At 39.7% G+C, this 144,179-nt stretch overlaps 6 protein-coding genes across 6 annotated transcripts; 2 read left to right on the top strand and 4 right to left on the bottom strand.

Moving 5' to 3' along the window:
* Positions 1–12,875: 12,875 nt before the first annotated feature.
* Positions 12,876–13,532, bottom strand: twist2. The gene has a single exon (XM_079254807.1). The coding sequence runs from the start codon at positions 13,394–13,396 to the stop codon at positions 12,902–12,904; it is 495 nt and encodes a 164-aa protein (XP_079110933.1). The 5' UTR covers positions 13,397–13,532; the 3' UTR covers positions 12,876–12,901.
* Positions 13,533–29,043: 15,511 nt separating this feature from the next.
* On the bottom strand, positions 29,044–31,168 carry LOC306766935 (uncharacterized protein; the record flags this gene model as incomplete). Its single annotated transcript, XM_079254793.1, has 2 exons — positions 29,044–29,081; positions 30,595–31,168. The coding sequence occupies 2 exons, from the start codon at positions 31,166–31,168 to the stop codon at positions 29,044–29,046; spliced, it is 612 nt and encodes a 203-aa protein (XP_079110919.1).
* A 49,659-nt stretch (positions 31,169–80,827) lies between these two features.
* asb1 (ankyrin repeat and SOCS box containing 1) lies at positions 80,828–88,137 on the bottom strand. Its single transcript, XM_079254464.1, has 6 exons — positions 88,086–88,137; positions 87,888–87,989; positions 85,766–85,904; positions 85,288–85,590; positions 84,796–85,178; positions 80,828–82,761 (listed from the first exon to the last, which is right to left on the bottom strand). Exons 2-6 carry the CDS (start codon positions 87,982–87,984, stop codon positions 82,631–82,633), a joined length of 1,053 nt encoding a protein of 350 aa, XP_079110590.1. The 5' UTR covers positions 87,985–87,989; positions 88,086–88,137; the 3' UTR covers positions 80,828–82,630.
* A 158-nt stretch (positions 88,138–88,295) lies between these two features.
* LOC306766767 (beta-2-microglobulin-like) lies at positions 88,296–92,066 on the top strand. The gene is made up of 4 exons (XM_079254596.1): positions 88,296–88,467; positions 89,687–89,959; positions 91,120–91,153; positions 91,231–92,066. The coding sequence occupies exons 1-3, from the start codon at positions 88,404–88,406 to the stop codon at positions 91,131–91,133; spliced, it is 351 nt and encodes a 116-aa protein (XP_079110722.1). The 5' UTR covers positions 88,296–88,403; the 3' UTR covers positions 91,134–91,153; positions 91,231–92,066.
* Positions 92,067–97,766: 5,700 nt separating this feature from the next.
* traf3ip1 (TNF receptor-associated factor 3 interacting protein 1) lies at positions 97,767–122,749 on the bottom strand (the record flags this gene model as incomplete). The annotated part of the gene is made up of 16 exons (XM_079254581.1): positions 97,767–97,932; positions 99,527–99,744; positions 110,334–110,407; positions 110,501–110,537; positions 110,616–110,751; positions 110,929–111,021; positions 112,524–112,611; positions 113,981–114,001; positions 115,013–115,091; positions 115,502–115,525; positions 115,957–116,034; positions 116,119–116,523; positions 116,620–116,748; positions 117,610–117,771; positions 120,876–120,944; positions 122,627–122,749. The coding sequence occupies 16 exons, from the start codon at positions 122,747–122,749 to the stop codon at positions 97,767–97,769; spliced, it is 1,902 nt and encodes a 633-aa protein (XP_079110707.1).
* A 4,879-nt stretch (positions 122,750–127,628) lies between these two features.
* Positions 127,629–135,675, top strand: agr1 (anterior gradient 1; the record flags this gene model as incomplete). The annotated part of the gene is made up of 7 exons (XM_079254762.1): positions 127,629–127,725; positions 127,842–127,905; positions 128,166–128,218; positions 128,700–128,776; positions 129,239–129,302; positions 129,581–129,664; positions 135,542–135,675. The coding sequence occupies 7 exons, from the start codon at positions 127,629–127,631 to the stop codon at positions 135,673–135,675; spliced, it is 573 nt and encodes a 190-aa protein (XP_079110888.1).
* Positions 135,676–144,179: the final 8,504 nt, after the last annotated feature.

The raw sequence follows: 144,179 nt of genomic DNA, 5'->3' as shown, positions 1-144,179 counted from the left end.
CTTCTGCATTTCAATAAGAGTTTAGCAGGACTTTTCCTGTATCCAAAAAACCCAGTTTGGTTTTTATAGCAAGATTATGTTGCGGTTTTTTTTTTTGTTCTTTTTTTAAATGGACTGTTTTGTAGAAAACAGGATTTCCATAACATGTGATGTTTTTTCTAAAAGTTTTCAGCGTAACTTCACATTGTCATTGAATTTATGTGACTGCTGATGACAGAAATAATGTGTAATCCTGCAAAAAGGAGTTTAAGTTCAAACTGGTTTCCCTTCCTCTCAGCTCCTCCAGGTGACCAGATGGAGTAAAAATATGATTTAATGCTTTTTCAGGAGTAAAATTTACAATAATGTGGAGAATCTGTTGACACAATTCCAAGATTGCTGTAAATAGTTTACCATAAACTGCAAAGATAGTTGAAAACACATCACTGATATTTGTGTGTTTCTCTGTACATTCCTCCTTTTATTAGTCACCAGATACACCACTTCCTACTCTTTTTGTCATTTCTGAACCTGATTGTTTTTGCGATACAGAGTGAGTTGAAGTCTGGAGATGAACATTTGTCTGACTCGGCTGTCCTGCACATCACTTCATGTTGGACACACGGACACCTCTGCACGTCTTCACACCTTTAAAACCTTTGTGCAGCAGTGCCAGTCGTGGATTTCCTTTTGTTTAATGCTTTAGTTTTTTAAATGCAGCCATAGCTAGCACTGTCTGGCTGCTCTGACCATCTGTCTTTACAGTTAGTCTTAGGAAAACGTATATTTACAGAAAAGTAAAAAGAAAAAAAGACATTCCAGTTTGTTAAAATATCCGTTTATCAGGGGGGGCTCCCAATAAATGGATTTCACTCCTCTTGTCTTCTGTCTCTTTGCATGATCTGTACGTCTGCATGCACTGCCCACCCATCTGTCTGTCTGTCTGTCTGTCCCATGCCACATACCAGCACCAGGGACTGAGCACTGAAGGACATCAGTACATCTCACTGTATCCAGACCGTCTCTCTTACCATGGCTTTTGTTTCTTTTAGGAGGGTGTTTCAGTGTTTTCCATGTTGTCCATGTTGTAAGTTGAATATTTTAGAAAAACACTATCTAACATAGACAATAGTTGTTTTTTTTTTTGTTTTGTTTTTTGTATTTATGTAGAAAAGCTAATTGTTTTAGTGGGCCACTTCGTAAACTGCAGCAACAGACTGGACATTGTGTTTGTTCCAGAGGAGATGTGACTGCGGCGGATTTTTCTTTCTTCTTTTTGCTTCTTTGTCACATCTGGATTTTTTAAAGGGCTCCAGCCAGACATCAGTCCATTGTGACGGTGCTCCATTCCAGTAAATATACAAGTTAAGTCTATTATCACTGTGGTACAAAAACAAACAGTTCTAGGTTTACATATGTACAATTTTTTTTTAATTAATTTTGTTTTTGACGTGTTCTGCCATTGTCACAGAAATAGTTTGTTTTTCTCGGGAAACCTTTGCTCTAACATGTTGTCTTTGACATGTACAATATAAAGTATTGTTTTGGAAAATGCTGTCTGTTTTTCTTGTGTCTTTATTAGTTTGTATTGGGGGGAAAAGAATAAAATATTCATTAAAATGTCAAAATAATGCAGCACACTTGGAAAAAGATGAACTGGTTATAAAATATGCAGATTAATGATGAAATACTTAAGAATTGCTAACCATGAAGCTATGTGAGGAGCATATTCCAGCATCTTTTACATGTGTAAATACAAGGAGTCATTTCTCTGGTGAAGCTTTGAGGCTGAGGCAAAGAAAACCCTGACGAGAGACTTTTTGCTAATGTTTTACAGACATACAAAAGAAGAGCAATTCAGACACTTTGGATTGGAGGTGAGATCACTGGACAGAAACTCAATGCTTCATTTCCCAACATGATGTGACTCGTGAAGCACAAAGAAAGACCATATAGTCTGTGAACCTGCATGCACCCAAACGCGGCGCTGTTTGACTGCCGATGAAGGCCTCAGACATGATGGAATAACGTCCTCGCAACTTTCCTCATTCGTCTTAAATCCTATTGACGACTCATGGAGCCCTTCTTAAACGGGACATTAACTCAGAGTGAAGACAGTGATGAGCCGCTGGGCTTGCTGCTTCAGTGAGAACTGATCATGAACAGATGAAAAAGCTGCTGCAAAGAGGAGAAACTTGTTGGCCATTTAATACAAAAGTCTGGTTGGGTTGCAGAGATGATTTGCCAGGTTTTATACATGTTGCCATCAAAAGTTAGCTCTAAAAATGTCTTGATAGACTTGATTTGCATATTAACTGTATTAAAGTAAGTACTGTACACACCAAAACTGGAAACTTTTAGGCAAACCTGTTTAATAACTTATAAACACTTAAACCTCATGCAACATTCACATGGCAGCAACTCATTTCATTTAGTTATGTAGAAGTCTTCGGATCAGAGTGAGAAGTTTAAGTGACTTTGAACACGATGTTGTTTGTCAGAGTATTTCAGAGACTGCTGATTTACTGGGATTTTCACATAAACCATCAGAGAATGGTCTGAAAGGGACAACATATCCAGTTGATGTGAGAGCAGACTAGTTGGAGATGATAAAAAGATAACAGATTATAAACAAGGCATGCAGAATATATCTCTGAAAACACAAAACATCTAACTTTAAAGCTGAATACATCCTGCCTTGTATCAATGTTATGGTGTGGGAGATATTTTTTGGCACTTTTTGGACCTGTTACTACAGACTGAGTATAATTTAAATACAACAGCTTACCAAAGTATTGTTTGACCATGTCCATCCCTTTATGACCACAATGTATCATCTTGGTTACTTCCAGCAGGATAGTGCTCCTTGTCACAGCACTCAAATCTGGTTTCTTCAACCTGAGGATGAGTTCACTGTACTCAGTCACCAGATCTCAATCCAACAGAGCAGCTTAGGGATGTGGTGGAAACGAGACGTGTCATGTGAAAAATGAACCATTATTTATTTAACCATAAATAAAAATTAGCATCATTTTTACCACTTTCTGAAAAAGGATGCACTTTCCTTTTAATGTGACTTCATATTTCTACATTTTTACTTTGTTTTTAAGTAAAAAAAAAAAAAAAAAGCCATGTCGATTATTCCATCTAGCCTGTTGTATTATCTGTGTCCAAGCTAACATTTAGGCCTAACTAGAAAGAGGGTTGCTTGTTGTATGCACGAGGGAAGCAGTAATGTGCAATGGCGGTGGAAACATTCATCTTTGGACTTCTTTTAAAAAAAAAACAAAAAAAAACACACATTACAGTTTTAAGATGAGCAACTTTCACCTTCTCCTGCTTCCTATTACAACCCAGCCGTGTAAAGTATAAGTCATGATGTAGAAACGTGTAGATGGAGTACACTGATGTGCAACTCATGCTGAATCTCTGTGTTTAACAGAAGAGAAAAAATGTAGAAGTTAATAAAGTGTACAGTTAGAGGTGGTGTTATTTTAACCTGAAACGCCAGACTGGACTACTCCATGTAGAAATACAGAGCGACTCAGTCTGGAGTCCTTCCCCTTCACTGAGCTTCACATCGGTCTTAAAGAAACCGACCACTCTGATTGGTTGATCTGAGGAGACTCTTGCCTCTTACCTGGCATCACCACGTATTCTTTAAAACATTCAAGATCGTGCACAGATTTCTTCTTGCAAGTAATTGCAAAATATTAGTTTCTGACTTATGATTAGGTTAAAAAAGCAGCACAGAGTTGCCAATAACGCCATGTAGCCTCAGGTTTTTACAGCAAAATCAACACAGGTCATTTACAGTTATGCTCATATTTATTCATACCTTTTCATTAAAGAAGGAAAAAAACAGCTGCCTGTGAAATAAGCTGAAATTGACTAAAGTAATAATAAATAAAATTTTATGAAAATCATTACATTATTTTCTAATTGTGGTTCAATAGATATATTGTTTTTAAAAAGCAAACAAATGAGATAATTTATTACATATTACATCACTCATAAACTAATATTTATTTGAACAATCCTTTAATGTTTCCGCTCCAGTCAGGTGTTTTCTGTTCCTCTCAGTCAGACTTCTGCACCTGTTGACAGGTATTTTATCCCACTGTTCAACAGAAAAGTGCTCTAATTTGTCCAGGACCCATTTGTTTGTTTGTTTGTTTTTCTTTCTTCAACTCAATTAAATGAAAAAACAGTGTCTTTTATTACTAAATTAAATTTTTGCAAATTTTTAGTTATTATTCCTTTTTTAAGTCTCCAGTTATTTGAGCGACTGTTGTAAATTCAGCCTTTTCTTTAATGAAAGGGGATGAATACATATGAACACAACTGTATGTCTCCTGTACTGCACGCCATGTTTATTTTCTTCTGTTGTGTTCACACTAATGAACACTTCCGGACATTGTAAGCTGCCACTTTACTTCCATCATGTCCCCCATTTTTCTGATTGGTTTACTCCGCGCTTGTTTGTCCCGCCAGAAATCCGTTGCTGCGAGTGACTCTCCAGACTCTACGCTGGTGCAGCGAGAGAGTCTGGCTTGCCAGATCAGGGTTATCTGGTCCTGTTTGTACTGGTCTGAAATAAGAGACAGAAGGCAGTAAATGCATCTGATGTGTTCATGGTTATAAAATAAAAACACTGTACTTTAAAATGTCACAACTCACTTTCTGTTGTCATGTGAAAATACACAATTGCATCCAAATCTGTTGATACATTTCTCTGTTTGGTGTGTTGCCTTAATAAGAGAAAAAAAATCTCTAATTTGTGTCATTAGTTTTGGTAGCTGGGTTTTAACTCCAACTCAAGTGTAGATGATTCATTTTCCATCTTCTGTACTTGTAAAGGCTCCTTTTTTCTATCCAAGATGGTTCCTGACTCACCCATTGGGTCAAAGTTAATGCACCAGAAGCAAACATTTGTACTCCAAGTGAAATATATCTTTGTCCAAATTTAGGTGATTACTTTACTTGCAGTGTATTTTAAACTGTTGAGGCCACTGACCTCCAACACGGACGAGGCGCTGATTCCAGAAGTATGTTAAAAGCAACAATATTTTACTTTTACAGCCTTAAAACGATGTGCTTTCAACTTGTTTTGATGGCATTTCACACATTCCTGGAGCCATCATGGCTCTGCAGCATCCTGACACTAAAACGCTACTTTTTTTTTCCAAGCCAGTGTATAATGTGAAAGCAGACATTTATTGCTTTATGATACTGCATCACATGTGAACTGAACATCAGCATATTTGCTGTTTTGATAATGGAAGCACAGGAGATAAGACAGGAGTCAATGGGCTGATTTTCACTGACTGGACAGAGCTCAGAGATGAGACAGGATATAAAATAGATGCTGTGTTAGCCTTTGTTCAGGGGTGTTGAAGTGTACAAGTTTAGCTGTGCTGCTGGTAACAAGGGTCCAGCAGTAGCTCCGAACGGGATTAGCCACCCGTTTGCAGAGGTCAGAGGTCTGAGCTTGTGTCCAAATAAACAGCAGTGAATCCCAGTTGGCGGTGGAGCTAATGCTGAGACAACATCCTGAAAGCAAACAAAACCAATGCTGCCTTTCCTCTCCTCAAATAAACACACATTCCTCTGCTTTCAGTCAAACGCTGCATTCAGTGCATAACAATGTAAATAAGACCTCTGCCACAGCGGCTCGCTGAAGTCTCTGTAAATCATGAAGATTTGAGTCGCCGTGCAGCGTCAAAGGCAAGCGAGGAAAACAGCATCTCCGTTTGGCCGAGTGAATGGCGGTAAATGGAGACATAAGAAACAATATTTACCATCTTACACATGCTGGAGGAGCTCTGAGGGCTCCCGGAAGGAAGAAGAACGACAGTAAAATGGGATATGTGCCTAATTTATCATTCCTCTGAGGCTGGGGATGCTCTAAAGACAACGCTGGTGACACACAGACTGCCCGGCTCACCTTTAGTTCACTGTGACACACAACCCTGCTGCCCTCAGTCAGGTCAGGTCAGAGAAGAGGTGGAACCCCTGATGAAATCCCCCGCACTACCACCATCCTTACTGGAGCCCAACCCACAAGATGGCTCCCTCATCCCCACAACAAAGGAGCGAAACGTCTATTTTATGTCTCCTGTCACCACGGTGACATTCTGGTCTGCGGCAGCGCTGTTGCTCCGCTCGCCTTCTTGCTGCGTCAGTCGTTATCAGTTCGCTCTGTTATTACCCAGCCGCCCGGGGGCGTAAAAAAAGGCCTCATCCTCCCAGCTGTGCTCATCACTGCACATCTTAATTGCAGGTTCAAGTGACTCCAAATGGGCCGTGAGGCTTTGGCCAGCTGCTTGAATGACAAGCCAAACTAATTATAGAAGAGTTATTAGAATCAAAATTTAGATCATCAACACACACACACACACACACACACACACACGTGAGTAAACAGACTTAGTTTAAAGAGATGCAGCTCCGGCTGGCATTGGGGGAACTCAGAGGTGGCTCCACAACGTGAAGACGAAGACATCCTGGATTTGGGAATGTTAATTTTCTTCATTCTATTTGAGACGTTAGAAATAACGTCTTGGATGAGCTGGAAGCACTTTGCTATGAGACGTTTCACTGTTCCAGTTTAACTTTATGATACTTTGATCTGAAAAGATGTGCGACGTTCCCTCTGTATGTTTAGTCTGATGTTCGGTGTGTGTGTTTGGGCTTCGCAGACACAAGGTTGTGGCAAAAACAAAAAAATGACAAATACAAACAAAAATTGCATTTTTGACAAAAGCTTAGATAAAAGTACTAAACCTATATTTCTATCAGTTTTTCAGCTAATATCTGAAAGATTATCAAGACTCGAAAGGAAAGGACTTTGTGGACCTAATGGAATATGACCTCCTTTTTTTGTCATGCAAGGCACAGTGTGTAAAAGTTACACACTATAACTGTGCTGAGAGGGCTTGGCCCGTTCATCTGCAGCCTACCTGGCGGCAGGAAACTTACTGGAAATGCCCAACACCGTTGTGAATGAACAGTGGCTGTCATTGGCCAGAATTCTCCTGGACACTGCGAGTGAATCCAGTGGACTCAGGTGCAGCAATGCCTGCATGTAACCACCAACACTGTGTGCATGTCTGCTGCCTTCTTCTTCGTCTGCTGGAATCTGTGACGTACTGCGAAAGGAGATTAACAATAATCACACCTACTGACAATTTATGATCACAAGGAACCCAGCAAAAAAAAGGCTTTGTCAACAAGCAAATACACCAAGTTTAAAGAAAAAAAACATATATGTACCAGTTCTGACCACTAGGGGGCTTCAGGCATTCAATGTCCTCCTAAAGCCTTAAATTGCACAGTGGTGCACGTGCAGTGTCTCTGTTTCTGACAGAAAGAAGCAACAGAAGTTTCTTTATCTACTTTCTCCATGAACTGAGATTGGACTGGTTTTAAACTCCGAATAGACTGGTTTTAGACATTTTTTTCTCTCTTTAAGGGAGGTGAAACCTTCAGGTTAATAAATGAGAAAGTCGGCTGTGACCCGGTGACCTCTGCTGACCCGGCAGTCATCACTTGTGCTAATGACAAACAGCGGAGGAGGAGGAGGAAACATGTTGGCATGTTACTTTGCAAACATGCCATCTGGAGACAAATCAAGTTTCACAGCTGAAGCTGAGGAGCGTTTCCAAAATCCCACCTTCTGATTGGTTCCCGGCAAAACAGGCAAAATATACAGCTGCCATTTTATTTCATTTCATCCCAGAACTACTTGTCAAACAGAGGAAGTTTGCACAGTATTTAGTTTATGTCCCAAATCATTGTCAGGCAGAAGTAAACACTCATTCATCTGAAAGATAAGTGAGCAAAGTTGGATTTATTTGTGTATTTGTTTGCATGTGAACACAGTAAACAGTGAAGCCTTTGACAACATCTCCCTGTGGAGTTAACATCATCGACAAGCCTTTCATCCGATGTGCTTTCTGAGGCAGAATTTATTGTTGTGCTGACATCATCTATACTTTGCTCACATATTTGCTGTCTTTGCATGTAAGGATCCCTGTGAATCATTTCCCAGATGAACATATAACGGATACTTAGCAGAGCAGGGAAACAGAAACGCTGAAACATCACCCAAAAGAGAAGAAGGCAGATGCAGCTTCTTTTTATATGAAGTTCTGTTCACAATGATGTGATATCAACAGGAGTAAAATCTGCTTTTTGAACTTCACCTCGCATTTTAAAAGAAATAGATCCAGCTCTTTAGGGTAGCTTTAACAGCTCTATCTTCCAGCCCAGAGTCCCCGTGAATCCCCAGATAAGCCTTCAAGTGAAGAGTGAGGGTCTGGAGATGAGACTTGTAGCACAGCAGAAAACAAAAGCAGTCAGCTTGGAGACATGGGAAAACTGAGCAAATAGCAGACTTTTCCTCACATGAGCATAAAGACATAAATGCTGACAACATTTATCGTTGCCATGAGAACACATGGAGGGAATTTCTGTTTGCAGGGTCAGCGACACGATCAGCAGTAAGGAAGGAGCATCGACTCTTCCTCTTTAGGGTGAGAGAGGAGGAAGTCTTCGACCTGTTAATGTAGAGACATGTCACATTAGTCAGTTGTTTGGGTTTGAGGCTGCGGGTTAAAATCTTCCGGTGATCTGGAGGAAGATCAGCAAGATCTGCTGCAAGTTACAGTCAGCGATGAATGAGATGATTTTAAGAGTCATAAAACTGTTCAAAGGAAGCAAAGAGGAAGAAGCGTTGGTTCAGGAGCAGCAATGTAGGTGCAAGTGGAAAACACAATCTTACATTTTATCTGTTAAAGAGAAAACTATAAAAAAGGACCAAGTTTGGGTGATAATGAAGGAAAAGCTAACAGGGTTTAGATTTCCAGGATATCTCTACAGATTTTTTATTTTTAAGCCCTATTTTGTCCTTCTCGATGGTTTAGAAAATGGATGGATGGGTATTTTGTCCTTTTACAACAAAAATAAGAGAAAAAATTACTTTAAAGATAATGATAATAATAATAATAATGATAAAGATGATAATAATAAAGTGATATTCATGGTTGCTTTTATTCTCAGTTTTTCTTTAATGCTTTATTTTGCAGCTGGAAGCATGAAGGCTGCACATCTTCCAAACTGTGCTCTGATTTCATAAAGTCCTTGTTTAACAGGTACGTGACGAGATTATCTCTCAGGAAGAGGAAGGCATCAGAAGAGGACTGGAAGCCTGACTAACACTGTGTGTGTTTCCACGGTGGAAGCCAACACAGCTGACTTTCAGCTCACAAACAAGACCAGCCTCCACAGTGGTAGAGGGTTAACCTTTGGATTTTTTTCACTGAACCAGACGAACGCAGAATATCGTCTGAGGCGCTCAGAGTGTAAACCTTTACTTTATTCCCTTTTTACTGCAAATTAAAATTTTGTAGCTTTTTCCGTCTGATTTTACGGGAAACATCTGGATCTCTCGCACCGCTGGAGCGGAGGCCCCCGGGTGATTCTGTGCTGCTCAGCTGTGAGGGCCCAGGATAATGAGCAGGTATCAAACAGGCTCCTATGGATAAACCAGCATTGATAGGAAGGACTGCCCAGCACTATCCAGGACCACCGTGCCAAAAGTGACCGCACACTGTTGCATCTGTTCATCTGTTCATCTTTAATAAGTTACTGGGAATTCTTGCAGAAAGATGTTGCCATTGCGTAAACTCTGCAAGAAAAGACTGAAACAGCAGCTGGTTAAACTGGAAATGAGCTTTGAATTCATTGCTTATTGTCATAACCCTTGTCTTCCCCTCCTGTCAGAGCAGCTTGAACGTGTGGGTGAAGGTCATGTCGCTCCTGCAGCGGTGAGATTAGAATTAGTCACAGAGATCGTATCACATCATGCTCTGTGTCTGATGAATCAATCCATTTAAATGTGAGATGTATGTGTGTCAGCATCCAGAGAGAAGCAGCAGAAGGATAAAACTAGTCGTAGTTGTTACACAGACTGGTAGGAAAATCAGACAGGCTACTGAACTTGATGTTGGCCACATGTGGAAAAAAACAAACAAAAAGAAAGAAACAGGTGAATTTTCTGTCTTTCATTACATCTTAGATATTTCATTTGTTCTTAGAAATAAAACATAATTTATCTTAAAAGGTGATGTTACGTCTCAAGTCTTGGCTTTGTTTTGCTGCTGGTTGCAGTAAAAGAAGTCAGCAGCAGACCCTCAGCAGAGACCTTTTCAGCTTCCATCTGCAGCAGCAGTTAACAATGAGCTCTTTTAGTGTTTAGATTGCATCTAAAAACCACGTCTGGGAAACCGACATGTAAACACTTTGAATGTATTAAGAATGAGCGCGACAGATTCAAAGGAATTTCTCCAGTTTTAGTCAGCAGGACCCTTAAATGCTCCAGTTGGGCTTATCTGCGCCTTATGGGGCTCCCTGACGCAGCGCGAGCGCGTTGCCATTAGAAACGATTTGGCCACGACTGAACTTCAATCTTTCATCTTCTTAATAAGGCTGGTTTTTTTTTTTTTGTTGTTGTTTTTTTTTTTTTTTTTTTTTTTTTTTTTTTAAATTTATATGTGTGTTTCTTTATTTCGTAACAAACGGAGAAGAGTAAAAGAGAAACTTCACACACTCGACAGATTTCTTTCCTTTTTTTTGGATTAATTTTTGCTTTTGTTTATGAAATACTTGGCTTAATTCCACTTACTTTGCATTTATTTTTTTTTAACCAATTTGGACAAATTGCGCAGTAGCTTAAGGTGTACGTATAAGACTGAAAAAAGAAGCACGTTCGTTCAAAAAATACCTGTTTTAATAAATAAGCAAAGACAACAATGTAATCTGGACGGAATTCAGATGGAGACTTGCTTAAAAAAAACAAAAAAACAAAAAAAACAATAAAAAAAACATGAAAGTCGGTGAAATAAAATCCATGCAGTGAAAGATTCTAAAATTGCATTGGTCCCTTTACAGGATATAGTTACACAAGTATGTACAATTTGTATTCATTTATATATATCTCTATATATCTATATATACTGTTCATACTTTGGCTTAAAGTCTTTGAAAAACAAAATATATCTCCATTTAAACAAACAAACAAAAAGAAAAAAAAAAAAGATGAAAGGATGGCTTTGCTGAAATACAGGCCGTAAATGCGCGCGCCCTGTCCTCCTCTCTGATGCAAGCAGCTCCAGTCACAAGGAGTGATGATGAATCTGCATCTCCGCAACAGTTTGTAGTTGTGGCTCACATTACGTCTCTGCCATCCCTCTGAGGTCGATGGGTTCTCCAATAATCCGTTTAGGCTTCATACTTTGTACAAGTAAACAGTCTGAAGCACAAAGAAAATGAAGAAGCGTTAATAGAAATAGAAACATAAATGCACAAAATGGGATTTTAAAAAAGTGTTTTCTTCCTTTTTGGAAAGGAGGTGATGTTTTTCTGGCTTGCTTAGCACGCGGGAAGTCATTAATGAATCAATTATTAGCATCTGAGCAAAGTAAAACCACATGGAAACACTTTGTAAATGACTGTAGTTTTACAGCTGCTGCAGAACACACTGCCTGTAGTTTGAAGCACCTAAATAAAATAAATAAAAATCGTTTAGCTGTGGATTAGTGGCCAAGCTTCCAACAATAAAAGTCTAAATCCTCAGAATAACATAAACCCACAGGTAACACGGGAGTTTACATCACATGTGACAAAGATTTGCCGAGTTTGTTTTGAAAGGCTTCATGTGTGAAAAATATCTCCCGTTTTGCTGTTTTGAATCCACCTTGCAAAATATCACCTTGAGAAAGAAAATTGTCTAAATGTCTAAAAACAGTGTGGAGGCCACGAACACACCACAACGCGTTGTTACTTTCAGTCCAAGTCAGGGGGGAGAAATAGAAAGTCCACCTCCAAAATGACTGGAAGTAAGCCTGGTCCTGGACTGGCAGCAACACAGGAACAAAGACTGTCTGATGAGCAGCAACTGGGGCCCTCTGAAGCCTCCAGTCAGACCCGACTGAGCCAAACAAACCTTACTCAGTCGTTTCAGCTGAAATGTGTCCTAAAGTCTCCTTTACTTCTTGTTGAGCTTTAATCCCATCGATTAATGTGGATTTTGCTCCAAATAAACAGCTTACATGACACACAGTTCTGTAAATAACCACCTGCACATTTTCTTTCTGTAAACCGTGTCTGCATCTGTTTTTTTGTTTTATTATTTTAATTCCTCTCTAACATCTTTTATCAATGAACTCTCCAGACATGAACCATGAGCCGCAAACCTCCAAAACACCCGAGCAGAATCCACACTGCTTGTTAATGCAGGCCTCTGGTTTTATTGTCTTGCACTGGCGTGAACCTTCATGTCCAGCCGAGCTGCCCATTCCTGCGGTTCGCACACAGGAAAGCTCTCTGTTGTGGATAGAAATGACCCGTGGAGGCTCCACAGCTGCGTTTTTCTGATCCGGCCCAGCACTTCTTCAGGCCATAGAACCTCCCTCATTAAACACTGCTAAGAAAGACCGAGCAGCAGAAATTTGTCTGGGCAAAAAAAATGGAGAAAGGAATAAAAATACTGGCACTTTTTTTAATTTATTTTTTTTTATTAATACCTGACGTGAGTTCTGTTTATTTTATGTTTTTAGTTTATTTCCTGCATCAGACTCCTGAACTAGATCATCACGCGGAGGGTTACAGGAGCTGCACACAGCAGCATCCAAAAATCGGATGCGCACATCTCAGGTGTGATACTAGCAAGAATTCTTTCTTTTTAGCTCCACTGCTGCTACGCAGGAACATCTGGCCACATCTGTCCTCCAAATCCACATTTTACAGATAAATGTGATTTTAGTTGGGAAGAATCTAACAAGCACCTATATAATGGTATGTAAGTGTTTTCCTCCATGGTACCCACCGCTTTGGCATGGTGAGGGAAGGTTTCTGGGTGCTAATGAGATGCTGACATGGACCAGGCGCCCTCCATCCTCCACACGGAGAAGGCGTAACTGAGTCTTTCGTGCGCGACGTAGCTGCAGCTGGACATCTTGTTGTCCATCTCGTCGCTCTGCAGCACCTGACAGAGAAAGTCTATGTATCTGGAGGCCAGCTTCAGCGTCTGGATCTTGCTGAGCTTGTCGGACGGCAGCGTCGGGATGATTTTGCGCAAAGACGCAAAGGCCTCGTTGAGAGACTGAGTCCGTTGGCGCTCCCGGACGTTGGCCAGAACCCGCTGGTTCTGCAGCTCCTCGTACGACTGGCTGCTGCTCGGGCTCGGTTTCTTCCCACGTTTCACGGGACCCGGGCTGCTCCCGCTGCTGTCCTCACTAGACTTCTTACTGTGCCTCCTCTTCCTCGCAAAGCGCTTCTGCTGCCGGTCCAGCTCCTCCTCGCTGGTCACCAGACTATCCACTGGGGAGACCGGAGAACTGGAACCCTCTTCCATTTCTTTCTTGAAGAAATGCAGGGATAGAGAGGAAAACACGTTGTCCACTTTTGAAGCCGTGGTTACAAGAAAAAAAGAAAGAAAAAAAGACAGATATCCTTTTGAAAAGACAAGTTGTCGGAGCTTCTTTGCGGGAAATCTGGACTCACGCCGTCGCTTGGCACGCTTCTCCTTTCTCACCAAGTTTTTCCCTTAATTTTTTTGGGAAACTTTATCCCAGTTTGAGATGCTAAATAGTTTTAAGAGTGAAATGGGAGGGGTTTGGAGGTTGGAGGGGGAGCCAGGGTGCAACTTGCTCCCCTAATAAGCAGGAGGGACAAGTCATGGTTTCGTGTGTCTTGAATGACCGAAACAAGGCTCTTTTTTACTGTCTGAGGCAAGAGATGTGCTATTTCATTTCTCTTGTTTATTTATTTATCATTTTTTGCAGCAAAATGAGAGAATTTGATCATCAGAATAAATTACATAAATCTATGTGTGATATATATGATAAAGAAATTTAAATATTCTCATCACAAAGATACTTTTTGTGATTGGAATGATTAAAACCTAATTGTTGCATATTATCCATCCTTTAAGCTGCTGCTAAAAGACCTGCATACCAGAAGGTTTGAGCAGGTAGTGTGAACTGTGCGCACCATGGAGGGCGATTCACGCCCAAATCTGTCGGACTGGATGGAAATCTATCCTCTTGATCTTTAATCAAATCCCGCCCTTGCGCAGTTCCTGTAATGTGGAAGTCAAACAGGAAGGAGGCTAAAACCAACTGACCACGCTCCTCTCTGGTTTCTGTGGCTCTATGTCCAGCATTTTGTCAGCGGTCCACCTCTTCATGTTGTCATGCCATGTTTGCGCAAAGCAGGGCGCAGGTGGCTTCTATTACAGGGCTGAGGAGGTTATCCAACACCAAAACCAAACCTCTGACTGTCTGATCAGCTGACAACCTCTGGAGATTCTGCGGCTTTTTATGGTTGTGGTTTTTTTCTGTGAATAAAACCAGTACCTCACCTTCTGTAAGCTGTAGTCTGCTATTACTTATTATAACTTGAAATGAAAAAAAGACGCCAGAAAATGATCCAACCACGTGTTTTCCTCTCTTCTAAAATGTTGCTTAAATAAAATCCTGATTTTTCTCTCCACACCTTCCACTCTGATATCTGTTGTTCTTGTTTTTTTTTTTTTTTTAGAAACTCTACTATTTTATTTAGAAATAAACACAGTCTCACATCAGATTGTTAAATGGACTCCAGGCAAAACATGGTTTAGTCAAAGTTTTGCTGTATATATATCATGCCTCCTTCTTTGCAACATAATAAGCTGTCATCAATGTGATACCAGTCTGTCAACAACTTTTAGCTTTTCTACTTTGTTCTCAGTCACAGTTTTCTTTAATGAAGATGATGAAAAATTACGCTTCATTTCTGATAAATGCAACATAACAGGTTCCTGGTGGTGTTTGGCTTCCTCAAAACATCAGTCAATGAAAATCTTCGGATTTGAGCACATTATTACATTGGCTACTTATTGCCTGCTCTGTGATAAACTCGTGTTTTGTCTGTTTTTATTTCCAGGCTGCTACAGTAAAAACGGGAAACAAAACAAACCAAACAGCTGAGAAAAGGCTAAATTATTTAACCTCTCATCCAACTTCACCAGTTCAGAACTAAAGAAGCTTTTTGGGTCTTCAATAGTCCAGACCATCAGGATGCCAACATCTAAAATTAATTTCAAGTGTTTTCCATGAAATTCTCACTGACACAAAACTGCTTTCTTTAATATTTCCAGGTTTTTTTTTTTTTGTTCATTTATTCCTTTTTCTACCTGTGCATATTTATACACACTGTCTTGTATTGTTTGTGTTACATACTAATATTTAGTATGGTTACCACTACACGAACAGTGTGTATATGTGTGTGTCTGTTTTAAGGTTTACCGTTTTTCCTGAATGATTTTTCTGGTGAAATGGCCTAATAAAATAAATACATGATAAATACATATAATTGACATATTTAAGTTCTTTTTCACACTATCCCCGAATGAGCACATTTTTATTTATTCAAATAAATTAAATAAAAATGATTTAGATGTTTCACACCCAGTAGACATTCAGTACAGTTCAGCTTTTTACAGAACCTCTGGTGGTTACCGTAAAAGTGACTGTAATGATTTTTATTAAAAATCTTTGAAGCTAAATCTGTCTCAGCCTTCTTAATCGCTTTGTTTGGGTGTTTAATGCAAAAGTAGGTATTTGTCATCTCATTACTGTTTCATTATTGTTATGATATTATTCACAGTCTTCTCGACAATTTGGGAAAACGGGAACTCTTATCACCAGCAGAGGAAAAGTACGATATACAAGGAAACATCTTTCTCTCTTTATTTCTTTCTCTTTTCCAACTTTAAAGGGTTAATTCACTGCTAACTCCATAACATCTCAAAGGTTTTTTTTATGACTGGCAAAATGACTGAAATCAAATAAATGTTTATAATTTTAGTGAAAAGGCCCTGTGACAAACCAGAATTATCCTTAAAATGAGTCCATCTGAGCATCATCTGATTCCAGTGTTACAGAAGTTTATCTGTGCATCTGTAAAAACAATAAATACATAAATAAAAACATATTGTGCCAAAGAGGAGAGCTTGCTTTAGGAGAGGTATCTTTAAATGATCTGCAGGGAGACTGTAAATGAGGTGGAACCAAGCACCTCCTTGTTGTTGTGCAACACAGTTTAAACCCAGGAGCTCTGGCCTGGTGTTGGTCCACAGAAAACCGCCTCTGCTTTGTGTTCTGCGCTCCACTTTCTGTCACATCGTTTTCATGCAGCGCCAGAACTGTAATTCAGAATGTGTCACGCTTCACCTCAAGTTTAGAGGATACAACCTCTTAATAAAGCCGCCAGTGTTCCACATATGCAAAAATAAAAGGAATGCTCAAACATGCATGCAAGAAGGGATGTGTACACACACACACACTTACACACACACACACAAGGGATGTGTACACACACACAAGGGGTGTGTACACACACGCAATCATAGCACACGTTCCCTGATTATGACCTCTGAATTTGAGCTCCATGGCTCAGCTGCAGGAGGCCTCCATGCCCAGGGGAGAAGAGGCTGACTTGTGATCTTGCACAGCATCTGTGCGCTGCACTCCACATATCCACACTTCACCAGAAGAAACAAAAAGGAGAGGACTGGTTTTTCTAACATTTTTACATCGACTGTATTTGTCTCAGGCAATAAGTAAGCAACTATTTAGAAAGACAAAGAAACAAATCACATTGATGGCAGGCAAACTGGTCTTATTTCACACACACACACACACACACACACACACACACAGGATGAATGTAAATAAAACACGCAGGATTCAGCTAGGCAAGTTTATTTGTGTAGCACTTTTCATGTACAAGGCAATTCAAAGTGCTTTACATAAAACATTAAAAGCATTACAGGAAAAAAAGCATAAAAGAAAATACAAATACCAATATCATAATAAAATCAAAAATTATATTAAAATAATTCCAAGCAGAATTAAGTAAAAGTTACTGTAAAGATGCCGTGCATAGGCGCATGAGAAAAGAAATGTTTATAACCTGGATTTAAAAGTTTCTACATTGGGCGAAAGTTTAATCTCCACTGGCAGATTGTTCCACTTGTTTACAGTGTAACAGCTAAATGCTGCTTCTCCATGTTTAGTCTGGACTCTGGTCTGGACTCTGGTCTGGACAAGTTGACCTGAGTCTTTGGATCGAAGAGCTCTGCTTGGTTTATATTCTCTGAACAGCATGAACTCTAATTCTGTCTGAGGCTTAATATTAAAGAAATCTTTATCCCTGAATGTTTGTACCCCTGAAAGAAACATGTAACATCCAGCAGAGCTCTCTAACCTCCGGTGCATGATGTTAAATGATTCATGTAACTCTCACTCAGTGTTTTTTGGACGTTCTTAGTTCTCGGCGGCTGTGGCTCCGGTACGAACCCCCCAGAGAGGATTGGAGGAAGATAAAAAAGAGCGGCATACGCAGCAGAATGAGGTGAGACAGAAGGGAAAGACGCAGACAGAAGGATGACCTGCCTCTCAGATCAAAGATGAGCTTCGGTCGTAACTCAGCAGAGCAGAGTGACGTACTTCTGCTCTGACACCTTTAAAACCAGCTCCACATGGGTCGAGGGCATGGCCCTAATAGGCCTCAGCTCTGATCCCCTTTTGCTGTCACAGCAGCACAAGAAAAGTTAGACAACCGAAGCGTCCCCGTCACATGCACCGCCATCAAACAGCCTGGATACAAGCAACAGACTGAGAAACAGCAAGCGAGGCAAGGAGGTGATGAGAGACCAAAAACAGGTTCAGAGAGGACGAAAGGGGCTGAAACGTATGGCTGCGCAATGATTCACTAAAAGCTTTGATCTGACACAGGCGGGTTACGGACGTGTGAGGGAAGTTATGGAAGCGATGATTTGTTGGAGCCTGTGATGAGTGGAATTTTACTGTCCATGTGTCTGCCAGGATTGGTTACCTTTGACTTTACCAGCACCAATCCCAAACACTCACGAGGTTCACCCCAAATGCTCTGGGCAAGGCGAACCAAGCATGGTGTGTGTCTGCCTGAGTGTGTGTGAGCTTCAAACTCTTGTATAGGGATCATTATCACCTGGTTATCACATGCAGCAGGACATCTACAGATACCTTTTTATGGATGTGTGTGTGTGTGTGTGTGTGTGTTTGCTTGCTTATGCGAGAAAGTGATTCAAGATGAACCAAAGATGTTCGCCAGAGGAAACCCCAGCTGGTTTTCATTGCACAAAATACTGTGTCTATTACCAGCAGGACAATTGCTTTTAAAGCCACTTGTAGCCCCACAGCTTCCATTACAGCAGCCATTTACATATCTGTATGGGACTCATATATTGGAGTGTAAACTGGTCAAGGAACACCTGATGGGAATGATAGCAAAGCTAGGTTCGCTAAAACAAAGGATAGCTGTTGGCTGACTAAGAACAAAACTGAAAACGTTGGTTTTTATTTCATCCGCTGTCTGACCTAAAGCTCGTCTTTTATCTGAAAGAGGCCTGCTGCATGGATTAGAGAAAAACAACATTCATGTCTGTTTTGTTGCGCAGTTCTTTTCCAGTAAGCTGCGAAAATGTGACTCACACACTTCTGAATAAAAACGTCTGTACGTCACACTCGTCAGGAATCCAAATCTGGTGTCAGGTTGCAACATTTCTGCCTCAACATTAAAAGCACGCCATTACCAAACTTGAAGAGAACGGTGGCGCTAATGTCGAATTGTCTTCTCTTCTGCTGAACTGAGCCACAATCCCACAGCCTACAAGCCTCCCAGTAAGAACCAGTGTTTAATGGTTCTTCAGGCAACATCAATGAGAGGTATGCATTGGACTATAAAACTGTAGGGACACCTGCACTCATAGAGTCAACTCTCTGAAAGCTAAGAGTCCGTTCATTCATGTATCCACACCTCTCCGTTCTTCTGGCCTGCGGCTGATGACAAGGTGTTTCTGAAATCGCATTAGGGGCCCTTTCATAAAGGTTGCACTGGGGAGTGTGTAACAGCTTGAAGCATTTAGGCTTTGTTTAATACGATGCAGGCCTGCTGTGCAATGCTTTGTCTCCTCTGTGGAAAGGGGCCGGGGGATGCCAGAGACCCCCACTGTCAGAGTTTGCTTTGATATCTGAAGGTGGAAGGGGAAATAGGGCAGAGTAACATCCATATTCCATACACACACACACACACACACACACACACACACACACACACACACACACACACACACACAGCTACCCTGCACCTTAGAGAAAAATAAAAAAAAACCCTGTAAGCTCAATACCTGCCGTTGCCCTGCTGCCCTGTGGAGTTATGGCCGTCCAGTGATCAAACCAGGCTTTGAAGTGCAGCTCTCCGCTGGTTTGCACCCTATGGGAGATGTGCATGCAGAAAAGATATCATGATCTACAGTACTGGGTCCATTTCAGGCACATGCTGGACCTGTTAGGTAAGGTGCCCCTGTTCCAAAACATAAACTGTCAGTCAAAATGCAGGGAAAAAATATAAACACTCAAAAAGCAGCATTCATATATTTCTGAGTTTTTTCTTTTACATGGACTTCACACCTGTGTCTTTTCTCACATGAGGGGGGGGGGGATCACTGAGCCACTATCCCACAGCCTACAAGCCTCCCAGTAAGAACCAGTGTTTAATGGTTCTTCAGGCAACATCAATGAGAGGTTTTCATCAGGTCTTAAAATGAGATGAAAAACAATACAAAATATATCACAACCCTTTCATTGTTTATTTAATAAAGCAAGTCAAGATGCAAAAGCAGCGAGTGAACAAACAACCCAGGATTTGATGTCTTGTAGAACCACTTCGACTTCTAATCATCTGAAATAAATATTTTCTGTATTTCAGTTTGTGATTTTTTTGCTTAAGATCATTGAGGTGTAAAGGCATTTGTTCATGCATTGTCGAATGTAATGAGGTTGAGGTCGGTTCTTTGGCCGGACCACACCATTTCTTTGATCCTTTTTATTTGTAGTAGTTCTGTTGTCGATTTGCTGCTGGGTATGATCCAAGTTCAGCCTAACTTCAGCCATCAGACAGATTACCTCACATATGTCTGTACCATAAATGTACTCTCTCCTGTGGTTGTAAACCAAGCCCACATCATCAGCCATCCACCACCGTGCCTAACAGTTGCTCTGGTGTGTGTGCTGATGGGTTGTGTTTGGTTTTCTCCATCCCTAGTGTTGTGTTTCATGACTAAAATTTCAATTCAGTCTTTTCTTGCAGTTCTTTGTTCATCCAGAATCATTCAAACAATCCAAACTTCATGGTTGTTTTTCCTCTCCAGACCTTTAACATTTAACATGCAAACTTTGGACTCTAGAGTCTGAGAAGTAGATCTCAGGTTTTGCTGTAGCTTTGATCATTGTTGTGAACTTTCTGTCATGTCTATTTCCCACCTCTGAATAACTTTTCTAGCTGTAGAAGGACGAAATCCAGATCATATGAAATGACCTGATTACCCTTCCCAGACTGATGAAAAACTATATTTTTGTAAGATAACTGCTTCTGTCTTTAGTCTTTGGCACTGTGGAAACAATGAGTTGGCAAAATGTGTACTCTAATAAAGGTGCTCACACTTTCTGATGATTAGGTGTAGTGGATCCCCAGGACTTGGCTGCTACTTACACTTTTTGAAGCAGTAAATGTTATTTAGTTTTTATTTAGCCTGTCCCTGCATTTTGGTTTAGAATCTGTTATGCATATATATTGATACAGTGTAATGCCCCATGTGCTGTTGATCATCCTCGGATGAATTCACCTGATTTTAAGACCTAGTGGGTCCCAGATGAGTTTTTGTAAAGTCACAGGATTGAAGGAGGACACGGTTTTATTCACAAAGGGATCAGTTTCTAGTTAAGTATTCCTTAAAGACACATCAACATGGGTACTTGCTGAACCCTGGCTATTAATGCTTGACCTGCTCAACAACCTCAGCTGTTTATTTGGCCAGTTTTGTCCAATAAGAGAGCAACGCCACACTCAACTTAAGTGCAATTCACAAACTTGACAGTTACAAAACACAGTGTTGCCAGAGCAATTACGCTAGCTACAACACAATTATATTCATTATGCATGCACCACTTCCAGAATCTGAACTTTAACCAGGCACAAACAGGAGGCACGAAAAGGGGGGGGGGGGGGGTGTTGGTGCTGTTGATCAGGTCAGAGTAAATTTGCTGAACAAATGACAGAGAGGCTGTGCACTCGGGTGCTGAAGGCCCGGTCTCCTGCACAAATAATGTGGTGTAATTAAGGCTGCACTTGTGACCCTGGTGCCAAGGTTAGCAGGAGGTTCAGCCCAGATTCACAGTGCAAATTGTTATCCAGGTGGCTCAACAGGACTTAGCCGCAGTGGGGTTTGACTGAACTGAGGCAGTCTGGGCAAACAGTAGGGTTGTTTGTTCCTCTGATTGTGCCGAGACACGCGGGGTAAAAATGTCAACAAGGGGGTAGTATTTACAGTCTGCTGTCACTCCACCACGTTCCCCTGTGTCACCAATAACACCCTCATCCCTGTGACATTTTATTCATCCAAAAGGATAATAAATCTTCCCGGCATGAAGCAAAGCAGTTGAAGACATCATATCTGGACAGTCTTTGTCATAATCCCGTTCATTTTACTGTTATATGTCTTGGTGCACACCGCCAACTAACACCTGAGGGAGCCTGAAAAGCCAACACTGTTTATTTCTCTTCACACAGAGTGTGTTTGCTCTGGCCTCCACGGGGGCTGCAGCTCTAATCCGAGGAGGAAATCACCGAATGTTCCAGAGCTCATCTGAGAAGGCTTCAAATGCGTGGCCTCCCACTGGTGGGGGGGGCCCTTGAATGCAGACCCACGGGACATGTTGTAAAGACGACGCCACATTTTTCCTCTGCACACTCTGATCTGAATTATTAGCTCCAAGGCTAAAAGCCTGGTCTTGTGAAGAAGGGCTGTAATGAGAAAAGCAGGTGAGCTATTTAACAAGAGTTTCACAGCTATTAAAGTGCCAACACACTGGGTCACCATGGTGATGAGTGCGAGGCGTAATGCTTGTGAAGAGTCAGCATTTCAGCGGAAGAGATTTCTGTAATTTGTTTCTGTAAATGGAGGTGGCAGATTCCAGAGTTGAAGCTGAAGTCGTGGTGTAAAGGGTGAAAATGTGGTTTCTGTGGCCCAGCAGCCAGACTGACTGTGGCTCGTTGGGGAACGATGTCATCCAGGCAACCATGCTGTGGTCTACCTGCATGGCCGACACCGTTTAATCCATGAACACGTCTGTGAACTTGACTCTCAACCTGCATAAGTTCTTCAGGTAACATAACAGTAAAAATGGCAAAGATCCAGGCTTTTATAGAAAGATTATCCTGGATTTTAAAGATCTTGAAACTTCTTGAATTCTTGTGTGCATACTCTTGGATAAAACACCGTTTGATGTTGTGTTTGCCCTTTTTAACCTTTTTGATTGCTGCAACAATTCCTCACATTCCTGAAGAGTGTGTGTCCGTGCACGAGGGTTTCAGTAAAACTTACTAATCAAATTATGCTTGTTGAAGAAACATTTCAGCTTTCCAGACTGCGTAACATAACACATGTTACAGATCCAATAAAACTGGAAGATTTTTTTGTACTTTTTTATTTATTGATCTTGTCTTTTTTTTCCGCTTTCACTATAATTCATTTTAATTTTCACTTTTAAAACAGTTTCTTTAATAGAACACGATAAAAATAACTAATATAAACCCTGATACTGTCAGAGCTGAATATTTCTGTGCAATTCAAAATAAATGTAAAGAGATTGTTGGAACTTATGTGAATGAGTAACGATGTATTGCTTCACATCTAACATTTTCACATTTTGCAGCACTGCAGCCAAAAGTTTCTGACCTTTTTTGCCCATGTTTGATCTATATCTGATGTTTTTTAGGGCAGTCATGGACAATTCAAATTTGTTCATCAGACCCAGGTCGCTTCCTCATGTGGTACAAAACAATATCTATATGGTCTGTTGTAGCATTTCATCTGAATTTCTGAGACTGTAAAGTTCTGTGCCAGCAAAGTGGGACAAATAAAAACCAAAACCAAAGCACACATAAGATTGATCTGAGCATGAAGACTTGCAGTAACCCACAGCTGTTTCCACACAGCTATGGGTATTTGCGAAACAGTTTTTCTTCCTTAAGAATAATTTATGCTCGCTTTGTATACATAAGTAGGCATATTCATTACAAATGTTGTCAAACAGCCCTGCGATGGGCTGTCCAGGGGGTACCCAGTCTCTCTCCCAATGATTTCTGAGATAGACTCCAGCTTCCACACAACCCTGAATTGAACTAAGTGGTTAAGAAAATGGATGAATATTGTCAAACATCACTGCCCACATAATACCATGCGTCCTTTCCTTCGGCATGGTTGTCAAGCAAATGTTCCCACTAGAGAGCAGTAGTTCACTCTAATGTTATATCATCCCTAATTTATTTATTGTCCCTTTTGATGAACTGTCACTTTGTTAAAAAGAAAAAACAATCACAACGTCACACAAAATTAATGCAGAGCATGGACAGAAGGCCCTGTTCAAATGTGTATCCGTTTTTAACGTGGAGCATAAATGAGCCCTTATAGGCAAAAAATAAATAAATAAATAAATAAATCACACCCAAATGGCACCATTTGCAGAAGCCTGAATCTTCTACAAAGACTGACTGCAAAAACTCGGTGACACATTGTGACGTCTTTGTTCTTCAGCACAATCCAGGACTGAGTATCTGGATGCAAACATGGAAAGAGGCAAAATTCACGTCACTACATACAGTTTTAGCACAAAGATGATGCTGACACTGCTTGTCAAAAATTCTCATAAACAGCACAATCAGATCATCTTAAAACCAAAAGCTTAAAAGCTTTTTATAATAATAACTATTAATAACAATATTATTATTATTATTATTTTATTATTATTAATAATAATAATAAGAAGAAGAAGAAGAAGAAGAAAAAGAAGAAGAATAAAAGGATTATTATAAAAAGACATTTTAGATCAAAGTTGTAACAAGTGTGCCAAATTAAAATGCTTCATTCTCCATTGTGACCTCTAAGCAAAGCTGTTTTACATCTCATTTCATCCATATTCCTACAGGATGTGATCCACTAATTATATTTATAAGTACAAGGCCAAGATTTCAGCGTTACACTAACATGAGAAACATACCTGCCAGCTGACTGCTGCACAGCCTCGCTGTGTTTGTCAGTGCAGGTCTGCCGGATGTTAAATCAATAAACCACCTGAATGCATCAGAAAAAAAAAAATAGAGGCCTGATTCAGTCCACAGACTGGAAGAATTTTACTCATTCTGGCCTCTAAAACTTTCCGTTTGGCTGAATGAATCAGATCTCATCTGAAAGGTATCTGGGCTGCTGTCGAAGGGGGAAGCTCCTGCTGTGATGATTACAAAATCTTTCACGGTGCCATGCAAAACTAATCATCTTCTTTCAAACCTTTGAATTAAATACATTGATAAAATATCAATCAGCTGATCATGAGCGTGAGCTCCAAAACACGCCCATCTCATCTGGATGGCACCTTGCAGTGAGCAGCAGGCGAAGCTCTGTCCTTGATGCTGAAGCTGGAGGCAGAAAAAAAGGCAAGCTTCATGATGTGAGGAGCTTTGACGATATCCAACCTGTTTTTGCTTGATGATCAGGTCGTAGCTTCCCTACAACCGGAGCTCTTGTGGAATGTTCCCAGTCTGGAGAGATCAGGACCTTCCAGCGGTGATCAGAGGCAGGAACAGAAGTAATCGTGGGTCACGGATTGCTAAAGATCCCTGATGGACCTGGAGCAGTGGAGGAGCTATCATGGAGTGGCCAGACGGTGGGCAAGACTTCATCAATGATCAAATGATCGTGTTCCTTTCTTTAACACACACTTACACACACTGCAGGGAAAACTGAGGTCACATTGGAGCAGAGATCCTCAATCCTGGTCCTGCAGGTTTTCCAAGTGTCCCTGCTGCAACACACCTGAGTCAGACTCAGACAAGCTCTGCTGCACATCTCTGCAAAATACACACTGATTTGAAGCATGGAGGATCGTTAGAGAGAAATAACAAATAAACCATCTTTACGAAAATTCCACAAAGGTCATTTTTCATTTTGAAAGCAGCAGACTGTGCAGCTTTTAACATTAAAAATAATTTGTATTCCAGTGAAGTTATCCCTGCATCTCATTTATGTTGATGTGTAATTACAGCCATTCAGACCAAGTTTCTGTAAAGTGCAAAGCGCCAAAAGGCCTCTATTGAATATGGCAACAGCTACTAGATTCCCAAAAGAGTGTTTTTCTCTCCTGAAAAATCCTCTCACCCAACCTATCCTCATACAACACATGATTAATGTATTTTTACTGGAAATATTTAGATTATTTAGACTTGACTTGTTTATCTGCAAATAACTTGATGGAAAATAGAAGTGAGTCATCACTATAGAATTTGCCAACCAAAACATTTAGCACCCTTTAACTTGTTATTTACTTGGGGTTACATTTGTTGCACTAAACCATTGTGTGTAAAAGTAGAATTAGAACTTTGTTGATTCTCATAGCCTTTTTTTGCAAGCTGTACCTGGACCAGTGGATTGTTGAGAGAAAAGTTCAGACTGTGAGACATTCTAGTTTTCCTTACTGTGCAGAGAAGAAATGTTGTTTCACACACTGACAACATGAGCTGTTGGTGTGGCAGTGTCTCTTTTAACACAGATTGTTTGTACACAGAACCCAAAGGATAAGTCCTAAATGGCCACAACAATAGTAAAACCTTTGCTCTATGATGACATGCACCTTGGACTGCCTGTTAATGGTATTGTTTTAAGATTTGACCATAACATTTTCAATTTGTATTTGTCTAATATTTTTGTTTATGAGCTTAAATCCTAAGAAAAGTTGTGCTGTTGGTTAGTACTTATCAAAAACCTTGTTGACTGTTTAAACATACATGTGCAAACAGCTGCATAAATTGAAAAAAATAACTAAAAAAAACAAATAAACACTTCAAAAAAGATTGAATTAGACAACAAAAGAAAAATACTACATGAAAACTCAAACAAAAACACACCAAATAATATGAAGTTTCTTGCATTTGTAGTGGGATATTATTAACAGATAAAGTATGGGGATGAAAATAAGAAAGAAAGCACCTGGAACTGCAACTAAGGACAAAGTTACAGTGCTTTATGTGTCATTTTAAAATATCCATTAATCAGTTGTAGCGCTGAAGCTCTGGTTGATATTAAAATAATCTGTTTTTATCAGAGTTTTAATGGAGTTTTAATGTGAAATAAGGAACCCTGCAACAAGACTCTGAAAGAAAATATCAGACATCTTTAAAAGGAACTTAAACAATCGTCCAAGTGGCCAAGAAATGGTTAACAGAAACAATATCCACATTTTGAAGTGGTTTAGCATGAACCCAGACTTAAATCTCATCAAGAATCTGTGGAGGGAACTTTATGCCAAAGGGACAGCGAGGAAGGCTTCCAGCTTTTATTAATCATTTTAATTTTATGATGAATACATTTTAGACAAGCTGTTTTTTGTGAATAAAAATAAATAATTGAAAGTGACAGTGCCTTTCATCATGATTCATTTCCACCAAAAACAAACTTATTAGTAAACTAAACATTAAACATTCATCAGATCAAAACTTCATCTGAATATAAAACATTTATTCTTCGATTATACACTAAAATATAAAAAGAAGAAATAAAACAGAGTGACAGCTGACAGCACTGGCTGCAGAACTGGCATTTCAACACCACATTGCCTGATACCAGTATCATGGAAACCTTTAAACCCAGTGCTTCCCAGCAGCATCACTGACTGGTTTAAGAAAATGCTGAAACATTTTATCTTTTTTTTAAGGTTCTGAACCGCAGCAGTGATTCAGGACTTGCTCATGTGAGATATTTTCCTGCTCTTTCTAGCAGATGTATCTACTGATGAAGCCTCTGACTGAACACACGCCATTGTTTCCTCATTGTGTTGAGTCGTGTGAGGAATTCTTGTGTTTTACAGCTTGTGAGTATTCTTCTCTGGACAATCAGCATGGGGTCCTCCAGTTTGGTCCACAGAACCAGCCTGTTTAGTCTCTTTATGCATCTGAGTCTGATGCTGCTGCCTCAACAGGTGGCTGCAAAGCAGACAGGACTTTCCAAAGTTTTCTCTCCTCTTCGCCATCTTATAACTATAAGATATATTTTATAACAATAAGTTATATCTTATAACTATAAGATATATCCTATAACTAAAAGTTATATCCTATAAAATAAGTTATATCTTATAAAAATAAAATGACAAAAGAGCGTATAAAAGAAAATGTGAATCAAATATATTTTGTGCCATGTATTCAGTTACTCTATAAAAAACAGTATCGTGTTACCATACTAAAGTTTTTAAATGGCTTTACACCCAATGTGTACTGCTGTCTCTGGTATTTTCAGGTTGTGTCCCTAAGATCTGTTTTATATTAAAAAACACGTAAAGATCAAACTGTCACAATGAAAACATGATGAAGTGATCTGAGTAGCTTGTTCGTACTCAGTGGTTACAAGTTTTTTCATTCTGATGGCTCGAACAAGTATTTATTGACATAAATACTTGATTTATTATTTTTAAATTCCTTGTTATCCACTGTTTGTTTTAATCCTTATGACTTGATTTTATCTTGTAAAGCACTTTGTGTTGCCCGTGGCATGAAAAGTGCTAAAGAAGTAAAGTTTGATTTGATTTGATTTTGAAAGATAAATGATCTATCTTTAGCAAATGACAGGCTTTTGCAGGTTATCCATCAGGTTTATGCACTTTATATTAATTGTTTACCTGCTGTGTAAATGTGAATTCTGTTGTGAGAAAAGCACCAAAGCGACTGAGAAAAACTCTGATAAAAGCATTTTCCTGTCCTGAAGAGAAATAAGCATATAGTCAAACAAAAAGTTCTGCATCAAATTTCAGTCCTTTACAACCCAAAAACCATCTCCAGTGAAGACAAGCAACACCAGTAGTGACTTGCACACTTTTTTTTCCTTTATCGCCACTGAACTCTACTTTGTGTTGCTAAGATTTATTCACCACTTTTTCTTCCTATATTTATTCCTTGTTTATTTTTCAGTTCGATCAATGGCATCATAAAGTATCTCCACAGTAGCCTACATATCAGGCGTTTTTTTTTTAACATCATTTTTTCTGTGTTAGTTGATAGCTGTAGCTTATTTATTTATCTTTTAACCCTTTAGAGGAGCTGAGACAGGCCCAACCATTGTACAAATATTAGACTTTTATAACCATGTCTTTGATTCTAGTGACAAAACTACACCAGATATTTGTTGTGAGGCGCTGCATGTGTCTTCTGTGGTGTTTTATTTCATTCTGACCTTTCAGAGCAGCTTCAAATGTCACAATACACAACATTATCTGCTAAGCTGTACTATAAGACCCCAAATGATGACAGTTTATCTAATAACATCCCTAAAATCTACATTATGTTGTAAATAAAACACAAATAACATATAAATAACAGCCATCTACAAGGCTTCATATGACACAAAGTACACAACTTACTCTTATTGCTATATTTGGAAGCAGAGCTGATAAGTTAAGACACATTGCGCTGATCTACTTCTCACACCCATCATCTCATTTACATGATCAAGGCTCTTTTTAACACATCGTCTTGCAGCCTAATGAGCAACAGTCCAGAAAACACTTAAGTCCTGCATGCAGAAGTATGAGTCCTTAACAGACCCATTCAGTTCCATGCCAAGAGGCATCTTGTTGGGAAAGCTGTGCCAACCCACTTTGCTACAGAAACAATGTCTCTCAATTACAAGCCAACAATAAAATAGAATATTAAAAGTACTGGAGACAAAGTCGTGGGTAAGGTTGAGAAAGCTGGAGGTGTGCGACCTGGTGAGAAGTCTGCAGATGTCGATTGGCAGGCCATGCCATGCCAGCCGGCTGCCTGTCTTTGACATGTAGGAGGTAGGAGGGAGGAACAAACCTGCCCCGTGTTTCTCTGTTAATCCCACTTTATCCAAGAGAGGCGGGCTGTCAGATCTGGGAAAGGGGAGAAGAGACAAAAGCAGGGCAAACACACAAGTTTTGGGACATTTCAATGACTGTTTAACAAGTCTGGAATTAAAGAATGGAGACACACTTAGTGCTGCAAAAGCTTCATGAGGCTCCAGAGCTGATTCCCACCCATTTAGTTAATTAAGCTAAAGAAGGCAGTAAGAATAGAAGTACTTGTGTTTTGATAAAAAAAAAAAAATCAGGCTCATTTGAGGCCAAATGCCGCGGGGCAGCACACCTGGGTGTACAAGCCCCCACTGAATACACAGTAAGCTGCTTTAAATGACATTTGATTCATGGGATTACTGGGAATAACAACAATCTCGACCCTCTGTCCTCTTAAAAACTTATTACATTTTAAATAGTTATTGACAGGCTTTCAGTAAGTGTCAGCTTCGGACTGAAAATGGGTCTTTTCACTCTGTTTTCTAGCCTATTTGAATAATCATAATTACTTTAATTGAAGCTTTACACTTGAATTGTTTGTTTTGGTGTGCTTGCAGGCAGCCAGTGCTTCATTCTGGGCTTCTTAAATGCACAAGACAACATTAGGAAAAGAAGGAAAAGACAGTTTTAAAAATAAAATAATATAAAATAAATCATTGCCACCCATTTTTGTGGAAGTTTGGTTCAGGGTGACTAACAAAGCTATGCTTGGTAACCCTTCATTGTGAATAAATGCTAAGTCTTATTATTAGTCTACTGCAGAGATGTTGCAAATATCACCAAAGGTGGTATATTTAACACTTTGCCCATGTGCATTTGGTTAATGTGGAATATTCTAGGCTCTTGCATTGCATTTGTTTTAGATGCAATAAGCAATAAAAGAAATGCTGACTTATAGGTCCCTGTAATAAACTATGTTTTAGGGTGGACATCATTGCAGACTGTGCCACTGTTGTACACCATTCTCATGTTGCAAGTAGTAAAGGAGCTTTTTATTACATTTATGTTTCAAACAATTCAGTTATTTGGAAGATTGGTTTGAGCTTTGAGTGAAATTTAATTTTCTGGACTCTATAGCATGGGGGCCACCATCATTGGGTTGGATATTTAACAGTAATCATCAAGGTGTATTATGCAAACTCACAAAAATACCTTCCCCCCCTATGATCAGTTATTTTGTTTCATTATTGCAGCATAATTTTTTAATGAATAATATCTAGAATGAGTTCTTTGACCACACATTTCCACTGTGATGGTTCACCCCAGAAGCCAGAGAGCTGAGACAACAGTGCCACCTCAGACACAGACAAAAGGCTTACATGTTTACAACCTGCTATTTTTTGTGTATTTTGTGGTTCTTGTCAATATGTAATACAATTAATCTGTCACCAATAATCAGCTGTGGATAAATGAGGATTACTCATGAAGTTATTTGTGTGTACATTAAATGTTGTAACGTCCAGCTTCATACAGCAGGTCTGTTCATGGCTCTGAATCTCCTGTTTAAGACTTGTTAGCTGAGGGATGGGGCTGGCCAGGCTGATGAACTCACCACTTGTGTTCCAGATGGCGTTGGTTTGATTCTTGTAGCCGTTCTTCATACACTCATCCACGTAGGACTTCGGGTCGCAGCCCGACAAGAGGATGTCTCTCAGCAGGGCGATGTACGCTATGGCCAGTCTCAAAGTGTCAATCTTGGACAGCCGCTTCTCGTAGGGAAACGTGGGGACGTGGCAGCGGAGCTCCTCAAAGGCAGAGTTGATGCTCAGCATCCTCTTCCTCTCCCGGATGTTGGCGGCATGCCGCTGCACCTTGTAGGGCGGATGCGCCACCAACCTCCGCGTCCTGCGCTGGCTCACCTCCAGGGTTTCGTCTGCAGAGGAGCTGTCGCCTTCAGTCCCCGCAGCCGGGGAATGCACCTGGAGGTCGGTGAGTGTCAGCTGCGGGTCCGAAAGCTGAGAGCCAAAGGAGGACCAGGGAGAGAGCTGACCGCTGGCCGCAGTACAGTCCATCAGGAAGGAGTCCAGCTGGGTCTGAAACTGCAGGTTTTGCTCCATCTGTCCCCAAAATGCAAAATCCGCGTTGCCATCCTGTTCCAAGTCAAAAAGTAGGCTTATATCCTCCATGTTTATAAGACTAATAATAATGATTAGAGCTGGATTATTCTCTAATAGTGGATGTTGATGGACAAAGAGGCAACAAAGCTGGTGGTGGAGAATGTGTCTGCTTCACAGGAACATCTACATTAAATACTTCAGGGCCTCCATGTTTCTCAGCGGGTCTCTCAGGACATCTGTAAAGGCTGAAAGGGGGCTCTCGAGGACTCCTCTCCCCTCCTCCTGGATCGTTCATTGTTTTAAGGACGAAAAACAAACGGATACGTGGATTTCTAAATGACAAAAAAAAAAAAAAAAAAAAAAAAAGCGGGGGAACACATGTCCAATTATAAACTTCTTCCCAAGTAGTCCCGCTCATTTGGACAGGGCGCTCAGTGGAAGGCTCGTGCCGCGCGTCAAGACGCAGCAGGCCCCCCTGAAAGGGCCCAATTCACCTATTCAGACTGATCTGACAACAAACAGCACTGTCATAAACACATGGAAGCTCTTTTGTTGGTCAAATACTGAAGGAGATTCTTTTTAGACGCGTTTTGCTTTTGGTTAGTTTGTTGTCCGCAGATTTTTACACATCAAAAATAAAACCTACGAGATGCATGATGCTCCAGCAGCGCAACCGCAGCTAGTTACACATAATTTGGGTCCAGTATCCACATTAATGTACTTTTAATTAGCAAATGATATGAGTGATTGTGAGGGAAACCATGCATAGGACGCACGCTGTAATTACACACGGCTTCATCAAATAAGCAGCTTTTCTGGAGGTTGGATGGAGGGCAAGCTGCATGTTGGCCAACACGTGCTTTTCATTTGACAGTCTTCCAGGATGCTCATTTGTTGCAGTAAACACGGGCATGTGGTCCTGAACACACACACACACACACACACACACACACACACACACACACACACACACACACACACACACACACACACACACACAGAGTAACCCAACCACAATTTTCTACAAACAGGTGAAGCTCGTGTGTGAGATTGGCTGCCGAGATTATCCTGATTTCTTCGTCTTTGTTTGTTTTTTTTTTTTATAGTGCAGCTCAGTGTGTTTGACATATCAGGCCCATTCAGGCTAATTGTTGATATTATGATCAGTTTATATCTATGAAATAGTTTTACATGATATGTCCTTTTTTATTATTATTATTATTAATTTCCTTGAGATGTTGTCGGTATAAAAAAATCGCAGTTTGATTTTATAGAAGGTATTTCTGCTAAAAACTGAAAAAAATAGAAAGAAAAGTGGCCTCAACTGCTTCTAATACATATTAATTTAATCCACGGGATTCAGTGTGTTTCTCACATTCTTCATATCTAAAATAATGAAAAGCAAAAGCAGAGTTCGAGTTTTCACTTCCTTTCTGTCTTCAACACCTTCATGTTTGAACTCAGCGAATGATCATTATTATTATTAGACTGTTTTCTGTGGATATCCGGCACTAAATAGGGAATCTTTAAATGAAAAAGAATGGTGTCATGAAATTTCCTATTTTTGTATTTTTGTAATTCTATTGCTTTATTGTAATCGTCTTGAACGTCTAAATATTTTTATTCTGAATGTAAATAGCATGTGAAACGCTTCAAAATGCTTCTTTAGTCATCATTGTTCCCATAAATGAAGTGTGCCTGGAACAAATGTCCTTTATTGTATTATAATTCTCAAACAAGCTTACAAGAAAAAGATCTCTCTTATTTTCCCTTTTTCTGTTCTTTTCATTTAATTAATATTTTTTGTTTGTTTGTTTTGTTTTTTCAGAACGTCTGTGAATCGAGTTAGTTGTTTGGAGATGTGTTGTTTTCTTGGCTTTCAATGAAATAAAGGAAGAGGCGACGGCCTTTTTGAAAGGTCTCCACTGCGTCCGTCTCTCCCAGCTGACGACCATAGTTCGGTTCAAGAGACTCTCCTGTCACATCCAGACTCTCCTGATTGTTTAGAAGCATTCAAGCGGTCTGAAGAGTTGTGGGATGAACGAAGGAGACAGTTCTGAAGGAAACTCAGGTTATCAGCTGCTTAATACAAAACAGCAGAAAGTAATTACTATTATCATTTTTAAGATTATGCAATCCAATCCACTTTATCTATATTGCACCTTTTTTTTTTATATATAAACGTAAAGTTTCCAAAGTGCTGCACAGAATACAACGAAAACAATGTTGCAATGCTAAAATATCAGTAAATACAAAGTAATAAACTTAAAACCAATCCCAATAAACAGGTAAAAACTAATTAATAATTTAATAAAAATGAAATAATAAAATAACTTACAATTTTAAATAAATTAAAAGAGAGGAAACAGAAACAGAATAACACAGAGGACCACACAACTCAGGTGGTGTTAAAAGCCAGAGAATAAAAGTGAGTCTTAAGACAAGACTTAAAACACTCCAGGGTGGGGACTGTTTTGACATTTGACATTGGGGGGGGTGCCACAGAACTCCCCCCCCACCCCCCCGAGTTGGAGCTGGCCGTCTGACCTCAGATATTATTATTATTATTATTATTATTATTATTATTATTATTATTATTATTATTATTATTATAGTTATGATTATCATTATTAATATTATTATTATTGTGTGATGTAACATGTCATTAAAATTTATATTATCTGTATGCATGGAGATGATTTATGAGATAAATGTGCTCCTTTAGCTGTGAAATCCCATCCGGGACTATGTGTCCAGAAAGCGGACACTTTGGGAGGTGAAGTGTGTCTTGGACGCCGCGGAGGGACACATGCTTGCAATTAGGACTGCGGTTTGGAAGTCTTTCCCCACCTGGGACGTACAGTGTGGAAAACAAGGAAGTTAATAAAACGTCTGAATAGATCTGCACCCGATCTTTCTTTTATGTCCTTTGTTGTATTTTAAATTGTTCTTTAGGTTTTTATTTGTTATTATTATTGTTATTATTGTTTGTTTTACCAGTCAGGGATGTTAGATATGCACTGTGTTTGCTGTAGAGGTTGTATCATTTCCTGCAAACATGCTGTGATGCTAAACTTTGCTCAAGCTTTTTAGAAGCAAGGCCAAAAAGTTGCACTTCTCTCCTCCACTAGTGCTCTTCCTCATCTTCACCCTGATTATCATAGGGGGGAAGCTTTTTATCTCCCAAAAATATTTGGGTTCTTTTTTTCAGATTGTTTAGATACATTTATGTCCTCCGTACATAACACAACACGCAACACACTTGAAATTTGCTTAACGGCAGACACAATTTTGACCACTCACCATCCATGCAAAACAAAAAGAAAGATCAGCATTACATGGTTGTGTTCAGTGACGCACTTCGTGTTTGTTTGGCTATAAGGGTCGATAAACATCTGAGAACCTCTGGGATCTGTCGAACCTCTGGGTTGCTATGAAAGAATGGCATGGCAGCCAAGTGTAATCTTCAGACCACAAATAGCTCTTTGATCCGTGCTGGGACAAAGCCATTAGAATGTCACGGCACATTGAAGTGATAGCTCAGAGCAGAAGTTGCCCTTGACCACAGATTAGGACCCAGATTGCTCCGGGCCTTTACCTTTAAAGGTAAGCTACAATCAGCATTAATGCAAGGAACAGTATGTGCCCGGCATCAAAGGACACGCCAGTCAGCTGAATTCAAATAATGCAGGAAATGCCTAGACTGATTGCATGCAAATCTCTCTCTGGCATGCCGAGAGTTTGTGGATTTGGGGTGAGATTCACCGTTCTTTGGGCCAGCAACAGATGTGCGACCCAGCGTGTAAGTCATCTGTGGTGATCTGTGTGTCATTGAGACCCGGGTAAAATTTGCTAAATTGAATTTAAATCCGAAGTTAAGAAGCAGCTTCCTGGATGTTTGCCAATCTGTTCTGTGTTTCAGGTCCAGCTCTGGTCTGGAAAAAGCATCACAGCCATAATGCGGCTCAGACGCAAACACACTTCTGGGGGCATTACCCCCCCACCCCCCTCTGGACTTGCAGGATCCTAAAGCTGGATCTTATACCTTATATAAAAACACTTTCTTGTTTAAAGGAGAGGTGTGTGTGCTGCATGATAACAGGTGGTTTTTCAGATAATGTGCACGTGAGTCCATGTCGAGCTTTTCACTCAGAGTGAGCATGTGAGACACGTGTTGCAGGTTTCTGTGGAGCAGATAGCAGAACTAAACAGATGCATGGAGACGTGCACAGTGACACCTGTAGAATACCACATGTGAGAATGATCCCTCTCTAAACCATGGGACTGTAAATATAAAGTCCACAACAAAAAGATTATTGGTTTCTCATACTGATGTTGTGAGTGCTGAACACCATAAATGCTTTCAGCACACTTTACAACTCAGAGACCATGAAAAGGTTTTCACATTTTCAGAGCTAATAAAGCTCATCAGAGGGAACAGGCCAACACTGCATCCACGTGTTCTTTTCAGGAAAGTCTCTGTATATACTGGAGACGCTGGACGGATCGAATACTTTATTTTCAACAGATTCACAGTAATATCAAGAGAAAAGTAAAGAGTGGTGTGTATTGTAAGACTGACAGGTCACCTGTCCAGAGTGCACCCCGCCTCTGGCCAAGTAGCAGCAGGCAGAAACTCAGCTGTCGGTGGTAATGCATTGGAATAAACAGGTAAAATGGATGGATGGATGGATGGATGGATGGATGGAGGGATGGATGGAGAGATGGATGAGTGGATGGATGGATGGAGGGATGGATGGATGGATGGATGGATGGGTGGATGGAGGGATGGATGGAGGGATGGATGGATGGATGGAGGGATGGAGGGATGGATGGATGGATGGAGAGATGGATGGATGGATGGATGGATGGATGGAGAGATGGATGGGTGGATGGATGGATGGATGGAGAGATGGATGGAGGGATGGAGGGATGGATGGATGGATGGAGAGATGGATGGATGGATGGAGGGATGGATGGAGGGATGGATGGGTGGATGGAGGGATGGAGGGATGGATGGATGGATGGAGAGATGGATGGATGGATGGATGGATGGATGGAGAGATGGATGGATGGATGGATGGATGGATGGATGGATGGAGAGATGGAGGGATGGATGGATGGATGGAGAGATGGAGGGATGGATGGATGGATGGAGGGATGGATGGATGGAGTGATGGATGGATGGATGGATGGATGGATGGAGAGATGGATGGATGGATGGATGGATGGATGGATGGAGAGATGGATGGATGGATGGAGGGATGGATGGATGGATGGATGGAGAGATGGAGGGATGGATGGATGGATGGATGGAGGGAGGGAGGGATGGATGGATGGAGTGATGGATGGAGGGATGGATTGATGGATGGATGTTTTTAGCTTTACCTTTTTTGTATCCTAATAAGCATATTCCTACAAAGCCGGCTTCCGATCGCTGTCCTCTACCAGTAAGACACTAAATCCTCAACGCTTTAATATCACACCTCTTTTAAAAGAACAAAAATTCCTTTAAGTTTCCCCTAAATAAATAAATTCCTAACACATTAATGCCTCAAGCTCCTTTAAAATACTCATACCTGATACTCACAGAAGCAGCCTGATGCATTACAGCCACTACAAACCAACTGATGTTCATTAAAGAGTTATTTATCCAGTCTTTGGGGTCCGCCTTTACAAAGCTGAGTGATTGATGATCAGTAGATCTGACGATTTGGTTTTGTAACCTGCTAGTATCATATGTACGGGGATACTTGCCGAGACCAGATGTGAATATGCTCCTCTTGCTGCTCCTCATACTTGGAACGAAAAACACTCTCAGATCCACAGAGAGACTCGCACACGGCCCTGATACTCAGGAGATGGCCTTAACAGGCATGGGTGCGTCTGAGGTCACTGCAGAGACATGTCAGTGGAGGAATTACCCTTAAAGACCAGCTGCTAGCTTTGTGACTTGGACTTCATCTCTCTTTGTCCCACCCCTGTACTGATAGGGGTGGGACAAATCCTCTGAAGTGTTGAGTGTTTTTCTAGTTTGATCAGGAGAAAATGAGGGGGGGAAAAAGAAAAAACCCATTTGTCTCTTTTTTCAGCTTTAGAATCAATTTAAAGCTGAAATAAAAAATAAAAAGAAGACAATGACCTGTTTTCACAGATGAAGAGTTTTGAGCTGCAGGTAATGAAAGACAAGAGCCATAAGGACAGAAAAAATTAGGTTGAAGAGACAAGACTGGAAAAAAGGAAATCAGTCTTAATAATTCCTTTTAGTAATTACCAATCAGCTAATAACTCACTTACATCTGAAAATTGTACATTTCCAAGGATCCAAGGATAAACCTCTGAAGATACGGGTGGCTGTACACCTGCTGGGCATTACTGCCTGATGCAGCTGCGCCTTCAGGTGATCCTCCACACCTCTGGCCACTAATCTCCTTACATATAAAGCCCTCCACAACCAGGCACCACTATATATCAAAGACCTCATAGTTCCTTATATACCAGGCAGAGTACTTCGTTCGCAGACTGCAGGCATACTTGTGGTTCCTAGAGTCTCAAAGAGCCGAGCAGGAGGCAGAGCCTTTGGTTATCAGACCCCTCTCTTATGGAATAAGCTCCCAGTTAGTGTTAGGGAAGCAGACACCCTCCCCACCTTTAAGACTAGGCTGAAGACTTATCTTTTTGATAAGTCCTATAGCTAGGGATGGTTAGCATCCCTTAGTTATGCTGCTATAGGTTTAGACTGCTGAGGGACATTTCCTGATACACTGAGCTTCTTTCTTTTTCTCTTTATCTCTTTCTTTTACCCCCATAACAGTGTTGTATCATTAACATGTATGTCTCCTGTCTCAGCAGGTCTCCCTGGCCGGGAGTAGCAGTTCCTGTTGTCTGTTGTCTTTCTGTCCTCTTCCCCCCACACAGCAGAGGCAGATGGCTGCCTGTCCTGAGCCGGGTTCTGCCGGAGGTTTCCTTCCTGTTAAAAGGGAGTTTTTTCCTTCCCACTGTTGCCAGTGTGCTTGCTCAGGATGGGAGATTGAGTTGGACTCAACTCAATCTGTTGGTTTCCTTATATAGGCTATGATGAATTGGCCTTCATTATGTTTTCCTCTCTGTCTGTAAAGCGTCTTGAGATGGCATTGCCGTGATTTGACGCTATATAAATAAAGTTGAATTGAATTGGACTAATCACAGATGTTTCTCTCCTCTAAACCCACAACTCTTAGTGGTGGAACAATAGCAAGAATTTCTCCTGCTAATTCCATAGGTGTTGTTTAGATGGTGTACTGTGTAGAACGTCACATTAACTAACTTTAGTGGCATCTTTGCATCTACAAACATGTCTCTGTCCACATGCTGTAGAACATGCTGCACATGACAGCTGAACTTTCTCTAAAAGGAGTATAACACCTGCATTTGTCTTATTTTATCTCAAAATGTCTCTGTGACATTTATATTGTGCATGATGATTTTGCATTAGCAATAAAGTTTTGATATACTGAATCCCTAACCTGCCAGGATTGGCTCCGTTCCTGCAAACCTGCAGTGAAGTAAGTAGGTATAGAAAACAGACTGATGGATGTGCAGCCCTACACAAGAACACGCTTCATACTGTACATACCACATCAACATGAGAGAATATTGATGTTAAAAGGGAGAATAATGATTTTAAAAGAAGTCATTCTTCATAAAGTAGGTTTTGTTAAGATGTCAGTTTGGTTGTATCTGTAAATCCCAGGATGTAAAACTGGCATATGACAAACACATCGAGAAGATTTAGCTTGTGCCAAGACAGGAAACAGAGTGGGTGCATAAAGGAGGAAGAGTAGCCTGTTAAACATATAGAGAGCTTTGAGAGAAGGGGCCCGTCTGAAAGAAGAATGATTGCTTTTCTACTTTGCGTAGTTTGTTGGCATGAGTTGACCAAACCTGCATCTTGGAATGGAATTACAGCACACTCCCAGTGATGAAACTGGTCACTCAGTGGTCAAAGATGTTAATACGTTTACCAGACAAAGTCCACAGCAGCGTGATCGCAATGGTAAAGTTTAACTGTAAGATTAATAATACAAGCAGATAATCAATAATCAAATAAAATGAACCTTTATTTATACAGCATGTTTGATACAAGAGCAGAGAAAAGTCATTTACATAATAAAAAATGAAATTTAAATGTATACAGAACCTTCACACACTCAAGTATAAAACATCAAACACTCACCTGATCATACTGTCCTCTCTCACATACACACACACACACATCAACATGCTCACACCCACACAGCACACTTACCCCACTTTGCACAAGCATACACCTTCACTTCAAGTTTCTGTCATTTTAACTGAAACAACTGGAGATAAACATCTGGCTTGATGCCGAGATGACAAAATTATATCTTAAGAAAAAGTCCTCACCAGGAGACGCCTCAGCAAGACCACATGCCATGACCCCCAGCACAGCAAGGGTTAGAGTGCAGGACCCCACACACACCCCGAACCAGTGTGATCTCCACAGCGACTACCCTGCAGACCGTGTAGACACATCTTCCACATCTGGATGTGGAGGATGATATTAGGATATGATTGACTGGATTATTATTGACCCAAAATGCTGGGAAATAAAAAGTGGAAGAAGAAACATCAGCTGATTTCCTTTGAAACAAATGAACATGATGCAACGTTCAGATGTGACAGAAGCTCACAGTTAAAGTGTTGAGTTGAGGATTTTCACACAGTGTCAGGTGGTGTAGCTTTGTTTTCCACAACACAGACATGTGTAACGGTGTCAGTCAGCATCCATGTTCCTAAATGTTGTAGATCCACTGTGAAAATATGCACAAGACTTATTAATATATAATAAACAGAATGAATTGTGTAAATATTAGTTTTAAAGCCCCACTATTGAATTAGAGGATTTGCTGCTCTTTGCCACCCCCTACAGTATGGAACAACACTAATGTAGAGTCAAATCCCAGTTTGCCCCCTGCCCACTGACAGCACATCCAGTGATTCAGTTTCTATACCCCATATTCCAACGTGAATCTATTGATACAATGAAGAGGCTGGCAATCAATAAGTACATAAAACAACAGCAGAAACCAGAGTGAAATGATCTGGCAAAACGACAGAACTTAACAATCATAGCATGTTATGTGATACGTTTGTGACAAACACACAACGACTAAAAAAGTCTTTTCTGATTGGAAAACATGACATGATTACAGCTTCATGTACTGCGAGACGAATTAGATTTACAAAAAGTTGACTAAACCTTTTGATATGTGAGGAATTTATTCCTATAATCTGAAATGTTCCTGAAGTGACAGACTGAAGCTTTGTCTGGGAGCTGGAAGCTGTGAAAGTTCATCTTACTTTTCAGTTTGATAAACAAAAGAACAGGAACGAACACACAGATGTTGCCGTGTCATCACACACAGCATTTAGGTGACTGTCTGGAGTATATTAACATGTTTCATATAGAAATCAGCTAGTTTCAAACCCTCGGATTAGCAACCTACACAGGAAGAAATACTATTTAATTCAATTTCATTTCAATTTATTTTTATTTAAAAGGGACAATGCCAGTTAATGAACGTCATGTACAATTTGCAGACGTAAACAAGCCTAACTTATGAACTGTCTAAACAAAGTAATTTCAAGTAACTTGTTTACTTCTCGTTGCTACAAACAACTCTGATTTTCTCTTTGCTCTTTTTGCCCCGACTCTTTGACCTCAGCTCAATCTGCATTCATGCTGATTCAGACCTCAAATCTCTGCGGCACAAAAGCATTTTTTATCAGCAGCACTGAATTAATCCGACCTTAGAAGAGAGCAAAGTCACACATTGCGGCTCACACCAAAAGCTTCAGCATCTGCAAACAATTAAATGTCTGGTTTCCATGAGAGCCTGATTTGCCAGTTGACAGCTTGAGTTGGAGGGGGGGGAGGACCATTTACCCCCAAGTGCCCCACTGCCTGCTGAAATCATACCACCAGCGCACATTAGCAATGAGGTCTGACCACTTCTCAGTCACAATGTGGAGGAAAACGCCGCTTGAAAGTAAAAGCAACACCTCTGCAAATATTCAGATTACAGCACATTCCTGCCAGGAATGGCTGCTTGCCTCTCATGTGGCGCCACCATATAGACCCCGTGTTTATTCCAGGGTTAGTGAAGCTTCACCGCTCTATAACAGACCTGGTACGGTCTTGAACTGCAGGTTATCTGAGATATCCAAGGAAGTGTTGTAAAGCATATTTTATAAATATGTTTATCTTCCCTTCATGTAGATGACAAGATCGATGGGTCTAACAACTTAAAATGGACTTGGAGTGTATTTGTACGTATATACGTATGTATATATCATATATATTTACACAAATTAAGATCTGATGTGGACTAATACCTCCAGCAGTCAGCAGAAGTCAGTAAAATCCAACTGTGTACAATTTTTAGCATCACATGATATTACTAAAGAAGCACACACCTGTTGTTTTGAAGAAGTTACTAATTTCTTTGGTGGTCAAGTACCTGTTTATATCGGGGAACTTCTGCAGCCAGAAGTCCCCAGCAGGTTTCTGAGGTCATGTGATCATGGTGTGCTGGCCGTGCAGTAAACACAGTTAAAAACTAATGGAGCCTTTTCAATCGTCGCCCTCCTCTATGAAGCTTTCTTCCTCAGACCCGGAGGTCTGTCGACTCAGTGATTTCTGTTAAAAAGCAGCTAAAAACTTCTTTGTAAACTTGCTTTACTTGTTGTGTTCTATTTTTTTTTGTTTCTTGTATCTATTTGTGATTTAAAACTTGACATGTGCTGCATGAAAATAATTTATTTACTCACATACAGAGTGAGGTGCCTTCTAAACAACATCCACTGCATCCTCGCTGTTCCCATAGGGAAGCATGGTGGTGATGGATGGCATCATTATTTATTAGGGTTTTTTTTTCTGTTTGTTTGTTTTGTCTTTTTTAATCACTAATCAGAAAACTGATCAGAATAAGAGTGATAGATTGTTTTTAATGCAGGGAAATTCTTGAGTATTTCTGTTTTAGTCTTCCAGAGCAGTGTGACAGGGACAGTGTCTCACGTTCCATCAGGACTAGTGGTTACAAGATTAAAAGAGTTGAGTGGTTTAAGGACAAACATTCGTCTCGGATCAGCCTGTTTGAGGCGTTAAATTCCAGCCCGCAATCTGTGCTATGAAATCAGTTCTTGGATCTAAACGGTGGTCCGGATCAGCACCAAAATCAAAAGAGTTCTTCCTTTTCACATTTCCAACAACTCCTGAAAATTTAATTAAAATCCGTGAATAACCTTTTGAGTTATCTTGAACACAAACAAACAGAAAAACAGATAAACACCAGTAAAAACATAACTTCCTTGGCAGAGGTAATGAAGGCAATATTATGAGCTTGGTGAATAAGTACAAGTTTAGAGCTTGTTTTTCCTCTGACGCTTTAATGTCCCAAATCCTTTGCTTAAACCATAAAGAAATGACGGTTGCTGTTCCATTTCAGCTGGTCTCTCTAAAACGGTCGCTACAGTTAATCATTGCACTGGCACTTGGTACATGTTTTACACTAGTTGGAACAACCCTCTGCATTTATCCAGGACACTTAGCCCTCAGACAACAACTGTGTCTGCAGCAGCATAGGAAAGCAGGACTCAAACCACTGACCATCAGGTCATGAGACCAGCGGTTCTGAGCCGCTGCCACCCATTGCTGAAGGGTTTCAGTAATTTTACTACTTCAATGCAACATCCGGAAATGAGGAGGATTGGTTAAAAGTTTGCTTTGTCATTTACCAACAAAATCAGCCCATCAGAACCTTTAAAGCAGGGGTCTCCAACCCCGTTCCTCGTGAGCTACCATCCTGCAGGTTTTAGTGTTTCCCTGCTACAACATGCTTGGTTCAAATGAAAAGGTTCTCCAACAACATGTAGTCTTCTTCTGCAATGAGCTGTTGATTTGTGTCAGGAGGTCACTGCAGGGAAACGCTAAAATCTCTCCGAACATGTTTAAACTGGACAGAAACCAGTGAGGAAAAATGAAAATCTATTTATAACACGAACATGTTACATGAAGTTGATGCTCTGGTTTAACAACTGGTCAGAACCATAAACGCTATTTTCAGTATTTTTGTATTAAATGCCTACGATGGACTGGCGAGCTGTCCAGGGTGTACCCTGCCTTTCACCCAAAAGACAGCTGGGATAGGCTCCAGCTTCCCCACAACCCTTCATTGGATTAAGTGGTTAGGATAATGAATGAATGAATAAATGAATGAATTAAATGCATAAAATGTGTGGAAGGTCAGTCTAGGAGCTGTGAAGTGAGCTGTTAGGATATATTATCACTGGACAAAGACAACTTGTAGTTCCATCTGAAAATGCTGAACAAGCCATCTGGTCGCTTTAGTCTGGAGTATTTGCTGGAACATATTCGAGGTGTAATATCAGTTCTCGTAACTATTTATTAAGATGGTTTGAGACCAGAGAGTGGTATAAGTATTGTGGGGATTTTTGTGACATATGGGTTCACAAAGTTTACAGGTTCATGTGAGGGGAGTGTAAGAATTCAGAAGTAATGTGCTTTTTCCATTCAAGCCAACCCCACCTCTGACACTCCAGCATGAACTCTCATGCCTTCCCCATTATTGATATTTGGGTTGGATTGCTCATGGTGTAGGTGTTGCCATTTTATAGCCAATGTATCTGCTGCCAAGGACCAAGGCTTAATCTCAGGCTGTTTCATATGAACATAAAAGAGCAGCAGTGTGAAAATGTAAAAAGGATGGAGTGAAAAGTGTATTTTAGACACAGAATAAATACCAGAAAACAAGAAGGTTATAGGAAACAGATTGCTAAACATAAACAGCAATCATTTGACACGAGCAGAAACAGGAAATTAGATTCCCAAGAGCTGGAAGGAGTATCAGTGATTCATTGTACTGGTGGTGTAGCTGGACAAAAAGAATGTGTGGGAATGTGTGTGTGCTTGCTCTGGACATGATGTTGTAGTGGTATCCGCATCATTTTTCAAGATTTCAGTTACCAAAAATGAAGCCAAAAAACTTAAAATTACTGTCCCTTGCATGGCCACTTGTCCACATTAAGTAGTTAAACAATTTTATTCATCGGGTTTTACACCTGCTACTCACCCTGCGAGAAGCGAGAAGTTTTTTCTTTTTCCCGAGGCCCCCCGAGAAGAAAATGACAGCATTTTGTTCTCGCAGACATAGGGTACAGTTAAATGATGTTTTTTAATTCTGAATTAATAATTCGGAATTAAATCATTCAGAATTAACGAATTCTCCTACGAGTTTACATGAAAATAATAATTCCAAATGGAGGTTTCCGTGAAACACGTCCTCTTTGGAGTGGGTTCTGATTGGACAGAGGGTGCATGTGATGTATGATGTATACCGGAAATAAACAAAGTTGGCTCCCTGCTTCTCGTCTTTTCAGTCATAACTTGTAAAACCTACATCATAAGCACCAGTTTTGCCACTATTTTTTATTATAAATGTGAAGTAGCAGCTCAACACGAGCATACTACTTCACTTTTTACAGCAACTGAGAGGAAAGATAGACCACCGAACACGGGAGGCAAAACAACGTACGTCATCGGGACAGGACAAGGTAACGAGCATTTGCAGAACGACCAGAATTAACTGAGGTTTACTTGACAGAAGAAGTAAATACATCAGAATTAAGTTTAATTCTGAATAGAAATTATCATTAGGAGTGAAGTGTTTACATGGTCATTTTTCATCAGTTTAAAGCCCCACGGAATAAACTTTTATTCGGAATTAAACAGGAATTAAAACTCCCATGTAAACGTAGCAATAGTTGAAGAAAGTTCTTGACACCGTCTGGTGGAACTTTTTCTTGTGGGGATTGGAGAAGTACCATGTGATTGGTCGTGAAATGGGCGTGGTTAATATGGAAACCATAGACTGTATGTAAAGAGATGGACGGAGTCTCTATGACGCCACCCATAGGTTTCTGAAGAGCTGAATTGAAGCTCGGTGGGCGGTTCCTACTGTCGCCATGTTGGCAGCGTCATGCGTGTTGTCTCGCACGGAAATTACACATATGGGCAAAGAGGTGGAGCTGAGAGGGCAGACGTGAGCGTCATGGCGAATGATTGACATCGAGCGAACTCTGAGCTTTCTGTAACTTAAAGCCAACCGAGCTAACCCTGAGATAACGGGAGCTACCCAGCTAACGGAAGTAAGCGGGCTAAAGCTAAGTCACGTTGTCAACCGTCTAAAAACCATGGTTGTTCTACGTTCTTCTGACTTGAAGACAGAGATTGGTACCTGTCAATCAAAAGGACACGCCCCTAAATTTGCCAAACTTTGAGATTAAATTACTTTAAAATCGGCGAGTTAGAAAAAAATTTACTCCCCCCACAGTTGTCATGAAGGTAAACCTGACCTATAAACCGAAAATGGATTTTTGAACCAGGCTGTAAACATGTTTATTTCTGCCGTGAAGTTGGTCTTTTTAACATGGGAGTCTATGGGGATTTGCTCTGTTTTGCAGCAAGCTCCTAGCGGATGAAGGGGGAACTGCAGTTTTATGCATTTCCGCAAAGGCATAACTTTTAACCGCCGGAGGTTGCCGCTTGATGGAAACGCATGAAGTTGCAGCTTCGGCATTTTTGCTGGTGACCAAAAAGGTTGGTTGGTTAAAGAGACCAAAAAGGCTGATCAAGGTTGTGAGAAAGTACGAACGTTTTATGTGCCATTGAAACACATGGACCGAGCTGCGTGCATATCGTGCCCTGCCGTGAATGAATTTTCTCATTTAATATGAAACATGTGGGTTCATAGCTTATAAAAGCACACATTGCCATTCCATTGCAGATTATACTTCGTTTGGAGTCTGAAAAAGAGAAAGATTACTTGTTCTTGCAGCCTCGAGAGCAAGACCAAAGTTCTCGCTTCTCATGGAGGATGTAAGCTTTCCGTTCCAGGTGTGTTTCATGTAAATAGTTTCTCAATTCTATCATCTGTTTACCACTTCTAGCAGAAAAATCTATGGTGCAAAAAGAACTAGAAGCTTGAAGAAAGCAGTCCATAAACATCACAGCGGCTGCTGCGCATTACACATTCTGTGTGGTCACCAACTTGGAATGGTTATCACATTTTTTTTACTTAAAATGTGGTAGTTTGCATGAGCATGGATGTTATTATCAAATTAGCCAATAAGTATAATTTGATCAACAAATGCATAAAATGTTCTTAAAGAAATGCCCATGTGTAAGACCAGAAAGTCAAATAATCACATATGCCAAATAATAAAACAATGTCATGAAAAGCAACAAAAATAATGGATAATTAAAGTGTCTGTCAATATTAACAGACTAAGGTCTGCATCAAATAGACAACTAAACAAGAACATGGGCATCTCTAGGGATTTTTTATTTTTGTATATTCAGATGTTAAAATTTTCTAATTTCCATCAATGCTGAAATTGCTTCTAATCTCATTTGCTCAGTTAGTGTTGCTACAGGACAGTCACGTCATCCATCTGCCCATTCATTTTGTACACCTGCCGGTTGCTGGAGCCTATCCCTGCAGCTTCTATGTCATGATGTGTGTTTTGTGAAATCTCTTTAGATTTTGGTTTCCTGTTTTATTTTGGAGTGTGTTCCTGTTTTACCTTTGTCTACATTCATTAGATTTGGTTTATTTGTTTCACTTGTGTCTTGTTGTGTTCTGTGTATTTATACCTGCAGTTTTTATCTTGATTTTGCTGGTTCATTTAGTTAGTCTTGCTAGGTTCATGTGGTTTTGTGTTGCATCTGCGTTTTCCCGCCTTCATTTTTTGTTTTGTTTCTCTGCATGCCTGGCTCCTGTCTCTGCTTTTGGGTCACCACCTCCACCACCAATCAATACAACTATGTGAGAGACATGGTACATCCTGGACAGGTTGCCATCACAACCTCTCTCAATGCCGACAGATGAACAAACAATCGCTCTCAGACTCATTTCTATGGAGAATTTAGAGAAACCGTTTCAGTGAACGTGCTTGTTCCTTTGGGAGGGAGCCAGAGTAGCTGGAGGGAACCCATGTAAACATGGGGAGAACATGCAAATGCCACCAGAAAATACTGCAAATATCACACAGCTATCTACCAAGCAGGAAAAACAACAGTGAGTCATCAGTTTCTGCAAAATGAGAATGTGGAGATCAATATATTTTCTGGCTCTACAACTTATTTCACCTTTGTTACATCTAAAACTAGATTTATACCTGAGCAACGTCTGTGCGAAGTGGCTTGACATGTATCTCTTCTAGCCCTGATGTGTACCCCTGCTAACAGCACTGTTACACCACGGTACTACCATGCAATTGGTCAGTTTGGGATAACGTGTTTCCAGATTGTTGGATGTTTTTGCTGAATTTTTGCCATAACTGGAGGAGAAACTTCAACCCTGTAACCGTGTGCTTGATTGGGAGAGCACATTTCACCAGCATCAGCACTTCATGCACATGCTGTTTAAATCCAGCTAAATGAACATTTTTTATTTTTCTGTGACTAAATATTGACATTACTCTTTACATTTAATGAATATCTCTAAAATTAAAAAGAAAAAGAAAACAGAGCACAAGTGGAATTAATACTATTTATTGGCTTCAACAATGATCAGCTTGGCAAACAAACTACACTTTACTGTTGAATATAAACCAATACTTCTGTAAATCTTCTCCCATCATTACTCTCAGTTCTTTTTGAGAAAAACTGAGTTATAGATGCAGAAATGACTAGAACATTCTGGAAAACAAAAACAAATCTATGATCAATGATCTCTGCGGATTTCCTGCTGAATCACCTGAAACTCTAGAGCAGGGCTATTCATCATGGTCCGGTGAGAGCTGCAGCAGGTTTTCCATGTATCCCTGCTCAAACACACATGACTCAGATTAATGAGTCATTGTGCAGAACTTCATAGGCTATTGGATCCATTTAATTTAAGTCAGGTGTGTTAAAACTGGGATGTATTGACAACCTGCAGGATTGTGGCCTTCGTGGGACTGGGATGAATAGCTCCAGAACCATCAAGCCAGTTTGATGAGTCACTGCATTCTTGAAGAAGAAGTCATGACATGTAACTCACTAAAATACAGGAGACACTGTACCCAGCAATTTTTGTTTTAACATCAAAAGTAACTTAACTCAGCTTCAGCAGAAATGGTCAAAAACAAATGTTTTAAATGTTGTGTGGCTCATAAGAGGAAGCCACAACAACAAGAAATGTATTCATCGCTTCAGAACATTTGAAGTGAAATGTTTTTGGTGAGGGTTTCCCAATCCTGAAGTTAATCACTGAAAACAAAGTTTAATTACATGACATGAAACCTCTATTTGACAATGAAACCACACTGTCTCCGGCTGAAAATGAAGCTAAATTAAAACTTGACGAGTTTTCAAACGTGACCCAGCAATGATTGAGCTGGTTGTTTCACAGTTGCACTCAGGGAAGCACTTTTCTGATAGAAGACGCGTGACAGCCCTTCAACAGACAAGAGGAAGAGCAATCTTACAACCTGGAGACTAGCATGAGGCGCACGCGGCCAAACTGGCAGGAGTCACAGTGTTTTGGGGGCAATGAAAAATAATTTCCTCCTGCAGATGGGTCTCGAGAGATTCAGCTTGGCCCAGATGAGAGGAGCGTGAGCCATGCAGGAGGAATTCCAAGGCGGGGTGAATGAGAATGTCAGGGGGAAATGTCAAAGACAGACAGCGGCGTCAGGCTGCTGTAATCTGGACCTGTTTACTCAATGCCTGATTAAACTGTGCTGTGAAAAAATTCAACACCCACTGCGGTATGGCATGAATAGATTCTATAAAGTGTTGCGTGAATATTTCATGTAACATGTAGTGACAAAATGGCAACTTTTAACTGGCCAGTTCTTCTGGGTAAAACGGCTTAATGACATTTAGGAAGAAGTTACAGGGAAGTTTCAATATGTGTTGAAGCATGTGTATCCATTCATATTTAGAAAAATTATCATCCCTACTACTTTGAAAATGAGCCCATTCACACCAAAAATGTGATAATCGTTGGATTTATTGGTAATCATGAAGTTCAAATGATCATGTTGAAAGCATAATCTGACATGCTCAAGCAGAAATTGGATTAACACCACTAGATTTCTCCAGCGTATTCTTGTCTTCACCATTCAGACCTAAATATGTGATTTATTTATTTTATTTTATTTTTTTTAGCATCTGCACATGTGCTAAACTGTGCGGCTTCCATCTTTTCAATGTCTTCCATTCAAAAGATGAAGTGGCAGCATCTCAACAGGAGGAAAACACAAAAGAAAAACACAATAGCATGCAGCATGAGAAGTCAGTGTGTAAACAAAGTACAATGTTCATGTCTATTCTATGTGAAGGCTACCTAGCTCCCCACATTAGCAGGTAATGCTAAAACTGTGAACATCACCACGTTTAACAAATACTTGATGTTTTGAAAATAGCAGTAAGCTACATCACTATGTATGTACGCCACTTCCTTCACCAGGCTGTTTATTTTTATTTATTTTTTTTTTGTGTGTATTATATTATTATATTGATTTTATAAGAAAAAAAAATTCTGGACAAAAATTTGTCAAATTTTGACTGAGTAGCGTCAGTATAACACACCTGGTGAGACGTCATGCTAAACCCCTTGATGCTAATAAAGCAAGCATTAACAATAGCTGCAACACACAAGATAAAGATTGTAAAAACCTTTCCCAGCTTTACTTTTTACACATCCAGGCAAAGATGTGTTAAAAGTAATATAAATTAAAAAGTAATATAAGTAACTATAGCATTTTTTTGTTGTTTTCTTTTGTTTGTGGGTGACAAACTTTCTGTTTAGCTGAGGGGGGTGGGGTGTGTATTATTTTTTTGTCTTGTCCAGCATTTAAGCAAGCAGAATGATTGTATGGATGCTGTATTCTGATGGGCAAATTTACTTTGCCAAGGGAAGAATCATAGATATAATGCTCCCCTTGATATTCTGGATTTTTATTTTATTTTTCTATTTATTTTGCATAATTGTTTGTATTACAATTTTTGTACTGCTGGACCGGACCGGAGAGGACAGAAGAGGGACAGAAAGAGAATCGAAAAGAAGAGAAAACAGAAAACACCTTGTAGAGAGAAAAAGAGAGAAGGAAAAAAGAAAGAATGAGAAAGAGAATGACCTACATACATGCATGTACATAAGCACACATACACACCCGCTTGTATATACACACATCCATACACTTATACACACTGGAGTCATGTTCCCCCTGGGGTAGGATGAAGCCATCAACTATCAGGAGAACCTAGAAGTCACAAGCTAAATCAGACACACAGAAATAAAACCAGCCGTTGTTAGTAAATAAACCTGCAGATGACTCAGTGACTGTCACATGCAGAACATAGTGGAACGTGTTCAGAGAAGAGTGATCATGCCAATGTGTTTATTATAATTTGACTTTTGGTGTGTCTGTAAAGTGACCTGAGATGGCTTTGCTGTGCAGTGGTGCTTTACAAATAAAGTTGAATCAGTGGACCAAGAAATGTAGTTAACTTTTGTTACGAAGTGCACGTAGACACATCAGATCAAGTTATTATAATTATGTGATGACCTTCAGTGATTAGATTTTAATGATCATGTAAACAGACTTATATTAGTTATGCTAACAGCTTACCTTCTGTGCATGTCAGTGTTGCTAGTGATGAATGAGGTCGAGCTCGTTTCAAAGATTCAGCTCTTTTGGTTTGATTCCTTTTGCAGGGTCAGTTCATACAACTCCCAATGATTCTTTATCACTTCGGGCATCTACTTTTGGCCAATTTAGACATTATCAAAGCTACTTTTTATTGTTTTAATAAAACCTTATGTGAATCTATTGTTGTGCTGCATGTCCCTGTTCTGCTTTGGGTGGTTGCTTTATTTAGTTGCTTTATTATCAGTGGCAGTATTTTTTCCAGTCATCACCAGACTGTATGTTCAGCAGCACATAAAATCAGTGTGTCTTGGATATTAACCTGAACATTTTCTTTGTCGTTTGACTTCGCTTCTCAGAAACTCAGACCTGTCAGCAACTTCATTCCATCGTCACGATCTGCCTCACCACATCAAATACTTCATGCAAATGAATAAAGTCAGAACATTATAAAACTTAAGATAAAAACCTTAAATTCAGATTTTCATTCATTTTCATTCAGCTCCGAGTCATTTTGGTACTTCATCTGTACCACTGCACTGCAGCATCTGCACCTCCTCCTTCATATAAAGGTCTGACCGTCACATGTGATTCGCAGCATAGTAGGCATATAGATGTCTGACTGCGTGCACTCTCAGCAGAGCTAAGCAGCGGCAAAGATTTAGGAATGAAATTTTCCTGAATGTTACAAAGGATCATCTCTTAGAGTTGGCATGTTCACCAATCACATCGCTATTTGTTGCAATATAGCTGGTGCTTCAACATTATTTTGTCTCTCTTATCCACAGTATTCCCAGGTTTATGTTACATATCTCTTTAATTCAGCTGTCCAGGGTGTGCCCTGCCTTTCGCCCAAAATCTTCTTGGATAGGCTCCATCTTACCCATGACCCTTCGTCGGACTAAGCGGTTCGGATAATGAATGAATGAATGAATGAATGAATGAATTCATGAAGCATTCAGTCAAATGAAAATGTCTAGTTGGCAAAAACCTAAGACAGAAGGGAGTTTGTCAGATTTTAGCACAAAATGGTAAACCCTTCTGTATTCTCCTCTTGCGATATCAAGGCATTCATAGCTCAGAAAAACAATTTGATGGAAATTATTGTAATCAAATGTTTTGCTAAAAGCTAACCTTTAATAAACCATTTACTTCGATTATTTAGCAGAAAATTATTAATTAAAGGAAATAAAGGATTTTTTTAAGCTTCATAAACAGAAATTACACCACAACAAAACATCTGCAAAGAGTCAAGATATCAAAATAATATCTGAGAAAAGATATTAGAAAAAAATATCTGAGTGGGCATTTTCAACACTAGCATGAAATCTTTGGGTTACTCTGCCATCATTAACATCCTCCTGTTTTTTTATTTCCTAACTTTTTCATTTAAATTTCACCACGACTCTCCATGCTGCATTTGTGTGTGTCTGAAGAGTTGTTGCTAACTGACCCAACACTGTTTTGTCTTTTATCTACAGAATTTAAAGATGTATGTTGCAACGTATGAAACATTCAAAGTCAGTAGAAAACTTCTAATACCTTTTGGGTATTCTCCCCTTGTCAAATCAGCTAGACATTCAAAGCTTGGAAAAAAGACCATAATGGAAACTCTGTCTCCTCCTAAATATCCATTTCTGTCTTTTATTAGCAGATGATGATTTTTCAAGGCCTACAATTTCGGCTGTAATTCTTTTCCTAACCTTTAAAAAAACAAAAGCTAATATTGTCTGAAAGTCTTGCTGCAGAATAGCCTCATGGCTGTTTTCACAAAGAAATGTACACATATCACCAACACACTATCCACTCACCTAAACCTCCTCTGAGATGAAGTACAATAGGAATACAGTGTGGTCATGACCTCTACAGAAGCTTGCATTCAGTTGCATTTGTGTATAAAGTTTTCCACTTTCCCAAAAACTTTTTTTCAAGGCTAAAACTTCATCAAAGAGCACTTGAGAAGGTAGTGATATCTGCCCAAACCCCACATCCACTCCCCATTTCCACTGGAGGTAAGTGGAGCAATGTGGTTCATATTATTTGATAAGCATCCTATATTCTCAGAGGTATTTTAATGACCTGCGACTCGTGTTTTCATGGTGCTGGCGTTAACTCACCAATGACAAGGCATTCAAGCATGTGCGTAAAAAAGTCTTGACTATGAAGGCTCACCAGAGCTTTATTACACAATGACACCCAGCGTGTATACGCACGATGAAAAAGATCAGTTTTCCTTTTTCTCAGGACCCTGGTATTCATTATGTATCTTCTTTTTCCATCTGTCCGTTTATTTTTTGGTGTCTGGAGATGTCAGGGCGAGCGTGCATTCTTCCCCTGCCGTGACTGTATGAATGTGTACTGATGGCCGTCAGGAGGGACAGACTGTGTATTGTTTTAGGCCGTGTGGCATGCCAGCTGTCATGGACGGCCTTGGTTGAGGTTTTCCTCAGGCCTCTGTGTTTCTTACTCCTGACAAGTGCACTCTGTGAGGTCTTTGGCAGCTACGTCAAATCGTACGCTGATAAGTTTAGACCAAAAGCAGGGGTCCCGCCACAAAAGGGCTTTCATTACATTACTGCAAAGACTCATGGTCACTGACAAATGCATGAAAAAAATATCATGCATTGCTCTTAGGGGCTTTACAAAGACAAACAAAAATGTAAAAATGGGATGTTGGTATTCTGATTTAATTAATGTTAAAATTAAAGTTAATCACCTAAATTCTTTTCTGATTTTCATGAACAGAATTTAAGATGTGCAAGTTATATAAAAGGCTATTAATCATCCCAAACTTCTGTCATCACTGCTCGGTTAAACCAAACATCCAGCGGCACAAATGGGTTGTACCAGCAAACTTCATCCTAAACCAAATGTTTTTGATGTCATCTGCCTTCTATGGAGACTTAAAGGTTTGGCCATTTTGGATGAAGCAGTTTTGCCACTTTCCCGTCTGATGTCTCACCCTGTTGTCAGCATACAGCTGCATTGTTTGCCTTCATCAAGCAGCACCGCAAAAGTCACATCTCACCCTTCGGGGGTTGGTGTTCGGTCTCATTTACCAACATCAGAGTTTGTTTGTGTCGATGAGTTATAGACTTACTGGCAGGTAGGGTATGTTCTTTTGTGGTGATTACAAAGGCTTATAGTGACTGCGAAGCTTTTACAGAACTGTCACACAGCAACTTCTTTGTTTGAGGAAAAACTTTCAGAAGGTGGCTCTTTACATAGCAAACATCCCAATTTCAACAACCTTTTCCGTAACCCACCCCCAATCTGTAAACCTGCCAATCCCCCCTGGACCCTACTGGCATCTTAACAGAATCAAACAAAAAGGCCTGGATCAGAAAAGCAGCTTTTCACCGTTGGATCTGGATTATGTATTTCTCACTCTTGTTCGTGGTGTGTATATTTCTTTGGAAGTTACTTCTTAGAATTCACATTTTCCTGTCCTCTGGGGAACAACAAGGCCGGGAAGCGAGGCAGATATTAGTCATGTTGCGGCTTTTCATGCAAAATCCTGATTTTCTTTGATGTGTTTCGAAACAGAGCACAGTCCAAGCGACAGTACCCAGTTTGAGCAGCTACCCTGGATTTATTTCGCTCCACGTCGGCCCATAATTTCCTCTTTTCCTTTTATGTCTGGGAAAATGTGTTGCGGATTTCTAAGCTTGTGTGTAAAATGACAAAATCATGTGAGTGATTGGCTTTGATGCATCATCATCTAAATATGCAGTTCGTGCAGCGCGTTTTTGGCTTTTTCCTTTTTTTTTTTTTTAAAAAAAATGGAGAAATCTCTGCTCAGGGAGCACTTCGGGGAGATGAAACGGAGGAAAAATGTAGATGTGCACCTGATCATACTGCACATACAGAGCTTTAGATCCTTTTAGGTTTTTATCTGTTTATCAAAATTGGTTTTCCTCAAAATTTAACTTAATTTTCTGCAGCACTAAAAGAACAAATAAACTCTTTGTCTTGATTTATTTTCAATTATATATGAAAACTGTAATATTACTTAATCTCAGTATTTAATCCCCTCATGTTAAACTTGATTAACGTTGTGTGAATCTTAACACCTTAAAATGCTTTTGGGAATGATGCAGGGAAGAAATATTCAAGCACAACCAAGATGGATGAGGACTGTTAGTTTGTCTGCTGGGTTCAGATCCAGGTTGACTGTAATAGTTCAAGAATTTCATAAAACTTTCCCAGAAATTTTATTATTTTATGTTCTGGGTTCCAGAATATAAAACTAAAAACAGAAATTTTAAACAAAGTTTTCACCGTCAGCTTTCAGACTTTTTTTAATAGACAGGTGTAGCCCTCCTTAAAGCATCAGCTGGTATGTGACGGACAGATGGATTCTAGCTCAAGTTTAGAAGAATCTCAAAAATGCTTCAGGGTTTAAGTTGAGGCATCGCAACAAAAGGTTTATGATTGACTTTAAACCGCGAGAGTCAGCTGGGACCATGTTTTTATTTATGGAAACAAGATGATTTAGATACGCAGTTGCACAATAACGATCGACAGAATACCTGTGCATGTATGAGACAGATACGGCGCATGCAGGTTTTCAGAGGAGCGGGATGGTTTGGCTTGGCTTATCATGTCACAGCTGTTTGATCTTATAGACAGAAAGAAGATCTGCGTCATCAACATGTGGAAGAGTGAGACGCATATAAAAAAGCTGGAATAAAAGAGAAGGGTATCAATCAACCAGCAGCAGACAGCACTGATGACCCTCTCTGTGAAATATAGAGTTCAGCTTTTTGTTTTAAAGCCCCTTCTTCTCCTCTCCCCTTCCCTTTCTGAGCCTCGCCATGCCTGTCTTGTCTTTGACTTTCTTTGTTTTATGCAAAAGCCGGCATATCCAGAAGGAATAGATTTGGAGGACTGCTTTGATCCCGTTGTTATGATTTTTTTTATTTGCCTCAGCCACATCCTTCTCTCTGCTACAGTCACTCCGCAAGATGCTTCGAATTAGGCTGCAGGATGGGGTAGTACGAACGGAGAGGAGAGGATGTGCTGAGAAGGGATAGTGATCCACTGGAGCTGTTCTGAAGTTTTGCAATGCAATCTGGTATCATGAGAGTTGTATCATCTGCTGGATTCCTCCAGGAAAAGATCTAAATAAATTGTTTTTGGATCAACCCCTATGAAACTTATTTCTTACTGCACCCTTATTTAAAACATTTAAAGGTTAGGAACTTAGATCACATTGGTTTGTAGATGTATTTTCATATTAAGTTATATTTTTAGGGTTAGTATTTAGTGTTACAAACTACATGGTTTCTTTTATTTAAATAAACAAATATCCATGTTTAGGGCTTAAAAGTATGTTGGAAATCTCTTTGGTTCACATACTGTAAGTTATTGTATCACCTGTACTCCTCAAATATATTGTTTTAAACTCTTTTTTAAGCCATTTGTTGATTGTGTATGTTTGTGTCATAGACTGTATAAAGATATGGACGGAGCCTCTGTGACGTCACCCATAGGTATCTGAAGAGCTGAATTGAAGCTAGGTGGGCGGTTCCTACTGTCGCCATGTTGGCAGCGTCATGCGCGTCATCTCACCCGGAAAATACAAATATGGCCAAAGAGGTGGAGCTGAGAGGGGAGCTGTGAGTGTCATGGCGGATGACTGACATCGAGCGAACTCCGAGCTTTCTGTAGCTAAGACCTAACCGAGCTAACCCCGAGAAAACAGGAGCTAACCAGCTAACGGAGGTAAGCGGGCTAAAGCTAAGTCACGTTGTTAACCGACTAAAAACCGCGGTTGTTCTACGTTCTTCTGACCTGATGCGAGAGATTGGTACCTGTCAATCAAAAGGACACGCCCCTAAATATACCGAACTCAGAGATTAAAGTACTTTTAAACAGGCGAGTTAGAAAAAAATTCACTCCCCCCACAGTTGTCATGAAGGTAAACCTGACCCATAAACCGAAAATGGGTTTTTGAACCAGGCTGTAAACATGTTTATTTCTGCCGTGAAGTTGGCCTTTTTAACATGGGAGTCTATGGGGATTTGCTCTGTTTTCGAGCAAGTCCCTAGTGGATGAAGGGGGAACTGCAGTTTTATGCACTTCCGCATAGGCATAACTTTTAACCGCCGGAGGTTGCCGCTTGGTTTGTGTATACCTGTATATTCAAGTTGTAAGAAGTTAATTTATCTTTCAGCCTCATGTAATACCAAACTTGACACAAATGGACACTTGATCATTCACCCTTGGTGTCAATTTTCAAAGCACAGGGCTCAATGGAAGCCCTTAGTCTGTAAAGTTCATGTAATGAGAATGACGCTTTAAAGTCGACATCATTGTATCTCCTTTCAAAAAAGTTATTGTTCTCTCAGTTGCAGCTTTTCATGAAGCTTTGGTTTATGACACTGTGGAGAGCCATTGTGTATGGTCTTCTTTTCAATACCTGTTTAATCCTTTTCAGGGTCATGGGGTGGCAGGAGCCTATCCCAGGTGCGATCTGTCTTGGTTTGTTTATATAGTGACTGTCGTCATCTAAAGGTGAAAAGAGAAGAAATAATGGATCAGTCAGAAGCTTGGACAAAGTAACAGAAAAATGAAGAAACAAACCTACAATCTTGAATCAGGCTGAATCAAACATTAAAAAGAGAGGTTACAAATGGAGCGGACCTCAGTCCAGATTCAGACCAAGAAGCTCGCCCAGACTGACCCGGATCCCCAGCAAAAAACAAAAAGTTAGGATTTATAACCTGGTGGAGCATTTCTACTTCAACAGGTGCAGCCTTTGTAGTGTAGTGGATGAGGAAATGTAATGGTCAACTGCACACAGTTTAAGCCATCCCATGAGGTACTATTCAGCCAGTTAGATCTGTACCTTCCAGCTGGTAAATGTCATGTCTCTCCAGGGCAGACAGATGCAAACGTTAAGATGCGTTCACACCAGCCCTTCTGATTCAACTCAGAGTTTGATCGCTTAGAAAGTCGGCTTTGTTCAGGTAGGTGTGTGTGTGTGCAAACTAACTTTGATGCAGAACAAAGAAGCAAACTTTGGTCTGCATACAAACGTCTCGATTCACTGGAAGTAACGAAATACAGGCAGCAGACTACAACACAGAGCATGATAGCTGTAGCCAAATGATACATGCATAACAGAGAAATGGCTCGTGGTGAGATGTAGAAGTTCGGATAGAAATATGGTCGTTGTTCTGCATTAAAAATGAACAAGTTTTTTCTTTTGTTGTTTGTCTCATCTTCTCCTTCAGTAATTATTGATGCAGCACCACCTCTGGCGAGGAAAGTAATATATTATTTAAAAAGTCCAGTTCAGAGATGACTGCTGTGTGAAAACAAGACCATAAGAATGTGGCGGCACCAATCGAGTCTAGCGGACCATTAGTTGTAACTGTACCCTTAAAGATACATTTTGTAAATTTTTTACATTAAAACTCTGCATTCCAGACTTGTTCAATGATACAGTGACATCTATAATGTGTATTTCTAGAGCCGCTGCTACCCATCAGCATCCTGGCTGAGAAACTGACACTATACAACTTTTACATCCAGGACATGAAGTTTCGCTCCACGGGATAATAAGGAACTGGCTGTTTTTAACATGTAACATACCTGATTCAGCAAAGAAACTCAAGAAGATTAAAAGAGAGAAAGAGACTAAACAAAAGTCATCTTAAGATCATCTTTTGCTGGCTGGAGAGAGCTAAGCGGTCAGGTAGGATGCAGCATGGAGGCCAAATTAGTTGTTGATAAAGGGGCGCGTGACGGAAAAATGGCAAAATGCAGAGACAGATATGCAGACGCTTGGAGACTTCATGACTATCTTGACGTCGTCTGTTTAACTTCAGATGTCTTCAGGAGCTTTGTAGATCTGCCTTCTGATGCATGATGATGGGTCAGTATTTAGCAGTATGGTTGATGTGACAAGTGAAAGGGAACAGACAAGAGAAGAGGAAAGTTGATCATGAGGAAGAAGAAGACAAGGAAGACAACTGTAATGAGTTTATGAAGAAAGACTGTGTGAGTGTGTTGGGTGGTTGCAAACAACTTTATAGCAGTATGACCGCCACCAACTGGTGTTCGAAACTGATGTCAGATCACTGGAGTGAACACTGACCTCAGTGCTCCCACATTTTGATTAATTGATTTCATAACCATGGCAACATAAATGATGCATGAAAGTATAAAGTAGTTCAACGTCTGACATGGCTTGACATGTACAAACTTATAAGTGCTGGCATTTCCTTTTAGGCATGTCCTTCTAGAGGGGTTGCCACGGCGATTCATTGCTTTATTCAGGCTTGGGACCTCAGAGGACAATCATGTCCCCCTAGAGGCTTCAGCAGCGTAGGGGAGCAGGACTCAAACTGCCGACTTTCAGGTCACAAGACAAGGGGCTATGAACCGATTACATAGGTAAAGAAGCATAAATGGGTCTTTAGAAGCAAGCAACACAGGAAAAGACAACAGAAAGAAAAAAGATAATGATACTTGCAAAGAAAAGGGCAAAAGGTAGGGATACCGGTGGCTGCACAGGACAAATAAAGACAAAGATAAGGGAGACTGAGAAAGGGACAGAAAAAAAAAAAACAAATGGCATCATTCATAAAAAAAAAAAAAGAAAAAAAAAAAGAAAAGAGGAGTGCACAACAAAAACGTAACATTTAATCTGGACCAGATTATTTAATTTCTGGTCATACTTTCTCCCTTTTCTTTTATGTAGTCAAATACTGTATTTTACGTGCAGAATTTTCCCATTTTACTGATTTCCTCAGATTTTGAAATGCTGCCCTACTTTTATTTAGTAAAGGAGAGATCATTTTACATATGAGGAGTCATAAATTTATGTTCCCTGTTACATCTAATTAGATACAGTCTATATAGTTTATAGTAACTCTACTGAATAAATTTGATTTGTCAGGTACTGATTGCACACAAATATTGATGAAACTACTAGGCTACTTCTGCGATGGACTGGCAAGCTGTCCAGGGTGTACCCTGCCTGTCGCCCAAAGCCAGCTGGGATAGGCTCCAGCTTCCCCGCGACCCTGAATTGGAATAAGCGGTTTAGAAAATGAATGAATGAATGAATGGATGAATACTAGGCTACTTAAATATGCTACACGAAATATTTAGACGTTATCACATTCCAGATGATTTCTTCAAGAAATTTTCTCTGACAGGACCTACAGGTATTCAAATTTACCTGAATACGCTTTGTATAAAAAAGTTTCCAATGCACACCTAATAGACGGCAGACACAAGTATATACATTTCATGTAGCGGCATGCTAAAGCATGTTGGTCCCAGGAAAGTTACTTTTAAAACACTTCCACTGATCTTAATACGCAAATCAAATCTATCTGAAGTTGGATGGTGGTGTACAACAGTAGAGAAGAAAGGCAGTGCAAATGAGTTTAGACCTTTTTTTCCCATGTGGAATACATTTCAAAGAGTAAACAAGACTACACACACACACACACACACACACACACACACACACATGCTTGGCAGCATTACTGTCCATCAAACATTTGCCACGTTGCACCCGAAACACACATCCACATGGACTAAAACATCCACATCCATACAAATCCCAGCCATGCATGCCCACATATTTATACCCAGTTTTAGAGATAAACATACTACACGCTGCTGATCGTGTGTACATTCACACAACGTCATGCTATCAACAACTTCCTGGCAGATACAAACACAGCAGAACTTTTCAACCCTGGAAATGTGGCGACCATAGCCATAGGATGTGGAAGTGAGCTGTGATAAATAAAACCAAAGCAGAATGAAATGTTTACGTGGTGCATTGCAAAAAAAGGAGACCAGAGCGGGTCTGTTTCCTGCCTCCTTCTTCAAACAAAGACCAAACTAAACACAAAAAAAATAATCTGCAACAATGCATACCGTGGTGAGCTGATTACTAAATTACCAACACATAAACACAGTTTTTAAAATCCTGCAACCGTGATTTTTATTTTAGCTTTTAGATCCAAATGTTTTCTCTTTCATGTAATATATATTGACAAACTAAGTGTAAATGATTCCCACTGCGGGTCACATTGGCAGGTCTCAGTGGGAGTTAATGCTGTTCTACAGGCGTCTGAAAGATGGACTACCGATAAATAATTTTATGTAATTCAAAGAGGAAATGTGGGAATGCTCTTGCCCCTCCAAACAATACAGGACACTTCAGAGGGGCTTTCATTAACACACCGCCACCAGATCAAACTCAGATGAATGGATAAATGCATAGATTTGATATGTAAACCACTTTTTGCATTTGTATTGCTGACCGAGCTGTCTCTCTCCAGAAAGTGCAATGTTTACATTTATTAACATTGTAATAAAGCATTTACACAGTTTTTATCATTTATAGCAAAATCAGAGATGAGCATGCATGTTTTTTCAACATGTTCATAAAGAAATAAGAAGCTGAGTTCACATAGAAGAATATATATATATATATATATATATATATATATATATATATATATATGTATATATCTATATGTCTATGAGCCTTTCTCGCTCCAGTCTGTGTGCCAGTGCTGGTTTAGTTATTCCATAACTCTTCCTCCCTGAAACCAAAGAGCAGAAATGATGTGACGGTGAGCAGAAATACTGCTGGATTTATGTAGAGTAGTCACTGTTTCTGAAACTGTGTTTTCTGGGATACTTTTATTCTGTTTTTTTGTTTGTTTTTTTTTAAATAAAGGGAAAACATATAGAGTAAACCCACTTCTTGAGGGACCACTACACCAGTGTCCAGCATGTAGTCAGGGGAAGCCTGGAATCGACCTCCCAACTTTCCAGTTGAAAGGAGACTGCTCTTCCATCTGAGCTACAGCAAGTTATTATGGGATTTATTATGGCGGTGTCCAGATGGTACACTGTACCATAAAGCAGTTTCACGCTGGTTTCACAATCTGCATGTGATGGCAGCTACACCAAGTAAGATGTCAGAAAAAGTGAGGAAAAAACAAAAGGGAAAAGAATCTTGATATTAATGTAATGATTGTTATTGGAGGTAGAGAGGGCATTGTGTGTGAAGAATAAGGGCCGGATCTACGATAGGTTTGCACATACAAGTGTGCAAATTCCACACGCGAAAAATGTACAAACTGATTTACTAACATTGTACACTGAGGGTTTCAAAGTAGCACATCTGCATTTAGTTAATACTTCTATCGCAATGAATATGCAATATAGGATGGAGGAGAAAAATGTGAAAATATTGATTTAGCCCCTGAAATTTGATCTGGTCAGCCTGAGATCAAGTTTTCTCATAGAAACTGTGCCTATTCTTAACATGGACGTGTAAACAGTCGGTGTGTATAACTGTGCATGAACTTCAGTTGTCACAAGAAGAAGACGTTGAAACCAAGCAAGTAAAATACGTTTTTCACCTTTGTGTGAATATTTTTTGGGATGAAAGAAAGAAAAATCCAAACGTGGCTTTGTCCATCATTTTGGTGCTGTTGGAGGAACTCAGGATAGCTTTGGAGAGGAGTCATGCATACCTGCTGGGCTCCCCCAATCTCTCTGGATGGTTCAGAAATTCAGTTCATGAACACCTACAGATACTCAGGTGTCTGGTTTGACATTTCTATGTTCACATCAACAACTTGCTTTCCAAAGGTAAATCCAGGGTTGGTTTTGTTGCAATGTTATAAACCATCTTTCACCCACTCTCCAAACTAATTGTTGGTGGAAATATCTATATTTGATAAGGGTGGAACTAACTTCTAAGTGTCTTCTCCATGAACTGGATATGTTCAACTTTAACTTCTGCTTTATCGTTCAGCATCTGTTCTCTGGTCACATGGCCATCTCTTCATTTGCATACAGTAATCCAGACTCCAGTTTTAGCTTCTATGAGAGGAGCACAAAAGAGAATGAGCATGTGTGATGCTTAAGATTGATTTATACTCATGCAGCATCTGTGTACAGTAGGGGCGGCGCAGATGTGATGCTGGTGAAACCTGATTTAGCACTCGAGTGTATGTTGTTGTAGTTTCTCTGGCTGTTACCACACAAATTCAGCGAGAAGCTCCATCAATCCAAAAACACTTAATTGTAAGTTAACTCGTCACATGGGAACATAGAGTGGTGACACAGTGAACAACTATATGTTGATGCAATGCAAATATTCAGCCTTGGCTAAAATGCCGTAGTGTGTGACATGACTCATGAAACATACTTGTTCCTATCAAAATATCTCCACATTAAAGTTGTATGAAAATTTGCACCATTGGACCTTGATATGCCTTGATGGGATCCAAAACCAAAAGCTAATTTTATTTTAGCAATAGAGCCTTTTTGTGGATGTATTATAAGAAATTATTTAAATAGCAAATTCTTGAGGAGGACTATTGCTGCCATAACCAGAAAAATAAATATAAGACGTGTATTTTTTTCATTTTCAATTTGTTTATGCATTTATTCATCTGTTTTTTCTTACTGTACTTTTATTCTCATATTTATATTTATTTCAGCTATTTATTATTTTTTATACTAGCTTTTGGATTTTTTTAGATCTTATTTTTTTTATGTCTAAATGTATTTTTCCCCATGCTCATTTTATGAAAATTCCACATCTACTAACTTTATTTCCAACTTTGTTCATCCATTCATTCATTTTTACCTTTCCACATTTCCAGTTTTTCTAATGCACACATATATTTTCCCTTATATATATGTTTTTTACTTTTCACACCATATTATTCCATATTATTCAAGCGTTTTCTAATGAGGTGACCTAAAATATGATTGGCCAGTTACTAGGATTGTGTCCATCATTCAGCCCTCAGTCTCTGCCCTGTGTCCCTAAATCCTCATGAATTACTCTTCACAATGATTACATTTGTGTCCTTTGTGTTCTTGAAGAGCAATTTCATAATAATAATACAGAAGTCAGAGTCAGAGTTTATGTGAGGATTAAGAGGAGAAAATACAAAAAGGTGAAGTGTTATTTTATAAGATCTATTTTTAGGGAAATAGATCTAATTTTTTTCTGCTTTTCTGTTTCCTTTTAATTTTATTTGCACAGCAATCTTGAGGCCCCACAGCTCTGTTTATGTGTTTGAACAACCACCTGTCCACCTGCCACCGACTTACTGAGGCTTTGACAAACCTCAGGACGTGGGCGTGCCAATTGGGTAGAAAATAAAAGGGGAGGCATACTGCGGTCGACAGAATGTACCGCTGTACCTCCTCCTATAAACTGATTAAAGAGATGGATTCATGGATTCCCGGCTCTCCAACCACAGGAGAGGACAAGGATATCTTGGAGAGGAGAAAGAAATTCTGTCTGTCAAAATATATCTTAAGTGCTTGTTTTGGGCTTTTTGTTTCATTACTCAGTTGCAACCTTGATCTGTGGAAAAATAACTACAGTATTAAATATTGTTTTTTTTTTTGTTGTTGTTGTTTTATTTAAAGTAAGTTCAGGTTAATCTATAATTAATTAACATTTTCAGTTAACTTAGATGTCACCCTCCCTTCACCATCAGTTTATCTTTCTTAACTATGGGTCCTCTATGAAAGGCCTGGGAGCCTTAGGATCTAGCAAAATATTATTGCTGTTTTAAAGTCTGAAACTCTTCTGGACTGAAATATTGGATGGTCCACTGTAAGGACATCTCCAGTATGGGCTCCACTTTCAGGCCACCTCCACCAAAGGACAAAAAAAAAAACTTTCCTTCATCTTCCCCTCCCACATCCAACAAGATTAGAAGAAGAAGAAAGTTTACCAACTGCTAATAAAACACAGTAGAAAAAGTTTTTTAAAAAAACTACAAAGATAAAGATTAGCATTTGACTTACAAAAGTGTGACACTGTCACCCAATTTTTTAAAAAATGGGACTTTATCACGTTATAATGTGATTTTATTTTATTCTGAAATGCGAAACCAATCACATAAGTTTCACATTTTTACAATAAAACTTTATCACTTTATCACACTTTATCACACATTAAGGTCCTTTTTTATTTGGGTTACAGCTTTATGCTTCTGTAAAATTGAATAAAAACTAAACTGCAACAAGAAGAACGTCTCTATGGTAACTGAAACCAAACAAAAGCAAACAAAAATAAAAAGAATAAGAAACGATAACTGCCGTGATGTCTGCAGTAGGGCTGGGCGATTAATAGGATTTTAATCTCAACTACGATCTGGGTTTTCAACAATCATAAAGACAAAAGGGTTTGATTATTTTTCTCTTTACAGTTTCCTCTCCTGCTCTCTTCAGTTGCCAATCGAGCGTCTCTGGCGTTGCAGCGCTGTGCTGTAAACTCCTCCCACAGCCACCTTGGTTTCATTCAGACACTGTTGCCAACTTGGCGACTTTCTAGCTAAATCTGGTGACTTTTTTTTTTTTTTTTTTTGTTAAAAGTGACAAATCTAGCAACTTTTACTGGAGTTTTTAGAGACTTTTCTGGTGTTTTGGCGACTGACTTGAAGACACATATTGTTCTGCAGTTGCTGTAAGGAAGGAGCAGCGGGAGCCTCTCCCGTCCTAAAGCACTCCCAGGCGGCCAGTCTCAGTCGGCTCCGGCTGCAGGCCAATGTAGAATAACTGCAGTAGGTTTCGGAAGTTCATTACAACATAGTTTATACCATGGTCAGTGACAACTGGCTGCATTTTCGTATAAACGCACATGTAGTTCGGCAAGTTAAACACTGTAATATTCTTCTGTTACGGGGCGTTACCATAGCAACACGTTAATCAGCTGGTTCAGATCAGCTGTCAGGTCAGGTCAATGAGAGAAACACACTGCAGCCTGACAGCGGTTGTTTGACATAAAACGTACATCGAGGCCAACATAAAATAGTTTCTATTTAAGCAGTAAAAGCGGATTAAACAACTCGGAACCGCGCATTAGACGGTTATAATGCGCAACACGGAGTCGAGAACACAACGACGCGCAGCGTTGTTTAAAAATACTGGAGAATAGTGTTAGATAATAGAGATCTCAATTTCAGTCAAAATAACCGTGATTATAGTTTTTGTCGTAATTGAGCAGCCCTAGTCTTTAGTGAAGATATAAGTAAGAATTAAACAACTGGAACCCTGATATCACCCAGTTTACATGGTGCATATGATGGTCTAATTCAATTGTTATTCAATTTTTACAATGTTGCGGTGGGGAAGGGGCCCTTGGAACACTCTGGGCCCAGGGGCCTCTGCACTTTTAATCCGGCCCTGATTAGGGGTGGGGAATCAAATTAAAAAAAAAAAAAAAAAAATAGAAAATTGGAATTTTTTGCTTTGAAATTTTAAAATTGATATTTTTGTTTGTTTTTTCAAATAAATAAAAACAATACACTTTTTTTTGTCATTTGTATTGTTTTTATTGATCTTTTTACTCGTCTTCTTGGGCAATACAGCAGCAGAATGATTGTCTGGCTACTGTGTTGTTTTTTTCCTCAAATTAAGATTAATGATGATCAGAAAACGTTTGTCTGTGTCACAATTTAAAATCGGCCCTAAAAATTTCTGTTCTTTCTAGCTAAAAGAAGAATGAAGTTACTTGGGAAATTTGCACCTTTTTTTACTTAGGCGTAATGATTATGAATCGAAAATCTGTTTGAATCGAGAATCAATTCTGAATCGAATCGTCACCCCAAAGATGGGAATGGAATTGCATCGTGAGTTGTTGTAGGATTCACATCCCTGGTATGTATCCTGTACTGCTGGACGACCACATTCTTTTCATTTTTGTTTTCCTCTCAGGATGCTCTGCTGCCTGAAGCATTAAGCATTCTCAGTCCTGACCTCAGTTTGTATTGCAAATCACAGAAAATCTTCCCCCATGTACAAACCAGCAATTTTATTGTCTGCACCAGCCTAATGTTATGTGTGCTTCAAATAGTCTTGTTAGTTGACAAGATGTCAGTTTACTCTGTTCCATTCACTACTCAACATTTGGAGTTTTTAATCACAGCCACAACATCAATTAAGAAAAATGTTATTCTCACGCTAAACATTACTTATAGTTTATTGTGAAAGTCAGTGTTTCAGGTTAAATTAGAGTAGATGCTCCTTTTTCATTCAAATGTTATTTGTCAAGTAGCTTCTTTCAGTCTTAACTGTGCTGACACATTCATACCGCGAACAAATCCATCCAGACAAGACAGTTGTGGGAATTTTGTTTCTCTCTTTGTTGGATGTTTCATTTTAGGTTATTTTTTTATTTAAATGTATTAGGTTATCTTTTTAATTGTTTACTTGTTTTTTGAGGGATTTTTCTTTTGTGTTTTTTTAGTTATGTAAGGCAAACGTATAGTTACAGGGCCAGCAGGCCAGAGGGCTTTTACCTCTTTTTAATATAATCACGAGAGCAGTGGTGGGAAATGTAAAAAGATAAAAAACCTAAACATAATTTCATTGCTTGGGAAATTAACATCTGTAAGGATGAAAAAGAAGTTTATGACAGATGTTGTTTGGCACATCTGTGATTCCTTTAGTTTTGCAAAGAAGGGAAAAAAAGCCACAATAATTAGAAATGTAGCAGCATGCATCAGAAGCTCCAAATAAGTCCACAATACATTCTCCATTATTGGATTTTCAGATATATATTTTTTAATTTAGATTTATATTATATTTATATTTCTGGAAGTTTTAATTTTTTTAAGGATATGGTTCACAGCTGTGACAAGGCAAACACGCCCAGCCTCTTTTAACATTTGTTATGTATTCACTGCATTATTTTATAGATTCATCCGTCATTCCTCTTTTTTATGCCATCAAATCCAATGTTAAGTAGATTTTGTGTTTATAAGCCTGAATTGAGCTTTTAAATGTGTTCCTGTAGCAGCCTGATTTTATTCCAGAAATGATGATCCTGTTTGGCCTCTTGTTGTATGTGCGGTTTCACATACATGTGAAATGTTTTTGTGATGATCTCATCGTTTCATGTCATATTTGACAAGGCTTTAGCTGTTAAGCTGCAGGTGGATTTGCTTTAGTTCCATCCATCCATTTTCTAAACCGCTTAATCCAATTCAGGGTCACGGGGAAGCTGGAGCCTATCCCAGCTGGCCTTGGGCGACAGGCAGGGTACACCCTGGACAGCTCGCCAGTCCATTGCAGGGCCACACAGAGAGACGAACAACCACTCACGCTCACACTCATTCCTAGGGGCAATTTAGAGTAACCAATTAACCTAACATGCATGTCTTTGGATGGTGGGAGGAAGCCGGAGTACCCGGAGAGAACCCACGCAGACACGGGGAGAACATGCAAACTCCACACAGAAAGGCCACTGACCAAACCCCTCTCCAGCCAAGGATCGAACCAGTGACCTTCTAGCTGTGAGGCCGTGCAGTGATTTGCTTTAGTTATTGAATATAAATTTAACCATGTGTGAGATCAATTAAACTGATACAGTGTTAATATCTGAACAGGTCCTGGACTACTTTGCACTGGAAAAGTTGGGCCCCAATGTAAGAAAAAAATTTAGAAAGCCCCTGATTTAAGGAATACAAATGGAAAAGTGACAATAGATTAAGACAACTGCTTTCAGATCACATTTTATTATACTGAATTACTTTGTTGGTTTCTGCAACATTTCATCTATTTTTAAAAGTAATTAAACCCATTTTTCTGACTTTCATATATAAACAAAGTATATGTAAAATTTAGAAACTGATTTATAAAAGCATTCATATTAAATCTGAATATGTGTAAGTTGTAGAGTGAAATTTACTCATGGCTTACTGTCGATGTTTCAGGGTAAAAAACAAAAAGAGTGATTAATCTTATGATGATCTATCCACCTTATCTGGAATTTTACACTCAGATACATCTGAAGTCACACCCTGTTTTAATTGGCAACATGGGCAGTTACATCATTTCCTGTGTATCAGTTAATATACTACCCCTGGCTCCTTAAACTACTGCCATATCCTCTGACTTTAGTCCCAGTGGGACGTCACAGTGCAAAAAGATAACTTCTGCAAGCATAAATCAACTCATACTCACACATACAAACGCACTCCCTGCATGCTGGGACTCATGAAAAAAGCCTTGAAAACCAAAGGAGCCGCACACTCCTCCATGGAATTCACTGAGGACAGGAAGTTGGCTTCATAGTCACGCAATGCTGCACTCATCCCAGCCTACACGCTCTATTCCCACCACACAGCACATCGTCATGCATCTGTATCAAGAGCTGAGTGTTGCCAGAATGGATCAAGATCTTGTTTTTTTGCTATCTGAATACGTGTTTATGTTCTTTATCTTGCAGCCACGTCTCATTTCTCTAAACTATGAAAATATACAGATTTAACTGGAATCATAGAAAGAAGGTATTTTATTATTTCTAAGGTTTTATAAATCAAGACATCCTTTCAAAATTTTATCTGCTTACGAGGATTTGATATTAGTCCCATTCAATCATAGAACAAGAACACACAACATATTACATTGTTGAGTTTTATGTGAGAAAAAGTGAACCAAAAGCAGCCAAGTGCTTCTTGATCAACAGATCATCAATAACTGGTGGTTTTGTGAAGACAGATTTTTTTTTTTGCAGTTATATATGTGAGTTTTAATACAACACCAAACCAGAAAAATAGCAGCAATGATCTCAGAAAAGCTTCTTCATCAGCTCTAATGCAAAGTTCAGAAATAGACAATACTGTTGAAAAAAGCCTGAATAAAAGTTGTTGTTGTTGTTGCATTGGATGAGTCAAAGTCCAGATCACAACCAGATTGAAATCCTAAATAAAACAATCCTAAAAGAGATATATCTATAAACAAAAAAAAAGAAAAGAGTAAACAAAATCCCATCAGAAATAAAAAGATTATTTCAGTGTTTCTGCTAACTTAGGTCATCAAGGCATTTAATCTTGGGATGTATTGAGTTTAGATTCATTCACACTGCTTCTGTGTTTGTATTTGTGTGTATATTAGTGTCTACATGAGACAGAGTCATAGCAGGAACTGACCAGCAGAGTAAAGACTTCAGTCTGGGTCAGACTGTATGCTGGTTGTTAGATCCTCCAGTTTCTCTTAAATTCTTAATTTAGCCTAAAATTGTGTTCAAATGTTTGCTCGGAGTCAGAAGTTTGACCTTGAAAATCCCATATTTGACTAAAACAGTGCATGTGCTTTTTGTAAAAAGCTATGTCCATTATTCAACTAAAAGCTTCTTTTCTGTTTAAGCCAGAGGTTGAGTGACTGTGGAAAGAAAAACTCCTTTAAAACACGATGAGAAACTTCAGCAAAACCAGACTTAAGAAAGATAAAGATATAACTAAACAGTTATCATCACAAAATGATCTTTATTAATTTGAAATAAAGAAATAACTTGCGATCTCAAGAAAATTACATTTATTAAAAAAAGAAAGACCTGCAATGGGAGTTTTGAATTACATTTTGATACGCAGCTTATTACAAAGCTCCAGGCAATCACAGAAAATGCATGAGTAATTTTCCTAAATTTAAATCTTTTAGGATTAATAAAAGTCATGGAGATCCTGTGAGGAGCTCCCTTCTACCTTAAAGGGTTAATCGATCACTGCTTCCCAAGCCCGACATATAAAAGGAAATATATTAACCACAGCTTGAATAACTTTGGAGCTTTTAGGGGAGCTTTATTTTCAGGCATGTGAAAGACACCTGCACATGCATATAAATTAGTGGACGTAACGTGTTCAGTGTGATTACTGTCAACAAAACTTCTGCTTCTACTGTCTGCAGCTTGTTCACTTAGAAACAGGGACAAAAAGAAATGGATCAGGTGGTCGCTGAATGAAACAATGCTGCTGTCCACAGTGCTGAAGGAAACCGAACACATCACGTTCAGATTGTGTTATTTACTACCAGATCGTGTTATTTTCAAGTAGTAAAGAACACGATCTGAATGTGATGTAATGTAAAAACTGAGGATCCGTCCATCACATTCATTTTGCTTTTCTTCCTTCTGCTTGCTCAGAATGTTTTACTCTAAACTTGTGAATGCGCAACAAAAAGAATGGTAAGAGTTGCAAAAATGCTCATCCCTAATGTCATCTCACAGTTTCTACCCATGGATTGTGACACCATTGTGTTCTGCAGGTGTGCACAGGTTGTCTAGTGAGGTTGAGTTCATCTCTAAGCAAACTTCTCCAATTTTGCTCTGAGGCCTTTTCTATATACAAGCCATTCTGTAAATGCCTTTTATATGGAAATATAGTCAAACAAATTTTTATAGGACATGGTTGTCCAGTTCTGGCCCTCAAGGGCCACAGGTCCATGTATCCCTCCTTCAAAGCGCCTGACTCAAATGAATCAGACATTGTGCAGAACTTCATTTTCTGTTGGATCCATTTAACAGAAGCTGGGTGTGTTGGAACAGAGACACATCCAAAACCTGCAGAACAGCCTTCAAGGATTAACTTTGGACAACTCTGTAATAGGACAAAAGAATATATTATTTTCCAACCAAGAGATCTGCAAACTTTAACCAAAAACTTTTCAGTTTAGTTTCTGTTAACTTTTTACTAAACATTTAGGGCTGAATATTTTTTTTTTCTCAGGTTTAAGACGTTTATCTCTAAACTGCTTATCTGTCTTTGCTGCTGTCTGAGACATGCAGAAGCTCTTTCATCGCTCCAGTTTTCGTTTCCCTAAACTGGCTCCCCATCGTGTTTAGAGTTCAGTTTAAAATATCAGTTTTTATTTAGCTTTGCATGGTCAGTCTCCTATTTACATCAAGCTCTGCTGTGGCCTTCCCACAGCAGCAGAACTATGAGATAATCTAATCAGGGTTTGCTGGTTGTCCTTTTATCGAGATTCAGAGCGAAGGAAAATTTTGAAACTGCAGCTTATGCATTAGGTAACTTTCATACCTGAAAACTGACTTATTTGACATCTATTTTATGCATCTCTGAAGCCGTTGTTGCCTTGCAGCTTCCGATGGCTGAGAAACAACTCTATGCACCTTTCAACACATTGCAGCTGAGTTTCCAATCATACTGGATGTGCATTGTGTCTGATACAGAAGAAGAACGTGATAAGACATCATCAGAGAAAGAGAAAAGTTCTAGAGCAAAAGATAAGACAGGAGTCACACTAAGACTGTCTTTTACTGGCTGGAGAGAGCTAATAGAGTGCAGGTAGGATGTATGATGGGGGCTGAATTAGCCATCAATAGGGAAAACTGCAAAAATTCTCTAGTTTGTCTAGAAGACCTATTTCTAAAGTCTTTGTGATTTTTATCATTTTACATTTTGATGTATATATTTTATTTACTCAATTCTTAATTTTGTTTTTAAGTTGTGATGCCGTTTTTATTATTTTGTGACATGTACTCTTAAAAAGTGCCACATAAAATTGTATGAATTTATTTTACTTAGTATTCCTCATCAAACCTTCAGCCTTCAGTGTAGTAACATGAAATCACATTTCTGTCCTGTCAGTCTGCCACTTGATTCCACAACAGAGAGCGTGCATCACATATTCCAAGTGATCAAGTGATGTTTTCTGACATCTCCCCTCTTGGGGAAGTAGGCCTCAGTTTTCCATGCCCGCAGGTTCAAGCTCTGGTGTGGGATTCCCAAGGCCTCAGGAAAGCACAGTTTACAACATTCCCACAGTGGTGGCCACCAAATGACTTTTTTCCTCTTCTCTGCTCTTCAGTTCGAGCGGGGTTTCTTCTTGCCCATGTTGTTGTCAGCCAGTGGTTTGGGAAGATGCCGAATGCTTGCTGGTTTATTCTGTGAGGGGGGACAGAAAGGAGGAGGAAGAACAGGAGGAGGAGGGGGACCTCACAACCCACCCATGCCCTTCCTCGACCACAGTCCCTCCAAACCCTCATGGCCATGACAGCTCAACTGCTTTGTTCCTCATCCAGGACAACCCCTCCTATTTCCAGCCATGAGATCTTCTCAGTGGTGGAAAATCCTTCCCATGAGTAGTTCAGCTCTGGGGAAGCAATTAAACATGGGTAGTTTGGTGTAATGGACATTGTCATGTGGCCATTTACTGATCCCCAGACTCTCCAGTTCAGATACCCACCACAATGTCAGCTGGGATGAACAAAACACAGACTTGATCTTAGACTTTCTGTTTAGCATGAAAGATCCTGTTTTTATATCCTTGACAGGTCAAAGTGGATGGATACTGTCAGGAGCTGTTTGTCAGAAATTATTTAATCTATCTAGAAAATAAGAAAAGGAAGCCCAAACTCAAATCATCCAAATGATATTTAACCTTTATAAAACTATTTCATCTTAATAATCATATTCTTCCCTCCTCCAAGGCATGAACATAAATATAAAGCAGTTGCTTGGAAAATTACTTCCTTCCAAAGTGACAGTCGTTTGTCCATGTAGCCTGCCGTCTTATAATTATGCTAAAAACCATAAGAAGAGAACCGCTTGGGCAAGTGTCCTGCAGGTTTCAGACATTTCTTCCTGCAATATACCTAATTCAAATGGAATAAATCTCCAGTAGCGTGTTACCAAGTCCTACACAAGCCTCTTAAATCTTAAAGCCAATCATTTGATCCAAGTGTGTTATAGCATGAAAATATCTAAAAACTGCAAGACATTGGTCCAAGATATCTGGTGTTGGTGGTCCCTGCTCCAGTGGATGTCAGAGTAACTGTGTAGTGTTATACTAGCATTCGTTTAAGAAACACTACTGAAGATTGGTATATTTTCTCATTGAGGCTTCTTATCCCTAATAACTGCTTATTAAGCATCCATTTTGCATCCTGTCTCTTCTTTGAGCTTTCCACAGCCAGTAAAAGTCAGATGATTACTTATCTTTTGCTTAGTTACTTTCTCTCTTTTTTCCCTTGCTTCGTCCAGTTATGTCCTCTTGGGTTTTTTGCTGAATCAGCATGGTGAAAAACGGCCAGTATGTTGGTATCCAGTTGCTCGCTTCTGATGTAATGTGTAAAATGAAACATAGCTGTAAAAGAAAGAAAAGTTGAAATGCAGTTTCTCAAGCTTGGGATACTGATGGGGAAAGAAGGCTCCAAAATTTCAGATTAATATCTCTTTGCCATCAACACATGAGGTCAGAACATAGTGCTAAGAGACATAGAGGCCCCTAACTAACCAATACAAGCCCATCAAGGATGTTAAACCCACCAAAGAAGTGACAAAGGTCTTTCAGTAAAATGTTGTCATGTTACAGATTTACCATGACATTTGTTTCTGCAGTAGCATATTTGCTGTTGCCGTGGTCCATACGTCAGTCTTGGTTTGAAGAAAAATACATTGTTTTATTTCTCAAGTACATCACAAAATGTGGCTGTTCCAAGATATATTCTGCTGGATAACAAGTCACATCAAGACATGGAAAGAAAACTATGTGGCTCTCTTAAAAACAGTGAAAACCAAGTATAACTAATATTTAAATGAATTTACGTCATACAATAACTAAGAACTGAATGAAAAGTTGTTGGGTTTTATCTTGAACTTTTGTTCCATGATTAAAGGTGAAGTGCAAATCATTATCAACAACCTTAACCTTGTTAAGAGGACTTGGTGTCTAAAAAAGAAAAAATATCAGTGATATTGGCTTCATCGTCTAAGTACTCATACTAGCTGTGTTTAAATGCACAGCTAGTATGGGGGGGGGGCAGTCAACTTATATATGTGAAATGTCTCAGTACTTCCTACCAACAGTGGGGACAATGGTTCAATGTAAATGGAAATTAAGTGATTGTTTCTTTTATGTTATCCCATCCAGGATGCACAGTAGTGCTAACCACCATCAGGGGGTTGACCCCGCTATGTTTGAAGGACGTGGTTGTAAATGAAGAGAAACACTTCAAAGTTATTTGCTTCGCTATCTAAGCATTTATATTAAATTTATTTGAGAAGGAGCTATTGTCCTTTGCGTGCGATGTCTCAGTATCTCCCACCACGAGTCGGGATAATCATTTGGGTATGAGCAACAGAACCATTCGGTTGTTTTATGGATGTCATAACCAAGCAGAAAACAAACACTTGTTGCTGTTTATAAGGAACCACTTACCATCTACTAATTCCTATATGTCTCAGTACCATACCAACAGTAGGGAAAATAGTTTATGGGATGAGCTTTTGATACTTGTTTCTCACCTAAAATGAAGTATTTTAGCACAGCAGCAAAAGCAGACACAGTTAGTCATAATGGCATTATCCACCTCAGGCCCATAATCCTCATCTGCATCTTCCTTGCTAATGAGCGAATATGTATGATATCAGTTTCATTCAATACATCCTTCTCTGTACAAAACACCATTAAAACTTTACATAGACAGCACTTTATATAAGACTTTTTTCTGCAGTTTCTGCACTAAAACTGATCCTGAAAGACAGACTCTACAAGTCAGGCTGTAATACACACGCAATAACCAAACAGCGCTCTAATGAAAGGGAACTAATTAAGTAAAAGACCCAAGTTAAAGACTGTGACAGTAATTACAGAAGCAATCAGTTCACATCCTTCCTGGCCTTGCCACATTTCACAACTACCGGCTCCTCTGGAACCCCGTCAAATTAAGACTCATTAAGCCTCTCTGAGGTTTTTAATTTAAACACCCTTTTATTGGTAAAGATTCTTTCAGTATTTCTAGCCATATACTTCTTAATTATATCAGTAAAACTGAAGGCATTCCCTGTTTGTGTTGTGCTTGAGCACTGACTGAGTAGTTTATAGATCTCTACCAGAGGAAATGTGCTTCCTATGCAGCCCACATATGCTGAGTTACAGTACAAGACAAAAATAAAAAGTGATCAATATGTTTAGGCTCAGTTATCCACACCCAGGCTTTCCAGTCCCACTGATCAGGCATGAGCCGAAACGGAAAGGCCTTCTTTTCCTGCAAATGACAAACTCAGCTTCACGTCATCTCTGAGTCATGCTAAACTGTTTTAGGTTTTTCATTCTCTTGCTGTGTGGCAACAAAAAAAAAAAACAAAAAAAAAAAAAGGCCTGAAATGGATGAGGCTTGTGCTGCACTGGCTTAGAGGCAGATGTGTGTGTGTGTGAGGCAGCCGTAAACACAAAGTGATGTGGTCATTGAAAGAACCTAAGAGTTCCGGACTGCCTGAGGAATGAGATCACTCACATTAAAGCGCATGGCAATTACCAAATGCTAACAGGCTACCCATCAGTGCAAGTGCAAGGGAGAGGGCCTCTTGATTGGGAGGTGGACACAAAGTGGTCTCAGTGGGACCACTTCACAAGTTAAAGATGAGTTTTTGATCTAATATGAATACTTGCTTCTTATCTTATAATATGTTAATGCTAATCCAATCACAACACACACACACTAGCAGATTTTATATGGAAACTTCAAATCCATGAAAACAGCATATCTCAAAGCTGCGGTCGGCTCATGAAGCGAGCCTCGCTGTATTTAACATGCTGCCGCCTATTTGAAGCAGAACTCTGCGGTGATATTAGCGGAGGTTGTTGAGATTTTGATTGCAGTTTGTGGTACAAATAAAGTTAGGAATGAACAATATCATTCCGTTTTCCAGGCTTCTGGTGATTTTCTCAGGAAATAAAGCCTTTTCCAGCTCTTTTTACTCATTTATTGCCTCAACATGACTAAAGAAGTCACTCAAGTATTCCTATACTATTAATTCTGGTCTGAATTGGATGTTTTTAAAAGCAGTAACTAATAAATTCTCCTGACATTTAGCCTTCAAAACAGAGTTGATTGTGTGGTTGCACAAGTATGTAAGTGATATCACACTTTAAAGTTCAATCACTTTATATGAAACCTCTTAAATAACACAAACGGATCTATCCACGAGGAGCTCAGCAGGACGTCCCCTCCCCCCTAAATAAGCTGACATAAAATCAGTTCAACTTGAAAGAGTAGGGTCTCACAATGGAAAGGCTTCACAGGAAAATGGTGGTTTACCAAACTGTCCGGCCTCGTCTTCACTCATTCTGCATCTGTGTGTGTGTTCTGCTAATGAAAGACTTGCTTTAATGAGATCTGAAAGGATGAGGCTCTTGAGGACACATGCTGAGGTTTGCAGCTGAATCCTCTGCAGCAAACTCAGTTAAAAGCACGATTAGGGGAGCATAACAGATGGGGAGGGATGGAAAGAAAGATAGGACCCGGTAAAAGAAAGAAAGCGGCTGAGAGAGAGACAGGCGAAGAGATAAGAAGAAACGAGAAATGTGAGGAAAGGAGATGCAACGTCTGCCATGCTTGAAAGGAAAACAGTGCCATCTAGAGACGTGGTGTAAGATTTGTGCTCAGAGACGCACACACATTTAAATCACCCATCTCAGACATATTTAGAGTCTAGTTTTATTTCATGGTTTTAGCTTTTTATTAAGTGACGGTAATGTTGATGAAAAATATTAAGTGGAGGGTTTAACAACCTATTAAAATTCTTTACTGCTGTCTTTTTGTTTTCAAAGCATGGAAAACACTTTTGAACAAAATAAATACTCACTTCCAAGACTTTGCCAGAACTTTTGGGAACTGAGAGCCCTCGCCCCCCCGTGCTGCTGTGCTTCCTGCTGCTTCCTTTCAGGGTTCCCAGGCTATGCATTTTCCACTGGGTTGGTTATGTTTTTGCCAAAAAGGTCGTTTTCTTAACCATCATGACATCCTGACCCAGTTATCAGCTTTGCAACTTTACCCAGTGTCCCCATCGAGGATGCTCTCATGCTTGGATTAGATTTAGATTTCTTTTCTCACGGGGATATCTCCGGTTACATTTATAGGACAACAGAAAAACTAACATGTTAGGCTGGTGTTCTGTTTGTTGTGAAACACAACATATCAGTGTCTTCCAGGCAAAGCTGTTACTGTGTTTGCTATCTTATTGCAGTGGACAATTAACACTTTCTGCACAATAAATTCAACATAGATTGATGTTATTATTCATCACAATTCATCTGTAGCTAAAATCTGAGGTAATTCAGCAAATTATTGATGCGACATTTTATGATAAACATCAACTGGAACTGATGAAAAAAATTGATGCATGAAAAAATAGATTATTCGGGTGGATTAAAATACACCACCAACAAATTTGGGACAGCATAAATTTATGTAGTCTTGATGCACTACGATACATTCCTAATTGTATCATTCTTTACACATAATGCAAGAAGGACTTGGTGCATGTGACCTTTGACTGGGAAGTTCCCCATAAAGAGGACCATACAGGATATAGGGGAGAGGCTCATGACATCGCTCTACAATGTAATCAGTAAAATTCTCCATGTTTAGACAAAATATTTTTCATGCATGGTGAAGTCAAGTTCACATTAAGCAAAATAAGTAAAAGTTAAAACTAGCTGTAAAATATTTAAATATGTCTTTAAATACCTAAATATTGTTACCGGTCATCCATTCATTCATTTTCTATTCCACTTATTCCAACTCAGGGTTGTGGGGAAGCTGGAGCCTATCCCAGCAGGCAGAAGCTGGACAGACCCCGGGCAGGTTGCCAGCCCATTGCAGGGTGGGAACATTTGGTACTAAAATTACTTACTAAATTATTAACAAAAGTGAAAGTAATTAAGAAATATTGTTTTCAGTACATGTTAGCTTCATTTTGCTGAGAATAAACAAACCAAAGTAAAGACATTGCCTGAACAGGGAGCAGAGGATAGTGGATTAGTGTTAAAAAAAAAAAAAAAAAAAAGCATCTGAAAGTGTGCATGCAGCGTGACTCTCCCTCTTCATATAGTCTGAATCTGTGGCATTTGCAAAGATTTGAAAACTTTTCCACATAAGAAGATTCACTGCCCTCACTTTCTCTACAGTTTTGCACAAACACTTTAATAAGACAAACTGAAGACAAGAAACATGTTTTGGGCTTTGGCAGTTTGGGGGAAAATCTGTTACTGAGTTTAGTCTGATCATGCTGTGAATGTTCATTCATAGTTTAACTACAAAAAATATATATTTTCCTCTTGGTAGAGATGCAGCTCAGCGCACAACTTACAAAGTAAACACTTGGTCCAAAGTGGCCTGAATACACCAGTATTTAATTTAACATATTAATAGTTTTCTTTTCTAAAAAAAAAAAAATAAAAATCCCAAAACAAAACAAAGTCAAATATTAAAAAAAAACCTCTTTGTATTATGTAGACAATATTAATTGAGTAAAATCTGTCAGGCCCTGTGATGAACTGGTGACCTGTCCAGGATGTACCCTGCCTCTCGCCCAATGATTACTGGGATAGACTTCAACTTCCCCACAACTGTTAATCAGACTAAGAGTTTGGAAAATTAATGGATGAATGAATAAAAACTGTCAAAAGATCAGTGCAAAATAGGTCCAGTTTGGGCCCAATATTCTCAGAAGTGAGTTGGTGAATAAAGCTAATAACATTGAATGTGGACACACTTGAATGTGTGTTGAAGTGCATAAAACTGCAGTTCCCCCTTCATCCACTAGGGGCTGCAAAACAGAGCAAATCCCCATAGACTCCCATGTTAAAAAGACCAACTTCACAGCAGAAATAAACATGTTTACAGCCTGGTTCAAAAATCCATTTTCGGTTTATTGGTCAGGTTTACCTTCATGACAACTGTCGGGGGAGTGAATTTTTTTCTAACTCGCTGAACCCAAACTGGGAGCTGGTTCCACAGAGAGAAATGGTTCTGCTTCTTGTTCTACTTTTAGAAATTTAAGGAACCAAGCAAACCTACAGTCCAGGAGAAAAGTGCTCTACTGGGAAAATATGGACCAATAACATCTTTAAGATTAGTAAAAGCTTAGTCTTTGAGCTTTATATGTGAGTGCAGAATTTTAAATTCTGTTCTGGATTTAAGAGAAGCTAAAACTACAGAACTGTCATCTTGCCTGATAAATTTGTTCACCAGTCCTGCAATGGACTGATGACTTGTTTAGGGTGTACCCTGCCTCTCGCCCAAGGATAGGCTCACGCTTCTCCGCAAACCCTTAATTGGACTATGCAGTTTGGAAAATGAATGAATTTTAGTTCAATGTTTTAGTTTTCATTAAGCAGCCAACAGACTATTACCCAGCCTGTCATGTGCTAAACCCACACACACATATATAACAGTATACATGATTTCCAGACATGTTTAGCCCTAAGAAGTGCAACTTGTCCCATTTATATTCCAGCTGAAGAGTACTGCTCCAAAATGGTTTGGTCATAAATGATTATCCATATTTACATTTCAATATTGGGAAAATTTCCCTTTGGGCATTAATAAAGTATTTTTTCATTTCATTTCATTTCATTTCAATGTTCTTATAGGAAAGTAAAATCAGTCTTTTCTGACCAAATCTGGAAATAATCAAAGCAAAATGCCATATTTAACTTAATGTGACCCAGGTTGGGCTTTCCTTTAACAAGTCAGCAGTGAGCTTTAACTCTTTTACAAGTGATTTTCTCATCAACTATGAATCTAGAAAAGACATACACAAAGTAAACCAGTATATCCAGTCAGCTGTGCAACCAATAAGTCGTTCATTTTGAATCCATAGACCACATTAATCCATCTTTTTTAACGAGTGGTTTGGAGTGCTGCTGAAATGTGTCGTTGATTAGGTCACATTAGATTGCTCCTTTCTCTTCATATAAAATTTCTAACAATTTATTCCCATCTTGATTGTTCTTACAACTTATTTACATAATAATAAAATCTTTTCTAGTGTTATTTTATGTAGATGTTCCATCAGTGGAAATGACTTCCAGCTCTGTCACTGTGAACAGCTCGTTTCAAGCTCCAATGACAATCGCGGTTGTTTAATCACTGAAATATTCCAAGAACAAGCTTTAAAAGGGGAATTATAATAACACATAATATAAAGTGAGAATTTCCCACAAGGGAACCCTAATAGTGTGGTTCACTGGATCAAAATCCCACATCTGCGAACAATGATGTCTTGACAGCAGAGGAGTGATGTTGCCTCACTGGATTTCTGAAATTGTTAATCCAGACATTTTACACTGTAACAGATTTAAAAGAGGAAAGTAAAGAAAGAAAATAATAATGATCCCTTTGTCATTTAATAATACAGCACACAGAATGAGAAGCTACAAAAGTGTGATTATGTTTACTTTATGCAAATAAACATTTCATAAATACAGCAAAAACACACCGACATGTCAACATGCTGACATTACAAACACTTGGTTTGGAGACATAACAGCTGCGCAACAGACCCACAGAGAAGGCAGTTTTCTAGTTAATAAATACAAACTTATCCTGCTCATCAAAAAAACATTTCAGTCACTATTTAAAAGATTATCAGTGTTACAGAAAAGAGATCCATAAGATTATTTATTTTTCCTCATACAATCCTATGTTCCGACAAAGTTTCCTTTATGTGCAGACATATACATTAGTAATTATGTGAAATATGTAAACATTTCTCCTGCTACCAGTAAGTCAGTCAGGATTTATGGCCTTAAATTGCTTTTAAATATAAATTTTTGCTCCTTGCAGAACAAATGGGTTTAGACTTAAAGATTCAGTGTATGATGCAGAGACATTTACGGACACAAATAGCAAAGATCAGCCAATGGAAGTTCATCATTCCAACCCTGAACCAGATCCTGAAATAAGTATGTCTTCCTGACTACTTTTGCAGCACATTGGTGTTACGAGAGAGGGACAGGGAGTGTGAACCCCCATAAATTGCCTCCAGTGTCTGAAAGTGCAATACCACTCAAAGCCACTAGTAGTATCATCTACAACAAACCTTTAACACATGGGTTAGCTCTGGTCCTAAAGGCCCCCAGTCCTGCAAGTGTTGGGACTTTTCCTGTTGCAAAGCACCTGATACCTACTTGACTTAAATAGCAAAACTTTGCAGAGCTTGAAGTCAAACTCTGCACATATTAGCTAATTGTCCACTGATTTGTTAGGTGTGTTGCAGCAGGGAAACTCCGAAGACTTGCAGGACTGCAACCCTCGAAGACCAGAGTTGCCGAACTCTGATTTGACAGATTCCCTTTTAAAAAAATCTCCTGAAATAGAAAGTCTCCTAATTATTTCTTCAACTTTTTGCATCCGCAACTAGTTGCATTAAAATTAATTCCATAATTACAGATATGATTCCAACAAAGATATGTATTTTCATTCTGTCAGGTTTCATGCATGACCTCCTTTTCCTAATGTGGTCACTTCCAGTCTAAAGAAGAAGAAAATGATGAAAACTACAGGCTTCAAAGCAGGAGTTTACAAACCACTGATTAACACCACTGAGGCATGTTTGGATCTGTGAAATCATCTCTCTATATGTAACAAAAACCAAGCTGATGCACAAGATGGGACCGTTTTGGTGGGGCAAAGACTTCAAATGAATAATCTGCAGAATATTGGATGAAGCATCTTTCTGTCAGATCATTAACAAACTTCAACCAATCTACAGTGTATAACTTAAGGGTACTGGATTGTGGTGCATTTTGCTTGCCCAAAAAGCCTGATATTCAGGTTTATATAAACCATAAGAGCAACCTGGGGAGCTGAGTCTGAACAATCCTCTATGCATGAATGACATATTCATCATATGGCATGTTGAAGTCATTGGAACCAAACCAAATGACATTCACACTGATTGTTCAGCTAAAAAGTGCTACCTGAAATAGGACCAGACACATCCTGGTGGTTTGGGAGATTACAAGGCAGACGTTAACTATGGTACACGTACGAATTCCACAAGTGGAGACATGGATAAGGCTACGTTTCTGGTCATCTGTGTAGTGGCACTGCTACCTTCAACACATCTGAAAACAGCTCAATGATAGAAAATAATAAGCAAATATTGACTTTTCTTTGGGACTTACTGAGGCTTTTTTAAGGATGAGGTTGGATGAGCACTTAGAAGAAAAATAGAATATGATTGGCAGTCAGTTTTGGTGAAGCAGGAAGTTCTTGATTGGTTCTGGTAGTGGTAAAGATGAAATGTGGTTTAGGCGGTTTTTGCCCATTGCTTTGCGGATCCTGATGCGACATGAGTGTGTCAGCCTACGAGGGTGTCCTGAAAACAGAAAGAAGAAGAAAAGGCGACTGAGCAGCAGCAAATGAATCAAGCTAAAGGTAAAACCACGGCAACAGGGTACAGACTGGTTTCCACTGTTTATGTCAAATAACGTGATCAGAACAGCTGTTTTTCAGTGAAAGAAATCTTCACACAGAGGAAGTGCTCAGCAGATATTTCCATTCTGAGAGTCTAGAAAACTACAACTGTTAAAAAGTGTAATTAAAAGGAAGGCTGTAGGGCTGTGACGATATGCTTTTGTCCCGATTTAATTCGATTCCAATTCCGATTTTTTTGGGTGCCAATTCCATTTAATTGGCGATTTTCACAATTTTTCAATATTGCTAGTTTTTTGTAGAATAAAAACAAAATACAAATGTAAAAAACTTTTTATTCCTCGCCATTTCTCTTGATTTCAATTAGGAAAAAACAACACAGGAGTCAGACCTTCATCCTGCTGCTATAATGCCTAAGTAGAAGTAAAAAGGTCAATAAAAACAATAAAAATGAAAAAAAAAATTTGAATGGATTATTTTTATTTATTTGAAAAAAAAAAAATTTTAAACAAAAAATCGATTTTAAAATTGTGATGCAAAAAAAAAAATCCCAATATTTGATTTTTTGATTCGATTTTCCCATCCTGAGAAGGCTGGTTTATCTGCTAATGTGTTGCTCCGATCAATTTTTACAACTGTTAACATTTTATAAAAATAATAAAGTTTATCAGTGGAAATGCAGAAAATCATTTCCTTTATAAACAAAATACATAAAGAAAACAACATATTTCAATAAAACCCTTACAGCTCATGATGTTAGATACAACAGCTAGTCAGCCAATATGACTTGCTGAAGTTCAAACTGAGCTTCAGAGTGAGGAAGAAAGCAGGTTTAAGGACTTTGAACATGGCAAGGTTGTTGGTCTGAGTATTTTACACACAACCATCTCTAGGGTTTACAGAGAATTGTCCTAAAAGAGAAAATACACAGTGGACTTTAACGACTTGTTGCCAGAGGTCAGAGCAGAATGGGCAGACTGGTTGGTAACGGAAGAATAAAATAGAACTTTATTGTCATTGAGCCAGCGTCCCAGCACAACGGTGAAGGAAACGTAAAGTTATCTAAAAAAAACTACTGGTTCCAACCAAGCTATGTAGAACACCATCTCTGAACACACACGTCCAGCCATGAAGCAGATGGTCTGCAGCAGCAGAAGACCACTCCGGGTGCCGCTGCTGTCAGCTAAGAACAGTAAAACTGAGGCTACGACTCACACAGACTCACCAAAACTGAACAGAAGATGGAAAATGTGGCCAGATCTGACGAGTCTCCATTTCAGCTCCACATTCAGATGGTAGGACCACAATTTGGTAAAATAATGAAATAATGAAAACATGAATCCGTCCTGTCTGGTATCAACAGTTCAGGCTGTGGCTGATGGCGTGCCGGTGTGAGGAATATTTACTTGGTACTTTCAGCCTTTTAATACCAACATGAGTATCGCTGCTGACCATGTCCATCCCTTTATGAGTACAGTGTAGCATCTTCTGATGGAAACTTCCAGCAGGATGAAGCACCATGTCACCAGATCCCCATCCCACTGGGCACCATTGGGATGTGGTGGAACAGGAGATTCACATCATGGATGTACAACAGAAAAATCTGCAGCATCTATGTGAGGCTATGATGTCAAATATAGAGCATAACACCACGAGGAATGTTTCCAACGCCTGATTAAATCTATGCTATGAAGAATTAAGATGGTAGGATGGATATAAGGGGGTTCAAACTGGTAGTAGCAAAGGTCTACCTTAATAAAGTCGACAGTGAGTGTAGTTCTTTTATTAAAGGTACAAATAAGAATACAAATAGTTCATTTTATCAACTGTCAACTAAAATAAATATTCTAGTTTTGAAAGCAGTAATCATCCCTGCAGATTTCCCTCTAAACAACATCAAGACTACCACAGGAACATAATGCTCCTCCATCATGTCCGTGTACCCTCAAATTCTTCCCCACTCATCATGTTTACTCACTTCTTGCCTCCAGGAAGACCCTCAGTGCCTCCGGGTCCACTTTCCTCCGATTGGGAGCCTCCAGCTCAGACTCATCCCAGGGTACCAGGGCAGGGTTAGCCCCGTGGTCCAGCAGCAGGTGAATGAAGGCCACCTCACAACCATGTCGCAGCACTGCATCCAGCAGGCAGGAGGCCAGACCTCGAGTCAGGGCCTCGTGGCAGACGGGCCCCGTGTAGTTGAAGTCCGGCTGTGCGCCGGCTTGGAGCAGCAGCCGGAAACATTCCAGGTGGTGGTAAGCAGCACTGATGTAGAGAGGACACACCACCAGAGTGTTCAGGGTGCGAGCACTGAGGAGTAGCCGCGGGCCCAGCTGGTGGTCCATGTCAACGTCAGCGTTGAACCTAGAAGAGAACAAAGCCCGGGTCGAGTAAAAGATTTACATGACCTCCAACTGAAGAATCTGCATGTCAATCAAATAACAACAGGTGCAACATTGCATAAAAGCTTCACCTGATGAGCTCCTGCAGTATGTCCACCCTCCCAACTCGTGCAGCATGGTACAGTGGGGTGCTGCGGTGGTGGCGGCTCCCGTTGGGATCGGCTCCGGCTTCAAGCAGGATCCGAACACAGTCCAGATGCCCGTTTACCACGGCTACATAGAGAGCCGTCTGGCCCTTAACATCAACTAGGTCCACGTCGGCTCCCTGAGCGATCAGATACGCCACGCAAGCAGCGTGTCCGGCGGTAGCGGCGATCCGCAGAGGGGTGCATGGCAGGCAGCCGCAGCACCACACCGACTTTTCATTAATACGCCTGGAAGCAAACGGGAGAAAGGAAGACTTTCGTCCCACTAAGTAACATTTATAGTGCCTGTCTCCTACAGCTGGGATGGAAAACCATAAAACAGACACACACTCACTTCATTCATTCATTCTTCTTGGATTTTCATTAAAGAACTATTTGCAGTCTTATTATCAGTTTGTCTCACCGTCTGAAGCCCTCCTCCTGCAGGAGGTTCCTCACGGTGTCCAGATCGCCGACATAGGCCGCATTGTGGAGCCGCATGTCGTCTTGCTCCAGAGGTTTGTCGCAGAACTGCTCCTGGAGCCATTCCTTCAGGTTTCTACCTGATGGGGGGGGGGGGTTGAACAAAGAGGAAAACTCTTTGTGGTGGCTGAGGAAAACTCTCTTTGGGAAAATGATCAACCATTCATCTTTCCTCCCTTCTATTCCCTCACCATGTATCCCCAGCCTTAATGCTCCCAGCCTCTCTCATTCGTTCATTCTAACCCAGCCTCTTCTCATTTATCCTCACACATATCACCTTCCATCTTCCCTTGATTTATCAATCCCCACCATGTCCATTCATCTTTTCCATTCACACATCCATCCTCCATTCTCTATTCATCTTTCCAGAACTTCATCCAGACTTTCATTTGTTGATTAAACATCTTAAATCACTTTTTAGTTGTAACAACTGAGAAATACCTCACATTTAGGTGCAAGGTGCCCTGATGGGTGTTCTGTAAAGTTTAATGGACTACTGAGTCACGCTGAGTCTGAAGTAGTTTTCATGGTTCCCTCTAAACGCAGCTAGAGCGCCGTACTAACCAGACTGAACAGATAACCTATGAATCTTTGATGATTTAATTCACAAAAAGCTTCATCATGTCTCTAATTCTATTCATGCAGAAATTTCAGACAGAAATCTCACTGAAGCAGTACTTTAACATAATTATACACAAATACTGACTTTATACAGTATGTGGAGTTAAATAACTCAGACTGTCACATAACAGACAGTAAATGTATACTTTAACCTTTAAACTTAGGAGGCCGTCAGTGAATTCAGATACTCATCAGATGTTTGCATTTAATTTTTGTACAAAGTGTTCTTTCCAGCATATAATAGTTGGTGACCTTTTACCCACCAAAACAGCAATAATAATAACAACCAAAAAGAAAAAAACATAGATTAACCCTTCTGAGACGTGTGCCACCAAGCGACATTATTGTTGTTGAAAAAAAAAAGGGGGTCCTGCAGAAAAAGTTTGGAAACCACTGCTTTATACTATGATGAGTTTTATCAGTTTTAAATGATATATTTTATAATTCAGTTGTTTTAAAAAAGTGGGATTTGTTGTAAAGAGGTTTTGTTTGTTTTGTTTCTATCAAGCAAAACAACCCAAAATAAACATCACACTTCCACTGCCATGCTTGATTGGTGGTATTAGGTGTTTGTGCTGATATCCTGTTTGGTTTTTACCCAACATAGTGTTGAGCATTATTACAAACACCCCACTAGGGTTTGTCTTTTAGAAGGGTGTTATTAAGTGATTCTGTTTGTCTAATGATCCTGTAATTAACATAAGCATGCTAACTAAAGTCAGTGGGTTTGAGATTGAGCTCCTGGAAAGATTGCCCTTTTTGTCTGTTTGTTTTCATTTATATGTAAAACCTTATAAATGACTTTTTCTTTTTTTTTTTTTTTTTTTACAAGACTGTAGGTGAGGTCTCATCACTGGCCCCTGGGTCAAGCTAGTTAAAAAGTATATTTTGTTTTATTTTAACTAAGAATAATATAATAATATATTATTTATAGCTCCAAAAATCTGGAACAGCCTCCTTCTGCAGGTTAGACAGGCTAACTCCTTTGCTGTTTTTAAAACAACAAATTCGTATTCTTTTGCATTTTAGCAAGACTGAGTTGTCATCTGTGTCCTTGCATTTTATTTTTAACTGTTCTTTTTCATGTATCTCTTACGTTATCATTTTATTGTTATTTTATTTTTTTTAAGCTGTTTTTGTTCACTTGCTGTTTTTAAAGTGCTTTATAAATAAATATGGTATGGTATATTGTCATATATAATATATATTATAACTCAGAGTGATATAACCATATATTGTATATATTATAACAAAGAATATTGTATTTCAACAGATGGGAATGCCCATAGGCTGTACTTTATGAAACAAATAGAGCCTTAACTATCATAGTGATGTTATATAGATAATGGAAGTCTGCCTGGATGTGTTCTGCGGGCTTCCCACACACAATCTCCCCCCTGACAGATGTTTATCTGCAGTCACGTCCAGACAGACTGGGTTACCTGCTGCAGTGGCACTGGGCAGATCAGACACAGTGATGAGCGGAGGAAAGCTGATACTGGGCGGCTCGTCAACATCCGCGTCTGGACCGTCGGCCATGCTCCCTAAAACGCCACGCAGTCAGCGGGAAAACAGGGACAAGGTTACGCTAAAAACAAGCAAGAAACCAGCGGGCTGGATCAGATGAGAGATAAACAAACCACACTGAAGACGTCTGCTCGGGTCACTGCGCACTGCTCAGCTGCATACGTATGAGTGCGTAACATACGTAAGTAAATGTTACGTAAACTACGTGCAATCGGAAAAAGACGTGGGCAACGTCATTCTGCTGGGCAGGTTCGGCGTAAGTAGGTTTTTGGATTTGCTCGTTGCTATAAGCACCGCCTCATTTTACGTATGCACAACAACAAACTCTCCGTGACTATTTTTACTTTCGTTTTTCACCGGGAAGCGACCTCGCAGTTTAGCAGGAACAATAAACATTTTCTTCTCTAAGTGACCGTCTGGAAGGTGAAACAATGAAGACGATACTCTGTGTGGCTGTTCTTCTGTTTGCTGTGGGCTCCGTGGAGCCTAAAGAAGGTAATAAACTGGTGTGTGGTACTAGGTCTTGTTCCAGGATACATTTTTACCAAAGCTCTGCTCCTACCCGGAAGTTCCTAAATGGCACCCATCATCTCGTATCTTAAAAAACAATTTATTTTTACATTTTTTAATGAAACAAGTGGCTTGACTGAAAAATTATACCAATATAAATACCTCTACCTTACTGTCCGAGTCCTTAAATCTGGCGAGCTTCCGTAAGTTTTGATCTAAACTGCGCATCGGGTTTGGGACGTGCGTCACTCTAATGGCGCATGTTCGTCTTTTAGTTACGCTCTTTTTTTTTTAGTTGGAATGAGTTTATTTATTAACAAAACCTTTAAAGACATTTTGGGTTGATATCCTTATGATATATGTAATAAAGGGTAAGGAATGAGTAAACTATTGTAAGGATAATTTTCACAACATAATAAATAGTCATCAGACCTTTACCTTGTTATAAAAGCTCGTATCCTTATTATTGTAGTTGCAGTTTAGCAGAGCTTTCTTTCTTTCTCTTCATTTGGCCATAAGTTATTACAGTTCTATTACAATGTAACATAAAATCTTCTTTGAGTTTAAACTTTTGTCACAAATATGTGATTTTAGTTTATATGCCGTTGACATAGTTACTAAATATTATATAATAAAGTTTTAAATTGAGGGAAAATGCCATTATCCCCAGAAAATGCTGTTGCTATCCAGGTCTGGGTGAATCTTCGTTGGAGACGGTTAACTGATAAATATAACACTGAAAATATGTCTAAATTTAATAACTAAACATAAACTGCATTACAGGCTGATTTTTACATTACATGTAGTTTAGCGGCTGATGCGAGGGACTGATGTAAAATCTATCTAAGATGGTCGTAATCTACACCTGCCAAAACGGTTTGAGGGGGAAAAATAGCAACGCACATCACAGCCCCACTACTTTACCCATCCTAACCCCAGACCCCAACCCTTCCAGCTCAAACCAAATCAGATGGATGCCCACCTGTGGGTTTGAAATACTTTACTTAGCTACTTAGCATCCTGTCATATTAAGGATCTTTTTGAAAAAAAAACCCAAAACACTTTCTACTATTTGATTGTTTCATATTTGTTCTTAAATTTAGTTCATACATAATCTGTAAAAGTAAAAATGCAACTTTAATTAGTTTTGAATTGTTTTTCTACATGTTATAAAGATCTCTCTTTCTCCTTTCTTTTTTGTTAGCTCCACCAAAGGTTCAGGTGTACAGCCGTACACCAGGCGAGTACGGGAAAGGAAACACCTTGATCTGTCATGCCAGTCAGTTCCACCCTCCAGAAATCAAAATTGAGTTGCTCAAGAATGGAGATCCAATAACTGGTACCAGGCAAACTGACCTGGCCTTTGAGGAGAACTGGCATTACCACCTTACGCAACATGTGCCATTCACTCCAGCGCAAGGAGACGCATACACTTGCAGAGTTACTCACATGGGAAAGACCAGAGTGTATGAGTGGGGTATGTATGCAGTACATTTACCTTAAAATGGTAATGATCATTAAAGGTGCATTTTGACCTCTGACCTTTCCCAGGGATTAGGGACTTCTAGAGTGGCTTTCCATGAACTACTATACCAGCACTGGGAAGTACTGGGAAGTAATATCATTAAGATGGTATATTTTACACTGCAAAAGTTGGTTAGAGGGTCGTACTAGAGATAACCTAGAGAAGGAATCAGGAGAATACTGATAATAAAAGGAAAGCCATAACAGAAATATTGGTTTATGTGTTAAAGTGTTTCACTTTTAAAAGCATGAACAAATGGAAAACACCTCAACACATCCTTGTGAGAAGGTGCCCTTTTTCTGTGATTGCACTCGAAGCACACTTCCTACGTCTTCCACTGCAGCTCAGACCTGCTCCCATAGCAGAGGTGCAGCAGTGAGGGGGGAGACTTCTTTCCCGTTAGTAATCTGCCATGTTCCTCATCATCACTAGAATTATGCCACAGAGGAAAGTCAGACATTAATAACCGGAGGAGTAGTCAGTGGGGTTAAATACTGGCTGAATCTGGTCATTATGCAGTTTTAAATACCAATATTTACACCCACTGAAATGAGAAAATAAGAAAGTTGTGTGTAAATGACAACATTCTGCACTATATGTGTACATGTATAAGGAATATTATGAGGAATATTCATTCATTCATTTATGATCCTAACCACTTAGTCGGATTAAGGGTCGTGGGGAAGCTGGAGTCTATCCCAGCAGTCTTTTGGGTGAAAGGCAGGGTACACCCTGGACAGCTCGCCAGTCCATCGCAGCCGTAATAAGGAAAATATTTTCCTAAATAAGATCAAAAACCAACTTATTGTTCCACTGTGTTTTTTGCTGCAAAAAGCTTTCCCCGATTCTTACCTTCTATATTTAGCAACTGCCTAAATGCTTTCTGCAAAATGACCTTTTAGTCAAGATGCTCCTGTCAGCCAATGTGCTCTTATCTGTTGGTAGAGCTGAAAGAAAAATCACAAGTATCGCACACACAGGGTTAGGAAAATTACCGTATGACATTAGTTGTTTAGAAGTATCTTCTTTTTCGTTTGTTTTTATCTTTACATGTTTTTTTTTTTTACAGCTTAAACTGCCCAAATTAACTTTTTCTTTATTTTCTGCTGCAGAAAGAGACGTGTAATCTCTCCACATTTTCATCAGGTAAGCATAGCATTCATTCTCTGCTTTAACTTATACAGAAAAAATGCTGAGTAACATTATATTATTTTACTCTGCAGGTCTCATCAACACGATGAGGACTGGAACGTGCCTGATCTCTTTGTACTCTTGGAAGTGTTGATAATTCAAGGTTTCACAGCAAATGTCTGAGCATCAACTGAGGAAGATGATGAGAGGTGAAGATACTGCACTTTAAAAAGCTCTGTGTTTGAATAAAAACAGGTGTGAAAAGACGCCTACATCCAAAATAACGTGGCTAGAATCGTTGCACAATTTGTTTAAATAGTGAAATTATTGACTGTGATTAAAATGCCAAGTTAATATTTGTCACCCAGTAATTTTTCCTCAGTTTTGTTTGGATTTTGTTGTTTTTTAAATTTTGTTTAAATGAGATTTTTCTCAGTCTGGATGTTAATCTGGTGTTCCCAGACCCGAACAATCATCTGTTGAGTTGGAACAGACTAAAGAGCCATGATAAAAATAAAGTTACACTAATCCAGACACATGTATGTGTACAAAGATAATAAAAATAATTTTCAGTGAGTCTGAATGGTGAATCTGAAATCAAACACATTACATTATTATATGAGTAAAACAAATTATTCTGGGTTTTAGGGTAATGTAGATAAAATCTTTGCATTCCTTTTCTGTCTGATATCTCCTGCTAAGTCACAGTTCTATGTACTTGTATTTGCACTTAATTTTTGTAATGCATATTGATAAACTTTCCATTTTAATCTGTATCATTTAAATGTATGAAATGCATTTTGATTGGTGAAAAACTAATAAAATGAAATAACTTGGAAAACATTGTCCTTTTACTTTGCGTCCATGTTTAGCCGAGTCCTAAACCAACCTGTGGCTGGATGTACTTTACAGTTCCCAGCAGCGCTTCTCAAACTACTGAAGTTATTCCCTGGTTTTTTTTGGACAAGTTTTATGTGTGTAAGCAGGTTTTATTGCTTGATGTTCTGATATTGTAAACAGTAACTTTCCCATTAAAGACAATAAAAATTACTTGAATCCACCAAAACCCACTTTAACCTTCCTATTTCTGAATATTCTGTCAGTTCTCCAGCCTTGCATCGAGACGACGGCTGCATGGCCTGTTGGATATACTCTATAAACCACTCGGTCATCACATGCGGTTGGCAAACTCCAACATACGTTGGGATCGTGGTTCAGAAAGATTTAGAACCACTGATTTAAAAGCTAGTCTGCTGATTAATGTATGTACAAATGCCTGACAGGTAGCTACAGTGTAAATTCCAATTAAATGATGTTAATTTTGTCCATGAAAAAACATGCTACTGATAGTAATTCAGCAAACACCATTCATACAAGTAATAGTCCAGTAAAAGCACAATAGAAAATTGAATACAAAATGCCAGAAAACAAGACACTTTAATCCACAAACTGGCTCATTACTTACAAGTTTTACTTTTAATACAGTTCAGAAATGTTAGATTTTCCACTTAAGAGGCAGCAGGAGAAATCATTTCTCCAATTTTATTTACTCTAATGGTGATGTGTAAAATATGAATATTCTCCTATGCAAGGATCTAAAGGGATAGTTTTTTATGTAGAGAGTTTTTCGGAAAAAGTGTCTTAGCCACTGTAGAGAACAGGCAGCATGTTCAACATGTTAACCATTGGCCTTGCATTCAGGAAATTGACTAAATACCAAAAGGAAAATGAGGAATAAGGGTTCTGATGCTAGTTCTTGGTGTATTGGGACCTCAGAGGACGCATTTCCAGTATCGCCAAATGTGATATCTGTCACTATGCCCGAGTAAAACTCAATAAAACTATATTAATTAAACTATTACATTTCTATCATTGACTATATTTTTTCCTATATTTGACAGAAAACATTATTCCAACAACGAATCCATGCTCACACACATACCTTTAATCACCTTCAAAAACCTGAACATAAACATCAAGTTTACATTAAAGTCACTCTCACCTAATTTTATGAATATTGTCTCAGATTTGAGCAACAGATGAAAAAAAAAAACCTTTGTCCTGTTTGCTTTTTTTTTTTTTACTATTATAGGTTATGTCTAACATTTCAAGCCCTCACGAGGCAGATTGACATCTTACAGAAACACAAAAATCTCATTAAGTAAAAATAAATAAATACAAACAGAAAACATCTGAGTGAGCACAAAGTGAAACACAAACTACTGCCTGGTCATAAACTATGAGCTGTTGCTGAGTCATTCTTGGCAGAGTAACGTCCACCAGGCAGGCGTGCAGCCCGATGATGGACACTGGCATTCGTCTGACGCTCTAAAAATAAACAAACAGGTCAACAGAGTCATGTGTCCCTGCAGACGTCCTGCTGTGTGGACGAAAATGTGATGAAAAAAGAAATACATCGCTGTCTCATTTAAGTTCAGCCAAATAGTTTTACCTCCTGTGGTCCGTACCATGAAGACCTGGGGATACAGGCTAGTACAGTAGGTCAAACACACAAACATTTCCTAATAGCCTAAACCAAATGTTTGTCTGCATTTTATTTAAACAAAACATTGTCTTAGTTTGGCCCTGCTTCAGGACTAAAGAGATCTGGACCCTAAAGATGGCAGTCATTGAAGTATCTAAATCTAAACCAGAGAAGCCACGCTGGGTTTCACCTGTTCTTTAGTCCACACGTTGAGACTGAAACACAAGGCTATGACAGAACAATTTAAAAAAAAAAAAAAAAAAAATTCCTGTCCTGGAGAGCATATTGGGGTTAAAAGGAAAGACTGGGAGTTTAGAAGAGACGAGCGCGCTGCAGTGAAACCAAACTTTGGGTCTGCTTCACTGAGATTACAATTATTCTACAATATTATTCTTTCAGTGGCTGTCTGTCCCCCTGTGTTGGCCTTGTGCCGGACTGTTGACCTGTCCAGGGTGTCCCTGCCTTTTGCCTGATGATTGCTGGGAAAGGCTCCAGCGTCTCCATGATGCTGAATTGGACTCAGCGGTTAAGAAAATGAATGTTATCCTGACATGGTCTGTGTTTTCCTTTATTTAAAAAAAAAAAAAAAAAAAAAAATAGTTTCCAGTTTTTATAGTAAAATATGGACGTTTTTAAATAAACCAGTGACGAGAAAACCGCTTGCATCTTTATAATTATCAAAGGAATTTAAAAAGGTAAGAAAAGGATACAAATTGCACCATAGCTGGATGAATGCTTGTTGCTTTGAAAGTTGCAGCCACAAGGAATTGTGGGACAGAAGTATTTTTTTCTTTTTTTTGGTTCAGATGTAAAGAATGATACCGACTGGAGTTCCTCTGTGGAGGGAATCTGAACAGCCTTCAAAATGGCAGCATGTTAGATACTTCTGTGTCATTTCATTCAGTTTGGAAGTTTTCAAACCAAACTAGACTATTCAAATGCATCTCACACCTCCGTTCGATGGGAACTTTAATGGACCCTGTGATAAATCCCCACCTTCCCTTTGAAATGTGTACGAGCCGCTACAGTGCTTTCTAACATGATCTTTCCCGTGTTGCTGTTTGAGTTTCGGAGAATAGCTGCTGCTGGTTATTTGAGGATCTTCAGAAGAAAGAAGGGTGTTTTTCAAGTAGAAAAAAAATCCTCGGTGTGATTTGGTCGAAACAGACTTCACAAAATCCCCTCAGAGTTACAAAGGAGTCATTCATCATTTCATTCATGATAACTTGAACAATGGCGCCTTCTCATTAAGGCTGCCCAGGCTTTCAGACTGGCACCTTTTCTAAATAAGCCCATATCACAAATACTCAACAAGAGACAAACATTTACTGCAATGTATCCATTTATTTCACTCCACTACAAAATTATATCATTTGAACTATGATACAGTTTCCACATATACATAATGTACAGTTTAAAGAGAAGCTAAGGATATGTTACAAACAGTGTGTAGTGTACACAGTCATTTCATGAGACAGAAACACATGCTGGTCCCCACTTTGCCACACTTTTCCTTTAAGATTTCAATGTTGTTGTTTTTTTAGTAAAGCTATTTTATGTTTCCCTCTTAGATTAGATGTACTGTTAAATACTGATATGAAAAGAGTACATAGTTTAGTGAAGTTTGACGCTAAGTCCTCAGAAAAGGCTCTGTCTGCATTGTAACACAGCCTCTTTTTTTCCCTAAATTTTATAAAATTAAAACCTATAAGGTCATGCCCAGTGGCTGTCTGCTCTACATATGATGCCAACAGTAAATCTGTCCACTGATGTCAATAGCAAACAGCATTAGTACCAATCATTTATTCAAAATATATATGGTTCTTTAAAGGCCATAGTCATATGTCCAAACTTTTTCTGATTGTGTGTGTGTGTGTGTGTGGGGGGGGGGGGGGGGGTGTCTGGTCAGAAAACCAGGCCTGCACTATGAAGAGGGGTATCAGTGCCTTAACAAAGATCTGGCTGAACATTACTATGATACTGGTTATCAGCTCTAAGTGACCCCAGCTCTGGCTTCATTTTTAAACCCCAGTTCCAAAAGTGTCGGGATGTTGTGTAAAATTAACATAAAACCAGAAAGCAATGATTTTAAAATCTAATAAACTAATAATTTTTGTTATGATTGAACATTGAAAAATCTTTTAAGTTTTAAAAGTCATGAAAAAATATTTACACATCTTGAATTTGATGGTAGAAATGTATTAAAAAAGTTAAGCTGGCCATGTTTACTACTTTGTAATGGTAGTTTTTACATGTCTGAGAAGACAGATGCTGAACGTTTGGGAGATGGAGTGGCAGCATGTCCACGTCGTACCCGGACTCTGGCCTGCTCACTGCTGATAGCTTGCCTGCAACATGTTTTTATATATATATATATATATATATATATATATATATATATATATATATATATATGAAAATCACAGCAATCTTGTATTTATAACTAATACAACATCACAGTTTTTGAAGGTTTATTTTTTTATTGGATTGGGGAAAAATGAACTAGCATCATAATTTCATGTATTCTGAGAAGCAAAGTAGCTGCTGTGAAACTAAAGTATAAACCTAAATGGAAGTTCTTTTATTCCAACAGTGTTTACTCACTATTATAGGAAAAAAACCCAGATTACATTCATCAATGTAATCATTATTTCACAGTGTCTCAAGTTAAACACCAGAAGCCTGTGGGTTTTAGGAGGCAGATTTATGAAAGAAAACTGTAAACTACATGATTCTGAAAAACGCCAGTGCAAAAATCGTATATCATTACTTTTATGTGGTAATTGCATTTTCCTTAGAGGGTGAGAGAGGCCACTCTACAGTAAACATCGAGAGCTGTACTGTGTTTAAACATAGTGTAAATGGGATATTTCCATCACTAAATTTACTTTTATTCTTTCAATCCTACCTCAATGATCCATCTCATATTGCTTCATATGTTCCTATCCATCACATATGTAAAGCACAATTCACATGAATGAGAATAAAGTTAGTAATATTTTATAAATAAAAGTCACAAAAAGTTCCATCTGGCCAAACATTGTTTACACCCCAAACAGGAAGAGTTTGGCAAATTCCACAGTACAAATATAGAGGAGAGATTTCCACAACGGCATGCTGACTTTGAGAAAAAAAATTTTTCTGAAAGTATAAAAGTATCTTATTTTTATTTAATTGTGACAGAAAGGGGAGGACTCTTAACACTGCTTACTTGACAGAAAGCGTTGTTTTTTCTTAAAAAAATATTTAAATGCAACTATCCTACTTCTACTTATCAAAGTGCAGCAGTGCATAGCAACGCTAAACTGGTTGAAGAAGACTGTGGGAAGACTGTTTCAAAGGGAACCTGAGGTTCTGATACAGACTGAAAGACGAGAATGTCATGTTAAACGACGCAGTGAAGACTGAAACTAAAATACAACAATTAGGATTTTAGAAAATTACGCTAGCAGAACTGTCAACATCAGATTCTTTACTTCTCAAAGTTTTGAATAAAACCTTTCTGCTGTTTGAGTTATAAATGTATCCATTTAGTCCTACTGCACTGTGGAGGGCTGAATTAAGGCTCTAAATGCTCCTCATACTCATAAAATGCTGAGTGCAGCACACCCTAACAGATTCTTTTTCGTAATTAATTAAAGTTTAAAATGAGTAACTCATTATTAAAACATGTGCAGTGAAGCAAGTTTTCAGTACAAGTACTCACTTCAAGCTGACTCATTCCACAGAAGGCACCTTTTCAGACCGAGGAGGTTAGATGGCATCCAGTAGTGTGCAGGACACAGATGAATTTAATGGATTTTATCATCTGTCAGACTTATCAGCTGGTTGAACTCTGACACCATCATAAACTTTCCCGATTCCATCATGAAATTACCTCTAAATAGTGTTAGACCTCTGAAGTACTTGGTGGCCTTTTTCTGCATCTTGCAGAGTTCTTCCCATCCAGTTGTGCTGGAAAATATGCAGGTCTCTCTTCTTTATTGACAACAAAACCTCACATTGCAAGGTTTGATCCAACATAACTTCTGAGAAAAATATCCCTTCCGTCTCTCCAGACAAGAAGCCGCTCATGCCTAAATATCCAGAGCATGTTTTTCTCCTTCACTTTGTTTGATTTTCTCCTCAGTGCTTGTGGCTCAGTCAGGTTCTAGATGAGAAATTGATCCCAGTTACCATCTTCTGAATCTTCTCATCATTCCTCAGTATGTTGGACCTGACAGCGCAGATCTTGTCCTGCTGGTCTTTGATCAGCTGCTCCAGCTCAGCCAGTTCTGCTTTAAGAGGCTCCACGGCTCTGTCTGTCGCACTACAACATACACAAGTGTCAAAAGGCTGTTACTTAATGCTCATGAACTGCATACAGAACAAAAATGTGTTGGAGAGTAACCAATGCATGGTTAATGACAGCTGCTAAAACCAGTTTTAAATATGAAAAAATAAATGAATTGATTCTGATGAGGTGGCTGCATGAACATGACATGACTGGTATTTTTTATCTGGGCCATCTTTCTTTTTCTTAGGCCCGCCTCAAACAGCTCAGTGTGTCTCTTTTGTTCAGCTAGCTGTCCTATTATGGTGAGGCATGATATGATTTTGAGAGTTTGTTTTCTTTTCTCTTTTTTTTAAATAATAAATATGTTTTACAGTTTACTTCTCACATGATCATGCAGAAGCAAAACAAGACTGTACAAAATGAGACATAGCACAATGCACCACCATGCTTGGAAAGGAGCAGGAAATAGTAAAAATCTTGTATTATCAGCCCCTTTTATAGAATATAAAAAAGTAACACACCAATAAATGGTCTTTTAATTTTCTCAATTAATATTTCTTAATATCAATATTTAATGAAATAAAAGAGAAAAAAATACTCAATGTACATAGCAGCCGCCATATGTCAGACGTAGAGCATTCAGTTCATAGATGGGTAATTTCCCACATTTTAACTCAGTTTGTGATCATCTATTTATAGTAGTAATAATAATAATAATAATAGTAATAATAATAATAATAAAAATCATTATTTTTATTATCATCATCATCATCATCATTAGACTTCTAGAAAATCTATGTCTCTATTATCCTAGAACAAAATCTTAATTTGTTAAGTTCGATTAATTGTAACACAACAGTTTCATTTCTCGAATATCCCGCATGAACAATTAGAACACACAGTTTGTGTTCATGTTTTCAGAGGGATTATATTATCGGTGGGATTAGAAAGAAGCTTGCATGAGAGCGATTTGCTACATTAGTGATTCCCAAACATCTTCAGTAAGACCTACTTTTCATCAATTGCAATAATTTCAAGCCCCCCCACCCCCGTCACATGAAACAAAGAAACATGCAAGAAATGAAACAGAAGAGTTATTACTTGACTGGCTGCAGTGTAGCGAACCATAGTTAAAACCATGTCAGTATTATTATCTTTTCTTCCACTGCTGTGTGAAACCAGGAAAATCTGCAAACATCTTCAGGTGAGCCGAGTTTTCAGAGACGGATGCCGTCTTAGTAAAACAACCCTGCTATATATGATAGCGGAGTATTTTATTTCTAAAGTAACAAACAGGCTTTTCTTAGTGTTTAGGATGAAAAGTCTCCAAGTGATGTTGTAAGTGGTGTCTCTTCACTACCCACCACTGATTATTACTATTACTTGACCATTACCTGGTGCTTCACCATATTTTCTCTTTTTTTTTTTTTTTTTTTTTTTTTTTTTTTTTTTAAATACATCAAGTCTCATCATTGTACCTTCACAAATTTGTCCTGTCCCAAAACGCCCAGTTGTATTCATACCCTGGGCCTGCCCCCCAGTTTGGGAACCACTGCGCTACATTATTTATAGTGGAAAATAATCCAGCAACATATAACAGACATAAAGATGCGTGTGAAAAACAAACCTCTGCTCCTGCAGCAAGGCCTGTGCATGTTCCTTATTTTCCCGCCGCCAAGTGTGCAGTTCAGCCTGCATGGCATCCATGTCCTCCTGGATGTAGTCCATGATCTTACCCAAAGGCAGGGAACTCCGGCACACCATCTGAATGGATGAGCGAAGCCGCTCTATCTCTCGCGACACCATTTCCCGCTCCTTCCTGCGTGCTGCTTCAGACACCAAGTTCTGAAAGTGAATGGTGGGTGAAGTTTAGACAACGAGATGAAGATGATGATACTGTCCTAATTAAGTCTGTCAACATCAGATCTTTTACACTTGTACAATGACTTTTGTGAAGCAGTTTAAACAGCTCTGGCAGCCGGCAGTAAACAGGTTTATGCTGTTATGTTACCGTGTAGCTGTGTTGGACTATACCAGGGGTCACCAGTCCTTGAGCGCTACCAGCCTGTAGGTTTTAGTGTTTCCCTTGTACAACACATTTGATCCAAGTGAAAAGGTTCTCCAAGAACTTGTTGTCATCTTCTGCACCTGCCTGTTAATGAGCCATTGGTTTGGGTCAGGTGTGTTGTACCTGGAAAACAATAAAACCTGCAGGATGGTAGCCCTTCAGGACCGGAGTTGGTAACCCCTGGACTATACTTTAATTTTCATGTGGAAAGACTCGCGTTACTGAAGCACTAATGATTGGTCAGATGAAGCATTTCAGAAATAGCTTCATATTGTTTGTTAAGTAGATTATAAAATATTATATATAATAATATTTATTGTAGCAACCCCCAAGGCCGCATTAACCCCCAAATCAGATAAGGACTCAGGACTTTCTACTTCAAAAGGAAGTCCACCCACACATCTCCAAAACAGAGCTCAATGAAACCCCTAAAAATCAGATCCATCTTAATGCGGGTAGACAGACCTCCACTTTAAACCAGGAACCCTGCTGGTCTTATCTTGTTCCTGGTAGGAAATGTCTGCACAGACAGACTGTGGCACCCTTTTGAAGTCGGACCCTGGGGTGTTGTCAATCACCCCAGGAGATCCCTTTGTATCCACAGCACACAAAGACCAAATTCCAGAGCAGAACCTTTAAGCTCTGAATTCTAAACTGTATAAAATAATGGATGTATCCTCAGCACACATGGATAAATGGACTCTTCTTCCTTTCTAAATTAATCCAAGACTTAAACTGTTTTTCAGATGTGAAATCCACAGAAGTTAGCAAGTTAGTTAATTTCTGTGATTCCTTGGATGGAGCAATGGCGCCATCTAGCAGACACCCTCAAACAGGTTGAGATATGCATTTCAGGCTGATTAAATACATCGTGATTAACATTATATGCTGTTGTTATTAACGACTCTGACTCAAAGTAAGAACTTGCTGTGTGGAAATGATTTCTTGACCCACCAGGTCCATGGAAAGTGAAAATCATCGATGCAGGGTATTGAAATGTCTTGAAATGTCTTGATGAAATGTCTTGTACCTGTTAACAAACCTTTTCCCCTTTTGAAAGCAGCAAAACTGTTTTAAGGTTCATGTTTATAAGGATCATTCATACTTCTTCTCATCTACAAATTTATAGACATGTTTTGAGGTTGGAAAAATGTTAAGTTTAATTCCCCAAGAACTTAGTATTTTGACCAAACCTTCAGACCCCATGTCCTGACCCCTGCGCTCTGATTGGATAATCTAAAGTCCGCCCCAGAGCGCCGGCAAATTTAACTGCGGGTCTTCCCGGAACTCTTGCTCTCTCTTTTTGTCCTCTTATCTTCCTTTTTGTCTTTTTTTTCTGCTCTTGTTTTTTCCTCTCTCGTTTTCTTTTGTTTCTCTCTTGTTTTTTTCTTTTCGTTTTTGTCTTTAGTCGTGTTTTTGTCCGTCTGGCGTCATGTTCGTTTCGTAAGTAAGCTCGCTCCTGCTTAACACCAGAAAACTCATCCAATTCTGGCTGAACAATTTTTGCTTCCGACACGCCATCGAAGCTGCTCTCCCGGCCCACAAAGACTGTGACCAGTAACGCACGGACGACCCGAACGTTACTGCGCCAGCTGATCCCAGGACTCTGCCGGCACCCGTGACCCGTGAATTCTAATCGGAGTAGGGTCCAACTTCAGACGTCAAACCAGGCGGTTCCAGGCGAGCTCCTAACTTCTCTGGAGGTCCCCTTTGGATAAGTATCAGGACGACCACTGAATCCTTGCCCACTGGACCCAAGGTTTGGGTTCTCGACCACCAAGGCACTGAAGTAAGGCCGACCCATTATTCCACTGTCTCCCATCACCAGCTGGTGACTTAGTAAGCAGAAGCTGCCCTTTTTAAATCCATTCCACCAGTATCCGCCTGATAGTCTACCCTGACATAGTTAGTTAACTTCATTAGACTTGCCATCTTTCCAACCTTCCTAGTTGTGTAAGTTATGTAAGCTGCTTACATAACTTTACCTTTAATAATTTTATTTTACATTTTTGTGGTTGGCTCGGCTCAAGCTTCCATACTCTCTCTGTCGCTCGCTCTCTCACTCTCCCTCTCTCTCATCTTGGCTAATTCAGTATTTGATGCTTGCTGACGCTGTTTCTGGTTTACAACATTAATTTCATTTGTGCCTGATGATTTTAACCGGTGTGGTTTTTAATAAAGTGCATTATATTTTAAGAAGTCGTGGTAGCGTGATCGATCTTTAGGGAAGTGATTTGTTCCCTCTGACGAGAACTTACAGTAAGCGTACTTTGAGACTGATGGTTATCTGTTATTAGACAAATATCATTGTCATATTACGGTATTCCCTGCCTGACTGTATAACAAATTTAGGGCTGGGTGGTGCCCCGAGATCATCTGCTTGTCTAAGGACACAGTGAATTAATAATTAAAACACCCACTGTCGCCCTGACATTGGATCACAGGTTAACGTTAATGATAATACGCTACATTATAGTAATTTAATATTTATAATATATAATAATATATAATAATAATATTTTAATATTTATAATATATTTATAATAATATATTTAGATCATTTAAAGGATCTGTGAGGGTGCCATGCAGCATCCTTTTCATATATTGTTAGTGGTTGAAGAGAGCTCAGGGTTTAGGTGAAGGAAAGGAACCCCTGGTAAACATTGGAGATTGTTCAACTTGGTGGTACAGCAAAGGGATCCGAGTTATCAGTTTAAGCCTTTTAAGTCCTTCACTGCATGAGGCAAGCTGCATGGGGATGGGCGGGGGGGGGGGGGATCGAGAGTCAGCTAAATCTCCAGAGAAGCCCATAGCTCCTGTGGGTATGTTCATCCTATTTAAATTATACTCTGCATGTATTTACTTCTCATCTTTCTCTAATCCAGCAACAAGAGTTGGATGATGTCATTTTATGAGATGTTACAGAAACTTGCTTCTGCACATCTTGTGACAACATAGTCCATAGTTCTTCTGCAGAAACATCTGAGCCATGTAGCAACAGCACTGGGTAAAATTAAGGAAGCAGATCTGACAATCAACCCAGGAAATTCACCATTTCTGCAAAGGAGCTTCAGTACCAGGGTTAAACCCTTGGAAGTGGAAAAGCAATTTAGGACAAGGGAAGACCTTTGGAATAAGAAAGAGTCCAATGACATGAAAAGAGGCAAAATCCTTTCTGGCCCTATGGGCTGGTACCAGGGATTGAGAAAAACTGTCCAAGCAACTGTTTTTCATTGGGAAATAAGATTTCTTCTGGAAGAACATGGTGATAAGGAAGATGATAAGGAACTAGTAGCATCTATAAGCAGCAGCAAACTGTTTTCCCAGTCAGCAGTAGAGTTGGAGTGTATGGCAGTGAAGTGGGCCATTGACACCTTCAGTTATGGTCTTATATGGAGGAAATTCAACCTGAAAATGGACCACAATGTTGTGCAATTATTGGAGCTCATGGAAGACACAAAAAACCCGAGTTTCAGACTGGTTTCTGTCACGCCAACAGGACCAGTTCCCCATCTAATATCAGCCAAGCAAACAACAATGTGGCTGACTTTTTGTCTTGTAGTGCCATTGGTGATTGTGCCAAAGTAAAGGAGAAGAGTGCCATTTAGCTTTCCCTGATGCCTTATTCTTTAACACTGCAGATTTTCCTTCTATTTTAAGGGTTTAAAAAATGAAAACACAGCTAAATCCAACAGGATCTAAACACACCAAGAAAAAAAGGCTTTTAGAATGAGCTGCAATATTAAACATAAAGCAACATATCATGCAGCTGTACGAACACACACAGAAATGACTGGTGTTTCTCTAGACCAAAACATAAACTCTCTTTAGGAATTCCACCTTTGCCAGCAAGGTTTCAAATACCCAGAACCAGAGCAAGGCTGCATTTAGTGGTTTAGGATTTCAAGGCTAAAAATGTTTAAGAGGAATTTTACAAAGCTGGCTATATATACAAAGATCAAACATGCTGCTGAATTGTGTTGGTTAAAATCAGGGGGACACACTGACTGACTGCTGAAGCCTTCCAGTGTACGGCGTGCCGCTGAAGGATGGTTTTCTATATCCCAATTACGCTCACTCCCTTGATGGTGTAAAGGAGGGGAAAGTATTAGGGAAGGAACTCCCTTGGCAGAAAGCAAACCCAAGGATGTTTGCTCAGCTGGACTTTGCAAGGCCTGTGTGTGTGTGTGTTTGTAACGTGGAGGTACTCAGTACTGCAACCCTAAAGTCACTCTTACACACACATGCACTCCTACAAACATTCATCAAGGAATCAGGGGAAGCATAGGCTGAACACACACAACCCCCACCCACGATCTCAGTCTTTAACTTTTGTTTATTTTAGAAACAGGCTGTGGCAGTGGAGTTATTTTACTACAGGATTGAGTAACAACTACTACACTTATGCCTCCTTTCAAGTTCAACTCTGGGCCTAAATTGTGCTATTTGGGTCCACAGATGGGAGCACCTGCCATAATGAGACAGCAGAATTCATACAACAGTGTTTAAGGTAAGTGACAGCTTCCACTTAAAAACACACAATGTGCTGTAGAAGCTGCTCATGTAGCAGATAGTGTGTGCAGGGGACAGCTGACATGTGAAGCCTTTGCCTTATCACGCCATCTCCTCAAACAAACCAAAGAGTAAACTAATCTAAATCTTGGCAGGCAGCTTGACATGTCAAGACCACACTGTAGAGATGACATCAAACATTATTCTTTGCCTCCATTTCTTTTCAGGGAGTGAGTACACATTTCTGAAGGCCTCACTTTGTTGCCAGTTTGTGGTGACTCAAGAGTGTGAAGGTTGAAATGTCTCAGCCCAGCATTCCCAGTGCAATGTGGGTGGCTTTCCACGGGGCGCTACGAACACTGCAGCTAGACAAACAGTCTATGGCTCATTCAGTCAGCCTAGCCGTGGTTTTGGTCTGAATAACCTAGAGAGGATCAAGGCTCCTTTCTATGTGCTGTCCCTTTGCCAACCCCCCACCCCCCCCTCCCATCCCATCCCATCCCTTTCTCCATCTCAGCTGGAAAATAAAAAACTTGGTGTGAAAACATGACCCCTTGTTCGTGTGCACTCTGTCTTGGTAGATATAAATCACAGCTTTATGGAGGTCTCTGTCGGGGTCTACGAGACCCGTGCACTGCTAGTTTTCCTTTTTCTCACCCAGATCCCACAACAATATTTAGATGTGGTGACCACAGAGGAGCAGAAGGTGATGGAGGGGGCAGGCTTTCCCCATTTTGTAGACAATGACAAAAACATCAGGCAACAGGGACGACACAGCATTTAGCTGGCGCTAGAAAAGAAGGGATGGATGAATAAGAAGCTGTTGCTTTATTGCATCATGCTGATGTTTTACTGAGGGGTATTTAACTAATCTTAATATTAAAAATTTAGGCCCTCTTCTGTTTCACATGACTTCATAAGTATGTACATACAATGCTTGTTGAACTTGAGATTTTTCTATTTAGAAAATAGGTTCAATATTTAGCTTTCCTTTAAAAAGGGCAACACTTTGAAAATGTCATTAAATAACACTTGGGTCTGGTGCAATGTGAAAGGGCCCCAATTATTGCATGCCTTATTAGCTTCATTAGGAAATACGTGCAAAAATGTGATTTATAGACTGCTTTTGGGGATTTTCTGGAAACAGAAAAAAACAAAAACATTCTTCAAAGCTTCCTCCGACAAGAAAAATGGCTCACAAGAACAGACCCTGTTAATGTCCTAGCAGCCTTTAGGGTATCATTAACTAGAAAAACAATAATTTAGCCACCAGCCCTCAAGCTGATTGTGAGAGATCAGTTTCTCTTATAAACAAACCTGTTCATATTCATTAACATTTTTTGCTGCCAATAATCACGGCTCCTTTTTTTAGATTAGACGTGATCAAAACAAGAGGATTGGAAGCAAATGTCAAAGCCTCTACATCCACCATTACGCTGTGTCAAATGAAATATATCAAGGTGGTCACAGAAGGCTAATTGAAGTTATTGAAGGAAATCATTCTTGGTAAATATAGAAATATGATTATTAAAGGCAATAAAAAAAAAAAATCACCTTTTGTTTATGTAGAATATAGATCATCCATCTTGCTACCAATGACATGGGAGCTTCTGAGCAGAGCTCTACTAGCTACTGGTGTCTATTTGGAGACACTGGTGCACACACAGGGGGTTTTATATGGCATTCCTGAAGGAGAACGCTTTGAGAGGTGAGGTAGGAGTGAAACGCTGAATGAGAACTGGTTCTGCATGTTGTTAATGGGCTTCCTGGCCATTTTTCATAAAAAAGGCTATTCAGACGTCCAGCTAGATAATAAAAATAGCTTGGAGTCAGTGAGGTGAGGAGAGACACACTAAGGTTACAGGATGTTGTTCTAAGGTCACTGTAGGCCCCCAGGGAGATGATGGAGATCACCACCCTGCAGCATGCCGTGAGCCCAGACAGACCACTAGCTCAACTGCAGTAAAACAAAATGGAAACTCTGTCCCAAGAGGAAAAAAGAAGATATGACTTGGGATAAAAAAAACTTATAGCTGCCTTCAGGTTGGTGCTCTTAAACTTTACCAAACTCTTACAACAACTCTATGTACTCTCTACAAAAGTTAGAGAACTAATGCAATGCCACGGGGTCGTTTCCTTGTGTTTCCACAAGAAACGCTGGATGTTTATGAAGACATAGAGGTCTGCAGAGAGGGGTATTTATTTTCCTGACAATCCTGCAGAGTATTCTGGCCATTCTCCTGCGTGACTCTCACTCAACAGCCATCCATTTGTATGCCACAGGGTTTATTTATACATTACAGACAGTCATCAAGGCTAATTTGATTGGGGTAAAGAAATGGGGGAAAAGAGTACACAAAAATTCTTATGAAAACGCAGCTGTTGCAAGGGGCAGATTCTGTCTAAATAAAAAGAGAAGTATCTTGGAATAATATACAATGCTGCTGAGAGGTCGTGAGGAGGGTCATCCCCATAAATATACAGCAAATGCTTTGGTCTCACACACACCAACAACGGTGGGACCAGGCAAAACACAATCGCTTCTGTTTAAATTTTCCTTTTTACTTTACCCGTACTGAACGGTAAGTGCAAAATTATTTTAGCAATGACAACAGAAAGTACAATGTAGTTAACATGAAGCCTAAATTTAGCTTAATTTATGAAATGTTTGAGAAACTTTTCTACTGGGTGTTATATCAAATGCAAGTCGTTTGTGACTTCAGACACTACGCTCTGATAATTACAGATATTTAAGAAATATATTAAAGCAGCAATTTCAAACTTGTTAAACTAAGTGGAATGAGGAAGCTCAATATTTACATTTTTATCTAAGTGTGTTTTACTATGAAAAAAAAATTGAAAAAAAGAAAAGAAAAAGAAAGAGCTCTATTAGGCTGACCTCTACGCCCTTTTATGTCAGGAAGGAAGTCATTATAGCTCTTTAAACAGCTGACGAAGCAAGGCCAGTAGTGATTGAGGGCTGGACTGAACAGTTCACGGCTCCTATAAGCAGGCGTACCTGCAGTAAGCTGCTCCTGCAGAGCAGACGGGATCCTGTGATACGCCGAGAGGATGTTTGGAGGCCCTGAAAATTGATGATGTTGCATTAAGAAAATGAGGGTAATTTCTAAAAGGCTGTGCTCACGTTTCACAAAGATCTCTGTTATTTTAAAAGTTCTGCCAGATATACGAAAACTACCTAAACACTCATACACATGTGAAGTTTGTTGAATGCAGGGGCTTTAAATTCCTGACAAGCTCTTTCAGTTTCCTGCTGGTTAGACTTCGACAGCTTCAGGTGCGAGTTATGAGGGATGATGTCTTGAGGTCGCAGTCGGGAAGAGATAGATCAGGGGCCTTTCCGGATGAGTGACAGGCCAAAACAGTGTATCCATCACAGTCAGGGTGGTCAGTTAAGGATGGGCTGCCGAGAGAGCATGCTTCACTGAAGTGGACCACCCAAAGCAGACGACATACACCACCTCACACCACAGAGAACAGACCAAACTGTAAACTTCAGACAGTTTCACACTCCAAATATTGATGAAGGAGTTTTCTGGCTGATAAATCAACAGAGCAAAATCTACGAGCCACGGCAGAGGTGTGTCGTCTTGAGACGACTGGTTGATGATGTGAGGCAGAGCTGAAATGAAAGGGTTGACAGAGAGAAGCGTTGTTGGGTGTAATGGGTTACACAGTGAAGCACAGGAGTACTCAGATTACTTTTTTTGTGGTGACTAGTAATGCTGGGTTTTAGTTTTGCTATATATGCAAAGCATCTGTGAATATTGTTGTCACTAGCCGAAGACAAGTGTATTGGTTCTCCACCTCCTGTGACTCTCCATAAGTTCTACCATCACTTAACTTGTGAGTGAAAATGACACGAGCAGTCACAATGGAAATATTGTGACCAGGTGATTTAAAAAAAAAAAAAAAACTCTACTTTTGGTTTATGGAAGTATCTGCAGGATCAGATAACTCAGATGAGAGACAGCTTCTGAACAACACTGGTTTAGCTGTAAACTAGTTTAAAGCTGATGCTCAGTTGGAAACTAATTAACATGTTGCAGGTTAAGTGATGAAAGAGATACTAAAAACTGTGAGATTGCCATATTTCTAGAGGATCATTAATAAAATATGTATTTCTTGCTCAGTGTATTGAAGCCCATACACTTGGTTTGATGCTATTTATATCTTTATAACCGCACTACTCAACTTTGGCAGATTTTCTCAGCAAGCCACCCCATAACGATGGCTAATTCAGCATCTGTCTTGCATCCAGTTTCTTTTCTGAGTTGACTCTTGTCTTTCTCTTTCATTGCTCATTCTCAATCTCTTTTTCTTGCTTCCTTGTCTTCCTGTATTTCTTCAGCCGTAGTGCGTGTTCACACCAGCCACTGTGTTGTTATCTAATTGTGAAGTGCCGTTTCTCAGCCTTGGGAGGATGCTGAACTACGACTCAAAGAACGCACCTTATAAATGCCAGTATGCCATCAAAACAAGTTTTAAGGTTGAAAAGTGATGTGGTGGGGGTTAAGGAGAAGGGGGGAATAAGGAAAGGGGCAAAAAGGGGAAAAGGAATATGTTAACTATATATGAAATTCATGTAAGATGTTTGTTTCTGATTTGCCTTTTCAAAATAAAAAGATTTGAAACAATGAAAAGTGATGTGGTGGTACTTAAGGGATGCAATGGGAATATTCCATCTGTTATTCCTGCCATTAACCAGCAAAGCTTCACACCATATACTATAAAGCAAAGTAATCAGACATAGAAAATACATTCAAATCTAAATATGTAAAGAGAACAAAAAACTACAAAGGAGTGTTCATGCCTGGTAATGCCAAATTAATTTAAAGAGTTTATGTAATCCAGTCATCCATATTCTCATTCAGCCCTGCGATGGACTGGCGAGCTGTCAAGGGTGTACCCCACCTTTCGCCCAACTGCTGGGATAGGCTCCAGCTTCCCTGCGACCCTGAATTGGATTAAGCAGTTAGGAAAATGAATGAATGAATGAATATTCTCTTTCAACATCTTTAAGTTTGGCTGATCAGACCCTCTTAGTTCAGAGGCCATCAAGCTTTTTCAGCTCCAGCCACAAAATAATGGAATGGTTTGCCACTTCATATTAGACAGGCTTTTTCACTGTCTTTTCTCACTGGTTTATGTCTGTTTTAATTACTTTTATTACCTTTGTTGCCTTGATGTATAATATTTTGGTCAGCTTCTGTTGTTTTTTTTTAGAGGTGTTTTATAGGAAAATGTGGGATTGAATTTATTTTTGTGTTGGCAAGATTTTGACAGCTTACAGTCTCACTGATTGAATAAATAATTAACTGTTCATAGTAATATATATATTTATATATATAAACAATCACCAGAGGAAGCATAATGAATAAAAGCGAGCTCTTTTCCTTTAAATGGTGCAGAAAGCAGAAAGGTTTGTAACCTTGAGAAATTAAAACATGCCAGAAATGTTGAGCAACCCGACAAAAACAAGCTCATTTTGCTCCAGACATCTAGATGTTTGCATCAATTGTGTGTGGTCTGTTAGAGGCCATTCTTGCTTGTCTGCTTATTAGCCCTTGAGCTTCAATGAAGGGGAACATATTTGTGGTTTCAAGGCGCTGCAATTACACCTCCTCACTCTATTTGTTTACATCTTTTCTATTGATAAAAGCCAGGTTTGTGGGGAAAACGCTGGATGTAAGCTTTCCAGAAAGAAAAGCTAAAAGAGGTGATGTTGATGTTTCACCTGGGTTAAAAGTCAGTGAACTGACAGTCAGGAACAAGATCAATGGTGCGCTCTAGTGGAGAGAGAAAATATGACCAAAAACTCTGCAGTACCTACCTGTTCTTTAGACTTCGGGGAAGGTGTTAATTCAAAGTCTTTCTTTGTCTCGAGGATCTTTTTCACAAGGCCACCTGTAATAAGTGTAACAATAAGATCAATTCATACTTTTACTAAATGAGATGAAGGAAAGGTTAAAGGATAAATAAAGGAATGTAGTTACGTACCATGTCTCTCTTCAGCATCTAGTTCTTGTGCCGGTTCCTGTAAGAGAGTGAAACTCCAGGTTGGTATCAGAAGTTTTATGTTCGCTCTGACCAAATCAATGCTTAGGTTACCTACATTGTGTATTTCAGGAGCATCAGGGGGTGGAGGGACTGCCTCCTCTACAAGAAATTGTTCATCTTCATCTTCTTCATCTTCAGACAGCCTCTTCCCATCCATGATCACGGTTGATGGGAGCTTGGCACTTGACAGCCTTAAAGAAATGGTCTTTACTGTTGTAATCTAAACCATTTTCATTAAATAGACAAAGCTGAGGAACAGACTGGTTGTACTGGAAGGCATTTTGTTGTGCCCAGACGCCTCAATGATGATAAAATGTTTTCTGATTCTGAACTGACAGAGGGAGTTATAATTGCTGCACATCTCTCACCTTTCAGGCGGGGTCACATCAGCGTGGCTCTCCTGTCTCTTGACTCGAGGAGGTGCTGGGCGAGCGCTGCTCGGCCTTGCTATTCTTCTGCTGCTGTTCAGAAACAGGTCATACATGAAAAAAATCTCCCAATCCAACAGCCGCTTTCAGGCCTACATTTGTTTTTTATTTGACAAAAAACAGATTTTACAGGCTGTTACTTTGCTTTCTTAAAATAAACTGTCAAAGACTGTGTTAATATGCCTCGGACATTTTCCAAATGTATCGGCTGTGACAGCCACACTGAGCGATTCAGACTTCAGGAAGGTAATTGTTGCTCTGGACAACATTGGGAATATTAATAACAGCTGCTCTAACGCAGCTGCCCAGCCAGCCGATCGGAACCAATTAGTCAGCTGAAGAACAGGACCTGCTTCGGTATCCAAACTGTGAAACGTACTGGAACTGATCCTGGAAACTGACCATGCTTTTAAATAAACCACATCAATAAAACTTCTGATATACTCTCAATAGAAACATTTTGCGCTTCATAAATATTCTATCAAGCATCAGATGGCATTTTAGGATATAATGTTAAACTGTTCGTCATATTGTGCGAGACTGACATAAATAAGAGCAGCTTAAGTAGTGGAAGGTAGTGCCGTTTATGAAGAAAATGACTGATGTCTGAAAGCAGGCTGCAAGGCGCCACAGCAAAGTCAATGCTAATTGAATGAGATCAGGGTTTCTGCTATATATCAATGATCAACAAAATAAAAGCTGCCATGCCTTCATAAATAATATTATTTTCAATGTAACAAATATAAAAGATATTGGATGAATGGATCTTATATAAAGATAAAGTTTGTTTCCTCACATGATAAAAGTGTGACATTGTACTCAGGAAATATGACAATGATCTGTAAATAACTTCATTTTGAAAAACGAACACACGAGTCTCAACTTCCTGTGTGGTTCTACTGCAGCTAACTCAGAGTGGAAAGAGCTGACAGGGCGGAGAAAAGCTTGTCTAATACTCCATGGGAAACAAGAACTTTGTTGCTGTTGTCCAAGTCGTAAGAATTAGAGAGAAACTGGTTTTTGGTCAATTCATACTCCACCAGAAACAGTGTGTTTTAATGAATCAGCATTTTTAAATGAAGAGAAAGGAACCAGAGGGAACATGGGTAAAGTGGATGGAGGGTATGCGTGGACCCGCGTCCTACATGTCCTCCACACTTTCTGTAACTGTTGTAATCTGTCCCCTGTTGCCACAGTTTTGTTTTTTTTTTTAATCTGTTACGACCGTTAAATCTGTTATTAACAAGAGTTGAAGTGTTTGTCTAAGTCATGTGTAAACATACACATGCTGTGGTGGATCACGGACGAGAGACGTGCTTCTGAGCGGTACTGCATGATGTGTGTCCGAATCGTGTTTAGGAAGCCAGCCAGGGCCAACAAAAGGCAAAAAAAGATCAGTAGATGTTTGTTCCCTAAACAAATCATGTAAGTTGAGCCACGCTTTTACAAGCAGGTAATGTTAGCTACATTATGAAAAAAAAAAAAAGTCCTTGCGGAAACTCTGGAGAGTAAAGGTGAGTGTTGGCTGTACAAACCTGGAAGCCATGTCAGATGGCGCCGAGGATTCTCCAGCATCTCCATTTTCCTGAGGGATGGATCTCTGAGCTGACTGAGCATCTCCGTCTATGAAAGAAAAGCAATTATTAAACATCAGCTTTAGATAACAGAGCAATGATCATGCACAATGCAAGCTCTGAAGACTTTGAGCATTCATGGAACAATACTTATACCCCCACAGTCCATCCTTCATTTTTGAGTGATTCCTCTATAAACAAAAAGCGTGATCATTTAAAATCTTCCCATTGTGATTTTCCGTCCCTGGTAATCCATTTACAGATCTACAGTCGATATCGTACTGAGTAGGCCCTCCTTGTGTCCCAAAATGAGTTCTGACCAGTCAGGATGTGGGAAAAGAATACCAGAGGGTAAATTGATGGATCTCTACCAGGAGTGTCTGGTAGATCATCAGAAACAGATTCTTTGGGTCTTATGCTTGTTCTTCATACGTACCATCAGATCCTACTGGACTGGTAGCTGGGGAGTTTGTAGTTGAAATAGAGAACATACCCAGCTACATGTCACTGCAATGATTCATCATTGGGCCGTTCGGTGGCATAGCGGTTAGCACCGTGGCCCCACAACAAGGCTCAGAGGAGGTTTGAACAGTGGCGTTTTTAGTGTGGAATTTGCATGTTTTCACCATGCGTGGGTTCTCTCCTGGTACTTTGGCTTCCTCCCATCGTCCAAAGACATGTATGTTAGGTTGACTGGTTACTCTGAACTGTCCCTAGGAGTGTGTGAGTGTAAATGTGAATGGTTGTCTTTGTGTGTCGTCCCTGTGATGGACTGGCAACCTGTCCAGGGTGTACCCCGCCTCTCAACTTAACGGTTGACTTAGCACTTTATAAAATGAATGGATGGAGGGATTTATCAGTCAGTTTGGACAAAGTTAAAATTCCTGATTCATGTAAAAAAAGAAAATCTGTTTTTTTTAAACTCTTTCTGATCTGAGAATTAACTTGCTATTGCCAAGCGGGGACAGACAATCTAATGTCATTCTTTTAAACATATCTGAACTTTTCTCAAACGTCTTACTCAGGCGCGGCCCCTCTTCCACTGCACACTCAACCCAGTTTGGGTTTGGTCTGAGATGTATAGGCCATTAAGCCCATTGAGACATTGTCACCAACCCTCAGCTTTAACAAATATACTTGAATGACTTGATCTGTGCTTTAACAAACAACATCGTTACTTTTCATAACTCATTGAGTCCTCCAGTGTAGTTTAAACTGGTGTGACTGGTGTCAATACAACCCACCCATATTACTGGAGTCTAACCAGTCTGCTCATAATGCATGTCAGGTAAAATTAACAAAGTTTCCTGTAAGGTTGACCTAATGCCCACAAAGGAGAATTCTTGCTTTAATTATTAAAACCTTGTCATATATATTTCTCTGTAAGGAGCTGCATCAGAGACTGAGATGACACTCACCTCCTTCGCTGTCGGATTCATCTGTTAAGAGAATATAAGAGGTCTTTGTTAGGTTCCTTTCTACTCCAAACACTGATGGTACTGTTGTTATTTTCATAGGAAAATGTGTTTAGGAAGCTTTACATTAGTTTTAGTCCATTGATGTATTATTGCTTCAGGTTCTTTAAAAGGAAGTCGGTTCAACAGAAAGTTAATGCTGACAGAACATATTTTGGTGAACTCTGAAGTTTTTATGTCGACTGCATTATGCTACTGGTAAAAAGTTTTACAAAACCCCAAATTTTTCCAGTTATTTACTGAGATTCAGGCAGTTCAAAGTCTTATTTTACTCAAAATAAAAGCATACAGCAAATAAATACTTTAAACTAGCATAGAAATCATTTTAATAGTTTTTTAACTAATATGTTTTCTAAACTTTTGACTCCTCAAAGCGGCCACTTTTAGCAGATTATTAGATGAACACACACATTGCAATATTTCTACAATGAAAACAAAAATAGTCGATTGAAGCTCCTATCACACAAGCTGTCTTCTGGTTCTGTTGTAGTTTTGGGGGTACCAATCCCTGAATACCTGTCAGTCTCTCCCAGGTTTTAGTGCTTATTGATGGTGAAGGAGACGGGAGTCATTCACATCAAGACTTTTATTCACAATTTATCTGTTACTCCTATTTATTCTTGTCATTTCCTTAACATCACACTGATTTCTATGCTGCTATTGAAATAATGCTCTCAAGCATACAGTACAACAATGTGTTCCAACACTGCTTTTATGCAGTTGTACGCTATTAGGAAAATTTGGGACACTTATAGAAACTGATTCACACCAACCTTAAAAGCTTGATCAACCTTTTTTATTATCCGGCAGTTTCGCACTTTGATTTGTAAATTTCAAGCTAGTTGTTGGACTGATGTTACAAAAACCTTTGACTGATTACTGTATGTGTTTCCATCTAGATTAATTTTTTTTATCAGCACAGATGGTTAAAAGACAATAGTATTAAATGTAGAATGGGGAGCTGTGAGGTTTTACCTTGACCTCCAATTTTGGGTCTCCTCCTCTGCCCTTTGGCAGATGAGGGTCGAGGTATTCTGGCAGGACTGCCATTCTGCTGAAGAAGAGAAGATGCATTTCTTGAGGATTGCAAGTATCTCTGTACAGTTTTCAGTGTCCTCTATGACTTTCTAGTGCGAGAAAATGTAATTTACACGAACAGTTACAGTATAACTTAAGGGAAACCAGCTGAAAACAGAAAATCTCATCACACATGAGACTTTATTACATTGACCGAACCCCACATTAACAAGAAGGCAACCCAACATAGAAAGCTATGAACAGGTCAATGGCTGAGACAAAACAGTGCATGGGTCACCCAAAAGAAAATCCTTCAATGACAACATTGTAGCGCAGGAGACTTTCAAAATAAAACACAACAGAAGTAAATTGTAAGGACCCGAACAAATACTTAGTAATACAGAAGGATTTCCACTGAATCATCTTTACAGCAAATAAAGCCCTTACCTGGTTCCCAACTACTTCTGTGGGCTGTACAAACAAAGAAGACAGATTTAGGGTTTATAGCAGCACTTGCTCACGTTGCACACCTACGCCTAAATGTATCCAAAGAAGAAGGAAAAAAAAAAAAAAGAACAGGAAGCAGATAGCCAAGCTAAAACTATAGCAACACTCACAACATCTACTACCATCTACACCTATCATCTACTCATCATCTCTGCAAGATGTTGTTACCTCTTCAACTTGTTTTGGTTCCTTACAAGAATGAAAAGTAAAACAAAACATTATTTACAATTTATTTCAACCAGAATTATTTCTTGGTCTGCTACGCCCCCCAAGTCTGCAAACAAGACCTAAATCCTTCACAAAATTTATTTCTCTACTGGTTTAGTGTCAGAAAGAAAGTTCAAATCAGCTTGACTTTATGTCTCTTGCCCAACAAAAAGCACACCAGAACTTACCGCTGGCACAGTTTTGGCTGTTTTACTGTGAAACTCCTCAGGAGTGGGTTTCTGTTCCAGTTCCTCTGACTCTCTGACCTGAGCATAAACAAGCACACTGCATGTAAATGATGCTGTTTGATGCCAACGTAACAGAACAGAGAACGAGGTAGAGTGGCATACCTTGTTAATGCTGCTCTCATCCACTTTACTCCTCTCATCTCTGTGTCGTTCTCTGTCTTTTTCCCTGTCTCTCCGTTTTTCCTTGTCTCTGTCTCGATCTCTGTGAGATTCTCTCTCTTTTGTCTTTTCTCTGTCTTTATCTCTTTCTCGCTCCCTTTCCTTTTCTTTCTCCTTGTCTCTGTCTCTGGCTCGCCCTTTGTCTCGCTCTCTGTCCCGCTCCCGATCTCTACTTTTGTCTTTGTCTTTGCCATGCTGCTCCTGCTCACCGCCGTGGCGCTTGTCAGATTGATCGCGATCTCTGTGGTGTTCTTTGTCTCCATCTCTGCGTCGGCTCTCCTGCTCTTTGGGTTGGTCTGGATCCTTCTGGTCCCGGCTGCCACTGCGTTCCGTTATCTTTCTCTTCTCCTGAAATTGTTCACACCATCAAAGTGGGTGAGGACTCTGGAATGTTCCTCATATGTGTGATTATACAACAAGATTTGACAAAAGTTGAGGACGGACCTCTCGGTCTAAATGACGTTCACGTCCATCTCTGTTCTCCTTGCCTTGCGACCTGGACGTGCTGGCCTTGGTTTTCAACTCTACCTTTTCTCCTGTTAGGACTCGCTTCACGGCTTCATCACTGGACATCTGCAGGACAAATGAAGGCAAAATATTCTAGTAGAGCAAAAATCAGAATATGTGCAAATAATAATAAAGATGATAATGTGTTGCACTGAAGAAAGTCATCCAATCATTAACTAAGATTTCTATTTGGATCCTTCTGTACTAGGGGTGGGGAAATCGAATGGAAAAATTGAATATCAGGATTTCTTGCTTCACAATTTTAAAATCAATGTTTTTATCAAAAAAAATCAAATTTTTTAAATGAATAAAAATAATCCAATATAAAATTTGTCGTCATTTTTATTGTTTTTATTGATCTTTTTACTTGTCTTCTTGGGCATTATAGCATTAGAATAATGGTCTGGCTACTATGTCGTCTTTTCCTCATTGAAATAAAAAAAAAATGACAAGCAAAAAGAGTTTTGTACATTTTTTTTATTTTTTAGTCTACAAAAATCAGCAATATCGAGGAATTGTGAGAATTGCTATTTAAACTGAATCGTCACCCAAGATATCGGAATCGAACTGAATCCGGACGAAAGCCCTATTCTGTACTGTCTAAATAACAGCATGTTCCCACTGCATAAATATTACATGTTCCTAAAAGTAATGCCTATTCCAAGATAATCATCTCAACTGTTTACAATTAATCTCCAATGTTTACATGAAATATTCTCAAGTTCTCCAAGAGCCAAAGGTTTTCTCAGGAGTATTACATTTAGAATGTTAAAGAAATAACACATGCCAAGTTTAGTTTTTATGTGCTTAGCTTCGCATTATAACATTTATACATGCAGCATAACAAACTAAACTGAACAATAAATGAAATAATGACTGGAAACTCTGGAGTGTGCTTATGTGTTTGGTAAGCTCTGTAACACGTACCTTGCTAAGGCAACACTTGGCAATGGCTTGCAGCAGCTCATTGGTTTTCTCAGGCTCGTGCCCGGCAACAATCCGAGCAGGCTTTGCTGCGAGGGGCTCGCCACTCACCAACATCACAACATCTATGGCCTTCTGGAGGAAGGCTATTTTAGAGTCTTTATCCTACGAAGAAAAAAAAAAAGTGATGAGAAGACAAGTGAAGACAAAATATATAAAGCAGAGGGGAAAAAAAGCAAAACAATCATATCTCTCTCTGAATATCCCACAATTTGGTACTTTACTTTAGAGAGTGAGTCCTTCAAGGAAAGATGGAGGATAAGAATAAGAAACTTATTTAACAATTCAAAACAAAAGTTTCTCAGAGTAAAAACTGCAAAATCTCAGAGGTGGGAATTTAAGGCGTTGGATCATGCAAAGACATTCTGTATGTAGATGGAAAAGCTCAAAATAAACAGCAGATGACCTGGATTTTTACTGGGTCCAGAGCTGTTTTAACACTGTATACAAAAAAATATGATGCAAGGAAACTGAATAAACTAAAAGAATATTTTGGCAGATCATTCAGTGGACAGAGACTGTCACTGCGGTCAGTAATAAAATCTACACACCACCAATGCACATTTAAAAGATCTTACAGCACACTTCCCTTGACTTGATTTAATTTAAAACTGACATAAAACAGAAAACAGTCCTGTTGAGACAAAAATATCTAATGCATTTATGGAGTCATGAAGTCTCCATGATCCAAGCTAAAAAGGAGGGGGGGGGGGGGGGGGGGGGGGGTAACTTTTTATCAGCACACAGTTCAAAAGCCAACACTTATGATGGTTTTAGGGTTTATTTGTGCACATGGAATGACGAGATATTTGTGAAGGAAACCTTGAACTGAAAAACATTAGTAGGTCGAGAGCACCATTGACTGCCATCCACACAACAATGTCTTGCTTATTTAATCAAACAACAATCTGAGCATGGAACAAAGGGTCCGCAGTTCAGGTGTGAAACCGGTGCACAGTTGGTGAACCTTCAAAGGAATAATATATATATATATATATATATATATATATATATATATATATATATAAAACAAAGGATCTCCTAATGCTTTAAAATCTGAAATTTTAGGGGTCAAGGCAACATTTTATCAAGGATGCCCACAAAATCTAAAAATGACCTTTTTTAGGGCAATATCACCACAACATGATTGGTGAAAGGTTGATTTATAAAAGGTCAATCAAAGGAAAAAGAAAGAAGAAATAGATTTTTTTTTAAAAATTAAAAAAAAGAAAGAAAGAAAAAAACACTATACAGTGATCAGATAATGACTGCAGCTTCTGAGAATCTGCCAACTATGTAACATGAGGACTCATATCTGGTGGAAGCACCTGACCCTTCTGTGTCACATCTGATAAAATGCTGACCTTTACTGTGTTAACCCCTTTATAAAAATTTTATTCAGTCTTATTAGCCTACAGCAGATTCAGTTGGTGTTGCTGATCAATGTAAATAGCAAAGATGTGGTGGAGGAGATGCAGGAAAGTCATTCTAATCATGAACCTCTCCAAGAACACACATCAGGTCTACTCCTGGTGCAAAAAAACAGCCAACAAGCATTATAATGACAGAATCTGCTTCAAAGTGCCTTAAAACAGCATGCATCGTCCACCATATTCTGCTTTTATCACATAATAAGCAGACAGATACATTTTGGGATGTTTATGTAAAAGACAACATTAAACACAAATGTGTTCAAATTAGTGACTTAAAAGTAAAAAATTTTGTAATTAAAAAATATAAAACTAGAAAAGCAATCGAAGAGCGCAAACCTCCGCCAAGGGCCACAATTCTAAAAATTAAATTACCTGAATCCAAACAGTGATCCAGATCACCAACAAAATTAAATCAGTTCTTCCTTTTCACATTTCCAACAACTCATGAAAATTCATCCATAACTTTTTAAGTTATCTTGAACGCAAACAGACAAACAGAGAAACGCTGGTAAAAACATAATCTCCTTGCCGGAGGCAACAAACAAGAAAGGAACCAAAAGAAAAAAGGGCATACGTGTTCACCCTCTTTGTTCTAGGCCAGGAGAACTGCCCAAGGGTTGGCCCAAACAAGGTTTTGAGAAAACACACACTGAAGTTGGGTTTTGAAAAGATCCCCTCAGAGATTAAAGGGAAAGAAAATGACACCATAACAAATCTGCCAATAAAAGGCTCCCTGATGTCCAAACCCATTATGTACAATTCCCCTGTTGGTCACACAGGGGAGTGATACCATCTTTGAAGTATGAAATCAAATGTAGCAGGAGTCATCTGCAAATTACGGTTAAGAAACATATGATGGTCCTGAAAACAAAAAAGAAAGGGATAGATTCAAATATACAGGGAGAAAGGGATTACATTAGCAGCACCTCTTTTTCTCCTGTCACCTTCTCTTGCTCTGCCAGAGGGATTCATAATAGACCCCAGGCCAGCTGAGAGATGGAAACTTTCCAACAGCTCCCTCCTCCTGAGGCACAAACTAAAAACACTTCCCCTTGGGGAAACATCAAGTAGGCACCCTGGCCAGATACCAGAACGACTTCAACTGGCTACCATGGTGCTGAGGAGCAATGGTTTTACTTTGAGGGGTTCTTGTACTTGCCATGACTAAAAACATTATCTTGATGCCTAAAAAATGTGAAGAATATAAACACATGGTTGTTATACAAATCTGCAGCACATCTGATGATTGTTGTATAAAACCAGGATATAAAGAATATATTTTAAAAAAAGACTTGGATCTATGAATACCAATCATCTTTTAAATAAACTTAACAAGAAAGTGTGAAAGAAAGAATGACCGTGTGAGAATAATAATGACAAATCATAACTAAATTACAGCAGGTTGTCCATTAAAGTCTGCAGGAACTGATTAATGGCTAACATTTATTGAACGTAAACTGAGAAGAGTTTTCCCATCCAGTTTTAATCTGGGATCAACTTGCAAACAGCAGACTTTAGTTCTGACACCTCCACAAATGTTCTCAGTCATCCACTGCCATTCTCAGTGTCACCCAGTCAGGATGTTCACTTACTTGAAACACACACCTTTACACCCTCCAACTGTCCAGGGCAACATGTGGATAATCTCAAAAACATAAAGTTGCTTCTTAAGGCAAAATGCAAGCTCAGAAGTAGCAAAAGGAAAACATAAAGAAATATTTTATGTTGCAGTAGACTAAAAGTGACAGACATGGAGAGTGTGATATCACAGCTTACCTTTACACTATCTGACTTCATTTCATTTTCTTCATAGAGGCCTTTCATAAAACCCGTCGTTCTGATTACCTAAAAGTTGCAAAACAACAAAACATAACAGTTTCATGTTGATTGTTTTATATTTCTAAAACTTAAAAACATACAGTAAATCATTCCCACAGTATGTCCCGGCTTCCAGTGTAGCTTATGTACAGCCAAAGCACAACTCTGCAATGTGTTTAAATTGTTTACAGTATGTAACATTTAACACGGCCGATATGATTATTTCACTGACAGGTTTTACTTTAAGTTGTACAACAATCCTGAGACACAGATCCAGACACTGCTAATCAGAGTAAAGGAGTCACACACAGAGGCATGCTACACTTGATCAATTATACATGAATCTAAAGTGAAATATAAGACAATGCAACGTGTGCAGTGTGAGAATGACACCTTGTCTTTGTTTTTTATTTTAAGTAAAGGGGTTTTATGTAGTTTAACACCATATGACACACCAGCCTGTTACATAAAGTATGTTACTTACTCTAAAATGGAAAAAGCGAAAAATTTATTCATAATGGATACAAGATATTATTTTAAACTAAGTTTTTACAAAAAAGAGATGGAGATTGAGCAATTATTATTCATCGGTTACCAGCAGAAGATTGAGTTCATGTTTATAATTTGTTACATTTGTAACTTTAGCATCAATATGCCTGTTACATAAACCAGTGCTTTTCAACCACTGTGCCGTGGCACATTATCAGGTGTGCCATGAGAAATGATCCAATTTCACCTAATTGCTCTTAAAAGTAGCTCTTTGTTCATTCAACTGGCCCCGGCCCAGGTGAAAGACCATAAAATTCCTTTTTCTTGCATTTATCTGATATATTTCAAGACACTTTGAGAAGATGGATTTTATATTAAAAGTATAGGCTTTAGAAAATTGTTTGTGGTTTTGTGCCTTGTGGTTTTTTCAGTAGAAAAAAAATGTACCTTGGCTCAATAAAGATTGAAAAACACTGACATAAACTTTATAAATACACATTTTTGTACAGTCCTCACTGTGGTTTTCTAACTCTGTGTATACCTGATATTATTGTTTCTCTTAAATTAACAGCTGAATTAAGAGAAGTTTAAAAAAAAAAAAAAAAAAAAAGAGGACTGTAAAACTATGAGCACTGTGGATGTCCACAGTAAGACTCAGCTTGTTTCATAAGCAGCTTTGTGAAAGTGACGCTTCGAGACACTTTGTACAGCAACACAACACAATACTTAGTTGGTTTTAATTTACTTAGCTGCTCAGAACTGATTCTGAAAAACCAGATAAAGGCAGCTAATTACAAGGATATATTCTCCAGGAGAAGACTAAGTTGGTTTGTTGATCCTGATGCAGGCTCAGATCGTGCCTGCGACGCTGTTGCTATGGTTAGCAAAGCAGCTAACTAGCGACCGGGCTTTCGTGCAATTATTCTCTTAGACACTTGGAAATCAATTACTGTTATTGTGTGGACAATATGGTTTCAATTACAAGTGGTAACTGAAACAGCAAAACACAGTAATGTTACTGAATACATGCTCACCTGACAAGCTAAGTTTGTGCTGCTGTTGATGTATTAGCGAGCTAAGTTGTTTTTACGTCTGCCTTTAATTGTTACAGGTTCCGTGAGCACTGTTTTTTCTTAAAGGAAAACTGAAAAACGAGCTTTTGATGCCACATGAACAAGCGAAAACCTCCTAATATGATGTAAGAAACACTTCAGCCTCACCTCATTGAAGATGTCGTGAAGATACCGAAACGGCGGCTTGCTTAGCAGTTTCTCCGTTAACGGCGGTTTCTTTATCACTTTGCCCAAAGTGTCCTGGGTCTTTTTTACCACTGCCGCATTCATGGCAGCAGTAGAAAGTAGAGCTAAGCACTTTAACCCAGGAAAGCAAGACAAAAACTAATCCGGAGGGAAAGAAACACTAACAGGCTCTGTCGGCTGGTTGCTATGTCAATATTCAGCAATCCCACAGTGCATCACTGATTAAGACTGCGCATGCGCTGATGGCTCACGGTTGCTTAGCATTTCGTGTCCATAGCAACAGCTAACAATCTGCAACAAAGCTACAAAACCCAGGGATGATTAAAAAAAAATGTAATATTTTAAATAAAAATATTAATTCAACGTGTCTATTAGAGAAAGTAAATTAAGGAAAAAGAACAGTAGACGTTAAATACCATTTGAGCTATGCTGCTTTCAGATTATTGTCTTTTTTTTAAGGGTGGTGTGTGTGTGTGTGTGTGTGTGGGGGGGGGGGGGGGGGGGGGGTAATAAGCTTCTCTGACATCTGCAAGTATCTGTACGTCCATCTATCCTGAGTAGCCTAACTATTACTGCTCAGAAAAAAGAAACCTATGATGGCTGTGATGCATTTTAGTGTCATAATCCCATGATTACTTAGGGTTACCTAAAGGGTTTCTTGGGGAAAAAAAAAAAAAAAGTTTGTTATTATTGTAGTTTCTTGTGTAACTTCATTGAAGCTTTATACAGCAAGAGTCCCAACTTTGTGAACCAACACTAAGATCAAACTCTGGCCTTAACCTGATTGATTAGGTAGCTATATTTATGATCAATTTCAAACAGTAGAAAAATTTAACCCCTCCCTGAGCCGTCACGTTATCGTGGTGGAGGGGTTTGTGCGTCCCGAAGATCCTAGCAGCTATGTTGTCCGGGGCTTTATGCCCCTGGTAGGGTCACCCATGGCAAACAGGTGTCTAGGGGAGGGACCAGACCAAGCACGGCTCATCGACCTCTACGATGACGACCAACCTGGGCATGAATGTTCCCTTGCCCGGATGCGGGTTACCGGGACCCCCCTCTGGAGCCAGGCCTGGAGGTGGGGTATGAGAGCGAGCGTCTGGTGGCCGGGCCTTCGCCCATGGGGTCCGGTCGGGCTCAGCCCGAAAGGGTTACATGGGCCCCACCTCCCGTGGGCTCACCATCTGCGGGAGGAGCCGTAGGGGTCGGGTGCAGTGTGAGCTGGGCGGCAGCAAGAGGCGGGGACCCTGGCGGTCCGATCCCCAGCTGCAGAAGCTGGCTCTAGGGACGTGGAACATCACCTCTCTGGTGGGGAAGGAGCCTGAGCTTGTGCGCGTGGTTGCGCGGTTCCGGCTAGATATAGTTGGACTCACCTCAACGCATGGCTTGGGCTCTGGAACCAGTACCCTCGAAAGGGGCTGGACTTTCTTCCACTCTGGAGTTGCTCATGGTGGGAGGCGCCGAGCAGGTGTGGGCATTCTCATCAGCCCCCAGCTTGGTGCCTGCACGTTGGGGTTTACCCCGGTGGATGAAAGGGTAGTTTCCCTCCGCCTCCGGGTGGGGGGACGGGTCCTGACTGTTGTCCGTGCTTATGCACCGAACAGCAGTTCAGAGTACCCACCCTTTCTGGAGTCCTTGGAGGGAGTGCTGGAGGGTGCTCCTTCTGGGGACTCCATTGTTCTGCTGGGGGACTTCAATGCTCACGTGGGCAATGACAGTGAGACCTGGAGGGGAGTGATTGTAGGTGGGGAGCTGCTGACCTCAACTCGGGACGTAGTGGGTCGGTGGAAGGAATACTTCGAAGACCTCCTCAATCCTACCAACACGTCTTCCCATGAGGGAGCAGAGCTGGTGGACTCAGGGGTGGACTCTCCTATCTCTGGGGCTGAAGTCGCTGAGGTGGTCAAAAAGCTCCTTGGCGGCAAGGCCCCGGGGGTGGATGAGATCCGCCCAGAGTTCCTTAAGGCTCTGGATGTTGTGGGGCTGTCCTGGCTGACACGCCTCTGCAGCATTGCGTGGACATCAGGGGCAGTACCGCTGGATTGGCAGACTGGGGTAGTGGTCCCCCTTTTTAAGAAGGGGGACCGGAGGGTGTGTTCCAATTACAGGGGAATCACACTCCTCAGCCTCCCTGGTAAGGTCTATTCAGGGGTCCTGGAGAGGAGGGTCCGCCGGATAGTTGAATCCCGGATTGAGGAGGAGCAGTGTGGTTTTCGTCCTGGTCGCGGAACAGTGGACCAGCTCTATACCCTCTTTGGGGTCCTGGAGGGGGCATGGGAGTTTGCCCAACCAGTCTACATGTGTTTTGTGGACCTGGAGAAGGCATTCCACCGTGTCCCCCGGGGGCTCCTGTGGCGGGTACTCCGGGAGTATGGGGTACCGGACCCCCTTGTAAGGGCTGTCCGGTCCCTGTACGACAGGTGTCAGAGCTTGGTCCGCATTGCCGGTAGTAAGTCGGATTCGTTTCCGGTGAGGGTTGGACTCCGCCAAGGCTGCCCTTTATCACCGATTCTGTTCATAACTTATATGGACAGAATTTCTAGGCGCAGCCGAGGTGTTGAGGGGATCCGACTTGGTGGCCTCAGGATTGGGTCCCTGCTTTTTGCGGATGACGCGGTCCTGTTGGCTTCATCTGGTCGTGATCTCCAGCTCTCGCTTGAGCGATTCGCGGCCGAGTGTGAAGCGGCTGGGATGAGAATCAGCGCCTCCAAATCTGAGACCATTGTCCTCAGCAGGAATAGGGTGGATTGCCCTCTCCGGGTCGGGAGTGAGGTCCTGCCTCAAGTGGAGGAGTTTAAATATCTCGGGGTCTTGTTCACGAGTGAGGGAAGGATGGAGCGCGAGATCGACAGACGGATCGGTGCGGCGTCTGCAGTAATGCGGGCTCTGCGCCGGTCTGTCGTGGTGAAGAAGGAGCTGAGCCAGAAGGCGAAGCTCTCGATTTACCAGTCGATCTACGTTTCTACCCTCACCTATGGTCATGAGCTGTGGGTCGTGACCGAAAGAACGAGATCTCGTATACAGGCGGCTGAAATGGGTTTCCTCCGCAGGGTGGCCGGGCTCACCCTTAGAGATAGGGTGAGGAGCTCGGTCATCCGGGAGGGGCTCAGAGTAGAGCCGCTGCTCCTCCGCATCGAGAGGAACCAGTTGAGGTGGCTCGGGCATCTTGTCAGGATGCCTCTTGGACGCCTCCCTGGTGAGGTGTTCCAGGCACGTCCCTCTGGGAGGAGACCCCGGGGAAGACCCAGGACACGCTGGAGGGATTATATCTCTCGGCTGGCCTGGGAACGCCTCGGGATCCCCCCCGCAGAGTTGGCAAATGTGGCTGGGGAGAGGTAAGTCTGGGCTTCCCTGCTTAGGCTGCTGCCCCCGCGACCCGACCCCGGATAAGCGGCAGAAGATGGATGGATGGATGGATGGATGAAAAATTTAAGCAGAGTTATGCAGATTCTTGGTACGCCATTACTACATAGTCTACAGTATTAGAAGTTTTGAAAGCCAGAATATGCTCCTGTGGCTTTTTCTGGACAACAGACTGAATTAAAAATTCAACACTGATGTTGTTCACAGAAAGGCACAAAAGACTCAGATTCTCCAGGAAGCCCTTTGATATCTCTAGCAAGATGGTGCCTATATTTTACAAGTTTGCATTGGAGAATGTAGCTTGCTTTGTTGCCAGGCGTGTCAAACTCCAGTTCTAGAGAGCCGGTATCCAGCAAGTTTTTGTTGTTTTCCTACACCAACACACCTGATTCAAATCCAATGGATCCAACAGCTTCTTATCAAGTTATTCATTAATTTTGATGAAATGTGTTGGAGCATGGAAACAACAAAAAACTTCAGGATACTTGCCTTGAAGGACTGGAGATTGGCACCTGTAAGGCAGCAGTATCACTACCAGTGACTCAAAGAGGCTAAAGACTAAACTGATATAGAAATGTAGTTTTGTATTGGGGTTAACTCTAGAACTCATAATGAAGAATGTAATGTTGCAAAAACATGGACAGCACTGCATACTCGTTGTGTAATATATTGACCAAACACTGACACATGTTCAGTCAGAGGCCTCTTCAGGCCTGCTGCAACAATTAACAGATCAGGAAGTCAAAATCAGGAAGTTCTTGCCCAAAACAATATATGAAATCTACAAAACTATTTTATGGCTAATCACCAATAACTGATCGGAAATAGCAAATTAAAACCACAAAAAGCCCTTAGTGTCCACCCAAATAAATGTGACCTGTAGTGATGGTTTTAGGTTGGCCATGATTGGGTTGTGGTTTGGTTTTGGGTTTGGCTGTCCACTCTGAATTGAAGTCAGTGCAATTTCCCAATAAGCACAGCTCTGCAAACTTATGTGTGTTTACACATGTGTCTTACACACAACTGAACATCGAAGGGTTTTTTTCTCTCTCACTTCATAGCAGCTATTATGATTACCTGTTTGGTGAGTTCAGTTAAAGCGTCTGACAAAAGAGAGAGCAAACCGGAGGGACAGGGCAGTCTCTTGTTGCTTCATGCTGAGAAGGTAAGACTTCATGACTTTAGAGAAGTAGTAGCTTAATCATGAGCTGCTTTTTGTATCAAAAGTGAGATATTATCAGTCAGAGCGATGTATAATACGGGTTTATTATAATTCTATAATAATGATTATTGTTCACAAGAATGACATTTCAACAGATCATGAGCAGTTTATTTTATAATTATGTGATTGTCCAGATTTTATTTTATGAGTTTCTGAATATTTTGTTTTCCTTGATGCACATCTGCTTACCATCATGTCAATCCCAGGCCTGTCAGACTTGTTGCGTTAGTCAGCTCTAGATAACTGGAGGGTGTGCTGTTTGCAAGCTGCCTCACCACATTTGTTCATAAAGTAATTTGTTCTTAAAAAATTCATGTCACTGAATCTCCTCCTCATTTAATAGCCAGCTGTTAGTGTGGATCTCTCGAAGGACGGGGAGTGATGCTTCGCTGGGTTGTGCTTGCTTTGCTCATCAGCATCTGTGCCTGTGCTGGAGAACAGAAAAAGAAGAAAGTGAAGTCTCAGCCCTTATCGAGAGGTGGGCCTCCCCTAGGTTTAGAATTATGCACACCTTGGTTGGGATCTCTGTTCATATGATACAAATATAACGCAGATTGATTGATTTTGGTTGACATATAATTTGTTTTCCTACAGGCTGGGGGAGTAATATTAAATGGGTCCAAAATTATGACGAGGGCTTGTCAGAAATGGTCAAAAGGTAAGATTTTTTTTAACAGCACTCATGAAAGTCTGTTTATTCAGCTTGATACTAATTTATCGTCCATTGCAGCATCTCAAAATAATGGACTACAGCTTCATTCCTATCCCATGAAGACAAAATATGTATTTTTATTTATCTCACACTGGAATTTCTTCTCTCAGTGATTTCTGTTGTGCAAGAGTGCATTCACACCCATCAGTGTGCTTATTGTGTTGAGGAATGTACTGAGTTGTTTCACTGTGGTTTCACTCTCCCAGTCAGAAGCCTATGATGGTCATTCATCATCGAGACAAGTGCCAGCACAGTCAAGGTATCGCAATAATTTTGGTTTACTAAGAAGGAAAATGCATGTAAAAATATGACCTTATACACCCAGTATCTTCTTAAACAGTGAGTTTGTTTCACTGCAAACACAACCGTTATATTCCTTTATACCTGTAATATAGGCAACAAAGTATAGCTGAAAATTTTACTCATAAATCACTCAGCTGGTTTCTAGGGAGAAAGCTCAATGGACAACCCTAACACACAAATGATTTAAAAAAAAACAAAAAAAAAAACTTTCCTACAATGCAAAGTCTACCTCTCACTTTTGACTTTAAGTCTGATCAAATTAAGGATTCTAGTCTTTCTGAATACATCAACATGCAAGTGCTTCATATAATCGTTAAAACTCATTTATAGTGCATGTTTACTTTAACATTCACAAGATAAGTGTGTGTTTTGTGGTGTGTGGACAACATATCCTACAGCTAACATATGTATGGCACTAAATAAAATTATTTCTACAGCTCTGAAGAAGGCATTTGCTACGAATAAATCCATCCAGAAAATGGCCAAAGAGGACTTTGTCATGCTCAACGTGGTGGTAAGTAAAGATCTGTTTGATATTTCACAAAGTTTTAACCTTCCTGGCTTTCCATTCAACTCGGACGTCTGACATTAACAAGGCATAGTGGTCCAGACAACTGCTGTTCAATGGATATTTTCTCCTGTTTGGACCATTCTCTGTAAATCCTAGAGATAGCTATGTGTGAAAATTCCAGCAGATCAGCAGTTTCTGAAATACTCAGACCAACAACCATGCCATGTGCAAAGTTACTTAACCAGCTGTTGAGCAAGTGTACTTAATAAACTGGCCGGTGAGTATTTTACCAACAGATAAACAAACAGCAGTTAAGAAAAGGGTCCAAAATCAAATCAAATAGGAAAAATATTTATGTTTAACCTGTTGTTTAGGTATATATTGTATATACATGGTTTTAAACTGATACGATGTACCTTTATAAGTAATAAAAATGTAATCACTTATGGGCTTGTTCGTATACAGGAGGAGACTCAGGACCGAAATCTGGCACCTGATGGCTACTATGTTCCCAGAATCATCTTTGTTGGTAAAAATTCACATTATTCATCATAATTAAAGCCCCATCTAAAAACCATAAGGTGCAGGATAACTCTAATAGAACCAAATATGTATTTATGAACCCATGAGATTGGATCATACAGAATTTATTTGGTCTTGTTGTTGCTCAGCTTCTGTGTCAAATTTCTATCACTGATTACTTTAAATGATCTTATAATAAACACAAAACCAACCTGCAGTGCACAAACAGTTAAGTTAAATGATATTGCTCTCTGTTTGTAGCTGATCACATGTGTCATTCTGCAGATCCCTCTAAGACTGTGCGTGCAGACATTACAGGGAAGTACAGCAACCATCGCTACGCCTACCAGCCCGAAGACATGGCGCATTGTAAGTGACTGTAACCATTGATCTGCAGACGAACCATGCATCATCTCTTATATAAACCCATTTATTTCTCACTCTCTCATAATTTTGAGCTGGAAGAAGTTTTGCAAGTGCAGCACAGATTTTAGTAATTGTGCATGTGTTTTTAAATTAGTCTGTTATCAGGTTCAGACCTTGTGATTTCTGCTGCCAGGGTCCATATTGAAATTTCAAGCTCCCAGAAATATCATTGGGGGGGGGGGCGGGACAAATTTGTAAAAGTATCAATAGGAAACGATGAATCAACAAAAAAAGATTTCAAGTATTAAAAAAAAGATAAGAAAATATGATGGAGGACATCTGTTTTCTGAGCTTGAATAGGTAATAGTCAAAGAATATAACACTCAGTGGTGGGAAATTAAGAAACTAAAGTGTGTTGTTTGTATCAAAATGTTATCATCTGTTATTATGAAGTATGAAGCCAAACAAGTTACAACACCACTTGGTGAGTTTTCATTCTGAATACAAAGTAAAGGTTGTTGGTTGATGAACTATCATATTCTGATGAGTTTTTACCAAAGCAGCATCAGTCTCACTGAAGACTTGCCTCACCTGAAGTAGTTTACAGAGATTCCTGGTTTAAAATGTCTCACACCAGTAGAAGAATGGATAGTAATACTGACGGTTTTAACAACAGTACCTACAGTTTTGACCTACACGGCATCCACTAAACTAATGGCGCATTTCTTCGTGTGTTTCTTTGGGTCATGAGGCGGGGTGAGGGTGGGGCTTGATAATATTGTCATCAGTGAAAAGGCGGCCATGCAGAAAAAGTTTGGGAAGCACTGACTTAAATAATAACAAGTGACAGTGACAAATAATAGAGATTATTCTTCCCTAAATAAAAAACAAACAAAAAACAAGTTAGTCTTAGTTAATCTCAGTTTGACTTGATACTGTTTGGAGGATTGTTGCCCTTTTACTACATCACCTTTAGATCCAACTTGTTACACCAGGATGATTGGTGTCACATTTCTTCAGATTCAGAAATTTGTTTACAATGAAACTATAAAAATTGTAATAAAAACTTGACCAAGCCTGAAAAACAGTTCTTAGAGATGTCTTGATGTGTTGTCAGAATACAGTGGGGCTCCAAAGTTTGGGCACCCCTGGTAAAAATTTATTTTAATGTGAAAAAAAGGTGCTTTAAAAAGATGGAAAATCTCAAAAAGGCATCAAATTACAGTTTAGACATTCTTATAACATGTCAAAAAAAAGTTACATCTTATTTCCATCATTTAAACCTTCAAAATAACAGAAAACAAAAGATGGCGTCTGTAAAAGTTTGGGCACCCTGCAGAGTTAGTACCTTGTACGCCCCCAATTTGACAACAGAGACCTGACAGTGTCCTGGATTGGTTAATGTTAGTGTCTGGAAAGACCAGGTGATGTCAATCTCAAAGGTTTTAAATGCGCAGACTCATCTGACCTTACCTCAACAATCGGCACCATGGGTTCCTCTAAGCAGCTGTCAAGAACACTGAAACTGAAAATAGTTGATGCTCACAAAGCAGGAGAAGGGTGTAAGAAAATAGCAAAGTGTTTTCAGATGCTAATATCCTCTGTTCTGAATGTAATCAAGAAATGGCGGTCATTGAGAAAAGTGGAAGTTAAAGCAAAATCTGGAAGACCAAGAAAAATATCAGACAGAACAGCTCGCAGGATTGTAAGAAAAGCAAGTCAAAACCCAAGTTTGACTGCACAATCCCTCCAGGAAGATCTGGCTGATACTTGAGTTATGGTACACTATTCCACTATAAAGAGGTACTTGTACAAATATGGTCTTCATGGAAGAGTCATCAGAAGGAAACTTCTTTTACGTCCTTATTGCAAAAATCAGCATTTGAAGTTTGCAAAGGAACACATAGACAAGCCTGATGCATTTTGGAAACATGTTCTGTGGATTGATGAGGTTAAGATTGAACTTTTTGGCCGGAATAAGCACAGGTACGTTTGGAGAAGACAGGGCACATAATTTAATGAAAAGAACCTCTATCCTACTGTTGAGCATGGGGGTGGATCAATCATGCTTTGGGGTTGTATTGCAGCCAGTGGCACAGGGAACATGTCACGAGTAGAAGGAAAAATGGATTCAATGGGATTTGAGCAAATTTTGGATGCTAACCTAATGCTCTCTGTGAAAGCTGCAGTCAAAGAGAGGATGGCTTCTACAAATGGATAATGATCCTAAAAACACCTCAAAATCCAGGGTGGATTACATCAAGAGGCATGAACTGAAGGTTTTGCCATGGCCTTCACAATCTCCTGACCTCAACATAATTGAAAGTCTATGGACAGACCTTAAAAGAGCAGTGCGTCACAGATGGCCCAGAAATCTCAAAGATCTGGAAGACTTTTGCAAGGAAGAATGGGTGAAGATACCTCAAACAAGATTCGAAAGACTATTGGCTGACTATAAAAAATGTTTACAAGCTGTCATACTTGCCAAAGGGGGGAATAGAAGGTACTAACTATGCAGGGTGCCCAAACTTTTGCAGAGGCCATTTTTTGTTTTCTGTTATTTTAAAAGTTAAAATGATGGAAATAAGATCAAACTTTTTTTTGACATGTTATAAGAATGTCTAATCTGCTCATTTGATGCCTTTTGGAGATGTTCCATCTTTTGTTAGCTTCTTTTTGGCACATTAAAATAATTTATTACCAGGGGTGCCCAAACTTTGGAGCCCCACTGTATGTTGTCAGTTGGATATCCTGACTTTACTGCATGATCATTGGACATAACATGTGGACTGAAACAGAACCAACTGAAATAAAATAATCCAGTTGGAAACAAACAGATGAAACAAGTTTATCTAAAATCACCAAGCATCATGTTCAAACTGGTACAGTTCAGTCATCTCCAAACCAGAAACCAAAATTTTAATGAGCTACAGCATTTTTTTTAACCAACATAATCTTCATGAAAAGATTAACTTTAATTTGAGGAAATAACATAATGCATATCTGAAGAATCTAGTGGTCTCTGGATTGTAACAACTTCGGCTGTTTGACTTCAGGACTGAAAAGGACAGAAATCTACAGAGAGTTAACTTGTCAGAAGGACGTAGGCTTGACTTCGACAGATACAGAAAAATGGCCAACAGTGGTCCCTGAGAGACAAGTGCAGTTAGGATTGTTTTCAATATCACGTCAATTAAAGTGGACAAAAAAAAAAAGAAACACCAAAAGTTTATAATCACCAATTCTCTATCCAGGCGCTGACTTCAAGGTTTGTTGATTACAGGATTATTTATTGTTTATTATTGTTTATATATCCAAAAAAAGCTGCAGGTTGAAGGGCTTAAATTAGTGTAGACCTCACTGTGATATTGTTCCAAAAAAATATAAACATTTGTTCTCAAGCTAAGGCTTCCTCTGCAGCTCTCTTATGATTTTGATTCAATGTAGTTTAGACTAAGTTACAGCTCTAAGCACCAAAGCTGTCCTCGTCTACATCTCCTCCTCTCGCTGAACGGCCTGGCAGCCAAACATAATAACACACAGCTGAATGCTGAACAGCAGCTATTATTATCGCAGTTATTTATGAAAAACCCATTTCAATGTGACATAAACTTTTACATTGACTCACTCTAAATTACCTCATTATGTTCATCTGTCTTTTCTTTGCCTGACATTCTAACTGAGGACACAAACACTGTTCACACCGCTGTCTGACACTGTTTTTAACAGAGGAAGCAACATTGTGTACGGCCAATAATGCTAGAAAGGCACAAAAGAACAAAAGAGTCAATACTAATAGGTTGAAGACAGATAGCAGGAATTATTTGTGGCAAATCAAGAGAATACTGATCTCTTTGCTGTTTGTGCTGTAGGGACAACTCAGGAGTCATTGGACATGTTCCTACAGTCTGCATCCAATTCTACACCCTTGGCTTGTGATACTTTCTTAGCATTGAGCTCATTTTTTTAGTTTACCTTGTTTTATCATTATTATTAATATTATTATCATTATAGATTTAATTTCTTTTGTTTATTTTTTGCTGTAAAACAGTACTTTTTTACAATGATCTATTTACAAAGCTGCAACATATCAAGTTTAAGTTACTACAAAATCACACAAAATACTCCCACTTCAGCTTATATTAAAGTATTTCTGGCCTGTATCACTAATAGTGAGGAAACAGTGTTGCATTTCTGTTCTTACTTGTCCTTTCCCCCCCTAAACAGTGGCTGAAAACATGAGGAAAGCCAAACTCCTGCTGCATGATGAACTCTGACACAACTCGCCAAGACACCCTCAGTGGTCGACGGTTTAGCTGCTTTTAAGAGCTCCATAAATCCTAAATGAATAAAACGATGTCATTTCACATCCATGACTGTAACTTGTCTTCTTGTCATTATTTCAGTTTCATAATAAATAAAGCAAACATATTTTTCTGATTATTCAGCTTCAACATATTGACAAAACATTGTTGAAGTCTTCAGTGTTAGATAACTTCAGGTTGCTGTAGACTAAATCAAAGTTTCCAACCTCTTTTTTTTTTTAATTAAGATTTGATGAAAGCGTACCACCGAGGTCCCAGTGAAGCTGTAAAAGCAGAAAAGACAGCAGTGTTTCCCCTCACAGCTCGCAGAAATTTCCAAAATAGCTCTGTTAATGCGCCGTTAAAGCTGCATTCAAGTGAGGTGTTTTTTCCATCTGATAACACCAAGGAAAGAATCTGTTCTCAGCAGACACAACCTGGAAACGAAGGATTTTTATCTCACAGCATGTGGCATGTTTCCAGCACCAGGTGGCAGTATGATATAACTGGTCAAACTGGGACTGAATATGAGTTTTTCCATTGTTATTATTTCATTTAATATAAAATATGAACATTATTTTTTAATCATCGTATGATTACATGTAGTACTACTGCTTGTAATCACCTACACTGTAAAAACAGCCCATGTTATGTAATCTCGTATACATTATAGAAAATCCTTTTATTTTACCAATATAAAAAAAGAAAAAGGCTCTGCTTGAAGCTTGACAGACACAAATGTGCAGATGGTTTTAATGGCCCCCCTTGACAGATACAAAAAAATGGGACCATGCTGTGTCGCCACGAATAGCATGAACACAGTTTCCCACTGTCATAGCTCAGATTAATGAGCTCGATTTAATTGTTTTGGCTCAAATGCAATGCATTCACCCTTAAAAAAAATAAAAACAGAGATACAAGTGCAAAGCTGCAAACACAGATCTGCAGAAGCCAGTGGTCTACACGTCTGTTTTAGTGTCCTACAACGGAAAACTCTTCAGCAGCTTCAGAGTATCCTAAAATCTCTTCGTTTTGAATCTCTTTTCTCAGAAAACTGTTGTACGTTTTAAATGGCTCAGTAAGTTTCATCCTCTGTTTGATTGTCTTTCACATCTACTGGAGAAGGAGCTAACAGAAAAATACAAGAATAATTCCCACCTCTGTTCTCTGTTGTCGATGCAGACGTGAAGCGTGTGTCAGTTTACTCTCATGTTTTTAACTTCTCTGCTTTTTTGGACGTCTTGAGCTTAAGAAGCTCTTGTGTTTTAACAAAGTTCTTCTTCCTACTTCATTGTTTTTTTTTTTTAGAGGATTCATATACTTCCACCTTGAGTTTCCAACCAATGTGATTTCCGCTTTACCTTTCTTGGGTCTGACACACATACAGGATATGCCAGCATTGGTTATGGCGTTCCATGTATCCTTTTCCTGCCAGTATCTTACACCCTGCTGGGAGGTGCTGGATTGTTTCAGGGGCCTCTTTGCACAGCCTAAACCAGTGATCCTGCCAGGTGTGTGCCAGATATGAACCTCTTTTGCTCTGGTGCTGAAGACCTGGTCCTGTGTTGTCCTTTAGTGCTGCCATTGGGACTTGATCCATCACTTCAGGTATCTGTCTGCATGAGCTTTTCCATCAATGATGGTTCCTTCAACTCCTTCTCCTCCAGTTTCCACAGCCAGAAACGTGCTGCATTCCTTGTAGCCATTTAAACCAAGATATCTTGGCAGCTGGAAATGACCAGGAGACACCAAGGTCAAAATAGAAGACGCTTCCCAAAGGGGAAAGAGCTTCCCAGATACAGATAAAATGGTGGTGGCCAACCAGACGGACATAGTGATTGTGGATGAGCAGCAGAGGAAAGCCGTTGTGATGCCTGTATCCATCCCCAGTGATGTCAATATTATTTTAAAAAAAAATAACACAAGAAACTGGAGAAATACCAAGGACTCAAGGAGGAGCTAGAGGAAATCTGGAAGGTGGTCACTTGATACACAGCAAGTACCATCCAAGCAGAGCATGGATTTTGTTAACTATCTGCATGAAAAAATCAGAGCTACATCTCAGACTCTACAGGCCTCAGTTAGCATGAAGTTCATGACAGAACAATCACAAAAAGACTGAACAAGTTTCATCTTAATAAAGACTAATGGAAGAGTCATCACTGAACAAAAACTAAACACTGCATGTCAGCACAAACATCTCTTACATGTAAAGCACTGTGATGGAGGGATGATGGACCAGTTTGTATTCACAAAACCTGGACACCTTGCAGTCACCTAAGTCAACCATAAACTCATCTGTATAGAAAATTATTCTGCAATCAAATAAGAAGTCCTCTGTCTCACAGCTACAGTAAGACTTCAGGACTGTTAGGTTAAACAGCAGGACAGTGGTCAGAGAACACCAGCAAATCTACAACAAAGTGGCTGACAAAGAAAAGAATCAGAGTTGCAACAGCACAGTCAAAGTACACACCTCAGTTTAATTGAATTGCTTACATGCAAGAACAAATGTCTGCAAAGCTCAGTAAGCCAAAAGCCTGAACTCTTTTGATGTGAGAAGCAGATATCATGCAGAAAATAGATATTTTACCAGAATACTTTTTCTCACTTTTGTTACCTGTTGTGCTCAGATTGTTTATCTGTGGTTGTCTTTTTTTTAAATCTAATTTTGTGATCTTTTTTTTTTTTTAACCTTGATACAAATAACTTTACAGCTAAAAGAAGATGAGTTTTTTTTTTCCATGACTGTGTGTGTATACATTCACACAGTAAAAAAGTCAAAAGTTGCTTGCTAATGTGCAAAACTCCCAGTAACACAGTACCCATCCCCAAACTTTAAAATGTTTTCCTCACCCACAAGGTTGTCTCCCATCAACTTCATGCCTGCAGGTCTTATTTTTATTAAAACATAGCCTTCCTGTCAGTAGCTGAGTTAAATGAGTCAAGGAAACTTCTGCAACACACTGAAGGACAGTGAAACTGAAAGAAGTACTTCCAATCATCCTAAAGTGTAAACTAACAAGCTGCTGGTGCCCCCTTTCCCTTTTTAATACATTCATTTTCTGTGGTCTCTCAGTCCAACTATTTGTCTACCGCAGTTATTCTGCTAACAAGCACAAACATTTCGAAAGCAAGTTTCTAAAAAAGACTGCTTCATTTAAGAGTAGCATGGTTCAACCTCTATCCTCCAAAGATTTTATATCTATAAATTAGTTTTCTGCAAGTGCAAGTCGGTCTGCTGCAACATAAGACTGCGATAAAAAGCTCAGGAACATTTACATCAGTCTGTCACAGATGCCCTGTGACAGATGTAAACGCAGCAGCCAATCCGCTCCAACGAGCTCGCCGACCACCGCCGAACATTCATACACCAGCCATGTCGACACTGGAGGGAAGGTGAATGAAGTGTCTTGTGTAACGGCATGACAGATTGACAGGGGAAGGGGGATTAAAACCGTCGACCTTCCTATTCCTTCTATACCACCTGAACGACAATGGTCGATCCTGAAGCAACAGTACGACGTTGGAAACCAAAAGAAACCAGAATGTGGTCAGAAAGAGGGATATCTGCATGGAGGAGGAGGGTGTGTTTTCAATACCTGAAAAAGAAAAGGATGAATAAAAGAAGGGAAGAGGGTCAAAGATGGATAGCTGAGGACAGGACAGATGAGTGGGAGAGGGGAAAGAGGAAGGAAGGATGGGTAAATTAATGATGGAGAGGGGTAGAGTGAAAATAAAGGAGAATGGATGGATGAGAGAGAAAGGGGAGTAAAAGAGGGATAGCTCATGGATGGATTGATGGATGGATGGATGGATGGATGGATGGATGGATAGATGGATAGATGTTAAAGGAAAAAAGGATGAATGGATCCATCCATTCACTGCCTCTTATCCCGGGTCGGGTCGCAGGGGCAGCAGCCTAAGCAGGGAAGCCCAGACTTTCCTCTCGCCAGCCACATTTGCCAACTGGGGGATCCCGAGGCGTTCCTAGGACAGCTGAGAGATATAATCCCTCCAGGGTGTCCTGGGTCTTCCCCGGGGTCTCCTCCCAGAGGGACGTGCCTGGAACACCTCACCAGGGAGGCGTCCAGGAGGCATCCTGACCAGATGCCCGAGCCACCTCAACTGGTTCCTCTCGATGCGGAGGAGCAGTGGCTCTACTTTGAGCCCCTCCTGGATGACCGAGCTCCTCACCCTATCTCTAAGGGAGAGCCCGGCCACCCTGCGGAGGAAACCCATTTCAGCCGCCTGTATACGAGATCTGGTTCCTTTGGTCATGACCCACAGCTCATGACCATAGGTGAGGGTAGGAACGTAGATCGACTGGTAAATCGAGAGCTTCGCCTTCTGGCTCAGCTCCTTCTTCACCACGACAGACCGGCGCAGAGTCCACATTACTGCAGACGCCGCACCGATCCGTCTGTCAACCTCGCACTCCATCCTTCCCTCACTCGTGAACAAGACCCCGAGATATTTAAACTCCTCCACTTGAGGCAGGACCTCACTCCCGACCCGGAGAGGGCAATCCACCCTATTCCGGCTGAGGACCATGGTCTCAGATTTGGAGATGTTGATTCTTATCCAAGCTGCTTCACACTCGGCTGTGAATCGCTCAAGTGAGTGAGCCAGACTAAGTGCAGCTCAGCATCAGCGACCCCCATGATGAAAACGACCATTGTCAGAAGTGTTCCCTTGCCCGGACGCAGTTCCCCAGAGCCCCCCCTCTGGAGCCAGGCCCGGGGGTGGGGCACGAGAGTGACTGTCTGGTGACTGGGGTGTCCATCAGACAGTGGACTGGGGTCCGGGTCGGGATCAGCCCGAAAGGGTTTCACGGGCCCCACCTCCTGTGGGTACACCATCTGTGAGCAGAGTCGTAGGAGCCGGGTGCAATGTGAGTTGGGCGGCGGAAAGAGGCCGGGACCCTGGCAGTCCGATTCTCGGCTGCAGAAACTGGCTCTAGGATGAATGGATGAGAGGAAGAAATGACTAAATGAGGGAGGAAGAGCATGGATGAATAAGTAAGGTGAGGACAGAATGGTGATGGAAAGGAAGGATGAGTGTATGAGGTAGGAATGAAAAGATAAGGGAATAAAACCATGTATGATGTGGGAGAGAGAAGTGAGATGACAGGATGAATGGAGGGATAGATGCAATGGGTTGAAGAACGGTTGAATGGTAGAAGGAGGAATGAAAAGTAAGAGACTGAAGGCGGATGAATCTAAGGATGAGTGGAAGAGTGAGCGAGGATGAATGGATGACTGAGAGAAGGTAGATAAAAGGGTGGATACAGGAATGAATAAGGGGGGGGTGTTTGGAGAGATAAGGGCAAAAGGAATGGATAGATGGGAGAGATGACAGAGGAAGAAGTGATGAGTGAATAAATGAGAGACAGAAGGTGGATGGAGGGATGAATGGATGGATGAGGAAAGGATGGGTATGGCATAACTGCTTTGCTACAGAAAATTAAAACCCTCATATGAGGAATGTTGTCTCCCAACAAGCTGTCAAACACTCAGAGACACACACTTAAGTTCAGGAATCCTCTTCTTGACTTTGCCATTGACAAGGGCACTGGGCTATTAGTGCTTGTTTGCACACTGCTCGGACAATTTAGCTATTCAAATATCGCCCGCTCACCGGAAAACAGCTACCTAATAAAGAGATGACTGGGTAATTTAACGTAAACCTGCTCTTTTATTCTTCCCCACACGTTCCTGAATACACGCTCCCTCTGTGCATATAGAACCATTAAGTACACCTGCACACAAGCACACTTAAACACATATGTAAATACACCTTTTCTTTTTTTCTTTTAAAAAAAAAGGCACACTTATTCACGCGTGGGCTGGATGCTATTATAGTGCAATCTGGAGGAAACGGTGCCCATTTCGCAGAGTAAGTCAAAAAGGTCAAATTGCAAATGTCAGCTTTTTCCACTTTATTTTAATTATTCTGTCAGGTTCAAAGAGTCTTCATCAGAAAAGAGCTGTTCTGACAAAAGAAGGCCTGAGCTCACAGATAAGCTCAACCTGTGTCTCATCTTGACACTTTCTTCTCTATACTTAGCCCATTCGCACTCTTCTCACACACAGCAACACTTAGGATTACCTCAGAGTAAATTACAACGTATCGCAGTACCAGAGCAATTACCAGCTGACTGTGGATGTGGAGTCAATTCATTTATGCTGCGGGGCGTCTTGATCTTAGCTGATTTTAAAATCTCGGCTCCTGCATGGTAATGACTTTTAACAGTCAGTCTGATCATTTGATGGTATCAACTTTAAACTACTCTTATGATTGTAATCGAACCAGGCATGATATTCTCTACCTGTCAGAGAGATTGGCCACTGAAAAGTTCTCTTGTTAATTATTTGAAAAACAGACTTTGTGGGCATTTTGAATGCTATTTTTTTTGTAATTGCTGCAGTAATTATTTCACATTAGTCATGGCTAGAAGTCCTGTTTAATGAAACATTGCTTTTGATTGACTCGAAGGCAACATAGAGTGCCCATGATTGGACAAATGACTTGATGTAGTTATAGCAAAGATCATGATGCTATCTTGATAAGGATTGTTTTCTTGAGAAAAGAATTTAAATTATGTTCTTATCTTGGAAAAATGTGAAATTATTTCTGTAATCAGTGATGAAAACAAAGGTATTTTTTGATCAAGTGCAACACCTGTTCATACTCTGCAAAAACAGAAATTTGTTCATTTCAACAAGAACAAGAGCAAAAATCATCCTGGCGAGGACTTTGGCTACTCCACAAAAATATTTCAGATGTTGGTTTTAATGTATGTTTAACGTATTCCCGATATTAAAAATAACATTTATACCCCCAAACAACCTGCTTATCAAAACCTAAATGAAAGTGGAAATGACCACGCCCACTTCATGTTTCTAACCAGTCACATAGCAGTTGTCATTCAAACATCTCTGTTTGGATAATATGTCAAGTATAGGCTGAAAACTTCCAAATCAGGGCTATGAAGAAAAAAATTAAGACAGTTTTTTGTTGTAGCTCTGGGAGAGAGAACAAATGTCTGAGGACGTTGGTCACCCACCAGCTTGTTCTTGCTCTGGATTGGGATTTAACTGGAGGTTTGATGCAATATGTTGGTGAGGATTAAACAACTCGGATCCGTGCATTAGATGGTTATAATGCACGACGCGGAGTGTAGAACACCAAGATGCACAGCGCCTTCGACGACGAACTTTGGACACCCCTGATTTAACCCTAACTACACAATAACTGTAATAGCCTTGCATTGCACACTACTTTTACATAATTAAAAGTACAGGCTGAGAGCAAAGTTTCCCTTTTGGCTTGTCCCTTTGAAGGGGTCGCTCAGGTGAATTGTTATGTTTTACACCAGATACCATTCCTAACATAACACCTCTGCGTTCATCTGGGCTTGGGAGCAGCCCTCAGAGAACAATCCTCCTCAGGGCTGCAGCAGCGTAGGGGAGCAAGACTTGAACTGATAACCATCAGGTTACAAGACAAGCAGCTGTCTTGAAAAAACAATATGAAAAAACTTTATTCAAGACAGTATTAGATCAATTGATCCCACTTTGATCCCCACCTGCCATCGGTGGCTCATAGCAAACTTGTTTAGTAGCTAACTTACACACTGGCAACTGGCTCACACCTGCTGCTCCATCAGCTTCCAGAAAGATCCAGCTTCTATCTGCAGGTAACTTTACTCTCCCATTTCTATCTTTCTCTGGGCAAAGTCTTTATATTATAGTATGAATGAATTCACTGTTAAGATGTTATCTTAATTTACTTGAAGTTACTTGAATGAGGATTTTTTTATGATACTGTAAAATCAATAATGAATAAGCTTCCACTTGTTCATCCAACTAAATAAAATAACACATATGTTATAGGCATTAACTTTGTTGGAAATTTGCTGTAATATTTGATACTTACACTTGACTGCTTTTGTAAAAAAAAAAGTCTTTGGTGCATGTGTGCAGCATTTTAAACGTCAGGGCTTATTTTACCTCATTATGCAAAATGTGGTAGTCCAGATTATGGGAACTTTGATATCCAAAAACTTTGATTGAACTAACACAATAACTTTTGGGTTTTTTTGTGTGTGTTTCTGGTCATGCCTTGTGGTTTTCCTAAAACTCTTTCATACAACATGGACCTTTAATTCCACCACTTGTCTCCTTGCTGCCATAGACAACAGTGCTGTTATATCACAGGGACTTAAAGCAGTCAGATCAGCCACATTATCAGAATGGTGTACTCAAAGTCTGGTTGTTAATGTTACTGAAAACCTGTGGCATGGCATAAAGAAGATGTGTGAAACCCCGGTTCTTGAGTCCAGCAGGTTTTAGATGTTTCCCCCCTCCAACACACCTTAATGAGAGAAAGACCGAATTGTCACCTCGACTTATTTGATTTTGTAAACCAGCAAAACTTCAGCAACTTTAAGGTGATGGAGCAGATCAAATATGGAAAAAAAAAATTCCCAGTGGCTAGATATGCCAAGGTCATATAGGCATGTTGTAGAACTTTTCCATAAAATTCCCCCAAAAAATCCATTTAAACTATTGATGTGTGAATAATAAAAATGATGCTTCTGCAAGTGTATGTGAAGGGCTTTCAGGAAACACACACATGTATATATCTTATATATATATATATATATATATATATATATACATATATATATATACATATATATATATATATATATATATATATATATATATATATATATATATATATATATATATACACAAGAGACAGATGAGTGAGAGAGCAGAGAGATAAAATCCTTTTTCCATCTATTTTTGTCATCATTTGCAGCTTTAGGCATATATACTGCATAATAGCCTCTGTAGCAGTGAAAACTTTTCTGTTGCTGTAGGAAGAAAATATTTTCAGCTTTCTTTGAATGCTTTTTATCACTGGAATCATGACTTTGATTGCAGAGACCTGAGGCCCAACTTTGGTGTCATCTATAGTCCCATGGCAGCTCATTATGTCCTTCTCTCGCTCCGGCAGTATCAGTCTCTGTTCTAACCATATCATTTGACAATCAATACCTCTTCTTCTTATGATTTTATAGCGTTTAACTTTTCAAAATTTCCGATACCTCTGGCTAAATTGACCGTACTTGTCAATGCATTTCTGTAAGCAGGTTATTTTTATTGTGAAATTGCTGGAAATCAGCATGGAATTACCTTGTTTAATCATAGCTTACATCCTCCTGACTACTTAATTTTTCACTGCCAGCTCATATCATTTTAAATGATTCTCCTCAATAGACATATTGATTTATTTTCTCTTTCATAGACACTGTTCAAGACAGAGATTCTCTTCACTCGTCTCTGCTTTGAATTCAGTCAGTCAGCGCACACACTTAGAGACACACAAAGACACAAGGTCACAGACGCAGTCTAACCAGTGAATAACAGGAGGCTTGAGCCGGCCGAGGTGGAGACTGGTCTTGCCATGTGATTCGCCACATACATCAACTCTGTTGAGCAGAAAATTGAAATGGAAATGTGGGCCTTGGAGGAGTGTGGCTCCCATTTACCCCTGGACCAGAGCTAATGATTTGTCATTTCTCTCAGGGGCACAAGCTGCTGCCCTCTCCCTCACAGTCTTACTGCAGCGGAGGCCTGATCAGCTTCACCATCCTCTGCTGTTCACACTCATGTCTCGTTCATGTTCTGCTTCCAGTTTATGAAGCTCCTGTTTAACTATGACCCTGCCACAAGTAGCTTGCAGTGGTTAGTCTAATGCAAATATGAAACTGCGCATTATTTAAATGTTAACCTAACAAACAACATTGTGCACTTTCCTGCAGGTGTTAGGAAACTTTACATTATTTATCAAAGATAAACAAAGCATATTGTATGTACATAACTGCTGGTTTCGGTGGAAGAAAATGTCGTTCAGTACTCTGAAATAAAGAAACTGTGGAGGAAATTCAGATAAATAGACACAACGAAGGAAATGTGTAAAGAGCAGCTAATGCAGATGGGTGTTACATTATTGAGGACAAAAGCCTTTCTAACATGTTTTCAGTCACCTGAGATGACTGAATCCGATTTTCAAGCTTTCATGGTGCCAACATGAGCTTGAGGGGGTTCTGTGTTTAAAGCAACCAAGGGTGATTTATTATTGATCTGATGGGGGCATCTGCCACACCGAACAGATGCAGACACACTAACAAACTATTA

The sequence above is a fragment of the Telmatherina bonti genome, assembly GCF_933228915.1.
Source record: "Telmatherina bonti genome assembly, chromosome: 15".
NCBI classification, from domain to species: Eukaryota; Metazoa; Chordata; class Actinopteri; order Atheriniformes; family Telmatherinidae; genus Telmatherina; species Telmatherina bonti.
Note: the sequence above shows the minus strand (reverse complement) of the source record. Positions and strands in the feature narration are given on the sequence as shown.

What these genes read in the sequence shown, in the direction of transcription:
- twist2 (XM_079254807.1), bottom strand. Translation starts at nt 13,396, where the DNA reads ATGGAAGAGGGTTCCAGTTCTCCGGTCTCCCCAGTGGATAGTCTGGTG.
- LOC306766767 (XM_079254596.1), top strand. Translation starts at nt 88,404, where the DNA reads ATGAAGACGATACTCTGTGTGGCTGTTCTTCTGTTTGCTGTGGGCTCC. An exon ending in CTCCGTGGAGCCTAAAGAAG is followed by an intron (nt 88,468 to 89,686) that starts GTAATAAACTGG and finishes CTTTTTTGTTAG; the next exon opens with CTCCACCAAAGGTTCAGGTG.
- asb1 (XM_079254464.1), bottom strand. Translation starts at nt 87,984, where the DNA reads ATGGCCGACGGTCCAGACGCGGATGTTGACGAGCCGCCCAGTATCAGC. An exon ending in CAGGAGGAGGGCTTCAGACG is followed by an intron (nt 85,591 to 85,765) that starts GTGAGACAAACT and finishes GTTTGCTTCCAG; the next exon opens with GCGTATTAATGAAAAGTCGG. An exon ending in GGTCTTCCTGGAGGCAAGAA is followed by an intron (nt 82,762 to 84,795) that starts GTGAGTAAACAT and finishes TTCTGTTTTCAG; the next exon opens with GACACCCTCGTAGGCTGACA.